This window comes from Pristiophorus japonicus, unplaced genomic scaffold (assembly GCF_044704955.1).
Source record: "Pristiophorus japonicus isolate sPriJap1 unplaced genomic scaffold, sPriJap1.hap1 HAP1_SCAFFOLD_70, whole genome shotgun sequence".
In the NCBI taxonomy this organism is placed as follows: Eukaryota; Metazoa; Chordata; class Chondrichthyes; family Pristiophoridae; genus Pristiophorus; species Pristiophorus japonicus.
Genome location: NW_027254613.1, coordinates 1,439,140 through 1,583,318, shown reverse-complemented (window position 1 = coordinate 1,583,318; position 144,179 = coordinate 1,439,140). Strand labels below are relative to the sequence as shown.

The window sequence follows — 144,179 nt, the reverse complement described above, 5'->3', positions numbered from 1 at the left end:
AGTGAAAGAATTTTGCACTGAAAAGATTTGCAAGTGTTGCTTGTATTTGTGTCTTTAATCAAATTTTGTGGCGTCTGACTCCCATTCATGCCACTGCTGAATAAGAAAGGAGGGTTTGACATTGACCAGTCTGCACTGCCCCTGATATTTGTGAGTTCATCCTTTGCATTCAGTGGTTTCTCGCCCTTTGATGGGCTGCAGTGTAGCGGATATCACGTTGGCCTCACATTGAGTGCTGTTGAGGGGGATGACTCATCAGGGGAGTGCAGCGGCAGCCAAGTTCATGGCACCGTGGCTGGCTCTGCTGCACAGAAGGGCAGGAAAAAGAGTGGGACAGCGATAGTGATAGGGGATTCGATTTAAAGGGGAATAGATAGGCGTTTCTTCGGCCGCAACCGAGACTCCAGTTTGGTATGTTGCCTCCCTGGTGCAAGGGTCAAGGATGTCTCGGAGCGGGTGCAGGACATTCTGAAAAGGGAGGGAGAACAGCCAGTTGTCGTGATGCACATTGGTACCAAAGATTTCGGTAAAAAAATGGATGACGTCCTTCGAGATGAATTTAAGGAGCTAGAAGCTGAATTAAAAAGTAGGACCTCAAAAGCAGCAATCTCGGGATTGCTACGAATGCCACGTGCTAGTCAGAGTCGGAATCGCAGGATAGCTCAGATGAATCCGTGGCTTGAGCAGTGGTGCAGCAGGGAGGGATTCAAATTCCTGGGGCATTGGAACCGGTTCTGTGGGAGGTCGGACCAGTACAAACCAGACGGTCTGTACCGAGACAGGTCCTGAACCAAAGTCCTCAGTGGGGAGTGTTTGCTAGTGCTGTTGGGGAGGAGTTAAACTAATATGGCAGTGGGATGGGAACCAATGCAGGGAGACAGAGGGAAACAAAATGGAGACAGATACAAAAGACAGAAAGGAGATGAGTATAAATGGAGGGCAGAGAAACTCAAGGCAAAAACCAAAAATGGCCACTGTACAGCAATATTCTAAAGGGTCAAAGTGGAATAAAAAGGCAAGCCTGAAAGCTCGGTGCCTCAATGCGAGGAGTATTCAGAACGCCGGAGAGTGCTCTGAGCTAGTTAGAGTGGGTGAGAGCGCAGATAAAAAGGAGCCCAAGAAAGAATGCAAAAGGCAGGAGGCAACAGAGCAGAGTAGTACTGGGGTAAGTGTAAACCACAAGGTAATAGGAAGGGACAATATGTATGAATATAAAGGGGCTGCAGGAGGGGTCAAAACTAATAATCATAGATTAAAAACTAGTATTAAATACTTTACCTAAACGCACGCAGCATTCAAAATAAAGTAAATGAGTTGACGGCACAAATAATGACAAATGAGTATGATTTGGTGGCCATTACAGAAACGTGGTTGCAGGGTGGCGAAGATTGGGAATTAAACAAACAGGGGTAGCTGACAATTTGGAAAGATAGACAAGAAGGGAAAGGAGGTGGCATAGCTCTGTTAATAAAGGATGACATCAGGGCAGTTGTGAGAGATGATATTCGCTCTAATGAACAAAATGTTGAATCATTGTGGGTGGAGATTAGAGAATGTAAGGGGAAAAAGTCACTGGTGGGCGTAGTTTATAGGCGCCCAAATAACAACTTGACGGTGGGGTGGGCAATAATCAAGGGAATAATGGAGGCATTTGAAAAGGGAATGGCAGTAATCATGGTGGATTTTAACCTACATATTGATTGGTCAATTCAAATCGCACGGGGTAGCCTGGAGGAGGAATTCATCGAATGCATACAGGATTGTTTCTGAGAACAATATGTTACAGAACCTACAAGGGAGCAAGCTATCTTAGATCTGGTCCTGTGCAATGAGACAGGAATAATGAACGATCTCCTAGTAAAAGATCCTCTCAGAAGGAGTGATCACAGTATGGTTGAATTTGTAATATAGATTGAGGGTGAGGAAGTAGTGTCTCAAACGAGCATACAATGCTTAAACAAAGGGGACTACAGTGGGATGAGGGTAGAGTTGGTTAAAGTAGACTGGGAACACAGAATAAACGGTGGCACAATTGAGGTACAGCAGAGGACTTTTAAGGAGCTCTTTCATAGTGCAAAACAAAAATATATTCCAGTGAAAAAGAAGGGCAGTAAGAGAAGGGATAACTTGCTGTGGATAACCAAGGAAATAAAGGAGAGTATCAAATTAAAAACCAATGCGTATAAGGTGGCCAAGGTTAGTGGGAAACAATAAGATTGGGAAAATTTTAAACGACAGCAAACAATGACTAAGAAAGCAAGAAGGAAAGGAAAGATAGATTACGAAATTAAAATTGCGCAAAACATAAAAATAGATAGTAAAAGCTTTTACCGATATAGAAAACGGCAAAGAGTGACTAAAGTAAATGTTGGTCCCTCAGAAGATGAGAAGGGGGATTTAATAATGGGAAATGTGGAAATGGCTGAGAACTTAAACAATTATTTTGCTTCGGTCTTCACAGTGGAAGACACAAAAACTATGCCAGAAATTGCTGGTCACAGGAATGTGGGAAGGGAGGAACTTGAGACAATCACTATCACTAGGCGGGTAGTGCTGGACAGGCTAATGCGACTCAAGGTAGACAAGTTCCCTGGTCCTGAGGAAATGCATCCCAGGGTATTAAAAGAGGTGGCGGAAGTTATAGCAGATTCATTCTTTATAATCTTCCAAAATTCTCTGGACTCTAGGGAGGTACCAGCGGATTGGAAAGCAGCTAATGTAACGCCTCTGTTTACAAAAGCGGGCAGACAAAATGCAGGTAACAATAGGCCGGTTAGTTTAACATCTGTAGGTGGGAAAATGTTTGAAACTATCATTAAGGAAGAAATAGCGGGACATCTAGATAGGCTTAGTGCAATCAAGCAGACACAGCATGGATTCATGAAGGGGAAATCATGTTTAACTAATATACTGGAATTCTTTGAGGATATAACGAGCATGGTGGATAGAGGTGTACCGATGGATGTGGTGTATTTAGATTTCCAAAAGGCATTCGATAAGGTACCACACAAAAGGTTACTTCCGAAGATAGAGCTACGCGGAGTCAGAGGATATGTATTAGCATGGATCGAGATTTGGCTGGCGACCAGAAAGCAGAGAGTCGGGATAAATGGGTGCTTTTCAGTTTGGAAATCCGTGGTTAGTGGTGTGCCACAGGGATCGGTGCTGGGACCAAAACTGTTTGCAATATACATAGATGACCTGGAAGAGGGGACAGAGTGTAGTGTAAAATAATTTGCAGATGACACAAAGATTAGTGGGAAAGCGGGTTGTGTAGAGGACACAGAGAGGCTGCAAAGAGATTTGTATAGGTTAAGCGAATGGGCTAAGGTTTGGCAGATGAAATACAATGTCGGAAAGTGTGAGGTCATCCACCTTGGGAAAAAAAACAGTAAAAGGGAATATTATTTGAATAGAGAGAAATTACAACATGCTGCGGTGCAGAGGGACCTGGGGATCCTTGTGCATGAATCCCCAAAAGTTAGTTTGCAGGTGCAGCAGGTAATCAGGAAGGTGAATGGAATGTTCGCCTTCATTGCGAGAGGGATGGAGTACAAAAGCAGGGAGGTCCTGCTTCAACTGTATAGGGTACTGGTGAGGTCGCACCTGGAGTACTGCGTGCAGTTTTTGTCACCTTACTTAAGGAAGGATATACTGGCTTTGGAGGGGATACAGAGACGATTCACTCGGCTGATTCCGCAGAGGAGGGGGTTACCTTATGATGATATATTGAGGAGACTGTGTCTTTACTCGGTGGAGTTCAGAAGGATGAGGGGTGATCTCATAGAAACATTTAAAATAATGAAAGGGATAGACAAGATAGAGGCAGGGATGTTGTTTCCACTGGTAGGGGAGACTAGAACTAGGGGGGCACAGCCTCAAAATACGGGGGAGCCAATTTAAAACCGAGTTGAGAAGCAATTTCTTCTCCCAGAGGTTTGTGAATCTGTGGGACTATCTGCCCAAGGAAGAAGTTGAGGCGGGATCATTGAATGTATTCAAGTCACAGATAGATAGATGCTAAACCACTAAGCGAAATAAGGGTTACGGGGTGCGGGTGGGTAAGTGGAGCTGAGTCCACGGCCAGATCAGCCATGATCTTGTTGAATGGCGGAGCAGGCTCGAGGGGGTAGATGGTCTACTCCGGTTCCTAATTCTTATGTTTCTTATGTTTCTTATGTAGCAGGCGTCTACTACAACCAAAAAAACATTTTTTAAAGGACCTGCGTTGTCCTCATGGATGCGTGCCCAAGGCTTGGTGGGCCAGGACCATGGGCTAGTGGGGGCTTCCCTGGGCGCATTACCCAGCTGGGCAAAGGTGTTGCACCTGCGAACGCAAAGTTCCAGATCTGCGTCTTTCCCTGTACACCAAATGTGTGACTTGGCAATTGCCTTCCACATGACAATGCCCGTGTGCTCATTGTGGAGTTCTCTGATGAACACCTCTCTGCCCATCTGGTTTCTACGCGGTTTCCCCACAGTAGGCAATCGGCCTGAATCGAGAGTTCATCCCTGCGCCAGTGAAATAGTTTAACTTCCTCACGACATGCCCTGTACGTGGCTGCCCAGTCCCCATTCAGGACACATTTCTTGACTGGAGACAATTGCGGGTCTCTATTTGTCCAGACTTTAATCTGACGGGCTGTCACGGGTGAGCCTTCACTTCCGAAAGCTTCAACAGCCATGACCATCTCAGCACCATGCTCGGTAGCCCCCTCAGTGATGGCGAGTGGGAGCCTGCTGAATGCATCGCCGCAGTTTTCGGTGCCCGGTCTGTGCCGAATTGTGTAGTCATAGGCGGCTAAAGTGAGTCCCCACCTCTGTATGCGGGCCGATGCATTTGCATTTATGGCCTTGTTGTCTGCCAAAAGGGACGTTAGGGGTTTGTGATCTGTCTCCAGCTCAAATTTCCTTTCAAACAGGTATTGGTGCATTTTCTTTACTGCATATACACATGCGAACGTCTCCTTTTCTACCATCCCGTAGCCCCTTTCTGCCTGGGACAGACTTCAAAGGCCTAAGCTACCGGCTGTAACTGACACTTGGCATTGACATACTGCAACACACACCCGACACAATCGGACGACGCATCGCACGTTAACACAAGTTTCTTACATGGGTCATATAGCGTTAACAGAGTGTTGGAACATAACAAATTGCGAGCTCTATTAAAAGTCCTTTTCTGTCTGTCCCCCCAGACACATTCGTGACCTTTGCGTAGGAGCACGTGTAGCGGCTCTAGCAGCTTGCTCAATTTGGGAAGAAAGATACCAAAATAGTTCAGGAGCCCCAGGAACGAATGCAGCTCCGTCGTGTTACGTGGTCTGGGTGCTCTCTGGATCTCTTCCGTTTTGGACGCAGCAGAGCTGATCCCGTCTGCTGCTACCCTTCTCCCCAGGAATTCTATCTCTGGAGCTATGAAGACGCACTTCGCCTTTTTCAGTCGCAGCCCTATCCGGTCCAGTCTGCGTGGCACCTCCTCCAGGTTGTGGAGGTGTTCTTCAGTATCGTAACCCGTGATGAGGATGTCGTCTTGAAATACCACCGTCCCTCGAATCGACTTGAGGAGGCTTTCCATATTTCATTGTAAGATCGCGGCAACCGACGAATCCCGAACGGACATCTGTTGTACTAAAACAACCCCTTGTGTGTCGTGATGGTGGTCAGCTTTTTCGACTCACTCGCCAGCTCCTGGGTCATGTAAGCTGAGTTCAGGTCTAATTTTGAAAAAAGCTTGCCACCGGATAGCATCGCAAAGAGGTCCTCCGCTCTCAGTAGCGGGTACTGGTCTTGGAATGACACCCGATTGATGGTGGCCTTGTAATCACCACATATCCTGACCGACCTATCCGCCTTGAGCACCGGCACAATCGGGCTCGCCCAGTCACTGAATTCGTCTGGCGAAATGATGCCTTCCCTTAGCAGGCGGTCCAATTCGCCTTCTATCGTTTCCCGCATCACGCACGGCTCTGCCCTGACCTTGTGGTGTACTGGCCTGGCGTACGGGTTCATGTGAATCACTACCTTGGCCCCCATGAAAGTGCCAATGCCGGGTTGAAATAATGAGTCAAATTTGTTCAGGATCTGTGAGCATGATACTCGCTCCACAGAGGAAATTGCATTGACATCGCCCCATTTCCAGTTCATGACAGCAAGCGAACTTGTGGGTCACGACTACTGTGGCGCTGCCTAGCACCAGAATGATCTCCTTTGTGTACGTTCGTAGCTGTGCGTCAATCGGCAATAATTTTGGCCTCCTGGCCTTGGACGCCCACAACTTTTCGAACTATTTGATACCCATCAGGGACTGGCTGGCCCACGTGTCTAGCTCCACTGATACTGGGATGCCATTGAGGAGCACTTTCATCATTATCGGTGGCGTCCTGGTGTATGAACTTTATACGTGCACCACATGAACTCGCTGAACTTCAGCTTCCAGCGATTTCCCCCAGTGTTCATTTCTGCAATTTCTGCATGTATTTTGCTCATCTCTGCAAACTCTGGCTGAGTGTGTGCCTCCATGCCTCCAACATGAGCTGCTGTGGGAAACAAAAGGTCTCTTGCCAGTCGATCGTCATTGACTGCCCCGTGATTGTCCTTGAGTGCACCATTAACAGGTGTTGATGGCCCCATTACTGGCCGCATTGTCCCTTGCAATGACGTGAATCGCTATTCAGCTTGCCATTGTCTCTGTAGAACTCCCCCTCTGGGTTTGGCTACATATTGGGGCATGCCTGACTGCCCTTGGCTGCCTGGAGAACTGTGTGATGCTTTAACAATGTTGAATCTCTGTCCCAACCATTGCTTAACACAGAACCTCTTGTCGGTTCTGCTCGTGGCCATGCTCGTGTGGTTTAAATCCCAGTTTCTCGTCGCCATTGATACGTCCTTACTATACAGTGTAAAGGCACACGAGGCCCATGCTTCAGGGAAGGTCAGTCTGTGACCTGTCTTTTATTTCTTAGCACTCAAGTGATGGAAGTGGGTGGAGCTTCCCCTTTTATACCTGAAGGTCCAGGTTAGGAGTGTCTCGAACAAGTTCACCACCAAGTGGTCATTGTTCTCACAGTGTACAACTTAGGTCAGATTTTACATGGGTTACAATGCTGGTTGCATACATGACAGTCCTGGCCTCACTCACTGTGGAGCTGTGGACGAGCGATTAGTCGAGGGGTTGTTTGCGGCTTCGATCTGCTGTTGTGAAGCGCGGCGGAGATGCAGGATCCTTTAATAATCTCTCACAGCTCAACTGAAAGCAGCCGGAACGTGCAGCTTTGAGAGGGTCTTTCTGCACCGTCAGGGCTGGAAACGGGACGGAGTGAGAGACGCTGTGCAGAGTTTGAGTGTGTACAGAACTGTACAGATAAACCAGCCAATGTAACAGGGCTGTGAGACACTGCATTTTGTTAATAGTATAGTATTAAGCAGTCCCTCGGATCGAGGATGATTTGTTTCCACACTAAAAAGGGATGAGTTCACAGGTGTTTCGATGAGGGACCTGACAATCTAGGTCCCGAACTACATCATGAAAGGTGGAATATGCCTGTGGGTGGATGGTTTTAACGTGGGGTGACCGTTGCACACCTGCCACCACACGGGCTTGACAGAGCTAGGTCTTGGTCCAGAGGCAAGGATTACCCAAGGCGACCACAGACCAAGCTCTGCTGCATGGACCTAGTGTGTACACATTTGCCGACTATCCATAGATCGCAGTGTGCGCTGGCCCGTACTGTCCCTGGGCCTTCGCCTCTCCTGAGCCCCGATCTCACACCGCCCCTCCGCCCCGATCAAATATGGAGCAGTCAGAAACAGGACATCAATTAGTCCCTCTAATCTTGGAGACATCAAATATTAACACTGTTATTTGAAATATCAAAATATTAAACTCCAGCCTAGTTGAAGGGTTATTAACATCAGCAGAAACAAACACCAACTTTGTTAATATTGAACATTTAATGTCAATTATTCCATTTTTTCTAATATTTAATTGAACAATGTCGAAAATGTTTCCACCCGGTTTCGAACCGGGGACCTTTCGCGTGTTAGGCGAACTTGATAACCACTACACTACAGAAACACTGCAATTGATATGTTGCTAGGAATCTAACCTAGCCTTAACCTACACAGCTGGCCGATACTTCAGGAGCTGGTTTTTCGAGAATAGAATGAATGTGCGATCTTTAGGAAGGCTGTGTGTGTGGCAGGAATTGATCTCGTGTTTCCCAGACTTTACACATAGGAACAGGAGCGAGTGGTTAGGATCTGGGATGCACGGCTTGAAAGGGCGGTGGAGAGAGACTCAATATTATCTTTCAGATGGGAGTTGGAAAAGTGTCTGATGGAAAAACAATTGCAGTACGATGGGGGAAGGGCGCGGGAGTGGGACTCGCTGAGAGTCGGCACGGGCTCGAAGGGCCGAATGGCCTTCCGTGCTGTAACCATTCCATGATTCGATAAGTTAGTGGCACATTTCAAAGTGTGGGTGGAAGCAGAACATTGCAAAGGTACATGGATTGAGTCGGCAAAACTAGAGGCATCTGATTCAGGAGATTCGCGGGGCACGGAAATTCGGGAGTTTAATGACTTTGAAAGGAACATTTTTGCTTTGTGCCGTTTCGGTCAGAGAAATGTTTGTGAAAGGAATTTTTTGCAGAAAGGGATGCAACATTTAGCCTTCTACCTGAACACTTGTTTCTGGGTGTCAGGTCACATTTCGTTTCAATGTTATTCTTCCAGAATTGCTGTAAGAACATAAGAACATAAGAATTAGGAACAGTAGTGGGCCATCTAGAACCTCGAGCCTGCTCCAACTTCCCCAACATCGGGAACAATCTCCCCGCATCTAACCTGACCAGTCTCATCAGAATATTGTATGTTTCGATGAGATCCCCTCTCATCCTTCTAAACTCCAATGTATAAAGGACCAGTTGATCCAGTCTCTCCTCATATGTTAGTCCAGCCATCCCGGGAATCAGTCTGGTGAACCTTTGCTGCACTCCATCAATAGCAAGAACGTCCTTCCTCAGATTAGGAGACCAAAATAGAAAACAATGTTCCAGTTGAGGCCTCACCAAGGCCCTGTACAACTGCAATAAGAACTCCCTGCTCCTATACTCAAATCACCAAGCTATGAAGGCCAACATACGATTTACCTTTTTCCTGCCTACTGTAACTGTATGCCAACTTTCAGTGACTGATGAACCATGACACCCAGGTCTCATTGCACCTCCCCTTTTCCTAATCTGCCACCATTCAGATAATATTCTGTCTTCACGTTTTTGCCCTCAAAGTGGATAACCTCACATTTATCCACATTTTACTGCATCTGCCATGAATTTGTCCACTCACCTAACCTGTCTAAGTCACCCTGCAGTCCCTTAGCGTCCCCCTCACAGCTCACACCGCCACCCAGTTTGGTGTCATCTGCAAACATAGAGATATTGCACTCAATTCCTTCATCCAAATCATTGATGTATATTGAAAAGAGCTGGGGTCCCAGCACTGAGCCCTGAGGCACTCCACTAGTCACTGCCTGCCATTCTGAAAAGGACCCTTTTATCCCAACTCTCTGCTTCCTGTCTGCCAACCAGTTCTCGATCCAGGTCAGTATATTACCCCCAATACCATGTGCTTTGATTTTGCACAGCAACTCTTGTGTGGACCCTTGTCAACAACCTTTTAAAAGTCCAAATATACCACATCCACTGGTTCTCCCTTGTCCACTCTACTAGTTACATCCTCAAAATTTCCAGAAGAATTGTCAAGCATGAATTACCTTTCATAAATCCATGCTGACTTGGACCGATCCTGTCACTGCTTTCCAAATGCGCTGCTATTTCATCCTTAATAATTGATTCCAACATTTTCCCCACTACTGATTCAGGCTAACCAGTGTATAATTACCCGCTTTCTCTCTCCCTCCCTTCTTAAAAAGTGGTTTTACATTAACTACCCTCTAGACCATAGGAACTGATCCCGAGTCAATAGCCTGTTGGAAAATGATCACCAATGCATCCACTATTTCTAGGGCTACTTCCTTAAGTACTCTTAGATGCAGACTATCAATCCCCGGGGATTTATCATCATTCAATCCCATCAATTTCCCACCTCATAAGGATATCCTTCAGTTCCTCCTTCTCACTCGACCCTCGGTCCCCTAGTACTTTTGGAAGGTTATTCGTGCCTTCCTTCGTGAAGACGGAACTGAAGTATTTGTTCAATTGGTCTGCCATTACTTTGTTCCCCATTATAAATTCACCTCAATCCGACTGCAAGGGACCGAAAGTTGTCTTCACTAATCTTTTTCTCTTCACATATTTAAAGAAGCTTTTGCAGTCAGTTTTTATGTTCCAAGCAAGCTTCCTCTCATAATCCATTTTCCCCCTCCTAATGAAACCCTTCGTCCTCCTCTGTTGAATTCTAAATTTCTCCCAGTCCTCAGGTTTGTACCTTTTTCAGGCCAATTTATCTGCCTCTTCCTTGGTTTTAGCACTATCTTTAATTTCCCTTGTTAGCCACGATTGAGCAACGTTCTCCGTTCTATTTTTATCCAGACAGGGATGTGCAATTGCTGAAGTCACCCATGTGATCTTTAAATGTTTGCCATTGTCGATCCACCGTCAACCCTTTAAGTATCCTTGGCCAGTCTATTCTAGCCAATTCACACCTCATACCGTCAAAGTTACCTTTCCTTAATTTCAGGACCCAAGTTTCTGAATTAACTGTGACACTCTCCATCTTAATGAAAAATTCTACCATATTATGTTACTCGTCCCCAAGGGGCCTCGCACAACAAGATTGCTAATTTGTCCCTTCTCATTACACATCACCCAGTCAAGGATGGCCAGCGCTCTTCTGGGTTGAGAAAACCATCCAAAATTCACTCCATTAAATCCTCCTCCACCACATTACTACCATGTGGTTAGCCCAATCACGATGTCGATTAAACTCACCCATGATGACTGCTGTCCCACCACTGCACACATCGCTTCTTTCTTGTTTGATGCTGTCCCCAACCTTACCACGACGAACCAGTCAGACAGACATTGCAGCAAGGGTCTGTTTTTGTGAAACAGCAATTGCTAAAAGAACAGTGAGCCTGACATGATTTGAATACGCAACCCTTTGGTCTAGAGTCAGACGCACTACCGTTGCACCACAAGCTCTACACAGTAGTTAAGCAATGTTCGTCTATATGAAGGTTCTGCAATACAAGGCGCTTTAAAATCCCCGCTCATTCCCACCAGTTTTCAAAAGCAGCGCTCACCTGACAGTCACCGGATGGTTTGCTCGAAAACTTTTCTCTAGCTTTCACAGGAAAGCATCATTAATTAACCCCTCACCTTCTTTTGCACAATCAAACAAATGCTAACTCAGGGACACTCTATACTTCAATCACTTGGCCTGTGCTTTGGGGAGCGGGCAGGGAAGTGGACCTGAGTCCATGATCAGATCAGCAATGATCGTATTAAATGGAGGAGCAGGATCGAGAGGCCGTATGGCCCATTCCTGCTCCTATTTCTTATGTTCTTATGTTCGTATGCATGTTAACCCATTTTACTCACTGTATTTTAGCTTTCTGATTCAAAGTGTTCATTGCCGATGACACCAGGTATCTGGGGCAACTTTTATCAAATTTATCAGCACCGATTATTCCTACCGTGCACACAAAATACAATCAGTAGTGAGGATAAAATCCCACAGTATGTATTTTCAGATTCAACGCAGTAGCATTTCAAATAAAGTGAAATAATTTTACACTGAAATGATTTGCAAGTGTTACTTGTATTTGGGTCTTTAATTAAAACTTGTGGCGTCTGACTCCCGTTCATGCCACTGCTGAATAAGAAAGGATGGTTTGACATTGACCAGACTGCACTGCACGTGATATTTGTGAGCTCATCCTTTATATTCAGTGGTTTCTCGCCCTTTGATGGGCTGCAGTGTAGCGGATATCACGTTGACCTCACACGTTTAAGGTCCCCGGTGGATCCGTTTTCTCTCACTCAAAGTTATCTATTTATTGATAAAATAAAGATCAATTAATGAATAAGGGAGCCCTTTTGCCAGGAAAATAAATAGCAAATAAAAACAGCAAATGCTGGAAATCTCAGCAGGTCAGGCAGCATTTGCAGGAAGACTGATCTCACCTCCGATTGTTCATTCACAGCAACTTTAAACATAATGTTTCTGCCTGCGATTGAATCAGGGATTTTACACGTGTAAAGCAAACGTGATAACCACTACACGACAGAAACCTCTTGGACAACAGCCCCCACAGCGAGGAGCTGAGCAGTGAGCTTGCTCTGTGCTGATCGGGAATGTGTTGGCTCACCTCAAACAACTTCTGTCCCACACTGAAAGTTCTCAATCCTTCTCCTCCGCTGCCCTTTACAGAAATGTCACGGATCACCCAGCCACCGTGTTCACTTCCACATCCTCACAGTGGGGCCACAGAGGCTCCTACCGTCTCCCCGCGATCAGCGAACTCACCCAGTTTACAAAGTTAAACCCCAAACACGTGCCCGGCAAAGTGCAGGAGAAGCCAGATATTCTGTAAGCTCGGTCTATCACAGAAAGTATTGGCATTCATGGTGATTACAGCAATTATTAATCGTCTCACAGACCTCAATTATTTTTATGCGATGAATTGATCGAGGATTGAAAGCAGGTTAGTGCGCCGGGTCTTAACCCCTCGACCACCAGGGAACAGTTACGATGCATGTCGAACCAGGTTAGTGCACCGGGTCTTAACCCCTCGACCACCAGGGAACAGTCACGATACATGTCGATATATTTATATATATATTTATATATGAACCTGAATGTCAATGGCTACCTACCTAGACCTCGTGGCGCCCACGGTAGTGCGTCTAACTTTCAGTGAGAGAAACGGTTCCACAGTGACACCTGTCATGTGTTCTGCATGGTGACTGCTTGCACTATTACAAGGTGTGCCACCAGAGGGCACTGCGGGGGGTTGAGACTTGTAGCTTACCTGCACAGGTGTGCCTGGCCTAGTATAAAAGTCAGGCCACCAATAAAGGTTATCAATAAAGGACTCAGGTCACGACAGTTAAAGAACGACACATTGTCTCGTGGAGTCATTATCAGAGCATTTGAAGGTCTAATAAGGGAGCCCAAAGCCTCAGAAACTGGAAATTCTACAAGAGCGTCGAAGTCATGCTGTCGGTGCCTGGGACAACACATTGCTCAAAGTTGTCCACATGTGAAGGCAGAGTGTTTCTTCGACAGAAAGACTGGGCATCTTGCGAAGGCATGCCGACTGAAGGGAAAAACCTGTTGTTAAAGCTATGAGTCCAGCGTTCAAAGCTATGAGTAGAAATCCCAAGAGACTACATAGTATGGAAGACAAATAACAGGACGATGAGATGTTAGAGTTACACATCATCAGGAGCACGATTTTAACGGACAGTGATTCGGAAAAAATCAAAATCCACATCGATGTTGCTGGATTCAAGATACCAATGGAAATTGACACGGGTGCATCCGTGAGTGTAATACCGGAGTCAATGTACCGCGACAAATTGCGTGATTTCTAACTGGAGAAACCCAAGATAGAGCTGCGAGGCTCTTCGGGAGAGTAAATTCCTGTCGTTGGTCATATCACTGTACCGATCGGTGAAATATAAAGATCAATTTCAGAACTTGCCTCTAATAGTAGTGAAAAGAGACAAGTCTGCCTTACAAGGATGAAATTCAATAAGCTCACTGAAGCTGGATTGTACTCAGATTTTCTGTGTGGAAGCGAGATTTTCATCAACGGATGAGGTTATCAAGAAGTATCCAAAGTTGTTCTGCGAAACGGACAGTCCGATCCAAGGCTTCAAGGCGAGTGTCAGGGTACAGAAGGACGCTAGATTGGTTTACTACAAGCACCGTTCCGTACCATATGCACTGAAGGAGAAAGTTCAGCATGAACTCAAAAAACTAGAAGGTGTGAACCGTTACACTGCGGAAACATCTCCACTTTCAGCACCAGATTAACAAAATTCAACCCAATGAGATCGGGAGAAAAGTTCCTCACATGCTCAGGGCAAAATAAATAATTGTCGTTCTACAAAAGAATGAACAAATTTCAGCACCAGGTCAGACGGAAATGTTAAGCGAGCAGGTAGACTGCTGAATCGCACTTTTAAGGTGTTGGTGGTGACAAAGCAAATGGGTTCTGCCTCATGATTCAATCTAAAACATGTCTGAAATAGGATTCGAACACTATCTATAGTGACCAGCGCACCTCATCTTAGACCACGTGGCCATCATTACTATTCAGTGCTGTGTGTGGCCACCTGCAGGTTGATTTTGAACTTTTGTGTCCTGTCACATGAAATAAATCAGGGCAGCAGGCAGATCTCTGCCTGACACCGGGGAAAGAGTGAGACAGACCTTGGAGCAAGGGGCTGGTTATTGTCAAACAGCAAATGAAATATTAATTCTGGAAGAATAACATTGAAACGAAATGTAATCCTGACACCCAGAAACAAGTGTTAAGGCAGAAGGTTAAATGCTGCATCCCTTTCTGCAAAAAATTCCTTTCACAAACATTTCTTTGAACAAAAAGTCACAAAACAAAAATGTTCCTTTCAAAGTCATTAAACTCCCGAATTTCCACGCCCCGCAACTCTCCTGAATCAGATGCCTCAAGTTTTGCCGACTCCATCCATATCCCTTTGCTCCAAGGTCTGTATCCCTGTTTCCCCGGTGTCAGGCAGAGATCTGCCTGCTCCCCTCATTTATTTCACTCTCTGTGAATCTCTCTAATATTCCAACAGCAGCCATGGTTGTGTGAAGGTTTGTATTCGGTTAATCGTCGCCAATTGCTATGAAAAGTAGAACACCAGGAAGCTGAGTCCTGTGAGCTAAACTTAGTGTGATCTTAGTCTTCTTTATTCCAACTCCAGAGTGCCTGAACAACATGGCAGCCAACCTTTTATACTGGCCCTGCACGTGTGGGCAGGTGACCATTAGGACTCCAACAGTCACGCCCTCTGGTGGCAAGTTTGACATAGTTACATACTTCACATAATTGTTATCGTTAAGAAGTTATAATTCCAATGAATGCCTGAATCATCCGAAAGGAGCCTGGTTTGTAGGACAAGGCTACATATCAGGAAGGAGCGTAGTTAGATGACAAGTGAAGTGATACTCTGATTATAAGTTTGGAGAATAAAAAGAGTAAATGCTGGAAATACTGAGCAGGCCAGGCAGTATCTGTGGAGAGAGAAACAGAGTTAACGTTTCAGGTTAATGACCTTCCATCAGAAGTTGGGCAGTTGTGTTAGGTAATAGTATTAAAAGTTTCAATTGTCACGAAGCAGTTGTGAGGAAAAAATATAAAATGTGGCATTCAGCACTGATAGTTTTGAATCCAATTAATATTTGAAAATTTGTACACCGATCTGGGAACTGTAACGTGTTTGAGTTCTTCAGCTAACATTCGCAAGGTTTGGGTGTAAGTACTGTTAAGTGTATGTTTAATTATTGTCTGCTTAATAACTCTGACATTTAATGTTGCGGACCCTATTCCTGCACTACGTGTGTTCCAGCTCTGTTTGGAGCACCGATCCCTTCAATCCTTCGCTTAAAGGGACAGTTGGATTCACCGGATCTTTGTTTGGTGAAATTTCAAAGATTGAAAGCGGCGCACATCAACCTGGTCACCGACTCACTAACCGCTACACGCTGCTCCCGTGAGATGGAAGCCCAGTTACTGTTACAAGCTTGAACGCAGGTACAAGGATAACTCATTCATAGAAAGTCCAAGTCCCTGAGGCACCTGATTTTTTGCACCAAACTCCTTCGCAAAGAGTTGCGTATCGTGTGGGGTGATTTGGGCACATCTTTCCCCACACTACAACTCTTCAAACATAACTCAACGGCTGTAAAGCGCTTTAGGGCGTCATGAGTTCTTGAAAGGTGTTGTCGAAATGCAAGTCATTCTTTGCAAAAGCATGATGCAATTTCAAAATTCTTGAGTAAACTCAGGGCTCGTCCAGAATTTGAACCCGGGACCTCTCGCAAATTTCAAGCAACAACCCCCCAGCAAGAATCATACCCCTAGACCAACAAGCCAACTGCTTGATAAATGTGGAGATAAGGTGTAACCATTATTGAAACATTTTTAGTGTGTTGCTATTCTTGATCAGAGGAGCACATGAGATGGAATCAGTGACTTTGCTTTTTCGACCTGTCTTCTGAAGCACCGCACGGTCCCATTCCGACAGTCAATGAGCTTTTGGGACGTTAGTGTATGCAGGCTGTGGGTGGTCACCCCGAGCACAGCAGAGGTGTTTCTCCATTATTTCAGGGAGGGGACAGTATCTTTCCCCTTCTCTCTTCCTCTTGTCGATAACCTTGTGCTATGGTTTCTCTATTTATTCCCCTGAATCAGTTTCCAGTGTTTAAAAGGTAACTAAAGATGAAATGGGTGTCACTGTGGAACAATTTCTCTCACTCAAAGTTAAACGCACTACCGTGGGCAGCACGAGGTCTAGGTTGGTAGCTTTTGATATTCAGGTTCATATATAAATATATATAAATATATCGACATGTATCGTAACTGTTCCCTGGTGGTCGAGGGGTTAAGATCTGGCGCAATAACCTGGTTTCAATCCTCGATCAATTCATCGCATAAAAATAATTGAGGTCTGTGAGACGACTAATAATTGCTGTAATCACCATGAATACCAATACTGTCATGTATCTCACACTACAATACATGACTATAACCAGAGAAGACTTGTAACCACAAACTTACCTTACCACCAGGGGTGCATTTGCAGGAGACACTGGATACCTTTCCCAGACAGGTATATAATGACAGATCTCAGGCAGGTGTGGCATTCGAGAGCTGTGTAATAAAGGTGCAGCTCCAGAGTGACCTTGACTTCAGTATGTGCCTCGTGTGAGTCTGTACTACAGGGTCAGGACTTTACAGTGGCGACGAGTTGCGGGATTACAGAATCCAAAGAATGGTGACCAACGGCTCAGACGAAAAATACAATGCTGGAGATAAATGGGAGGAATTTATAGAAAGGCTCCAGCAAAGCTTTGTAACCAAATACTGGTTAGGCGACAATAATGCAGACAAGAGAAAAGCCCATCTCTTGACCAGCTGTGGCTCGAAAACATACGCTTTAATGAAGGAGCTGCTGGCACACGAGAAACCAGCAAGCAAGTCGTTTGAAGAATTGATCACACTGGTAAGAGACCACCTGAAGCCAGCAAGTAGCCTACACATGTAAGCTACTTTGGACCCGTGTCAAACTCGCCGTACACCGTGCACAGGCTCAGGAAAACCCCGGGGGAGAGGATATCCCGGTCACTGGGCCTTCCAGCAACACTGAACAAGTGCCTGTTCTGAAAATTTCCAGTGTAATAACTTGCAACTGGAATATCCAACAGTCAGAATGGACGAGTGGTCGAAGGCGCTGCGTTCAGGTCACTGTCATTTCTGGAGGCGTGTGTTCAAATCTCAATCCTGACATTCAGTGTTTTTAATTACAAACTCATTTGTTTGGACACCACTCTGAAGTGCTTTGGGACATCCATCGAACTGAATAAAATGACCCCAATTCAATTGCAAACAATGACATAAAAGTTACTTCTCAAACCGGGAATCGATCCTGGGTGGCTGTCGCGAATGGAATGGTTTTGTGAAGCATTGAAATGTGCCCTCTAAATATCTTGCACTGCTCATTTAAAAACACGGTTATAATTTGTTTCAGTGCAAAAGAAGGCAGGCTCGAAGGGCCAAATGGCCGACTCCTGCTCCTGGTTCTTGTGTTCTTATACAGAGCACAGAATAAATGATTAAATTATCAACTCTCCCTCAGTTTGCATTTCTTTCATTGTGCAAAAGAAGATTATGGGTTCATTAATGATGTTTTCCTTTGAAAGCACCACAAAAGTTTCAGGAAAATAATTCACTAACATGGGTGTCGAACCCACGACCCGGAGATTAAAAGTCTTATACTCTACCGACTGAGCTAGCCAGGCATTCTGGAGTTGTAATAAAAACGACTAAGGTCACACTAAGTTTAGCTCACAGTACTCAGCCTCAGGGAGTTCTTCCTTGCAGAACAATTGGCGACGAGTAACAGAATACGAACCTTCACACAAGCATGGCTGCTGTTCGAATATTAGAGAGATCCGTAGAGGGTAATGATTGGGAAGCCTGAGTGCAGCAGCTCGATCAGTACTTTCTGGCAAAGAGCTGGAAGGAGACACGAACGTGGCCAAGCACAGGGCGGTTCTCATCACCATCTGTGGGCCTAAAATATACAGCCTCATCAAGTATGTGCTCACACCGACAAAACCAACGGAGAGGGAATATTTTGAGTTGTGCACACTGGTTTGGGACTACCTCAAGCCGAAGGAGAGTATCCTCATGGCCAGATATCGTTTTTACACGCACCATCGCTCCGGGGACCAGGACCTGGCGGATTAGGTTACCGACCTGAGACACCTCGCGGGACCTTGCGATTTTGGAGCTGCGTTGGGGCAAATACTGTGGGACTTTTACGTGCTGGGCATCAGCCACGAGGTCATTCTTCGAAAGCTGCTGGCTGCTGAAACGCTAGACCTGAGCAGAGCCATCGCGATCGCCCAGGCATGCATGGCCACGGACGAGAACACCAAACAGATACCTTCTCAACATCGAAGCTCACCGGCAAGTACTGTGCATAAAATGATGTCGCTAGCAGGCCGAACTGCTTATGGCAGGGCCTATACGTCTGTGGCTGAAATACCTGTGATGACTCAGAGTGCGCCATCGGGGATGAATGTGAATCTATCAGCACCGTGTTAGTGCTGCGGGGGTGATCATCGGGCCCATCAATGTCGTTTCAAGCACGACGTGTGCAAAGGCTGCACAACGATGAGGTACCTCCAGTGAATGTGCAAACGTGCTGTGACATACCAAGTGGCAGAGGATGATCGATCCGGCATGGATCATGCAGTACATGCAACTCAACCCGAGGAACAAGGACTCCCAGGTGCCGGTGGGGATGTTGCATTTTATCAGGGAGGCTTTGAGGGTGTGCCCGAAACGTTTCCTCTGCCTGTAAAATCCTGACCCTTGCAGTACAGACTTACACGAGTCACATGCTGAAGTCAAGGTCACTCTGGACCTGCACCTTTATTTCACAGCTCTCAAGTGCCACACTTGCCTGAGACCTGCCTTTATATACCTGTGTGGAACAGATATGCAGTGTCTCCTGCAAGTGCACCCCTGGTGGTAAAGTACGCTGTGGTTACAGGTCATATCTAGTTACAGTCATGTATAGCATGGTAATGTACAGTTATATACAGTAGTGTGAGATACATGACATAGCCCTCCCCCAAGGTCTTATTTTCTTTATAGGTTCAGTCTCTCAGGTGGTCTATGCTGTCGCGTGGAGCGTCTTAGTTGTGGTTCAGTTGTTTGCCTTGGTGCCTGTTTTTCTTTCGGTGTGATTGCTGGTATCTCGCCTGGGCTGTCTGTTGAGACTGCCCTTTTCTCAGGTTGTTCCCTCTGTCTGTCCACCAGGTGTGGTGTGAGTTCCACATTGTAGTCTGCCTCTGGTTCTGCAGTGCCATCAGTGAATCTACATTTTACTTGGTCTACATGCTTCCGGCACGCTTGGCCATTGTCCATTTGTACCACAGTGGCCTGTTCCTTCCTTATCTATTACTGTCCCTGCAAACCATTTGGGAACCCGGCCATTGTTTAGCACAAACACTTTGTCCCCTATCTCATTCCACCTCCCCCTCGAATTTCGATCATGGTACTCAGTTAGCTTCCGGCGCTTTGCCTCAATAATTTCATGCATGTCTGGGAGGATTAAAGGGAGTCTCGTCTTTAAGGTTCGTTTCATCAATAGTTGCGCGGGGGAACCGCAGTCAACGAATGCGGACGAGGTCTGTATGTCTCAGAAGTCGCGACAGGCGGCTCTGCAGCATGGGAATTTGGATTTTTAGCATCCTTTGTTTCACGATTTGCACTGCTCGCTCCGCCTGTCTATTGGAGGCCGGCTTGAACGGTGCCGGACAAACGCCTCTCTACCTCGCAAGGGCATAACTACTCGGCTGCCCCACATCAGGCAGTCTGCCTGTAGTGATAGTTCATGCATGCGCCTATGGAAAGGTTTGATCTCCTCGGAGCAGGCATCACGAGCCTCTGCCCAGTCACCAGTTAAAACACATCTTTGGACTAAGGATTACGTGGGGTCGCTGCTCGTCCAAGCTCTGATTTGGTGAGCCGTCATCGGTGAACCTGTGGATTCAAAGGCATTGATTGCCATGACCATCTCACAGTCTTGTTCGTCGGACCCTTCCGTGGTCGCCAGGGCTAGCCTGCTAAGCGTGTTGGCACAGTTGTCTGTGCCTGGCCTTTGACTTATTGTATAGTCGTAAGACGCTAACATGAGTGCCCACCGCTGAATGCGTGCCGAGGCATTGGCGTTTATTGCCTTGCACTCGGATAGCAGGGATGCGAGGGGTTTGTGGTCAGTTTCTCACGCGAAACTGGCCCCGAAAAGGTCTTGGTGCATCTTTTTGACACCGTACACGCACACGAGCGCCTCCTTCTCAACCATACAGTACCCGCGCTCCGCCCGCGAAAGTGAACTGGAGGCATAAGCTATGGGTTGTAATTTACGCGCATCATTGACATGTTATAAAACGCACCCGACCCCATACACTGACGCATCACATGTGAGAACTAGCTGTTTCCCTGGATCAAAGAAAACCAAAACACTGTTGGAACATAGAAGGTTGCATGCCTTATTGAAGGCGCGTTCCTGGGTGTCCCCCCAAAACCAATCGCACCCCTTCCTGAGTATCACATGGTGAGGCGTGGTTAAGTTCTGCATATAGTTCCCAAAGTAATTGAGTAGCCCGAGAAAGGCGCACAGTTCTGAGAATTCCGGGGCCTGGGTGCCAGGCGAATTGCTTTTGTTTTGGATTCTGTTGGGCGGATTCCATCAGCGGCAATCCTTCTGCCCAAAATTTCAACCTCGGGCGCGAGAAACAGACACTTGGATTTCTTAACTCTTAGGCCTATCCGTACCAATCGACTTAGTACTTCCTCCAAATTGCAGAGATGGGAGTCGGTGTCCCTGCCCGTGATAAGTATGTCGTCTTGAAATAGAACCGTCCCCGGGATGGACTTGAGCAGACTCTCCATGTTGCGCTGGAATATAGCAGCTGCCGACCTGATGCCGAATGGGCATCGATTGTACGTGAAAAGGCTTCGATGTATGTTGATGGTGGTGAGCAGCTTAGTCTCTTTGGTCAGTTCTTGCGTCATATATGCAGATGTGAGATCTAGTTTCAAGAAAAGTTTTCCTCCAGCCAATGTGGCAAATAGATCCTCCGCTCTGGGCAGCGGGTACTGGTCCTGTCGGGAGACTCTGTTTATGGTAGATTTATAATCCCCACAGATTCGTACGGATCCATCAGGCTTCATGACGGGGACGATGGGACTTGCCCAGTCGCTAAATTCCACGGGTGAGATAATGCCTTCCCGAAAAAGCCGGTCCAGTTCGTGTTCAATCTTTTCCCTTATCACATTAGGCACAGCTCTAGCCTTGTGATGGACAGGTTTGGCATCCTGTGTGACGCAGATTTTAACTTTCGCCCCTCTGAAGGCTGAAGGAGATGTTCAAAACGATTTGGAACTGTTGAGCAGGAGGTCCGTTCCTCTGACGGCATGCTGTGCACATCATCCCATTTCCATTTTAGTTTTGCCAGACAGCTTCTTCCCAACAATGCTGGGAGATCTCCGGGGACATTCCACACGGAAATCGGTTCACTGTATCTTTGTGTGTCGTAGAGAGCATGGCGCTGCCAAGGACTGGGACGATTTCTTTGGTGCAGGTCCTTGTCTGGTGTCGACCCTTGTGAGTTTTGGTCTGTCGCTTTTGTGCGGCCACAGCTGTTCAAATTGTTGGATGCTCATGAGGGATTGACTTGCTCCCGTGTCCAGTTCCATGTTGACGGGTATCCCGTTGACTAGGACCCTCATCATTATTGGAGGCGTCTTGTTGTAAGAACAGTGGACATTGATCGTGTTGACCGCTGTACCTCGGTGTCCCGGGCACTGTCCCCACCTTCTTCTGGTCCGCTTTCCGACCCTTCTGATTCGTATACCAGCCGAGCTGCTGTTTTTTTGCACGTGAGCCAGATGTCCTGTATCGTTGCAGTTTCTGCAAACAGCATGCTGAAATCGACACCCCCTTGTTGAGTGCCTTCCCCCACATTTCTAACACAGACCGCTTCCATTGTTTACGAATGATGAGCTGCGTCTGGCTGATCTCTGTTGAGCTTCTCACAGTCTGTAGTTGATTGCTCGCATTGTGGGTTGATGAGGTGTGAAAGGACGTCCATGTGGCCCTTGATGGCTTCTGGCGCCACTGCCTGCTTTTGAAGGCCTGCTCTACTGCCTTTGTCTGTGTGTGGGGGTAGCGGCTTGTTTCACGCTGTGAACCCCTTGTTCCGATGTTTCGTTAGTTGTCGTATCCGCAGTGTAGATCAACCTTATTTCTTCTTCTCCTTCCAAGAATGTCTGTGCGATCAGTGCTGCTGCCTTTAGGTTCAAGTTCTTGGTCTCTATAAGCTTTCGGAATATGCCTGCGTGGCCTAATCCTTCAATAAAAAAGTCTCGCAGTACTTCTCTCCTTAGTTCATTGGAGAACTCACGTAAACTCGCCAACGTCCGAAGTTCCGCCACGAAGTCGGGTATGCTCTGGCCCATACAGCGTCTGTAGTTGTAGAACCTGTGTCTGGCCATGTGTCGGCTGCTCGCTGGCTTCAGGTGGTCTCTCACCAGTGTGCTCAACTCCTCAAACGACTTGCTTGTTGGTTTCTCGGGTGCCAGCAGGTCATTCGTAAGGCGTATGTTTTCGAGACACAGCTGGTCAAGAGATTGGCTCTTCTCTTGTCTGCCTTATTGTCGCCCAACCAGTCTTTGGTTACAAAGCTTTGCTGGAGCCTTTCTATAAAGTCCTCCCAATTGTCTCCGGCATTATATTTCTCATCTGAGCCGTTGGTAGCTATTCTATGGATTCCGTGATCCCGTAACTCGTCGCCACTGTAAAGTCCTCACCCTGCAGTACAGACTTACACGAGGCACATGCTGAAGTCAAGGTCACTCTGGACCTGCACCTTTATTTCATAGCTCTTGAGTGCCACACTTGCCTGAGACATGCCTTTATATACCTGTGTGGAACAGGTATGCAGTGTCTCCTGGTGGTAAATTATGCTTGTGGTTACAGGTCATATCTATTTACAGTCATGTATCGAATGGTAAGGTACAGTTATATAGAGTAGTGTGAAATAAATGACACTGCTCACCTGGGGCTCGCTTACCGTGTCGGAGTTCTGTGTAGAGCGCTTGCTTAGTGAGTCTCGTGTCGGGCATGTGGACAATGTGGCCCGCCCAGCGGAGCTGGTCGAGTGTGGTCAGTGCTTCAATGCTGGGGATGTTGGCCTGAGCGAGAACACTGATGTTGGCGCGTCTGTCCACCCAGGGGATTTGCAGGATCTTGCGGAGACAGCCCTGGTGGTATTTCTCCAGTGATTTGAGATGTCTGCTGTATATAGTCCAGGTCTCGGAGCCATACTGCGGAGCAGGTATCACCACCGCCCTGCAGAACATAAGCCTGGTGCCAGATTTGAGGTCCTGGTCTTCAAACACTCTCCTCCTCAGGTGATCGAATGATGTGCTGGCACACTGGAGGCGGTGTTAGACCTCGTCATCGATGTCTGCCCTTGTTGATAGTATGTTCCCGAGCCGTGGAAAATGATCCACGCTGTCGAAGGCCACACTTACAGCCTTCATAAATGTAGCAACCTCATTCTATTCTCTGAAAACAAGTTCCTGAATTCTCGGCTATCTGTGTAGGTTTAGAGCTGTTGTTTTATCCTAAGATAGATTCTAAACAGTGTTTCCGTAGTGTAGTCGTTATCACATTCCCCTCACACACGAAAGTCCCCGATCTGAAACCGGGCGGAAAGATCTTGAAAACTTGAAAATGGGACGAATGGCTGACTCCTGTTCCTAACTCTTACGTTCTTCTGATCTCTTGACCTTTCACAGGAGAACAATCTCTCCTCTGAACATGCATGAGAAAGCTCCAGAAAATATTTCCCCCCGAGGTGCTTTCGCGTGTGAGGCGAACGTGTTAACCGTTACACTGCGGAAACATCTCCACTTTCAGCACCAGATTACCAAAATTAAACCCAATGAGATCGGGATAAAAGTTCCTCACATGCTCAGGGCAAAATATCTGATTGCCGGTCTACAAAAGAATGAACAAACTTCATCACCATGTCAGACGGAAATGTTAAGCGAGCAGGTGGACTGCTGAATCGTACTTTTAAGGAGTTGGTGGTGACAAAACAAATGGGTTCCGCTTAATGATTAAACATAAGAAATGTCAGAAGCGTGACCTAAACCGACATTTCCAGAGGAGATAGTGACCTGAACACAGCAGCTGAGACCGCACGGCCATCCTGACTATTCAGTGCTGCATGTGACCATTTGCAGGTTGATTTTGAACTTTTGTGTCCTGTCACATGAAATAAACGAGGGGTGCATGCGGATGTCTGCCTGACACCGGGGAAACAGTGAGACAGAGCTTGGAGCAAGAGTCTGGTTATTGCCAAACAGCAAAGGAAATATTAATTTTGGAATAAAAATACCCAAGCGAACAGTGACCCCGAAGTGATTTGAACACACAACCCTTTAAACTGGAGTCAGACACGCTACCGTTGCACCATGAGACATACACAGTGACTTGGAGATGTTCGTCTATATGAAGATTCTGCAGTACAAGGGTCTTTAAAATCCCCGCCCATTCCCACCAGGTGTCACAAGCAGCGCTCACCTGACAGGCACCGTATGATTTCATCTTAAACTTTTCTCTTGCTTTCACGGGAAACCATCATTAATTAACCCCTCACCTTCTGTTGCACAATCAAACAAATGCTAACTCAGGAACAGTCCATACTTCAATCATTTTTCCTGTGCTTTGCTTCTTACCTCGAAAACCATATCCCATTTTACACACTGTATTTTAGCTTTCTGGTTCAAAGTCTTCAGGGATCTGGGGCAACATTTATCAAATTTAACAGCACCGGTTCTTCCTATCGTGCACACAAAATGTAATCATTTGTGAAGATACAATCCCACTGTGCATATTTGCAGATTCAACCCAATAGGATTTCAAATAAAGTGAAAGAATTTTACACTGAAAAGATTTGCAAGTGTTACTTGTATTTGTGTCTTCAATTAAAATTTGTGGCGTCTGACCACCGTTCATGCCACTGCTGAATAAGAAAGGAGGGTTTGACGTTGACCAGACTACACTGCCCCTGATATCTGTCAAGTCATCCTTTGTTTTCAGTGGTTTCTCGTCCTTTGATGAGCTGCAGTATAACGGATATTACGTTGGCCTCACACGCAAAAGGTCCCCGTTGGATCCGTTTTCTCTCAGTCAAAGTTATCCATTTATTGAAGTGAAATAAGGAGCAATTAATAAATAAGGGAGCCCTTTTGCCAGGAGAATAAATAGCAAATAAAAACAGCAAATGCTGGAAATCTCAGCAGGTCAGGCAGCATTTGCCGGGAGACGAAAGTCGCCTCCGATTGTTCATCCACAGAAAGGTTAAGCATAATGTTTCTGCCTGGGATTGAAACAGGCACATTTTGCGTGCAAAGCAAACGTGATAAACACAGCACAAGTTTCAACAGCAAGTTTCAACATCTGGGGCGGAGCCAACAGGCGCCTGGCTGCAATGAGCGATAAAAATCTGTGTTGGGCAGAATCCCGTCGATCTCAGTCGGTAGAATTTGAGACTTTTAATCTCAGGTTCGTGGGTCCGAGCCCCACTTTGGGTGATTACATTTCTTTTAATTTAATGCAGCTTTCATGGAAACACATCATTAATTAACCCACAATCTTCTCTTGCACAATTAAATAAATGCTAACTGAAGGAACTACAAAATTCAAGTCTGTGAGATACTCAATCATGATTTCAATCATCACTAATCCACCCACAACATTTGACATACGTCAAGGATTCCACATTTGCCAAACCCGGCTTGCTCAGTCGATAGAGCATGACACTCTTAATCTCAGAGTCGTGGGTTCCATCCCCACGTTGCGCGAATAAGTTTTGTTAAATTAAATTTTTATGTTGCTTTCACGGGAAAGCATCATTAATTAACTGATGAATTGGAGAGGTTGGGTCCGTTTCCTTTGGAACAGAGTATTTGTCCTCCAGGATCGATAGTTTCCTTGCTGAATCACAATAACCAGACCCAATATCTCCCTCTGGATGTTCGGGGGTCTCTCGTACACTCCCAGTCGTGTGATCGCCCCTTTTCTGTTCTCCAATTGAATCCATATGGCCTCGTTCAAAAATCTGTCTATCTCCACCTTAAATATATTCAATGACCCAGCCTCCACAGCTCTCTAGGGCAGAGAGCTCCAAAGAATCACCACCCTCTGAGAGAAGAAATTCCACCTCATCTCCGTTTTAAATGGGCGACCCTTAAACGGTCAGGGAATAATGGGTTATGGGGATCAGCCATGATCGTATTGAATGGTAGAGCATCTCGAGGGACCATGTGGCCTACTCCTACTCCGACTTCTTATGTTCTTATGACCGCTTATTCGGAAACTGTGCCCCCAAGTTCTAGATTCCCCCACAAGGGGAAACATAGAAACATAGAAAATAGGTGCAGTAGTAGGCCCTTCGGCCCTTCGAGCCTGCACTGCCATTCACTATGATCAGAGCTGATCATTCCCTCAGTACCCCTTTCCTGCTTTCTCTCCATACCCCTTGATCCTTTTTGCCACAAGGGACATATCTAACTCCTTTTTGAATGTGCGGGTTAATTCCCGTGAAAGTAACATAAAAGTTTAAGGAAAATAATTCATGCAAGGTGGGGCTCGAACGCATGACCTTAAAATTAAAAATCTCATGCTCCATAGACTGAACTAGCCAGACTTGCCCACTTCTACTTCGTCAATGATAACCTCCAGGATGTTGATGTGTATTAGTCAAAGGAACATAAGAAATAGGAGCAGGAGTCGGCCATGCAGCCCCTCGAGCCTGCTCCACAATTTAATAAGATCATGGCTGATCCGATCATGGACTCAGCTCCACTTCCCCGCCCGCTGCCCATAACCCCTTAACCCCTTATTGTTTAAGAAACTGTCTATTTCTGTCCTAAATATATTCAATTTCCCAGCTTCCACAGCTCTCTGGGACAGTGAATTCCACAGATTTCCAACCCTCTGAGAGAAGAAATTCTTCCTCATCTCAGTTTTAAATGGGCGGCCCCTTATTCTAAGATCATGCCACAATTCTAGTCTCCCCCATCGGTGGAAACATCCTCTCTGCATCCACTGTTAGTGAAAATAAATTCACATAGACTCTGGTAAGGTAACAGAGACAACTTTATTGCTAACAGAGCTCTGGGAGAAGAGTTGAGATCCAGCGATCTCCCCGAGTGCCTTGTGCCGCGGGGTTATAAGCAGTTTAGAAGGGGGCAGAATACAATCATTTAAATTCATTTACATACAACCAATCGATCCATATGGCAACGCAATTCATTTACATTCAACTTTTTAGTGTTAGTGAAACCTGATAGCATGGTGCGAGTTTGGAACTCTTCCTCTTTATCTTATTTTGTGTTTCGTTATTCTGTTGCAAAGCTTTCGATGAAACAGTGGCCTGCACCTGGCCAGGAGTCACTTGTTGCTGCAGAGTTCATATCAGGGACAGCAGATAGGCTTCTTGGTACAAAGTTCATTTCGTGGTGGCTTACCCCATCATGCTTTGCTATGTCTGAAAATCCACTCCAACACCTTCGTTCTATTCTCGTAAAACCAGCTCCTTCTGTATCGACCAGCTGTGTAGGTTAAATCTCTAGATATATTACGAAGATTACTTTAACGACAACGTTTCTGTAGTGTAGCGGTTATCACATTCACCTCACATGCGAAAAGTTCCTGGTTCAAGCCCAGGAGGAAACATTATTTTGGAGGCTATTTTTGCTGCAAATATATTGAACAAAAGTCGCCCAAGGTTTCTTGTCGCATGAGCAGTGAATATTTTAAACCCGTCTCCTAAACACAGAGTGTATAAAGTCAGATCGGGAAGAAAACTTCATCAATGATTCAAGCTCCTTAAATGATTAACATAAGAACACACGAAATAGGGACAGTAGTCGGCCATTCGGCCTCTCGCTCTTGCTCTTCCATTCAATAAGATCATGGCTGATCTGACCATGGACTCTGAGTTAAGGGACTCGGGGGCCTGTTCTCTCTCCCCTGAGATGGTTCACGTTCTACAGTCCAGCCTCTAAAAGGCACCACTCTGTGCACAGTACTTGCCGGGTTTGAGTCCTGAGGATGAGTCATCCGCCGAGAGCCACAGGTCGAGGTCATGAATGTTTGGCTCACGGAGATGGCCTTCTGCATTGTGTCTGTGGTATCCGCTGACAGTAGCTTAAGAAGGAGGCCCTCGTGCCGATTCCGATGACAAATATATCCCGCAGTGATTCGGTGAGGTGTTCACCAAAATCCCACGGTGCATCCAGCCTCCTGAGGTCTGCAGCATATTTCGTGATCTTCTGGCCTTCGTGCATTCGGTGTGTATAAAACCGGTGTCTGACTGTGAGGATGCTCTCTTTGGGCTTGAGTTGCTCTTGGATCAGTGTTACAAGCTCCTCGTACGTTTTGGTCATTATCATCGCTGGTGCCAGCAAGTCCCTGACGAGGCCATAGACGGTGGGCCCACAACTGGTTATCTGGATAGCTCTGCAATTATCAGCCAGTGTGGCCGGGTTGTCACCTGCCAGATCGTTTGCTGTGAATTAATGGTCGAGCCTCTCCACAAAGGCTTCCCAATCATCAGCATCGGCGAACTGCTGCAACGTACCAAGGTTAGCCATTTTCGTGTGAAGGTCCGTAGTCTCATCGCCAATTGTTATACCTTCAGATGCTCTGATGATGACTCCACGAGACAATGTGTCATGCTTCAACTGTAGTGACCTCAGTCCTTTATTGATAACCATAGAGTGAGGGTCACACCTGGTGGTGTGCCTTTTGTACTAGGCCAGGCATACCTGGACAGGTAAGCTACAAGTCTCCCACTGAAGTGCCCTCTGGTGCACAATTTCTAATAGTACAAGCAATAACCATGTAGGACACATGACAGGTGTCACTGTGGAACCGTTTCTCTCACTCAAATTTAGACACACGACCGTGGGCACCACGAGGTCTAGGTAGGTAGCCATTGACATTCAGGTTCATATATAAATATATATAAATATATCGACATGTATCGTAACTGTTCCCTGGTGGTCAAGGAGTTAAGATCCAGCGCACTAAACTGGTTTCAATCCTCGATTAGTTCATCGCATAAAAATAATTGAGGTCTGTGAGACGATTAATAATTGCTGTAATCACCATGATTACCAATACTTTCTATGATAGACCGAGCTTACAGACTATCTTGCTTTTCCTACCCTTTGCCAGGCACGTGTTCGGGGTTTAATTTTGTAAACTGAGTGAGTTCGCTGATCGCAGGGAGATGGTCGGAGCCTCTGTGGCCCCACTGTGAGGAATTGAACACGGTGGCTGGGTTATTGGTGACATTTCTGTAAAGGGGAGCGGAGGAGAAGGATTGAGAACTTTCAGTGTGGGACAGAAGTTGTTTAAGTTGAGCCAACACATTCCCGATCAGCACAGAGGGAGCTCACTGGTCATTGTTCTTTTGGATATTGTTCTTCCAGAATTAATATTTCCTTTCCTGTGTCGAAATAACCAAACCCTTGCTCCAAGGCCGGTCTCACTGTTTTCCAGTGTCAGGCAGAGATAAGCCTGCTGCCCTCATTTATTTCATGTGACAGGACACAAAAGTTCAAAATCAACCTGCAGGTGGCCACACATAGCACTGAATAGTCAGGATGGCCGAGCGGTCTAAAGTGCTGTGTTCAAGTCACTGTCTTCTCTGGAGATGTGGGTTTATGACCCATTTCTAACATTTAATCATGAAGCGAAACCCATTTGTTTTGTCACCACCAACTCCTTAAAAGTGCCATTCAGCAGTCCACCTGCTCGCTGAACATTTCCGTCTGACCTGGTGCTGAAGTTTGTTCATTCTTTTGTAGACCATCAATCATATATTTTGCTCTGAGCATGTGAGGAACTTTTATCCCGATCTCATTGGTTTTAATTTTGGTAATCTGCTGCTGAAAGTGAAGATGTTTCCGCAGTGTAACGGTTAACACGTTCGCCTCACACGCGAATGCACCTCGGGGGAAAATATTTTCTGGAGCTTTCTTATGCATGTTCAGAGGAGAGTTTGTTCTTCTGTGAAAGGACAAGAGATCATAAGAATGTAATAATTCGGAACAGGAGTCAGGTATTCGGACCATTTTCAAGTTTTCAAGATCTTTCCGCCAGGTTTCGGACCGGGGACCTTTCGTGTGTGAAGCGAATGTGATAACTACTACACTACGGAAACACTGTGTTCGAATCTATCTGAGGATAAAACCACAGTTCGAAAGTACACAGCTAGCCGAGAATTCAGAAACTTGTTTTAAGAGAATGGAATAAGGGTGCTATATTTAGGAAGGTTGTAAGTGCCTTTTCCACGCCTCGGGAACCTTTTCCACGCCTCGCGAACCTACTATCAGCAAGGGCAGACATCGATGACGAGGTCCAACACCGCCTCCAGTGTGCCAGCACAGCCATCGATCCCGTGAGGAGGAGAGTGTTTGAAGCCCAGGACCTCAAATCTGGCACCATGCTTATGGTCTGCAGGGCGGTGGTGATACCTGCCCCGCGGTATGGCTCCGAGACATGGGCTACATGCAGCAGACATCTCAAATCACTGGAGAAATACCACCAGGGCTGTCACCGCAAGATCATGCAAATCCCCTGGGAGGACAGACGCACCAACATCAGTGTTCTCGCTCAGGCCAACATCCCCAGCATTGAAGCACTGATCAAACTTGTCAAGCTCCGCTGGGCGGGCCACATTGTCCACATGCCCAACATGAGACTCCCTAAGCAAGCGCTCTACTCAGAACTACGACAGGTAAGCGAGCCACAGGTGGGCAGAGGAAACGTTTCGGGCACACCCTCAAAGCCTCCCTGATAAAATGCAACAGCCCCACCTGCACCTGGGAGTCCTTGTTCCCTGGGTTGAGCTGCCTGTGCTGCATGATCCGTGCCGAATCGATCATCCTCAGCCACGGGGTATGTCACAGCACGTTTGCACATTCACTGGAGGTACCCAATCGTTGTGCAGCCTTTGCACACGTAGTGCTTGAAACGACATTGATGGGCCCGAGGATTACCCCCGCAGCACCAACACGTTGCTTCTACATTCACAATCACCCCCGATGGCGCACTCTGAGTCATCACAGGTCTTGCAGCTACAGACGTATAGACCCTGCCATGTGAAGTTCGGCCTGCTAGCGACATCATTTTATGCACAGTACTTGCCGGTGAGCTTTGATGTTGAGAAGATATCTGTTTGGTGTTATCGTCCGTGACCATGCATGCCTGGGCGATCGCGATGGCCCTGCTCAGGTCTAGGTTTTCAGCAGCCAGCAGCTTTCGAAGAATGATCTCGTGGCTGATGCCCAGCACGTAAAAGTCTCACAGCATTTGCCCCAACGCAGCTCCAAAATAGCAAGGTCCCGCGAGGTGTCTCAGGTCGGTGACATAATCCGCCAGGTCCTGTTCCCGGAGCGATGGTGCATGTAAAAACGATATCTGGCCATGAGGATACTCTCTTTCGGCTTGAGGTTGTCCCAAACCAGTGTGCACAACTCTGAATATTCCTTCTCCGTTGGTTTTGTCGGTGTGAGCAGATTCTTGATGAGGCTGTATATTTTCGGCCCACAGACAGTGAGGAGAACCGCCCTGTGCTTGGCCACCTTAGTGTCTCCTTCCAGATCGTTGGCCACAAAGTACTGGTCGAGCTGCTCTACAAAGACTTCCCAATCATCACCCTCTATGGATCTCTCTAATATTCCAACAGCAGCCATGGTTGTGTGAAGGTTCGTATTCTGTTACTCGTCGCCAATTGTTGTGTATCGAATAACTCCCCGAGGCTGAGTACTGTGAGCTAAACTTAGTGTGACCTTAGTCTTCTTTATTACAACTCCAGAGTGCATCAACAACATGGTAGCCAACCTTTCATACTGGCCCTGCACGTGTGGGCAGGTGACCATTCGGACTCCAAAAGTCGCGCCCTCTACTGGCAAGTATTACAGAGTTACAAACTTCACATAATTGTTATCGTTAAGAAGTTATAATTCCAATGAATGCCTGAATTATCCGGAAGGAGCCTGGTTTGTAGGACAAGGCTACATATCAGGAAGGAGTGCAGTTAGATGACAAGGTAAGTCGTTTTCTGATTATAAGTTTGGAGAATAAAAAGATTAAAGTTGGAAACACTGAGCAGGTCAGGCAGCATCTGTGGAGATAGAAACAGAGTTAACATTTCAGGTTAATGACCTTCCATCAGAAGTTGGGCACTTGTGTTAGGTCATACTATTAAAAGTTTCAATTCTCACGTAGCAGGGATAAGGAAAATATATAAAATGTGGCATTTGGAACAGATATTTTAGAATCCGATTAATGTTTGATCAATTTGTGCACTGAGCTGGGAACTGGAACGTGTTTGAGTTCTTCGGCGAACATTCGCAAGGTTTGGGTGTAAGTACTGTTGTTAAGTGTATGTTTAATTGTTGTCTGCTTAATAACTCTGACATTTAATGTTGCGGACCCTATTATTGTACTGCGCGTTTTCCTGCTCTGTTTGGAGCACCGATCCCTTCAATGTGTCGCTTACAGGGACAGTTGGATTCACCGTTTCTTTGTTTGGTGAAATTTCAAAGATTGAAAGCGGCGCACATCAACCTGGTCACCTACTCACTAACTGCTAGACGCTGCTCCCGTGAGATGGAAGCCCAGTTGCTGTTTCAAGTTTGATTTCAGGTACAAGCAGAACTCATTCATAGAAAGTCCAAGTCCCTGAGATATCTGATTCTTTGCACCAAACTCCTTCGCAAAGTGTTGCGGTTCGTGTGGGGTGATTTGTGCACATATTTCACCACACGACAACACTTCAAACATAACTCAACGGCTGGAAAGCGCTTTGGGGCGTCATGAGTTCCTGAAAGATGATGAAGAAATGCAAGTCCTTGTTTGCAAAAGTTCGATGCAATTTCAAAATTCGTGGGTAAACTGAGGGCTTGTCCGGGATTTGAACACGGGACCTCTCGCAAATTTCAAGTAACAACCCAAAAGCGAAAATCATACCCCTAGACCAACGAGCCAGCTACTTGACAAATGTAGAGCTCAGGTGTAAATATTATTGAAGCATTTTCCGTGTGTTGCTATTCTTGATCGGAGGAGCACATGGGACGGAATCAGTGACTTTGCTTTTTCGACCTGTCTTCTGAAGCACCGCACGGTCCCACACCGACAGTCAATGAGCTGTTGGGACGTTAGTGTATCCAGGCTGCGGGTGGCCAACAGGCGCCTGGCTGCAATGAACGATAAAATCCAGCATTATCCAGAAGCCTGGCGTGCTCAGTCGGTAGAACATGAGACTATTAATTACAGGTTCGTGGGATTAAGCCCCATGTTGGGCGATTGCATTTCTTTTAATTTAATGTTGCTTTCATGGAAAATCATTATTAATTAACCCGCAATCTTCTTTTCCACAATTAAAGAAATGCTAACTGAAGGAACTCCATAATTGAATCATTTCTTCTGTGCTCTGCAATTGAACTCTGAAACCATAAACCATTTTACACACTGTGCTTTCGGGGTCTGGGTCAAAATGATCATTGCTGGTAACAAAAATCGGAGACTGTGGAAACATTCAGACTGACTTTAGAGAAAGGGTCTGGTTATTGTGAAACACCAAAGAAAATAGCAATTCTGGAAGAATAACATCGAAACGAAATGTGAGCTGACACCCAGAAAGAAGTGTTAAGGCAGAAGGTTAAATGCTGCATCCCTTTCTGCAAAACATTCCTTTCAGAAACATTTCAATGACCGAAACGGCACAAAACAAAAATGTTCCTTTCAAAATCATTAAACTCCCGAATTTCCATGCCCCGCGAATCTCCTGAATCATATGCCTCTAGTTTTGCCGACTCAATCCATGTCCCTTTGCAATGTTGTGCTCCCACCCACACTATGAAATGTGCCACTAACTTATCGAATCATGGAATGGTTACTGCACGGAAGGCCATTCGGCCCATCGAGCCCGTGCCGACTCTCAGCGAGTCCCACAACCTCCGCCCTTCCCCCATTGCCCTGCAATTGTTTTTCCTTCAGACACTTATCCAACTGCCGTCTGAAACAGAAGATTGAGTCTTCCTCTACCGCCCTTTCAAGCCGTGCATTCCAGATCCTAACCACTCGCTGCTAAATGGCCAGCTCCTGTTACTATGTGTAAAGTCTGGGAAACACTAGATCAATTCCTGCCACACTCACAGCCTTCCTAAATATAGCACCGTCATTCTATTCTCGTAAAACCAGCTCCTGAAGTATCGGCCAGCTGTGTAGGTTAAAGCTCTGGTTATATACCTAAGATTACTTTAACCACACCGTTTGTGTAGTGTAGCGGTTATTCGGTTTGCCTCACACGCAAAAGGTCCCCGGTTCGAGCCCGTGCAGAAACATTATTTTGAAGACTATTTTTGCTGTGAAATAAATTGAACAAAAGTCGCCCCAGGTTCCTTGTCGCATGAGAACTGAACATTTTAAACCAGTCTCCTAAATGCAGAGTGTGTAAAGTCAGATAGGGGAGAAAACTTCATCAATGATTCAAAATCCATGAATGATTATATTTCAGTTATTGAAGTTTCCACTGACCCTCAGTAACAATTCTACAAAACAACGCTGGCGAGTAATGAATGGGGAATAAAACAAATAATCTTCACCCATCCATGTCCCACAGCCCCTGCCTCGGTTAATACCAGCAGATCTAAGCCGCATTTCAAACCCACAAACAACTCATTAGTTATTCGCTCTTCCCAGTTCCAGAGCTCAGAGGGTTGTTGTCCATCCCTAGGATGCAAGCTACCTCGGACCCGGGCCAAAGCTCCCCGTACACCGAGCACAAGCAGAGGAAAACCACGGGGGAGAGTATATCCTGGTGTGTGGGGCTACAGGACACTCGGACCCTTTAATAATCTCTCACAGCTCATCTGAAAGCATCCGGAATGTGCCTGCCTCAACCGGGTGGCTGCACTTGTTTATTTATAAAAAGAGAAGCAACTATCCTCATTCAGCAGATATAAGGCAAGATATCATCAAAAGAGGTTTTTGGACATTTTAAGTGATGTGTTTAATGCTTCAGTCCTTTTTGTGTTTAATTCCCACCTCCTCTCTGGCTGTGCCTGCACTGAGCTTACCTCTAGGTAAGGTTGTTCTGAACTTACAAAAGAGGGCACTTACTCCAGCCTAAGTTAGATTGTAGTAAGTTTTCACTGCCGAAACTTGCAAAACAGGCCTGAGTGGCTGGACACACCCTCTTTTGAAAGTAAATACCTTACCTGAAGCCAACCTCAACTAACTCAGTTGAACTGAAGCAAACTAATATCCGAGAATTGCAATTTCTAACATTCTCCAAACTAAACTAGTTGCTTCAAAATACTAGGAGCAACTCCACCCGAAACGTTGGCCCTCAGTGTGGGACAGAAGTTGTTTAAGGTGAGCCAACACATTCCCGATCAGCACAGAGGGAGCTCAGTGGTCAGCTCCCCTCTGTTGGTGCTGTTGTACCAGATGTTTCTGTATGGCAATAAACGGCAACGCCTCAGCGCGAATTCAACGGTGGGCACTCATGCTGGCATCCTACGACTATTCCATAAGGCACAGACCAGGCACAGACAATTTGCCGACGCGATCAGCAGGCTACCCCTGGCGACCACGGAAGGCTCTGACGAACAGGACTGTGAGATAGTCATGGCAATCAAAGCCTTTGAGTCCACAGGTTCGCCCATAACAGCTCACCAAATCAGAGCCTGGACGGCCAGCGACCCCACGTTATCCTTAGTAAAAAGATGTGTCCTAACCGGTGACTGGGCAGAGGCTCATGATGCCTACCCCGAGGAATTAAAACCCTTTCACAGGAGCATGCTTGAACTATCACTACAAGCAGACTGCCTGATGTGGCGCAGCCGAGTAGTCAAGCCTCTGCAAGGCAGAGAGGCATTTGTCCGGGAGCTGCACCGCGAGCACTCGGGGATTGTTCTCATGAAGGCCACAGCCAGATCTCACGTCTGGTGGCCTGGTATCGACGCGGACTTGGAGCTCTGCGTCCGAAGGTGCACTATTTGTGCCCAACTCAGCAATGCCCCCAGGGAGGCTCCACTGAGCACCTGGCCCTGGCCTAACAAACCGTGGCCGCGGGTACACGTAGATTATGCGGGCCCATTCATGGGCAAAATGTTCCTTGTAGTTGTAGATGCATTTTCAAATTGGAAACAATGCACCATTTTAAACTCGAGCACAACATCCACCACTGTGGAGAACCACAGGTGAAAGGTCCCCGGTTTGTACGTGTAGAAACATTATTTTGGAGACTACTTTTGCTGTGAAATAAATTGAACAAAATTCTCCCCAGGTTCCTTGTCGCATGAGCAGTGAACATTTTAAACCAGTCTCCGAAATACAGACTGTGCAAAGTCAGATAGGGGAGAAAACTTCATCAATGATTCAAGCTCCTTAAATGATTAACATAAGAATATAAGAAATAGGAACAGGAGTCGGCCATTCGGCCCCTCGATCCTGCTCTGCCATTCAATAAGATCATGGCTGATCTGACCATGGACTTTGAGTTAAGGGACTCGGGGGCCTGTTCTCTCTCCCCTGAGAAGGTTCACGTTCTACAGCCCAGCCTCTAAAAGGCGCCACTCTGTGCATATTACTTGCCGCGTTTGAGTCCTGAGGATGTGTCATCTGCCTGGAGCCACAGGTCGAGGTCATGAATGCTTGGCTCACGGAGATGGCCGTCTGCAGTATGACTGTAGTATCCGCTGACAGTAGCTTATGAAGAAGGCCCTCTTGGCCGATTCCGATGACAAAGATATCCCGCAGTGCTTCGGTGAGGTGGTCACCAAAATCCCACGGTGCCGCCAGCCTCCTGAGGTCTGCAGCATATTTCGTGAAATCCTGGCCTTCGGGCCGTCGGTGTGTATAAAACCGCTGTCTGGCTGTGAGGATGCTCTCTTTGGGATTGAATTGTTCTTGGATCAGTGTTACAAGCTCCTCGTATGTCTTGGTCGTTGTCTTCGCTGGTGCCAGCAAGTCCCTGACGAGTCCATAGACGGTGGGCCCACAACTGGTTAGCAAGATAGCTCTGCACTTATCAGCCAGTGTGGCCGGGTTGTCACCTGCCAGGTCGTTTGCTGTGAAGAAATGGTCGAGCCTCTCCACAAAGGCTTCACAATCATCACCATCAGCGAACTGCTGCAACGTACCAAGGTCAGCCATTTTCGTGTTAAGGTCCGTAATCTCGTCGCCAATTGTTATACCTTCAGATGCTCTGATGATGACTCCACGAGACAATGTGTCATGCTTGAACTGTAGTGACCTAAGTCCTTTATTGATAACCACAGAGTGAGGATCACACCTGGTGGCCTGCCTTTTACACTCGGCCAGGCACACCTGTACAGGTAAGCTGCAAGTCTCCCACTGCAGTGCCCTCTGGTGCACACCTTGAAACCATGTAGAACACATGAAAGGTGTCATTGTGGAACAATTTCTCTCACTCAATGTTAGACACACGACCGTGGGCACCACGAGCTTTAGTTAGCTAGCCATTGACATTCATATATAAATATATATAAATATATCGACATGTATCGTAACTGTTCCCTGCTGGTCAAGGGGTTAAGATCTGGCGCACTAACCTGGTTTCAATCCTCGATCAATGCATCGCATAAAAATAATTGAGGTCTGTGAGACGATTAATAATTGCTGTAATCACCATGAATACCAATACTTTCTGTGATAGACCGAGCTTACAGACTATCTGGCTTCTCCTGCCCTTTGCCAGGCACGTGTTCGGGGTTTAATTTTGTAAAGTGGGTGAGTTCGCTGATCGCGGGGAGACGGTAGGAGCCTCTGTGGCCCCACTGTGAGGATGTGGAAATGAACACGGTGGCTGGGTGATTGGTGACATTTCTGTAAAGGGCAGCGGAGGAGAAGGATTGAGAACTTTCAGTGTGGGACAGAAGTTGTTTGAGGTGAGACAACACATTCCCGATCAGCACAGAGGGAGCTCACTGGTCAGCTCCCCTCTGTTGGAGGCGTTGTACCAGAGGTTTATGTAGTGTAGTGGTTATCACGTTTGCTTTATATGTAAAAGGGCCATGGTTCGATCCTGGGTAGAAACATTATGTTTGAACTTTCTGTGGATGAACAATCGGATGCGAGTTTCGTCTCGCTGCAAATGCTGCCTGACCTGCTGAGATTTCCAGCGTTTGCTGTTTTTATTTGTTATTTATTCTTCTGGCACAAGGGCTCCCTTATTCCTTAATTGCTTTTTATTTCACTTCAATACATAGAAAACTTTGAGTGAGAGAAAACGGATCCACCGAAGACCTTTCGCGTGTGAGACCAACGTGATATCCGCTACACTGCAGCCAATCAAAGGGCGAGAATCCACTGAATATAAAGGATGAGCTGACAAATATCAGGGGCAGTGCAGTCTGGTCAATGTCAAAACCTCCTTTCTTATTCAGCAGTGGCATGAATGGGAGTCAGACGTCACAAAGTTTAATTAAAGACACAAATACAAGTAACACTTGCAAATCTTTTCAGTGTAAAATTATTTCACTTTATTTGAAATCCTACTGCGTTGAATCTGAAAATACGCACAGTTGGATTTTATCTTCACTACTGATTGTATTTTGTGTGCACAGTAGGAATAACCGGTGCTGTTAAATTTGATAAAAGTTGCCCCAGATTCGTGGTGTCATCGGCAATGAAGACTTTGAACCAGAAAGCTAAAATACAGTTAGTAAAATGGGGTATGGTTTAACAGTTAACATGCAAAGCACAGGACAAATGATTGAAGTATGGAGTGTCCCTGAGTTAGCATTTGTTTGATTGTGCAAAAGAAGGTGACGGGTTAATTAATGATGCTTTCCTGTGAAAGCAAGAGAAAAGTTTTCGAACAAACCATCCGGTGACTGTCAGGTGACCGCTGCTTGTGATACCTGGTGGGAATGGGCGGGATTTTAAAGCCCCTTGTATTGCAGAACCTTCATATAGCCGAACATCTGTTAACTATTGTGGTGCAATGGCAGTGCGTCTGACTCTAGATCAAAGGGTTGCTTGTTCAAATCATGTGGGGATCACTGTTCTTTTAGCAATTGCTGTTTCACAATAACCAGACCCTTGCTGCAATGTCTGTTTCACTGGTTGGCAGTGGTCGGGTTGGGGACAGCATCAAACAAGAAAGAAGCGATGTGTGCAGTGGTGGGACAGCAGTTATCATGGGTGACTTTAATCGACATCGTGATTGGGCTAACCACATGGTAGTAATTTGGTCGAGGAGGATTTCATGGAGTGTATTATGGATGGTTTTCTCAACCAAGAAGTGAGCTGGCCATCCTTGACTGGGTGATGTGTAATGAGAAGGGACTAATTAGCAATCGATTTGTGCGAGGCCCCTTGGGGAAGAGTAACATAATATGGTAGAATTCTTCATTAAGATGGAGAGTGTCACAGTTAATTAAGAAACTTGGGTCCTGAACTTCAGGAAAGGTAACTTTGACGGTATGAGGTGTGAATTGGCTAGAATAGACTGGCCAAGGATACTTAAAGGGTTGACGGTGGATAGGAAATTGCAAACATTTAAAGATCACACGGGTGACTTCAGCAATTGCACATCCCTGTCTGGAGTAAAAATAGAACGGAGAACGTTGCTCAACCGTGGCTAACAAGGGGAATTAAGGATAGTGTTAAAACCAAGGAAGAGGCAGATAAATTGCCCAGAAAAAGGAATAAACCTGAGGACTGGAAGAAATTTAGAATTCAACAGAGGAGGACTAAGGGTTTCATTAGGAGGGTGAAAATGGATTGTGAGAGGAAGCTTGCTTGGAACATAAAAACTGACTGCAAAAGCTTCTGTAGATATGTGAAGAGAAAAAGATTAGTGAAGACAACTGTAGGTCCCTTGCAGTCGGATTCAGGTGAATTTATAATGGGTAACAAAGAGATGGCAGACCAATTGAACAAACACTTCAGTTTTGTCTTCACGAAGGAAGACGCGAATAGCCTTCCAAAAGTTCTGGGGGACCGAGGGTCTAGTGAGAATGAGAAACTGAAGGATATCCTTATGAGGTGGGAAATTGATGGGATTGAAGGATGATAAATCCCTGGGGCCTGATAGTCTACATCCAAGAGTACTTAAGGAAGTCGCACTAGAAATGGTGGATGCATTGGTGCTCATTTTCCAACAGTCTATTGACTCGAGATCAGTTCCTATGGACTGGAGGTTAGCTAATGTAAAACCACTTTTTAAGAAGGGAGGAGAGAGAAAGCGAGTAATTATAGACCGGTTAGCCTGACATCAGTCATGGGGAAAAAGTTGGAATCAATTATTAAGGATGAAACAGGAGCGCATTTGGAAAGCAGTGACAGGATCGGTCCAAGTCAGCATGGATTTGTGAAAGGGATGGATTTATGCTTGACAAATCTTCTGGAATTTTTGAGGATGTAACTAGGAGAGTGGACAAGGGAGAACCAGTGGATGTGGTGTATTTGGATTTTCAAAAGGCTTTTGACAAGGGTCCACACAAGAGATTGGTGTGCAAAATCAAAGCACATGGTATTGGGGGTAATATACTGACGTGGTTAGAGAACTGGTTGGCAGACAGGAAGCAGAGAGTCGGGATAAAAGGGTCCTTTTCAAAATGGCAGGCAGTGACTAGTGGAGTGCCGCAGGGATCAGTGCTGGGAACCCAGCTCTTTACAATGTACATCAATGATTTGGATGAACGAATTGAGTGTAATATCTCCATGTTTGCAGATGAAACTAAACTGGGTGGCGGTGTGAGCTGTGAGGGGGACGCTAAGAGACTGCAGGGTGACTTGAACAGGTTAGCTGAGTGGGCAAATTCATGGCAGATGCAGTATAATGTGGAAAAATGTGAGGTTATCCACTTTGGGGGCAAAAACGTGAAGACAGAATATTATCTGAATGGTGGCAGATTAGGAAAAGGGGAGGTGCAATGAGACCTGGGTGCCATGGTTCATCAGTCAATGAAAGTTGGCATACAGGTACAGCAGGCAGGAAAAAGGTAAATGGTGTGGTGGCCTTCATAGCTAGGTGATTTGAGTATAGGAGCAGGGAAGTCTTACTGCAGTTGTACAGGGCCTTGGTGATGCCTCACCTGGAATATTGTTTTAAATTTTGGTCTCCTAATCTGAGGAAGGACGTTCTTGCTATTGAGGGAGTTCAGCGAAGGTTCAGCAGACTGATTCCCGGGATGGCTGGACTGACATCTGAGGAGAGATTGGATCAACTGGGCCTTTATACATTGGAGTTTAGAAGGATGAGAGGGGATCTCATCGAAACATACAAGATTCTGATGGGACAGGACTGGGTAGATGTGGGTAGATTGTACCCGATCTTGGAGAAGTTGGAGCAGGCTCGAGGTAAAGATGACCCACTCCTGTTCCTAATTCTTATATTCTGATGTTCTTATAGCAATTCTGGAAGAATAACATTGAATCCAAATGTAACCTGACACCCAGAAAGAAGTGTTAAGGCAGAAGGTTAAATGCTGGATCCCTTTCTGGAAAAAAATCCTTTCACAAACATTTCTCTGACCGAAAAGGCACAAAACAAAAATTTCCTTTCAAAGTCATTAAACTCCCGAATTTCCGTGCCCTGCGAATCTCCTGAATCAGATGCCTCCAGTTTTGCCGACTCAATCCATGTCCATTTGCAATGTTCTGCTTCCACCCACACGAGGAAATATGCCACTAACTTATCGAATCATGGAATTATTACAGCACGGAAGGCCATTCGGCCCGTCGAGACCGTACCGACTCTCAGCGAGTCCCACTCCCCCGCCCTTTCCCCATAGCCCTGCAATTGTTTTTCCTTCAGACACTTATCCAACTCCCATCTGAAAGATAAGATTGAGTCTGTCTCCACCGCCCTTTCAAGCCGTGCAATCCAGATCCTAACCACACGCTGCTAAATGGCCAGCTCCTGTTCCTATGCGCAAAACCTTGGGAAAAACGAGATCAATTCCTGCCACACTCACAGCCTTCCGAAATGTAGCACCTTAATTCTATTCTCTTAAAACCAGCTCCTGAAGTATCGGCCAGCTGTGTAGGATAAAGCTCTGGTTATGTTCCTAGCATTGCGTCAATTGCAGTGTTTTTGTAGTGTAGTGGTTATCACGTTCGCCTAACACGCGAAAAGTCACCCGTTCGAAACCGCGTGGGAACATTTTGAACATTGTTCAATTAAATATTAGAAAAAATGGAATATTTGACATTAATGGTTCAATATTAACAAAGTTGGTGTTTGTTTCTGCTGATGTTAATAACCCTTCAACTAGGCTGGAGTTTAAAATGTTGATATTTCAAATAACAGTGTTGATATTTAATGTCACCATGATTAGAAAGACTGTTTGATTTTCTGTTTCTGACTGCTCCATTTTTGATCGGGGCGGAGGAGCGGTGAGAGATCGGGGCCCAGGAGCGTCGTGATCGGGGCTCAGGAGAGGCGAGGGCCCAGGAACAGCACGGGCCAGCCCACACTGCGATCTATGGATAGTCGGCGCATGTGTACACACTACGTCCATGCAGCAGAGCTTGGTCTATGGTCGTCTTGTGTAATCCTTGCCACTGGACCAAGACCTAGCTCTGTCAAGCTCGTGTGGTGGTTGGTGTGCAACGGTCACCCCACGTTAAAACAATCCACCCACAGGCATCTTCCACCCTGCAGCATGTAGTTCTCGACCTAGTTTGTCAGGTCTCTCATCGAAACACCTGTAAACTTATCCCTTTTTAGTCTGGAAACAAGTCATCCTCGATACGAGGGACTGCCTAATCCTATACTATTAACAAAATGCAGTGTCTCACAGCCCTGTTAAATTGGCTGGTTTCTCTGTACAGTTCTGTACAGACTCAAACTCTACACAGTGTCTCTCACTCCCTCCCGTTTACAGCCCTGACGGTGTCGAAAGGCCCTCTCAAAGCTGCACGTTCCGGCTGCATTCAGTTGAGTTGGGAGAGATTATTAAAGAATCCTGCATCTCCGCCTCGCTTCACAACAGCAGATCGAAGCCGCAAACAACCCATCGACTAATCGCTCGTCCCCAGCTCCAGAGTGAGTGAGGCCGGGACTGTCATGTATTCAACCAGCATTGTAACCCATGTATAATCTGACCGATGTTGGACACTGTGAGAACAATGACCACTAGGTGGTGAACTTGTGGAAGACACTCCTAACCTGGAACTTCAGGTATAAAAGGGGAAGCTCCACCCACTTCCATCACTTGAGTGCTAAGGAATAAAGGACAGGTCATAGACTGACCTTCTCTGAAGCATGGGCCTCGTGTGCATTTACACTGTATAGTAAGGACGTATTAATGGCGACGTGAAACTGGCATTTAAACCACGCGAGCATGGCCACGAGCAGAACAGACGAGAGGTACTGCGTTAAGCAATGGTTGGGACAGAGATTTAACATTGTTAAAGCATCACACAGTTCTCCAGGCAGCCAAGGGCAGTCAGGCATGCCCCAATATGTAGCCGAACCCAGAGGGGGAGTTCGACAATGACAATGGCAAACTGAACGGCAATTCACGTCATTGCAAGGGACAATGCGGCCACTAATGGGGCCATCAACACCTGTTAATGGTGCACCGAAGGACAATCACGGGGCAGTCAGTGACGATCGACTGGCAAGAGACCTTTTGTTTCCAACAGCAGCTCATGTTGGAGGCGTGGAGGCACACACTCAGCCGGAGTTTGCAGAGATGAGCAAAGTACCTACAGAAATTGCAGAAATGGACACTGGGGGAAATCGCTGGAAGGTGAAGTTCAGTTAGTTCATGTGGAGCACGTATACAGTTCATGCACCAGAACGCCACCGATAATGATAAAATGCTCCTCAATGGCATCCCAGTATCAGTGGAGCTAGACACGTGGGCCAGCCAGTCCCTGATGGTTATCAAATAGTTCGAAAAGTTGTGGGCGTCGAAGGCCAGGAGGCCAAAATTATTGCCGATTGACGCACAGCTACGAACGTACACAAAGGAGATCATTCAGGTGCTAGGCAGCGCCACGGTAGTCGTGACCCACAAAGTTGGCTTGCTGTCATGAACTGGAAATGGGGCGATCTCAATGCAATTTCCTCTGTGGAGCAAGTATAATGCTCACAGATCCTCGACAAATTTGACTCATTATTTCAACCCGGCATTGGCACTTTCATGGGGGCCAAGGTAGTGATTCACATAAATCCGGACGCCAGGCCAGTACACCACAAGGCCAGGGCGGAGCCGTATGTGATGCGGGAAAAGATAGAAGGTGAATTGGACCGCCTGCTAAGGGAAGGCATCACCTTGCCAGTTGAATTCAGTGACTGAGCGAGCCCGATTGTGCCGCTGATCAAGGCGGATGGGTCGGTCAGGATATGTGGTGATTACAAGGCAACCATCAATCGGGTGTCACTCCAAGACCAGTACCCGCTACTGAGAGCGGAGGATCTCTTTGCGACGCTATCCGGTGGCAAACTTTTTTCAAAATTAGACCTGACCTCAGCTTACATGAACCAGGAGCTGGCGAGTGAGTCGAAGAAGCTGACCACCATCACGACACACAAGGGGTTGTTTGAGTACAACAGATGTCCGTTCGGGATTCGCTCGGTTGCCGCGATCTTCCAATGAAATATGAAAAGCCTCCTCAAGTCGATTCCAGGGACGGTGGTTTTTCAGGACGACATCCTCATTACGGTTTACGATACTGAAGAACACCTCCACAACCTGGAGGAGGTGCTACGCAGACTGGACCGGATCGGGCTGCGACTGAAAAAAGCAAAGTGAGTCTTAATAGCTCCAGAGGTAGAATTCCTGGGAAGGAGGGTAGCAGCAGACGGGATCAGCCCTACTGCCTCCAAAACGGATGCGATCCGGAGAGCACCCAGACCCCGTAACACGACGGAGCTGCATTCGTTCCTGTGGCTCCTGAACTATTTTGGTAACTTTCTTCCCAAATTGAGCAAGCTGCTAGAGCCGTTACACGTGCTCCTACGCAAAGGTCGCGAAAGTGTCTGGGGGGACAGCCAGGAAAGGACTTTTAATAGAGCTCGCAATTTGTTATGTTCCAACACTCTGTTAACGCTATATGACCCATGTAAGAAACTTGTATAACGATGTGTCGTCCTATGGAGTCGGGTGTGTGTTGCAGCATGTCAATGCCAAATGTCATTTACAGCCGCTAGCTTAGGCCTCCAGATGTCTGTCCCAGGCAGAAAGGGGTTACGGGATGGTAGAACAGGAGGCGCTCGCATGTGTACATGCAGTAAAGGAAATGCACCAATACCTGTTTGGCAGGAAATTTGAGCTGGAGCCAGATCACAAACCCCTAACGTCCCTTTTGGCCGACAACAAGGCCATAAATGCAAATGCATCGGCCCGCATACAGAGGTGGGCACTCACGTTTGCCGCCTATGACTACACAATTCGGCACAGACCGGGCACCGAAAACTGCGCCGATGCACTCAGCAGGCTCCCACTAGCCACCACTGAGGGGGCTACCGAGCATGGTGCTGAGATGGTCATGGCTGTTGAAGCTTTCGGAAGTGAAGGCTCACCCTTGACAGCCCGTCAGATTAATGTCTGGAGAAATAGAGACCCGCTATTGTCTCCAGTCAAGAAATGCGTCCTGAATGGGGACTGGGCAGCCACGTACAGGGCATGTCGTGAGGAAGTTAAACTATTTCACAGGCGCAGGGATGAACTCTCGATTCAGGCCGATTGCCTACTGTGGGGAAACCGCGCAGAAACCAGATGGCCAGAGAGGTGTTCATCAGAGAACTCCACAATGAGCGCCCGGGCATTGTCATGAGGAAGGCAATTGTCAAGTCACACATTTGGTGTCCAGGGAAAGACGCAGATCTGGAACTTTGTGTTCGCAGGTGCAACACGTTTGCCCAGCTGGGTAATGCGCCCAGGGTAGCCCCCCTTAGCCCCTAGTCCTGGCCCACCAAGCATTGGGCACGCATCCATGAGGACTACGCAGGTCCTTTCAAAAATGTTTTTGGTTGTAGTAGACGCCTACTCCATAAGAAACATAAGAAACTTAAGAATTAGGAACAGTAGTCGACCATCTACCCCCTCGAGCCTGCTCCGCCATTCAACAAGATCATGGCTGATCTGGCCGTGGACTCAGCTCCACTTACCCACCCGCTCCCCGTAACCCTTAATTCCCTTAGTTGTTTAACATCTATCTATCTGTGACTTGAATACATTCAATGATCTCGCCTCAACTGCTTCCTTGGGCAGATAATTCCACAGATTCACAAATCTCTGGGAGAAGCAATTGCTTCTCAACTCGGTTCTAAATTGGCTCCCCCGTATTTTGAGGCTGTGCCCCCTAGTTCAAGTCTCCCCTACCAGTGGAAACAACATCTCTGTCTCTATCTTGTCTATCCCTTTCATTATTTTAAATGTTTCTATGAGATCACCCCTCATCCTTCTGAACTCCACCGAGTAAAGACCCAGTCTCCTCAATCTATCATCGTAAGATAACCCCCTCATCTGCGGAATCATCCAAGTGAATCGTCTCTGTATCCCCCTCCAAAGCCAGTATATCCTTCCTTAAGTAGGGTGACCAAAACTGCACGCAGTACTCCAGGTGCGGCCTCACCAATACCCTATACAGTTGCAGCAGGACATCCCTGCTTTTGTACTCCATCCCTCTCGCAATGAAGGCGAAAATTCCATTCACATTCCTGATTACCTGCTGCACCTGCAAACTAACTTTTGGGGATTCATGCACAAGGACCCCCAGGTCCCTCTGCACTGCAGCATGTTGTAATTTCTCCCTATTCAAATAATATTCTCTTTTAAAGTTTTTTTTTCCCAAGGTGGATGACCTCACACTTTCCGGCATTGTATTTCATCTGCCAAACCTTAGCCCATTCGCTTAACCTATCCAAATCTCTTTGCAGCCTCTCTGTGTCCTCTACACAACCCGCTTTCCCACTAATCTTTGTGTCATCTGCAAATTATTTTACACTACACTCTATGTATATTGCAAACAGTTGTGGTCCCAGCACCAATCCCTGTGGCACACCATTAACCACCGATTTCTAACCTGAAAAGCACCCATTTATCCCGACTCTCTGCTTTCTGTTCGCCAGCCAAATCTCGATTCATGCTAATACATATCCTCTGATTCCGCGTACCTGTATCTTCGGAAGTAACCTTTTGTGTGGTACCTTATCGAATGCCTTTTGGAAATCTAAATACACCACATCCATCGGTACACCTCTATCCACCATGCTCGTTATATCCTCAAAGAATTCCAGTAAATTAGTTAAACATGATTTCCCCATCATGAATCCATGCTGTGTCTGCTTGATTGCACTAAGCCTATCTAGATGTCCCGCTATTTCTTCCTCAATGATAGTTTCAAACATTTTCCCCACTACAGATGTTAAACTAACCGGCCTATTGTTACCTGCCTTTTGTCTGCCCCCTTTTTTAAACAGAGGCGTTACATTAGCTGCTTTCCAAGCCGCTGGTACCTCCCCAGAATCCAGAGAAGTTTGGAAGTTTATAACGAATGCATCTGCTAAAACTTCCGCCATCTCTTTTAATACACTGGGATGCATTTCATCAGGACCAGGGAAATTGTCTACCTTGAGTCCCATTAGCCTGTCCAGCACGACCCACCTAGTGATAGTGATTGTCTCAAGGTCCTCCCTTCCCACATTCCTGTGACCAGCAATTTCTGGCATGGTTTTTGTGTCTCCCACTGTGAAGACCGAAGCAAAATAATTGTTTAAGATCTCAGCCATTTCCACATTTCCCATTATTAAATCCCCCTTCTCATCTTCTGAGGGACCAACATTTACTTTAGTCACTCTTTGCCGTTTTATATATCGGTAAAAGCTTTTACTATCTGTTTTTATGTTTTGCACAATTTTAATTTCGTAATCTATCTTTCCTTTCTTTATTGCTTTCAAGCCATTGTTTGCTGTCGTTTATAATTTTCCCAATCTTCTAGTTTCCCACTAACCTTGGCCACTTTATACACATTGGTTTTTAATTTGATACTCTCCTTTATTTCCTTCGTTATCCACGGCAAGTTATCCCTTCTCTTACTGCCCTTCTTTTTCACTGGAATATATTTTTGTTGTGCACTATGAAAGAGCTCATTAAAAGTCCTCTGCTGTACCTCAATTGTGCCACCGTTTAGTCTGTGTTCCCAGTCTACTTTAGCCAACTCTGCCCTCATCCCACTATAGTCCCCTTTGTTTAAGCATTGTATGCTCGTTTGCGACACTACTTCCTCACTCTCAATCTATATTACAAATTCAACCATACTGTGATCACTCATTCCGAGAGATATTTTACGAGGAGATCGTTTATTATTGCTGTCTCATTGCACAGGACCAGATCTAAGATAGCTTGCTCCCTTGTAGGTTCTGTAACATATTGTTCTCAGAAACAATCCTGTATGCATTCTATGAATTCCTCCTCCAGGCTACCCCGTGCGATTTGATTTGACCAATGTAGGTTAAAATCCCCCATGATTACTGCCGTTCCTTTTTCACTTGACTCCATTATTCCCTTGATTATTGCCCACCCCACCGTCAAGTTATTATTTGGGCGCCTATAAACTACACGCACCAGTGACTTTTTCCCCTTACTATCTCTCATCTCCACCCACAATGATTCAACATTTTGTTCATTAGAGCCAATATCATTTCTCACAACTGCCCTGATATCATCCTTTATTAACAGAGCTACGCCACCTCCTTTCCCTTCTTGTCTATCTTTCCGAATTGTCAGCTACCCCTGTATGTTTAATTCCCAGTCTTCGCCACCCTGCAACCACGTTTCTGTAATGGCCACCAAATCATACCCATTTGTCATGATTTGTGCCGTCAACTCATGTACTTTATTTTGAATGCTGCGTGCGTTTAGGTAAAGTATTTAATACTAGTTTTAATCCATGATTTTTAGTTTTGACCCCTCCTGCAGCCGCTTTATATTCAGACATATTGTCCCTTCCAATTACCTTGTGGTTTACACTTACCCCAGTGCTACTCTGCTCTGTTGCCTCCTGCCTTTTGCATTCTTTCTTGGGATTTTGTTTATCTGCGCTCTCACCCACTCTAACTAGCTCAGAGCCCTCTCCTGCGTTCTGAGTACTCCTCGCATTGAGGCACCGAGCTTTCAGTCTTGCCTTTTTATTACACTTTGATCCTTTAGAATTTTGATGTACAGTGGCTATTTTTGGTTTTTGCCTTGGGTTTCTCTGCCCTCCACATTTACTCATCTCCTTTCTGTCTTTTGTATCTGTCTCCATTTTGTTTCCCTCTTTCTCCCTGCATTGGTTCCCATCCCCCTGCCATATTAGTTTAACTCCTCCCCAACAGCACTAGCAAACACTCCCCCCGAAGGACTTTGGTTCCGGACCTGCACAGGTACAGACCGTCTGGTTTGTACTGGTCCCACCTCGCTCAGAACCGGTTCCAATGCCCCAGGAATTTGAATCCCTCCCTGCTGCACCACTGCTCCAGCGACGTATTCATCTGAGCTATCCTGCGATTCCGACTCTGACTAGCACGTGGCATTGGTAGCAATCCCGATATTACTATTTTTGTGGTCCTACTTTTTAATTCAGCATCGAGCTCCTTAAATTCATCTCGTAGGACCTCATCCCTTTTTTTACCTAAATCTTTGGTAACAATGTGCACCACGACAACTGGCTGTTCTCCCTCCCTTTTCAGAATGTCCTGCTCCCGCTCCGAGACATCCTTGACCCTTGCACCAGGGAGGCAACATACCAACCTGGAGTCTCGCTTGCGGCCGCAGAAACGCCTATCTATTCCCCTTACAATCGAATTCCCTCTCACTATCGCTGTCCCATTCGTTTTCCTGCCCTTCTGTGCAGCAGAGCCAGCCACGGTGCCATGAACTTTGCTGCTGCTTACACTCACCTGATGAGTCATCCCCCTCAAGAGTGCTCAATATGAGGACAACGTGATATCCGCTACACTGCAGCCCATCAAAGGGCGAGAAACCACTGAATATAAAGGATGAGCTCACAAATATCAGGGGCAGTGCAGTCTGGTCAATGTCAAACCCTCCTTTCTTATTCAGCAGTGGCATGAATTGGAGTCAAACGCCACAAAGATTAATTAAAGACACAAATACAAGCAACACTTGCAATACATTTCAGTGTAAAATTCTTTGACTTTATTTGAAATGCTACTGCGTTGAATCTGAAAATACGCACGGTGGGATTTTATCTTCACGACTGATTGTATTTTGTGTGCACGGTACGAATAACCGGTGCTGTTAAATTTGATAAAAGTTGCCCCAGATTCGTGGTGTCATCGGCAATGCAGATTTTGAACCAGAAAGCTATAACACAGTGAGTAAAATGGGATGTGGTTTTCGAGTTATGATGCAAAGCACAGGACAAATGATTGAAGTATGAACTGTTCCTGAGTTAGCATTTGTTTGATTGTGCAAAAGAAGGTGAGCGGTTAATTAATGATGGTTTCCCGTGAAAGCAAAAGAAAAGTTTAAGAAGAAACCATACGGTGCCTGTCAGGTGAGCGCTGCTTGTGATAACTGGTGGGAATGGGCGGAGGTTTTAAAGCCCATTGTATTACAGAACCTTCATATAGACGAACATCTCCTGTTCACTGTGTAGGTCTCATGGTGCAACGGTAGTGTGTCTGACTGCAGCTGCGAAATTGCGTGTTCAAATCACGTCGTGGTCACTGTTCTTTTGGATATTGTTCTTCCAGAATTAATACTTCCTTTGACGTTTGGCAACAACCAGACCCTTGCTCCAAGGTCTGACTCACTGTTTCCAAGGTGTCAGGCAGAGATTTTTTTTTTATTTAAAAAAATACTTTATTCTGATAAAAATTTGTACAGTACATTCAAAAGCAGTTCAGTACATTTAGCTGCGGTCAGTGATCCCATGCACTACATTTGGGTGCTGACGGCAGTTCTGGTCGATGTATTCCCTTGCTTTTCAGTTCCAGTACAATTCGGTACAATACGGGATACCTTGTAGTACATTCAACAAATTACATCACTCGTGTCACTATACAGTACATGGAATGGGTGACGGAACATTAAACATTTTTTCAACGTGCATCACGAAACAGACCTCACATTGTACATGGCACTACATAGGTGTTTACAGATCATGGTGCTCCATGTACACAATAGAGAAGATACAAGTACGGCCCGAGAGGAGTTTTATTCTGATTCCTGCCCCGGGGTTTACCGTGTCAGAAGGGCTTTAAACTGTGGCCCTTCCCCACCCTGCCTTTGCGGCAACTACACCAATTTTAAGTGTGTCCCTCAGCACGTAATCCTGGATCTTGGATTGCGCCAGCCTGCAACACGCAGACGTGGACATCTCCTTGCTCTGGAAGACCAGCAAGTTTCGGCAAGACCAAAGAGCATCTTTGACTGAGTTGATGGCACTCCAGCAGCAGGTGATGTCTGTCTCGGTGTGTGTCGCTGGGAACAGCCCGGAGAGCACAGAGTCCTGTGTTACGGATCTGCTCGATGTGAACCTCGACACAACCACTGCATGTCTATCCAAACCAGGTTCCCTGATGGTCTAGTGGTTAGGATTTAGTGCTTTCAACGCCACGGCACGGGTTCGATTCCCGGTCAGGAAAATTGTACTTTTAATTCAAAACCGAATAAAAAAATAGTTCATCTATTTTACACATCTTTATGCATCTCCTGTGTAAAAACAAAAGAAGCATTGATTTAAACATCATTAATTAATACATAAAATTCTATTGTCATATGATATATTTTGCTCTGAGCATATGAGGTACTTTTCTCTCGATCCCATTGGGTTTAATTCTGGTAATCTGGTGCTGAAAGTGGAGATGTTTCCGCAGTGTACCGCAAATCACAGACACCATCAGAGGCAGTCTCTCGGGATCGAGGAGGACTTGCTTCCATCCCAAAGTGAGTCCTTTGATGGCTGAACATTCCGATACGAGAGCCACAGACCCTGTTACAGGTGGGACAGACATACGTCGAGGGAAGGGGTCGGTGGAACTGGTTTGCCGCGTTCTCCTTCCGCTGCCTGTGCTTGGTCTCTTCATGCTCCTTGCGTCTAGAGTCAAGAGCTCAACGCTCTCTCAGAAGATCTTTCTCCACATCGGGCGGTCTGCGGTCAGGGTCTCCCAGGTGTCAGTGGTGATGTCGCACTTTACCAGGGAGGCTTTGATGCTATCCTTATAACGTTTCCGCTGTCCTCCTTTGGCTCGTTTACCCTAAAGGAGCTCCGCATAAAGACGTAAACATAAACACGTGAGGATTAGGGGCCGGAGTAGGCCATTCGGCCCCTCGAGCCTGGTCCACCATTCAAGAAGATCCTGGCAGTTCTTCAACAGCAAGTTTAAACATCTGGGACGGAGCCAACAGGCACCTGGCTGCAATGAGTGATAAAAACCTGCTTTGAATGAAAGCCTGGCTAGCTCAGTCGGTAGAGCATGAGACTCTTAATCTCAAGGTTGCTGGTTCGAGACCCACGTTGGGCGATTTCTTTTCATTTAATGTTGCTTTAATGGAAAACCTCTGACCGAAACGGCACAAAACAAAAATGTTGCTTTCAAAGTCATTAAACTCCGAAATTTTCATGCCCCGCGAATCTCCTGAATCAGATGCCTCTAGTTTTGGCGACTCAATCCATGTCCCTTTGCAATGTTGTGCTCCCAGCCACACTATGAAATGTGCGACTAACTTATCGAATCATGGAATGGTTACAGCACGGAAAACCATTCGGCCCATCGAGCCCGTGCCGACCCTCAGCGAGTCCCACTCCCCGCCCTTTCGCCGTAGCCCTGCAATTGTTTTTCCTTCAGACACTTATCCAACTCCCGTCTGAAAGATAAGATTGAGTCTGCCTCCACCGCACTTTCAAGCCGTGCATTCCAGATCCTAACCACTCGCTGCTAAATGGCCATCTCCTGTTCCTATGTATGAAGTCTGGGAAACACGAGATCAATTCCTGGCACACTCACAGCCTTCCGAAATATAGCACCGTCATTCTCTTCTCGTAAAACCAGCTCCTGAAGTATCGGCCAGCTGTGTAGGTTAAAGCTCTGATTTTTTTCCTTAGATTGCTTTCGACACAGTGTTTCTGTCGTGTACTTTTTATCATATTCACCTCACACGTGAAAAGTCCCCGGTTCGAGCCCGGGTGGAAATTGTATTTTGGAGAATACTTTTGCTGTGTAATAAATTGAACAAAAGTCGCCCCAGGTTCCTTGTCGCATGAGCACTGAACATTTTAAACCAGTCTCCAACATACAGAGTGAGTAAAGTCAGATAGGGGAGAAAACTTCATCAATGATTCAAAATCCTGAAATAATTAAAGTTCAGTTATTGAAGTTTCCACTGTCCCTCAGTAACAATTCTACATAACAACGCTGTCGGTTAATGAATGGGGAATAAAACAAATAATCTTCACCCATCCCCATCCCCCGGCACACAGTTTAATTAGTTGCATGTCATTATTTTAAAGATTTTGAATGGAAGAATTATTTTCTGAATCCGTGCTCCCTCTGTGAGCGCCGCATCACGAAACGAGCAGGAAACACATTAAAGAGTTTACCACAATTGCTGACATTTCTTTGTTTTTTTCTTGTGTTTTTTCAGCTCTTCGTCCTTTTCAGCTCCTGACTGCGGATATTGCTGTGATTAAACCTGAACACAATGCAATGTCTGTCTCACTGTTTCCCCGGTGTCAGGCAGAGATACGCCTGCTGCCGTCATTTATTGCATGTGACAGGACACAAAAGTTCAAAATCAACCTGCAGGTGGCCACACACAGCAATGAACAGTCAGGATGGCCGAGCGGTATGCGGTGCTGTGTTTAGATCACTGTCTCCTCTGGAGATATTATTTTTGCACCAAAAACTAACGTGCGATAAAATGGAAAAAGAGCAGTCCGGGGTGCATTGTCACATGATGCAAGCTACCTCGGATCCGGACCAAAGTTCCCCGGACACCGTGCACAGGCTCAGGAAAACAAAGGGGGAGAGGATATCCCGGCCACTGATCCTTCCAGAAACACTGAACAAGTGCCCAGTCTGAAACTTTCCAGAGTAATAACTTGTAACGGGAGCTTCTGACAGTCCGGATGGCCAAGCGGTCTAAGGTGCTGTGTTCAGGTCACAGTCTCTTCTGGAGGTATGGGTTCAAATCGCACTCCTGACGTTCAGTGTTTTTAATTACAAACTCATTTGTTTGGACACCACACTCAAGTGCTTTGGGACATCCATCGAACTTCATAAAATGACCCCACTTCAATTGCAAACAATGATATCAAAGTTACTTCTCAAACCGGGAATCGATTGTGGGTGGCTGTAACGAAAGGAATGGTTTTGTGAAACATTGAAATGTGGCCTTTAAATATCTCGCACTGCTCATTTAAAAACATGGTTATAATTTGTTTCAGTGCAAAAGAAGGCAGGCACGAAGGGCCAAATGGCCGACTCCTGCTCCTGGTACTTGTGTTCTTACACAGAGCAGAGAACATATGATCAAATGATCAACTCTCCCTCAGTTCGCATTTCGTTCATTGTGCAAAAGAAGATTATGGGTTCATTAATGATGTTTTCCTGTGAAAGCACCATAAAAGTTTAAGGACAATAATTCACCCAACATGATGTTCAAACCCACGACCCGGAGATTAAAAGTCTAATACTCTACCGACTGAACTAGCCGGGCCTGCTTAAGGTGCATCGTCCTGTCGCTGATTGCTGCCAGGCGCCTGTTGGTATCGCCCCGTGGCTTTATATCGAGCTTTATCTCGAGCTTCAAACCACGAAACCGGTTCTCCTGAATTTCAAGGCTTGTACGGAGATCAATCATCAAAAGCCGTGTCATTAACCACAGCTGGGCCGTCAATTTTCTGAACGCAAAGTGCTTTCAGTCCTTGTCAATATCTCTTGTCTATGTGCCTGTGTTTCCCGATTCTGTCGGTCTCTCTGGCTCTTTAATCTGTGTGTGGTCACCTGCAGGTTGATTCTCGATGAATGCCTGTGTTTGTGTCTTCTACAACAATAGAAAATGTTTCTTATATATTTCTTACGTTCTATCCAATGCCTTGATATCCTTCCTAAATTGTGGTGCTCAGAACTGTAAACAGTTCTCCAACTGACGCCTAAACCGGGTTTGAAAAGGTATGGTACAACTTCCTCGTTGGTGTCCTCTATTTCACTTCATATAAAGCCAAGGGCCCTGTATTCATTTTAAACAACTGAGTAAGTTATCTACCCAGCTTCAAAGATTTCTGTGTGTAAATCACTCAATCCTTCTGCGTCTCTTTTAACACAATACCATTTAGTTTATGTTTTCTCATATCACCTCCCTTTGTTTCCCAGACCTTACACACAGGTACAGGAGGAGGCCCATTCAGCCCCTCGAGCCTGTTGCACAGGAACAGGAGGATGCCCATTCAGCCCCTCGAGCCTGATACACAGGAACAGGAGGAGACCCATTTAGCCCCTCGAGCCTGTTACACAGGAACAGGAGGAGGCTATTCAGCCGCTCGTGCCTGTTACACAGGAACAGGTGGAGGCCCATACAGCCTCTCGAGCCTGTTACACAGGAACAGGAGGAGGTCCATTCAGGTCCTCGAGCCTGTTACACAGGAACAGGAGGACGCCATTCAGCCGCTCAAGCCTGTTACACAGGAACAGGAGGAGGCCATTCAGCCCCTCGAGCCGGTTCCGCCATTCAATGAGATCATGGCTGATCTGTGAGCAAACTCCATATACCCGCCTTTGACAATCTTCATTAATACCTTTGATCAAAATGCGATGTAAAATGAACAACTGACCCAGCACGAACTGCCCTTTGCAGAAGGGAGTTCCAAACCTCTCCCACCATGTGTGTGTTGGAATGTTTCCGAATTTCACTCCTGAAACGTCTGTCTCTAATGTTTACACTATGGCCCCTAGCCTGGGACTCCCCAACCAGCGGGAATCATTTCTCTCTATCTACTCTATCTCTTCCCTTATTATCTTTGAAAATTTTGATCAAATCAATGCTCGACCCTCTAATTTCCAGTGGGTGTAATCTCATATCTTAATTTAAATCTTGCAATCCAGGTATCATTCTGGGAAACCGACACAGTGCTCCCTCCAACGCCAATATAGCCTTCCTAAGGCAAGGTCAGTGAAAACTGAATAAAGGGACGGGTCTTACTAGATTTAATCTGATGGTTTCCAGCAGGCATTTGGTAAGGTCCCACACATCATCATCATCATCATCATTGGCGGGTCCTCGAACGAGGAAGGCTTACTTCCACATGTGTTCACAGGTGTTTCAATGAAGGACCCGATGTTCCAGTTCTGAACTCCAATCAAAGGGTGGAAGATGCCTGTGGGTGGATTCCGTTAACGTGGTGTGACCGTTGAACACCAGCCACCGCACGGACTTGACAGAGCGAGGTCTTGGTCCAGTGGCAAGGGTTAACCAGGACAGCTGGAGTCCTGCTGTGCTGCACGTCATCAAAACACAGGTCGCTGTTTTGTGCTTGGGAAGGCAGGAACATCGGCGGGACCCAGGTGCAGCGGAGGAGCGGGAAGATCAGTGTGGAGGAAAGGTGAGAGGTCGTGGTGGAGGAGCGGTGAGAGATCGTGGTGGAGGAACGGTGAGAGGTCGTGGTGGAGGAACGGCGAGAGATCGTGGTGGTGGAACGGTGAGAGATCGTGGCGGAGGAGTGACGAGAGATCGTGGTGGACGAACTGTGAGAGATCGTGGTGGAGGAGCGGTGAGAGATTGTGGCGGAGTTGCGGCGAAGGTTAAACACAAGCGATGTTGGCAGAAATCAAAGTTGAGGCAACGAATGTGTTGTGTATCTGCAAAGCATGCACTCCCATGTTCCACCATCAGGGAGCTCATCCCCTGAAGTCCCAAGGGATCCCAACACCCCTTGGGAGCACTGCATTTAAGCCGGCCCCTAAGGCCAGTTTCTCACTCTGGAGTGTCTTATTAAAGACTGAGGTCACTGTTACTTTAACGTCCCTGTGTGCAGCCTCATCTGTGTTAGGAATAAATAACTGGCGTCGAGGATACGAATCCAACAAAAAGATGCAGCAAACTGTGGGCAACCTGGAGAAGTTCTCGGACGGTGAGGACTGGGAATTCTATGTCGAACGGCTAGACCAGTACTTTGTAGCCAACGAGCTGGACGGAGAAGGAAGTGCTGCAAAAAGGAGAGTGGTCCTCCTCACAGTCTGTAGGGCTCAGACCTACAGCCTCATGAAGAACCTTCTGGCTCTGGTGAAACCCACAGATAAGTCGTATGAGGAGCTGTGTACACTGGTTCGGGACCATCTTAACCCGAGGGAGAGCGTGCTATGGCGTGGTATCGGTTTTATACGTGCCAGCGAACTGAAGATCAGGAAGTGGCGAGCTACATCGCCGAGCTAAGGCGACTTGCAGGATAATGTGAGTTTGATGGCTACCTGGAGCAAATGCTCAGAGAGTTATTTGCACTGGGCATTGGCCACGAGACCATCCTACGAAAACTTTTGGCTGTAGATACACCGACCGTCAGTAAGGCCATTGCGATAACAGAGGTATTTATGTCCACTAGTGATAACACCACACAAATCTCTCAGCACACAAGTGCTGGCAATGTTCATAAATTAACTGGAACTGTGTTTGTGAGCAGAAATGTACAGGGCAGAACCCACGAATCTGCAACTGCGAGCAGGCCTCAGGTGACCCAGATGACTCAGAGTCTCCAACAAAGGATGAGTGCAAGGCAATTCACACCTTGTTGGTGATGTGCATGCTTCCATTCAGCCTATTCATGCCGCTTCAAACGGTATGTTTGCAAGAGCTGTGGAACAATGGGGCATCTCCAACGAGCTTGCGAATGAGCTAAAAGCTCTGCAAAACCTGCTAACCACCATGTGGCAGAGGAAGATCGGTCCATGATGGATCAAAGCAATTTCGAGCCTTAGAGAGCGGAGGCAGATGCTTAAGTACACGGGGTGCACACATTTTCGAAGAAATGTCCACCTTAAATGCTAAATGTAAAATTGAATGGCTTACCCGTAACCATGGAACTGGACACGGGCGCTAGCCAGTCCATCGTGAGTAAAAAGATGTTTGAGAGACTGTGGTGCAACAACGCATTCAGACCAGCCCGAAGCCCCATCCACACAAAACTGAGAGTGTACACCAAAGAGCTTATCACTGACCTGGGCAGCGCCATGGTCAAGGTCACCTACGAGGGCACGGTGCACGAACTGCCACTCTGGATTGTCCCGGGCGATGGCCCCACACTGCTTGGAAGGAGCTGGCTGGGCAAAATCCGCTGGAACTGGGATACCATCCGAACGCTATCACATGTCGATGAGGCATTATGTACCCAGGTTCTGAACAAATTTCCTTCCCTTTCTGAGCCAGGCATTGGAGACTTTTCCGGTGCGAATGTGCGGATCCACTTGGTCCCAGAGGCACGACCCATTCACCACAAGGCGCGAGCGGTACCTCATATGATGAGGAGAGAGTGGAAATCGAGCTGGACAGGCGGAAACGCGAGGACATCATCTCCCCAGTGGAATTCAGTGAATGAGCCAGCCCGATTGTTCCAGTACTCAAAAGTGAAGGCACGGTCAGGGTTTGCGGCGATTATAAAGTAACTATTAATCGTTTCTCGCTACAGGACCAATACCCGCTACCTAAGACAGACGACCAATTTGGCGCGCTGGCAGGAGGCAAGGCGTTCATCAAGCTTGAGCTGACTTCGGCCTACATGATGCAGGAGCTGGAGGAGTCTTTGAAGGGCCTCACCTGCATCAACATGGAAAAGGGACTGTTCAGCGACAACAGATGCCCGTTTGGAATTCGGTCGTCTGCAGCGATCTTCCAGAGAAACATGGAGAACCTACTCAAATCGGTACCACACACGGTGGTCTTTCAGCAGGACATATTGGTTATGGGTCTGGACACCGTCGATCACATACAAAACCTGGAGGAGATCCTCCAGCGACTAGATCGCGTAGGCCTGCGGCTGAAGAGGTCGAAATGCGTCTTCATGGCAACAGAAGTGGAGATTTCCGGGAGAAAGATCACGGCGGTGGCATTCGGCCCACAGACGCCAAGACAGAGGCTGTCATGAACGCGCCCAGGCCACAGAACGTCACGGAGCTGCGGTCATTCCTGGGACTCCCCAACTATTTTGGTAACTTCCTACAGGAGTTAAGCACCTTTTAGAGCCCCTGCATGTGTTATTGCACAAAGGTGAGAACTGGGTATGGGGAAAAAAAAACAAGTAATTGCTTTTGACAAAGCCAGCAACCTTTTATGCTCCAACAAGCTGCTTGTCTTGTATAACCCGTGTAAAAGACTTGTGCTAGCATGTGACTCGTCGTCGTACGGAGTCGGGTGTGTATTACAACAAGCTAACATTGTAGGGAAGTTGCAACCTGTAGCCTATGCTTCCAGCAGCTTGTCTAAGGCCGAGAGGGCCTAGAGCATGATTGAGAAAGAGGCATTACCGTGTGTGTTCGGGGTAAAGAAACTGCATCAGTTCCTGTTTGGCCTCAAATTTGAGCTGGAAACCGATCACATGCCCCTCACATGCCTGTTCACTGAAAACAAGGGAATAAATACGAATGCCTCAGCCCGCATACAAAGGTGGGCACTCACGTTCTCAGCGTATAACTAGACCATCCTCCACTGGACAAGCACTGAGAACTGTGCGGATGCTCTGTCGGCTACCATTGCCCACAACGGGGGTGGAAATGGCGCAACCTGCAAACTTGTTGATGGTGGCGCAGCCCGCTGACTTGTTGATGTTCATGGAAGCATTTGAAAATGATAAATCACCTGTCACGGCCCGCCAGATTAGGACTTGGACCAGCCAAGTTCCTCTGCTGTCCCTAATAACAAACTGTGTATTGCATGGGAGCTGGGCCAGCATTCCCGTTGAAATACAAGAGCCAATCAAGCCGTTCCAGCGGCGAAAGGACGAGCTGTCCAGTCAGGCAGACTGCCTGTTGTGGGGTAACCGCGTCGTGCTACGAAAAAAGGGCAGGGAGACGTTCATCTCGGATCTCCACAGCACACACCCGGGTATAGTAATGATGAAAGCGATAGCGAGATACCACATGTGCTAGCCCAGTATCGACTCTGACTTAGAGTCCTGTGTAAGGCAATGCAGTGTATGTGCTCAGTTGAGCAACGCGTCCAGAGAGGCACCACTAAGTTTGTGGTCCTGGCCCTCCAGACCAGGGTCGAGGATCCATATCAACTATGCAGGCCCATTTCTTGGTAAAATGTTCCTGGTGGTGGCGGATGCTTTTTCAAAATTGATTGAATGAGAAATAATGTCGGGAAGCACCGCCACCGCCACCATTGAAAGCCTGAGGGCCATGTTTGCCACCCACGGCCTGCCTGAAATACTGGTCAGTGACAACGGGCCTTGTTTCACCAGTGCCAAATTTAAAGAATTCATGACCCGCAATGGGATCAAACATCTCACCTCGACCCCGTTTAAACCAGCCTCCAATGGGCAGGCAGAGCGGGCAGTACAAACAATCAAACAGAGCCTCAAACGAGTCACAGAAGGCTCACTCCTAACCCGCCTGTCCCGAGTACTGCTCAGCTATAGCACGATACCCCACTCGTTCACAGGGGTGCCCCCGGCTGAGCTACTCATGAAAAGGACACTTAAAAGTAGACTCTCGCTGGTCCACCACAAGCTGCATGATCAAGTAGAGAGCAGGCGCCAGCAACAAAATGTAAATGATGGTCGCGCCACTGTGTCACGGGAAATTGATCTGAATAACCCTGTGTATGTGCTAAACTATGTACATGGTCCCAAGTGGATCGCGGGCACGGTGATCGCGAAAGAAGGGAGTCGGGTGTTTGTCTTCAAACTAGACAATGGACAAATTTGCAGAAAGCACCAGGACCAAACGAGGCTGCGGTTCACAGACTGCCCTGAACAACCCACAGCAGACACCACCTTTTTCGAATCCGCAACACACACCCAAAGGATCAACGACACCACCACGGATCGGAAATCGAACCCATCACACCCAACAGCCCAGCAAGGCCAGACTCACCCAGCAGCCCTGCAGGGCCAACAACACGCCTGCTCAGCGAGGGCACAGCCAAAACCTCAGAACATACATTTGTACCGAGGCGGTCCACCAGGGAAAGAAATGCTCCCGTCCGCCTCACCTTGTAAATAGTTTTCACTTTGACTTTAGCGGGGGAGTGATGTTGTGTCTCTGTAAAGCATGCACTCCCATGTTCCACCACCAGGGAGCGCATCCCCTGAAGTTCCAAGGGATCCCAAGAGACTGTTGGATCCTTTCGTTCCAAGTTATTACTCTGGAAAGTTTCAGACCGGGCACTTGTTCAGTGTTGCTGGAAGGCCCAGTGACCGGGATATCCTCTACCCGGGTTTTTCCTGAGCCTCTGCTCGGTGTACGGGTAGCTTTGGTCCGGGTAAGAGATAGCTTGCATCATGTGACAATGTACCCCGGACTGCTCTTGTTCCATTTTATCGTCCACAAGATTTCATTTCAAAAATGTTTCCGCCAACAGGCGCTCAATCCCTCTCTCTGCAAAACGTTCCTTTCACAAACATTTCTCTGATTGGAACTGCACCAAACAACAATGTTCCTTTCAGTCATTAAACTCCCCAATTTACACATCCACAATTTTAAGGACAAGGACTGAAAGCGCATTGCGATCAGAAAATGCCGGACCCCCTGTGGTTAATGACAGAGCTTTTGATGGTTGATCTCCGTACACACCTTGGAATTCAGGAGAAACTGTTTCGTGGTTTGAAGTTCGAGATTAACCCACGGGGCGGAGCCAACAGGCGCCTGGCAGCAATCAGCGACAGGAAGATGCAACTGAAGCAGGCCCGGCTATCACCGGCATTACCATCGCCGAATCCCCCGCCATCAACAGCCTGGGATCACCATTGACCAGTAACTGAAGGGGATTGACAGGAGCGATGTTGAGAAGCCCGGCTAGCTCAGTCGGTAGGACAGGAGGCTCTTAATCTCAGGATCCTGGGTTCGAGCCTCACGTCGGGTGAATTTCACGGGATTTAATCTTCTTTTGCACAATGAAAGTAATGCTAACTGTTTTGGTCTCCTTATTTAAGGAGCGATATACTAACATTGCAGGCAGTTCAGACAAGGTTCACGAGGATGCATGAAGAATGTTCCCGATGACAAGTTGGCAAAAATAATTAAAGTCTGTGAGATACTCAACCATTATTTCAATAATTAATCCACCCACAAGGATCCATAGCTTTGCCAAGACCAGCCAGCTCACTTGGTCAAATATAAAACTCTTAATCTCAGGGTTGGGGGTTTGAGCCCCACGTTGGGTAAATAGCTTCTGTTGCAAGCCAGTAATGACATGGACTCTCTTACTAATCCACCCCAACTTACAGTAACACAGTTCCGCCTAAAGAATGAGGAATTGTGGGTGACTGCATGTTGATCAGCAGAAAACTTCCTCCTCTCCGATTCCACTAAGGCTCAGCCTCCCACGATCACCTCTCGACAGGACAGGCTGCTGTCCAGATCGATTATACAGAGGCTTGGAATACAAGAGCAGGGAGGTTATTCTTGAACTGTTAGGCCACAGCTAGAGTACTGCATGCAGTTCTGGTCACCACATTACAGCAAGGACGTGATTGCACTGGAGAGTGTACAGAGTAGGTTTATGAGGATGTTGCCGGGACTGGAGAATTTTAGCTCTGAGCAGAGATTGGATAGGCTGCGTTTGTTTTCCTTGGAACAGAAGATGCTGAGGGGAGAGGATAGAGGTGTATAAAATTATGAAGGGCCTGGATAGAGTGTACAGGAAGGATCTGTTTCCCTTAGAAGAGGGGTCAACAACCAGGGGGCACAGATTTAAAGTAATTGGTCGAAGGTTTAGAGGGGATTTGAGGGGAAATCACTGGAACTCACTGCCTGAAAGGGTGATCGATTCAGAAACACTCTGCACATTTAAAAAAGTACTTGGATGTGCACCTGAAGTGCCGTAACCTACAAGGCTACGGACCAAGAGCTGGAAAGTGGGACTGCGCTGGGGAGCTGTTTGTCGGCTGGCACGGACACGATGGGCCGAATGGTCTCCTTCCGTGCTGTAAATTTCTCTGATTCCATGACGAGCAATTAACATTTTAAACCAGTCTCCTAAAACACAGAGTGAGTAAAGTCAGATCGGGGATAAAAATCCCTCAAGGGACACACAGGGTAAGATAAAGGAAAAAGGGAAGCTTAGGACAGATAGCGAGAAATCGACACTGCAGAAACTCGAGAGGAGTATGAAAAGAGCATGGGTGCAGGATCAGAACAGCCACGATATTATCGGATGGTGGAGCAGGCTCGTGGGGCCGAATAGCCGACTCCTGCTCCTTACGTACTTATGTTAATTGTTGAATCATTGCCCATTGCACGCACTTTACTTGAGGTGTCTGATTCAGAATGTTCATTGTAACATGTAATGAACATGTAACAGTGTAATATCTCCAAGTTGGCAGATGACACTAAACTGGGTGGCGGTGTGAGCTGTGAGGGGGACGCTAAGAGGCTGCAGGGTGACTTGGACAGGTTAGGCGAGTGGGCAAATGAATGGCAGATGCAGTATAATGTAGATAAATGTGAGGTTATCCACTTTGGGGTCAAAAACACTACGGCAGAATATTATCTGAAAGGCGGCAGATTAGGAAAAGGGGCGGTGCACCGAGACCTGGTTGTCATGGTTCATCAGTCATTGAAAGTTGGCATGCAGGTACAGCAGGCGATGAAGAAGGCAAATGGTAAGTTGGCATTCATCGCGAGCGGATTTGAGTATAGGAGCAGGGAGGTCTGACTGCAGTTGTGCAGGGCCTTGGTGAGGCACCACCTGGAATATTGTGTTCAGTTTTGGTCTCCTAATCTGAGAAAGGACGTTCTTGCTATTGAGGGAGTGCAACGAAGGTTAACCAGACTGATTCCCGGGATGGCAGGACTGACATGTGAGGAGAGACTGGATCAACTAGGCCTGTATTCACTGGAGTTTAGAAGGATGAAAGGGGATCTCATAGACACATTTAAAATTTGGATGGGACGGGACAGGTTCGATGCAGGAAGAATGTTCCCGAAGTTGTGGAAGTCCAGAACCAGGGAACACAGTCTAAGGATAAGGGGCAAGCCGGACTGACATATGAGTAGAGACTGGATCAACTGCGTGTTTATACATTGAAATTTAGAAGGATGAGCGGCGATCTCATAAAACATTTAAAATTCGGATGGGACTGGTGAGTGCCAACTTTAGCTCAGCCTTTACTTCGTAAACCAACTTTGTGAAAAGTTTGAATTTGTCTTAATGTAGTCGCTGCCTGGTGTTTTTGTTGTCATTTTCAATCTCCTTCTTTCAAACTGAAACAAATGGTAACCCTATTTGTAAATTAGGAATGCGAGATTTTTAGAGAGCATATTTAAATGCTTCACAAAAACATTCTGATCACGACAGCTACAGGGGTTCGATTCCCAGTTAGAGAAGTAACTTTGCGACCACCGTTTTTAATTAAAGTGAAGTAATTTAATTAAATTACACAGATGACCCAAAGCACTTCAGACTGGTGTCAAAACAAATGAGTTGGTAATTAGAAAAATAGGAATGTCAGAAGTTGGATTTGAGTTTCTGGGATTGAGGATGAATAACCCTCTGTTAACTGGAACTGGGAAGGGTGAATAATGAATGAGTTGTTTCCGGGTTTGAAATGCGGCTTGTATTTGCTGGTATTAACCGATAGCATTATTTAGCAGAATGAAATAAATTCTAACATGATCACTGAGTGACAGTCGAAACTTAAACAACTTAATTTTAATAATTTGTGAAACTTGAATCATTGAGGAAGTTTTATTCCTTTTCTGATTTTACACACTCTGTATTTTAGGAGACTGGTTTTAAATGTTCATTGCTCACCATGGAATCAGAGAAGTTAGCAGCACGGAAGGAGGCCATTGTCACATGAACAATGAACATTTAAAACCAATTTTTGTTTCAGAAATAATGTTTCCACCCGGGCTTGAACCGGCAACCTTTCGTGTGTGAGGCGAATGTGATGACCGCTACACTACAGAAACCAGCAGCTAATGCCAAGCCCAGAGAGAAATGTACAGCAGCAATCTGCAATACTCAATCCCTCTCTCTGCAAAAAGTTCCTTTCACAACATCTCTCTGACCGGAACTGCACCAAAATAAAATATTCCTTTCAAGTGTGCAAATTATTTTCGTTTAACTTTTATTTTGCTTTCATGGTATAACATCGTTAAGGAATCGATAATCTGCTTTTGCACAATGAAAGAAATGCTAACTGAGGGAAAGTCAGTCGGTCAATAATTGGTTCTGTGCTCTGCATGTTGGTAATGTAGCCATGGTGATCCAAAGATCGGTGGGAAAGCAAGTTGTGAGGAGGACACAAACAATCTGCAAAGCGATATCGATAGGCTCAGTGGCTGGGCAGTAATTTGTCAGGTGGAGTATAATGTGGGAAATATGAGGTTATCCACTGTGGTAGGGATAATAGTCAGGCCATTCTGACTATTCAGTGCTGTGTGTGGCCACCTGCAGGTTGATGTTGAACTTTTGTGTCCTTTTATGTGAAATAAATGAGGGCAGCAGGCGTATCTCTGCCTGACACCGGGAAAATAGTGAGAGAGACCTTGGAGCAAGGGTCTGGTTATTGCCAAACAGCAAAGGAACTATTAATTCTGGAAAACAAATGTCTGAAAGAACAGTGACCCCGACCTGATTGGAACACAAAATTTTCGGATTTACCGTCAGACACACTACCGTTGCGCCACGAGGCCGACACAGTGCGGTGGAGATGTTCGTCGAAATGAAGGTTCTACAATACAAGGGGCTTGGAAATCAGGAGAACCAGTTTCGAGGTTTGAATTTCGAGATACATCCATGGTGCGGAGCCAACAGATCCCTGGCAGCGATCAGTGACAGGGAGATACAACTTGTGCAGTCCTGACTAGCTCAGTCGGTAGAGTATGAGACTGTTAATCTCAGGGTTGTGAGTTCAAACCCCACGTTGGATGAATTATTTTCCTTAAACTTTTTTGGTGCTTTCACAGGAAAACATCATTAATAAACCCATAATCTTCTTTTGCACAATGAAAGAAATGCGAACTGAGGGAGAGTTGATCATTTAATCATTTATTCTGTGCTCTGTACAAGAACACAAAAACCAGGAGCAGGAGTCGGCCATTTGGCCCTTCGAGCCTGCCTTCTTATGCACTGAAACAAACTTTAACCGTGTTTTTAAATGAGCAGTGCGAGATATTTAGAGAGCACATTGCAATGCTTCGCAAAACCATTCCATTCGCTACAGCCACCCAGGATCGATTCCCGGTGTGAGAAGTAACTTTGATATCACTATTTGCAATTGAAATGCGTCATTTTATTCAGTTCGATGGATGTCCCAAAGCACTTCAGAGTGGTGCACAAACAAATGAGTTTGTCATTAAAAACACTGAATGTCAGGATTGGGATTTGAACCCACGCCTCCGGAGGAGACAGTAACCTGAACCAACGCCTTAGACCGCTCGGCCATCCTGACTGTTGGATGTTCAAGTTGCAAGTTATTACACTGGAAAGTTTCAAAACGGGCACTTGTTCAGTGTCGCTGGAACGCCCAGTTACCGGGATATCCTCTCCCCCGGGGTTTTCCTGAGCCTGTGCTCGATGTACGGGGAGCTTTGGCACGGGTCCGAGGTAGCTTGCATGTGTAGGCTGCTTGCTGGAACAGGTGGTCTCTTACCAGTGTGATCAATTCTTCAAACGGCTTGCTTGCTGGTTTCTCGTGTGCCAGCAGGTCCTTCATTAAAGCGTATGTTTTCGAGCCGCAGCTGATCAAGAGATGGGCTCTTCTCTTGTCTGCCTTATTGTCGCCGAACCAGTCTTTGGTTACAAAGCTTTGCTGGAGCCTTTCTATAAAGTCCTCCCAATTATCTCCAGCATTGTATTTTTCATCTGAGCCGTTGGTCGCCATTCTGTGGATTCTGTAATCCCGCAGCTCGTCGCCACTGAAAAGTCCTGACCCTGTAATACAGACTCACACGAGGCACATACTGAAGTCAAGTTCACTCTGGAGCTGCACCTTTATTACACAGCTCTCGAATGCCACACTTGCCTGAGACCTATCCTTATATACCTGTCTGGGAAAGGTATCCAGTGTCTCTGCAAATGCACCCCTGGTGGTAAGGTAGGTTTGTGGTTACAGGTCATCTCTAGTTACAGTCATGTATGGCATGGTAAGGTACAGTTATGTACAGTAGTGTGAGATACATGACAGTATTGGTATTTATGGTGATTACAGGAATTATTAATCGTCTCACAGACCTCAATTATTTTTATGCGATGAATTGATCGAGGATTGAAAGCAGGTTAGTCCGGCGGGTCTTAACCGCTCGACCACCAGGGAACAGTTCCGATACATGTCGATATACATATATATATTTATATATGACCCTGAATATCAACGGCTACCTACCTAGACCTCGTGGTGCAACGGTAGTGTGTCTAATTTTGTGAGAGAAATTGTTCCACAGTGACACCCATCTCATCTTTTGTTCACTTTTAAACACTAGAAACTGAGACAGGGGAATAAATAGAGAAACCAAAACACAGGGTTATAGACAAGAGGAAGAGAGAAGGGGAAAAATACTGTCCCCACCCAGAACAAATGCAGAAACCCCTCTGCTGCGATCGGGGGGACCACCCACAGCCTGGATACTCTAACGTCCCAACAGCTCATTGACTGTCGGAGTGGGACTGTGCGGTGCTTCAGAGGACAGCTCGAAAAAGCAAAGTCACTGATTCCGTCTCATGTGCTCCTCCAATCAAGAAGAGCAACACACTAAAAATGCTCCAATAATGGTTACACCTTATCTTCACATTTGCTGCACAGTTGGCTCGTTGGTCTAGGGTTATGATAATTTTTTCGGGGTTGATACTTGAAATTTGCGAGAGGTCCCGGATTCAAATCCTGGACGAGCCCTCAATTTACCCAAGAATTTTGAAATTGCATCGAACTTTTGCAAAGAAGGTCTTGCATTTCTTCAACACTTTTCAGGAACTCATGACGCCCCAAAGCGCTTTATAGCCGTTGAGTTATGTTTGAAGTGTTGAAGTGTTGTATTGTGGGGAAAGATGTGCCAAAATCACCCCACACGAACTGCAACTCTTTGCGAAGGAGTTCGGTGCAAATAATCAGGTGCCTCAGGGATTGGACTTTCTGTGAATGAATTTTGCTTGTACCTGCGTTCAAGATTGAAACAGTAACTGGGCTTCCATCTCACGGGATCAGTGTGTAGCGGTTAGTGAGTAGGTGACCAGGTTGATGTGCGCCGCTTTCAATCTTTGAAATTTCACCAAACAAAGAAACGGTGAATCCAACTGTCCCTGTAAGCGACGGATTGAAGGGATCGCTGCTCCAAACAGAGCTGGAACACGCACAGTGCAGGAATAGGGTCCGCAACATCAAATGTCAAAGTTATTAAGCAGACAATATTTAAACATACACTTAACAGTACTTACAGACAAACCAAGCGAATGTTAGCCGAAGAACTCAAACACGTTGCAGTTTCCAGCTCGGTGTACAAATTGATCAAACATTAATCGGATTCTAAACTATCTGTTCCAAATGGCACATTTTATATCTTTTCCTTACCCCTGCTACGTGACAATTTAAACTTTTAATAGTATTACCTAACACAAGTGCCCAACTTCTGATGGAATGTCATTAACCTGAAACGTTAACTCTGTTTCTCTCTCCACAGATGCTGCCTGACCTGCTCAGTGTTTCCAGCATTTACTCTTTTTATTCTCCAAACTTATAATCAGAATATCACTTCCCTTGTCATCTAACTACACTCCTTCCTGATATGTAGCCTTGTCCTACAAACCAGGCTCCTTTCGGATGATTCAGGCATTCATTGGAATTCTAACTTCTTAATGATAACAATTATGTGAAGTATGTAACGATGTAATACTTGCCACCAGAGCGCGCGACTGTTGGAGTCCTAATGGTCACCTGCCCACACGAACAGGGCCAGTATAAAAGGTTGGCTGCCATGTAGTTCAGGCACACTGCAGTTGTAATAAAGAAGACTAAGATCACACGAAATTTAGCTCACAGCACTCAGCCTCGGTGAGTTTTTCTCTGCACAACAATTGGCGACGAGTAACAGAATTCGAATTTTCACGCAACCATGGCTGCTGTTGGAATATCAGAGAGATCCAAAGAGGATGATGATTGGGAAGCCTTCGTCGAGCAGCTCGACCTGTACTTTATGGCCAACGAGCTGGAAGAGACACTAACGTGGCGGAGCACAGGGCGGTTCTCCTCACCATCTGTGGGACGAAAATATACAGCCTCATCAAGAATCTGCTCACACCGACAAAACCAAAGGAGAAGGAATATTCAGCGTTGTGCACACTGGTTTGGGACTACCTAAAGCCGAAGGAGAGTATCCTCATGGCCAGATATCGTTTTTACACGCACCATCGCTCCGGGGACCAGGACCTGGCGGATTTTTTCACCGACCTGAGACAGCTCGCGGGACTTTGCTATTTTGGAGCTGCGTTGGGGCAAATGCTGTCGGACTTTTACGTGCTGGGCATCAGCCACGAGGTCATTCTTCGAAAGCTGCTGGCTGCTGAAACCCGAGACCTGAGCAGGGCCCTCGCGATCGCCCAGGCATGCATGGCCACGGACGATAACACCAAACAGATATCTTCTCAACATCGAAGCTCATCGGCAAGTACTGTGCATAAAATGATGTCGCTAGCAGGCCGAAATGCATATGGCAGGGTCGAAACGTCTGTGGCTGCAAGACCTGTGATGACTCAGAGTCCGCCATCGGGGATCGATGTGAATCTATTAGCACCGTGTTGGTGCTGCGGGGATAATCCTCGGGCCCATCAATATCGATTCAAGCACTACGTGTGCAAAGGCTGCACCACGATGGGGTACCTCCAGTGAATGTGCAAACGTGCTGTGACATACCACGTGGCAGAGGATGATCGATCCGGCACGGATCATGCAGCACAGGCAACTCAACCCGAGGAACAAGGACTCCCAGGTGCCGGTGGGGATGTTGCATTTTATCAGGGAGGCTTTGAGGGTGTGCCCGAAACGTTTCTTCTGCCCACCTGGGGCTCGCTTACCGTATCGGAGTTCTGATTGGAGCGTTTGCTTAGCGAGTCTCGTGTTGGGCATGTGGACAATGTGGCAAGCCCAACGGAGCTGGTCGAGTGTGGTCAGTGCTTCAATGCTGGGGATGTTGTCTGATCGAGAACACTGATGGTGGTGCGTCTGTCCTCCCAGGGGATTTGCAGGATCTTGCGGAGACAGCCCTGGTGGTATTTCTCCAGTGATTTGAGATGTCTGCTGTATATAGTCCATGTCTCGGTTCCATACCGCGGGGCAGTTATCACCACCGCCATGCACACCATAAGCTTGGTGCCAGATTTGAGGTCCTGGTCTTCAAACACTCTCCTCCTCAGGTGATCGAAGGCTGTGCTGGCACACTGGAGGCGGTGTTGAACCTCGTCTTCGATGTCTGCCCTTGTTGATAGTAGGTTCCCGAGGCGTGGAAAATGGTCCACGCTTTCGAAGGCCACACTTACAGCCTTCTTAAATATAGCACCCTCATTCTATTCTCTTGAAACAAGTTCCTGAATTCTCGGCTAGCTGTGTAGGTTAGAGCTGTGGTTTTATCCTGTGATAGATTCTATCATTGTGTTTCCGAAGTGTAGTAGTTATCACATTCGCCTCACACACGAAAGGTCCCCGGTCCGAAACCGGGCGGAAAGATCTTGAAAACTTGAAAATGGGCCGAATAGCTGACTCCTGTTCCTAACTCTTACGTTCTTTTGATCTCTTGACCTTTCACAGGAGAACAAACTCTTCTCTGAACATGCATGATAAAGCTCCAGAAAATATTTCCGTCCGAGGTGCTTTCGCGTGTGAGGCGAACGTGTTAACCGTTACACTTCGGAAACATCTCCCCTTTCAGCACCAGATTACCAAAATTAAACCCAATGAGATCGGGATAAAAGTTCCTCACATGCTCAGGGCAAAATATCTGATTGATGGTCCACAAAAGAATGAACAAACTTCAGCACGAGGTCAGAGGGAAATGTTAAGCGAGCACGTGGACTGCTGAATTGCACTTTTAAGGAGTTGGTGATGACAAAACAAATGGGTTCCGCTCAAAGATCAGAAAAGTCACAAGTGGGATTCGAACCCTCACCTCAGAGAAAACTGCAATTTGAACACAGCAGCTTAGACCGCTCGGCCATCCAGACTATGCAGTGCTTTGTGTGGCCACCTGCAGGTTGATTTTGAACTTTTGTGTCATGTCACATGAAATAAATAAGGGCAGCAGGCGTATCTCTGACTGATACCGGGGAAACAGTGAGACAGACATTACAGCAAGGTTCTGGTTATTGTCAAACAGCAACTGAAATATTAATTCTGGAAGAAAAATATCCAAAAAAAACACTGACCTAACGTGATTTGAAAACGCAACCTTCTAATTTGGAATCAGACACACTACCGTTGCACCATGACACCTACACAGTGAGCTGGAGATGTTCGTCTGTATGAAGGTTCTGCAATACAAGGGGCTTTAACATCCCCGCCCATTCCCACCAGGTATCACAAAGAGCGCTCACCGGACAGTGACCGAATGGTTTGCTCGAAAACCTTTCTCTTGCTTTCACGGGAAACCATCATTAATTAACCCCTCACCTTCTTTTGCACAATGAAACAAATGCTAACTCAGGGACATTCCATACTTCAATCATTTGGCCTGTGCTTTACATCTTAACTCGAAAGCCATATCCCATTTTACTCACTATATTTTAGCTTTCTGGTTCAAAGTCTTCAGGGATCTGGGGCAACTTTTATCAAATTTAGCAGCACCGGTTTTTCCTATCATGCACACAAAATAAAATCAGTCGTGAAGATAAAATCCCACCGTGCGTATTTTCAGATTCAATGCTGTCGGATTTCAAATAAAGTGAAAGAATTCTACAGTGAAAAGATTTGCAAGTGTTACTTGTATTTGTGTCTTTAATTAAACTTTGTGGCGTCTGACTCCCGTTCATGCCACTGTTGAATAAGAAAGGAGGGTTTGACGATGACCAGCTCATTCTTTTTGTTCAATGGTTTCTCACCCTTTGATGGGCTGCAGTACAGCGGATATCACGTTGGCCTCACACGCAAAAGGTCCCCGGTGGATTCGTTTTCTCTCAGTCAAAGTTATCTATTTTTTGAAGTGAAATAAAGTGCAATTAAGGAATAAGGGAGCCCTTTTACCAGGAGAATAAATAGCAAATGCTGGAAATCTCAGCAGGTCAGGCAGCATTTGCCAGGAGACGAAACACGTGATTAAACCAGGGACTTTTCCCGTGTAAAGCAAACGTGATAACCACTACACTACAGAAACCTCTGGTACAATAACCCCAACAGAGGGGAGGTGACCAGTGAGCTTCCTCTGTGCTGATCGGCATTGTGTGTCGGCTCACCTGAAACAACTTCTGTCCCACACTGAAAGTTCTCAATCCTTCTCCTCCGCTGCCCTTTACAGAAATGTCAGGGATCACCCAGCCACCGTGTTCACTTCCACATCCTCACAATGGGGCCACAGAGGCTCCTACCTTTCTATCCGCGATCAGCGAACTCACCCAGTTTACAAAATTAAACCCGAATACGTGCCCGGCAAAGGGCAGGAGAAGCCAAATAGTCTGTAAACTCGGTCTATCACAGAAAGCATTTGTATTCATGGTGGTTACAGCAATTATTAATCGTCTCAAAGAACTCAATTATTTTTATGCGATGAATTGATTGAGGATTGAAAGCAGGTTGGTCCGCCGAGTCTTAACCGCTCAACCACCAGTGAACAGTTACGATACATGTCGATATATTTATATATATTTATATGTGAACCTGAATTTCAACGGCTACCTACTTAGACCTCGTGCTGCCCACGGTAGTGTGTCTAACTTTGAGTGAGATAACTTGTTCTACAGTGACACACATTTCATCTTTTGCTCCCTTTTAAACACTAGAAACTGTGACACGGGAATAAATAGAGAAACCAAAGCACAGGGTTATAGACAACAGGAAGAGAGAACGGGAAAGATATTGTCCCCACCCAGAAGTAATGCAGAAACGCCTTTTCTGTGCTCGGGGTGACCGCCCACAGCCTGGATACACTAACGTCCCAACAGCTCATTGACTGTCGGTGTTGGACAGTGCGGTGCTTCAGAAGACAGGTCGTAAAAGCAAAGTCACTGATTCCATCTCATGTGCTCCTCCGATCAAGAATAGCAACACACTAAAAATGTTTCAATAATGGTTACACCTTATCTCCACATTTATCGAACAGTTGGCTCGTTGGTCTAGGGGTATGATTCTCGCTTCGGGGTTATTGCTTGAAATTTGCGAGAGGTCCCGGGTTCACATACCAGACAAGCCCTCGGTTTAGCCAAGCATTTTGAAATTGCATCAAACTTTTGCAAAGAAGGACTTGCATTTCTGCAACAGCTTTCAGGAACTCATGACGCCCCAAAGCGCTTTGCATCCGTTGAGTTATGTTTGAAGTGTTGTCGTGTGGGGAAAGATGTGCCCATATCACCCCACACGAACCGCAACTCTTTGCGAAGGAGTTTGGTGCAAAAAATCAGGTGCCTCAGGGACTTGTACTTTCTATGAATGAGTTCTGCTTGTACCTGCGTTCAAGCTTGTAACAGTAACTGTGCTTCCATCTCACGGGAGCAGCGTGTAGCGGTTAGTGAGAAGGTGACCAGGTTGATGTGCGCCGCTTTCAATCTTTTAAATTTCACCAAACAAAGAAACGGTGAATCCAACTGTCCCTGTAAGCGACGGATAGAAGGGATCGGTGCTCCAAACAGAGCTGGAACACACGCAGTGCAGGAATAGGGTCCGCAACATTAAATGTCAGAGTTATTAAGCAGACAATAATTAAACATACACTTAATAGTACTTACACCCAAACTTTGCGAATGTTAGCCGAATAACTCAAACACGTTACAGTTCCAAGCTCGGTGTACACATTGATCAAACATTAATCGGATTCTAAACTATCTGTTCCAAATGCCACATTTTATATATTTTCCTTACCCCTGCTTCGTGAAATTGAAACTTTTAATAGCATTACCTAACACAACTGCCCAACTTCTGATGGAAGGTCATTAACCTGAAACGTTAACACTGTTTCTCTCTCCACAGATGCTGCTTGGCCTGCTCAGTGTTTCCAGTAATTACTCTTTTTAGTCTCCAAACTTATCATCAGAGTATCACTTCCCTTGTCATCTAACTACACTCCTTCCTGATATGTAGCCTTGTCCTACAAACCAGGCTCCTTTCTGATGATTCAGGCATTCATTGGAATTATAACTTCTTAACGATAACAATTATGTGAAGTATGTAACTATGTCATACTTGCCAACAGAGGGCGTGACTGTTGGAGTCCGAATGGACACCTGCCCACACCTGCAGGGCCAGTATAAAAGGTTGGCTGCCATGTTGTTCAGGCACTCTGGAGTTGTAATAAAGAAGACTAAGATCACACTAAGTTTAGCTCACAGTACTCAGCCTCCTGGTGTTCTACTTTTCACAACAATTGGCGACGATTAACAGAATACAAACCTTCACACAACCATGGCTGCTGTTGGAATATTAGAGAGATTCATAGAGAGTGAAATAAATGAGGGCAGCAGGCGGATCTCTGCCTGACACCGGGCAAACAGGGAGACAGACCTTGGAGCAAAGGGATATGGATGGAGTCGGCAAAACTTGAGGCATTAGATTCAGGAGAGTTGCGGGGCGTGGAAATTCGGGAGTTTAATGACTTTGAAAGGAACATTTTTTTTTGTGCCGTTTTGTTCAGAGAAATGGTTGTGAAAGGAATTTTTTGCAGGAAGGGATGCAGCATTTCACCTTTTGCCTTAGCACTTGTTTCTGGGTGTCAGGATCACATTTCGTTTCAATGTTATTCTTCCAGAATTAATATTTCATTTGCTGTTTGACAATAACCAGACCCTTGCTCCAAGGTCTGTCTCACTCTTTCCCCGATGTCAGGCAGAGAACCGCCTGTTGCCCTGATTTATTTCATGTGACAGGACACAAAAGTTCAAAATCAACCTGCAGGTGGCGACACAGCACTGAATAGTAATGATGGCCGAGTGGTCCAAGGTGATGTGTTCAGGTCACTATAGATAGTGTTCGAATCCTATTGCAGACATTTCTTATATTGAATCATGAGGCAGAACCCATTTGCTTTGTCAACAACAACTGCTTAAAAGTGCGATTCAGCAGTCCACCTGCTCGTTGAACATTTCATTCTGACCTGGTGCTGAAATTTGTTCATTCTTTTGTAGAACGACAATTATTTATTTTGCCCTGAGCATGTGAGGAACTTTTCTCCCGATCTCATTGGGTTTAATTTTGTTAATCTGGTGCTGAAAGCGGAGATGTTTCCGCAGTGTAATGGTTAACACCTTCTAGTTTTTTGAGTTCATGCTCAACTTTCTCCTTGAGTGCATATGGTACGGAACGGGGCTTGTCATAAAGCAATCTAGCGTCCTTCTGTACCCTGACACTCGCCATGAAGCCTTGGATCGGACTGTCCGTTTCGCAGAACACCTTTGGATACTTCTTGACAACCTCATCCGTTGATGAAAATCTCGCTTCCACACAGAAAATCTGACTACAATCCAGCTTCATTGAGCTTAATCAATTTCTTCCTTGTAAGGCAGACTTGTCTGTTTTCACTACTATTCGAGGCAAGTTCTGAAATTAATCTTTATATTTCACCGATTGGTACAGTGATATGACCAACCACAGGAATTTACTCTCCCGAGTAGCCTGGCAGCTCTATCTTGGGTTTCTCCAGTTGGAAATCACGAAATTTGTCGCGGTACAGTGACTCCGGTATTACACTCACGGATGCACCCGTGTCAATTTCCATTGGTATCTTGAAACCAGCAACATCTATGTGGATTTAAATGCTTTACGAATCACTGTCCGTTAAACTCGTGCTCCTGATGATGTGTAACTCTAACATCTCCTCGTCCTGATGTTGGTCTTCCATACTATGAAGTCTCTTGGGATTTCGACTCAGAGCTTTGAACGCTGGACTCATCGCTTTAACAACAGGTTTACCCTTCGGGCGGCATGCCTTCGTAAGATGCCCAGTCTTTCTGTCGAAGAAACACTCTGTCTTCACGTGTGGACAACTTTGAGCAATGTGTTGTCCCAGGCACCTACAGCATGACTTCGACGCTCTTGTAGAATTTTCAGTTTCTGAGGCTTTGGACTCCCTTGTAATACCTTCAAATGCTATGATAATGACTCCACGAGACAATGTGTCGTTCTTTAACTGCAGTGACCTGAGTCCTTTATTGATAACCTTTATTGGTGGCCTGCCTTTTATACTAGGCCAGGCACACCTGTGCAGGTAAGCTACAAGTCTCCCACTGCAGTGCCCTCTGGTGGCACACCTTGTAATAGTACAAGCTGTAACCATGCAGAACACATGACAGGTGTCACTGTGGAACCGTTTCTCTCACTCAAAGTTAGACGCACTAGCGTGGGCGCCACGAGGTCTAGGTAGGTAGCCATTGACCTTCAGGTTCATATATAAATATATATAAATATATCGACATGCATCGTAACTATTCCCTGGTGGTCGAGGGGTTAAGACCCGGGTCACTAACCTGGTTTGACATGTATCGTAGCTGTTCCCTGGTGGTCGAGGGGTTAAGACCCGGCGCACGAACCTGGTTTAAATCCTCGATCAATTCATCGCATACAAATAATTGAGGTCTGTGAGACGATTAATAATTGCTGTAATCACCATGAATACCAATACATTCTGTGATAGACCGAGCTTGCAGACTATCTGGCTTCTCCTGCACTTGGCCGGTCACGTGTTTGGGGTTTAATTTTTTAAACTGGGTGAGTTCGCTGATCGCGGGGAGATGGTAGGAGCTTCTGTGGCCCCACTGTGAGGATGTGGAAGTGAACACGGTGGCTGGGTGATCCGTGACATTTCTGTGAAGGGCAGCGGAGGAGAAGGATTGAGAACATTCAGTATGGGACAGAAGTTGTTTCAGGTGAGCCAACACATTCCCGATCAGCACAGAGGGAGCTCACTGGTCAGCTCCTCGCTGTGGGGGCTGTTGTACAAGAGGTTTCTGTAGTGTAGTGGTTATCACGTTTGCTTTACAGGTGCAAAGTCCCTGGTTCAATCCCAGGCAGAAACATTGTATTTAAACTTGCTGTGGATGAACAATCGGAGGCGAGTTTAGTCTCTCTGCAAATGTTGCCTGGCCTGCAGAGATTTCCAGCATTTGCTATTTTTATTTGCTATTAATTCTCCTGGCAAAAGGGCTCCCTTATTCATTATTTGCTCTTTATTTCACCAATAAATCGATAACTTTGAGTGAGAGAAAATGGATCCACCGGAGACCTTTTGCGTGTGAGGACAACGTGATATCCGCTACACTGCAGCCCATCAAAAGGCGAGAAACCACTGAATATAAAGGATGAGCTGACAAATATCAGGGGCAGTGCAGTCTGGTCAATGTCAAACCCTCCTTTCTTATTCAGCAGTGGCATGAACGGGAGTCAGACGCCACAAAGTTTAATTAAAGACACAAATACAAGTAACACTTGCAAATCTTTTCAGTGTAAAATTCTTTCACTTTATTTGAAATGCTGCTGCGTTGAATCTGAAAATACACACGGTGGGATTTTATCTTCACTACTGATTGTATTTTGTGTGCACGGTAGGAATAATCGGTGCTGATAAATTTGATAAAAGTTGCCCCAGATTCGTGGTGTCATCGGCAATGAACACTTTCAACCAGAAAGCTAAAATACATTGAGTAAAATGGGTTAACATGCAAAAGAACATAAGATCATGAGAAATAGGAGCAGGAGTGGGCCTTACGGCCCCTCGAGCCTGCTCCACCATTTAACACAATCATGCCTGATTTGATAATGGACTCAGGTCCATTTCCCTGCCCGCTCCCCAAAGCACAGGCCAAATGATTGAAGTATGGAGTGTCCCTGGTTAGCATTTGTTTGATTGTGTAAAGAAGGTGAGAGGTTAATTAATGATGGTTTCCCGTGAAAGCAAGAGAAAAGTTTTCGAACAAACCATCCGGTGACTGTCAGCTGAGCGCTGCTTTTGATACCTGGTGGGAATGGTCAGGGATTTTAAAGTCCCTTGTATTGCAGAACCTTCATATAGATGAACATCTCCAGCTCACTGTGTAGGCCTCGTGGTGCAACGGTAGTGTGTCTGACTCCAGATCAACAGGTTGTGTGTTGAAATCATGTTGGGGTATTGCTCTTTTGGATATTGTTCTTCCAGAATTAATATTTCCTTTGCTGTTTGGCAATAACCAGACCTTTGCTCCAAGGTCTGTCTCACTGTTTCCCCGGTGTCAGGCAGAGATACGCCTGCAGCCCTCATTTATTTCATGTGACAGGACACAAAAGTTCAAAATCAACCTGCAGGTGGCCACACACAGCGCTGAATAGTCAGGATGGCCGGGCGGTCGAAGGTGCTGTGTTCAGGTCACTGTCTCCTCAACACGTGTGTTCAGCTTGAATTCCAATTCTAACAATAATTATCATCAAACGGAACACATTTGTTTGTCACCATAGCCAACTCCTTCAAAGTGGGATTCAGCTGTTCAGCTGCTCGCTTCACATTTCCGTCTGACCTGGTGCTGGAGTTTGTTAAAGAGAGTCAGTGGAGAAGATTCAACCTTTCACCTTATTCCTGAGCACCACCTTCATACCTCAGGCCAGAAAGTCTCAAGCTGTACATTCCTGATCCTAACCACTCGCTGCTAAATGGCCAGCTCCTGTTCCGATGTGTAAAGTCTGGGAAACACGAGATCAATTCCTAACACACTCACAGCCTTCCAAAATATAGCACCCTCATTCCATTCTCGTAAAACCAGCTCCTGAAGTATCGGCCAGCTGTGTAGGTTAAAGCGCTGATTATGTTCCTCGCATTGTGTCAATTGCAGTGTTTACGTAGTGTAGTGGTTATCACATTCGCTTAACACGTGAAAAGTCCCCGTATCGCAACCGGCCGTGATCATTGATCAATTCAAGATTAGAAAAAATGAAATAATTGACATTAATGGTTCAATATTGACAAAGTTGTTTTTTGTTTCTGCTTAATGATTAAAAATAATAAACACCAGAAGTGGCATTTGGATCCTTGTCTTCAAGATAGATTTTGAACTGAACATAGCACCTTCGACCGCTCGGCCATCCTGGCGACTCACTGCTGTGTGTGGCCACCTGCAGATTGATTTGAAATGTTGTGTCCTGTGGCATGAAATAATTGAGGGCAGCAGTTGTATCTCTGCCTGACACCGGGGAAACAGTGAGACAGACCTTGGAGCAAGGGTCTGGTTATTGTCAAACAGCAAATGAAATGTTAATTCTGGTAGAAAAATATCCAAAAAAACACTGCCCCTAACGTGATTTGAATACGCAACCTTCTGATCAAGAGTCAGACACACTACCGCTGCACCATGAGACCTACACAGTGAGCTGGAGATTTTTGTCTATATGAAGGTTCTGCAATACAAGGGGCTTGAAAATCCCCGTTCATTCCCACCAGGTATCACAAACAGCGCTCACCGGACAGTCACCGTATGGTTTATTCGAAAACTTTTCTCTTGCTTTCACTGTAAACCATCATTAATTAACCTCTCACCTACTTTTGCACAATCAAACAAATGCTAACTCAGGTACATTCCATGCTTCAATCATTTGGCCTGTGCTTTGCATCTCAACTCGAAAACCATATCCCATTTTACTCACTGTATTTTAGCTTTCTGGTTCAAAGTCTTCAGGGATCTGGGGAAACCTTTATCAAATTTAGCTGCACCGGTTTTTCTTATCGTGCACACAAAATAAAATCAGTAGTGAAGATAAAATCCCACCGTGCGTATTTTCAGATTCAATGCTGTCGGATTTCAAATAAAGTGAAAGAATTTTACACTGAAAAGATTTGCAAGTGTTACTTGTATTTTTGTCTTTAATTAAACTTTGTGGCGTCTGACTCCCGTTCATGCCACTGCTGAATAAGAAAGGAGGGTTTCACGTTGACCAGCTCATCCTTTATATTCAGTGGTTTCTCACTTTTTGATGGGCTGCAGTGCAGCGGATATCACGTTGGCCTCACACGCAAAAGGTCCCCGGTTGGTCCGTTTTCTCTCAGTCAAAGTTATCTATTTATTGAAGTGAAATGAAGTGCAATTAAGGAATAATGGTGCCCAGGAGAAAAATAGCAAATGCTGGAAATCTCAGCAGGTCAGGCAGCATTTGCCAGGAGACTAAACTCGGGATTGAATCAGGGACCTTCCCAGTGTAAAGCAAACGTGATAACGACTACACTACAGAAACCTCAGGTACAATAACCCCAACAGAGGGGAGGTGACCAGTGAGCTCCGTCTGTGCTGATCGGCATTGTGTGTTGGCTCACCTAAAACAACTTCTGTCCTGCATTGAATGTTCTCAATCCTTCTCCTCCTCTGCCCTTTACAGAAATGTCAGGGATCACCCAGCCACAGTGTTCACTTCCACATCCTCACAGTGGGGCCACAGAGGCTCCGACCTTTCTATCCGCGATCAGCGAACTCACCCAGTTTACAAAATTAAACCCGGAATACATGCCCGGAAATGGACAGGAGAAGTCAGATAGTCTGTAAGCTCGGTCTATCACAGAAATATTGGTATTCATGGTGGTTACAGCAATTATTAATCGTCTCACAGACCTCAATTATTTTTATGCGATGAATTGATCGAGGATTGAAAGCAGGTTAGTCCGCCGGGTCTTAACCGCTCGACCAACAGGGAACTGTTACGATACATGTCGATATATTTATATATATTTATATGTGACCCTGAATATCAACGGCTACCTACCTAGACCTCGTGCTGCCCACGGTAGTGTGTCTAACTTTGAGAGGGAGAAATTGTTCCACAGTGTGACCCATTTCATCTTTTGTGCCCTTTTAATCACTAGAAACCGAGACAGGGGAATAAATAGAGAAACCAAAGCACAGGGTTATAGACAAGAGGAAGAGAGAAGGGGAAAGATACTGTCCCCATCCAGAACTAATGCAGAAACCCCTCTGCTGTGCTCGTGGTGACCACCCACAGCCTGGATACACTAACGTCCCAACAGCTCATTGACTTTCGGAGTTGGATCGTGCGGTGCTTCAGAAGACAGGTCGAAAAAGCAAAGTCACTGATTCCATCTCATGTGCTCCTCCGATCAAGAATAGCAACACACTAAAAATGTTTCAATAATGGTTGCACCTCATCGCCAGGTTCACTAAGCAGTTGGCTCGTTGGTCTAGGGGTATGATTCTCGCTTCGGGGTTATTGCTTGAAATTTGCGAGAGGTCCCGCGTTCAAATCCCGGACGAGCCCTCAGTTTACCCAAGAATTTTGAAATTGCATCAAACTTTTGCAAAGAAGGACTTGCATTTCTGCAACACCTTTCAGGAACTCATGACGCCCCAAAGCGCTTTGCATCCGTTGAGTTATGTTTGAAGTGTTGTCGTGTGGGGAAAGATATGCCCATATCACCCCACACGAACCGCAACTCTTTGCGAAGGAGTTTGGTGCAAAAAATCAGGTGCCTCAGGGACTTGGACTTTCTATGAATGAGTTCTGCTTGCACCTGCGTTCAAGCTTGTAACAGTAACTGTGCTTCCATCTCACGGGAGCAGCGTGTAGCGGTTAGTGAGAAGGTGACCAGGTTGATGTACGCTGCTTTCAATCTTTTAAATTTCACCAAACAAAGAAACGGTGAATCCAACTGTCCCTGTAAGCGACGGATAGAAGGGATCGGTGCTCCAAACAGAGCTGGAACACACGCAGTGCAGGAATAGGGTCCGCAACATTAAATGTCAGAGTTATTAAGCAGACAATAATTAAACATACACTTAATAGTACTAACACCCAAACTTTGCGAATGTTAGCCGAATAAATCAAACACGTTACAGTTCCAAGCTCGGTGTACACATTGATCAAACATTAATCGGATTCTAAACTATCTGTTCCAAATGCCACATTTTATATATTTTCCTTACCCCTGCTTCGTGAAATTGAAACTTTTAATAGTATTACCTAACACAACTGCCCAACTTCTGATGGAAGGTCATTAACCTGAAACGTTAACACTGTTTCTCTCTCCACAGATGCTGCTTGGCCTGCTCAGTGTTTCCAGTATTTACTCTTTTTAGTCTCCAAACTTATCATCAGAGTATCACTTCCCTCGTCATCTAAATACGCTCCTTCCTGATATGTAGCCTTGTCCTACAAACCAGGCTCCTATCTGATGATTCAGGCATTCATTGGGATTATAACGTCGAAACGATTACAATTATGTGAAGTATGGAACGATGTCAGACTTGCCAACAGAGGGCGTGACTGTTGGAGTCCGAATGGTCACCTGCCCACACCTGCAGGGCCAGTATAAAAGGTTGGCTGCCATGTTGTTCAGGCACTCTGGAGTTGTAATAAAGAAGACTAAGATCACACTAAGTTTAGCTCACAGTACTCAGCCTCCTGGTGTTCTACTTTTCACAACAATTGGCGACGATTAACAGAATACAAACCTTCACACAACCATGGCTGCTGTTGGAATATTAGAGAGATTCATAGAGAGTGAAATAAATGAGGGCAGCAGGCGGATCTCTGCCTGACACCGGGGAAACAGGGAGACAGACCTTGGAGCAAAGGGATATGGATGGAGTCGGCAAAACTTGAGGCATCTGATTCAGGAGAGTTGCGGGGCGTGGAAATTCGGGAGTTTAATGACTTTGAAAGGAACATTTTTTTTTGTGCCGTTTTGTTCAGAGAAATGTTTGTGAAAGGAACTTTTTGCAGGAAGGGATGCAGCATTTCACCTTTTGCCTTAGCACTTGTTTCTGGGTGTCAGGATCACATTTCGTTTCAATGTTATTCTTCCAGAATTAATATTTCATTTGCTGTTTGACAATAACCAGACCCTTGCTCCAAGGTCTGTCTCACTCTTTCCCCGATGTCAGGCAGAGAACCTCCTGTTGCCCTGATTGATTTCATGTGACAGGACACAAAAGTTCAAAATCAACCTGCAGGTGGCGACACAGCACTGAATAGTAATGATGGCCGAGTGGTCCAAGGTGATGTGTTCAGGTCACTATAGATGGTGTTCGAATCGTATTGCAGACATTTCTTATATTGAATCATGAGGCAGAAACCATTTGCTTTGTCACCACCAACTCCTTAAAAGTGCGATTCAGCAGTCCACCTGCTCGTTGAACATTTCATTCTGACCTGGTGCTGAAATTTGTTCATTCTTTTGTAGAACGACAATTAATTATTTTGCCCTGAGCATGTGAGGAACTTTTCTCCCGATCTCATTGGGTTTAATTTTGTTAATCTGGTGCTGAAAGTGGAGATGTTTCCGCAGTGTAATGGTTAACACCTTCTAGTTTTTTGAGTTCATGCTCAACTTTCTCCTTGAGTGCATATGTTACGGAACGGGGCTTGTCGTAAACCAATCTAGCGTCCTTCTGTACCCTGACACTCGCCATGAAGCCTTGGATCGGACTGTCCGTTTCGCAGAACACCTTTGGATACTTCTTGACAACCTCATCCGTTGATGAAAATCTCGCTTCCACACAGAAAATCTGACTACAATCCAGCTTCATTAAGCTTAATCAATTTCTTCCTTGTAAGGCAGACTTGTCTGTTTTCATTACTATTCGAGGCAAGTTCTGAAATTAATCTTTATATTTCACCGATTGGTACAGTGATATGACCAACCACAGTAATTTACTCTCCCGAGTAGCCTGGCAGCTCTATCTTGGGTTTCTCCAGTTGGAAATCACGCAATTTGTCGCGGTACAGTGACTCCGGTATTACACTCACGGATGCACCCGTGTCAATTTCCATTGGTATCTTGAATCCAGCAACATCTATGTGGATTTAAATGTTTTACGAATCACTGTCCGTTAAACTCGTGCTCCTGATGATGTGTAACTTAACATCTCCTCGTCCTGATGTTGGTCTTCCATACTATGAAGTCTCTTGGGATTTCGATTCAGAGCTTTGAAGCTGGACTCATAGCTTTAACAACAGGTTTACCCTTCAGGCGGCATGCCTTCGTAAGATGCCCAGTCTTTCTGTCGAAGAAAGACTCTGTCTTCACGTGTGGACAACTTTGAGCAATGTGTTGTCCGTGGCACCCACAGCATGACTTCGACGCTCTGGTAGAATTTCCAGTTTCTGAGGCTTTGGGCTCCCTGGTAATACCTTCAAATGCTCTGATAATGACTCCACGAGACAATGTGTCGTTCTTTAACTGCAGTGACCTGAGTCCTTTATTGATAACCTTTATTGGTGGCCTGCCTTTTATACTAGGCCAGGCACACCTGTGCAGGTAAGCTACAAGTCTCCCACTGCAGTGCCCTCTGGTGGCACACCTTGTAATAGTACAAGCTGTAACCATGTAGAACACATGACAGGTGTCACTGCGGAACCGTTTCTCTCACTCAAAGTTAGACGCACTACCGTGGGCGCCACGAGGTCTAGGTAGGTAGCCATTGATCTTCAGGTTCATATATAAATATATATAAATATATCGACATGCATCGTAACTATTCCCTGGTGGTCGAGGGGTTAAGACCCGGTGCACTAACCTGGTTTGACATGTATCGTAGCTGTTCCCTGGTGGTCGAGGGGTTAAGACCCGGCGCACGAACCTGGTTTAAATCCTCGATCAATTCATCGCATAAAAATAATTGAGGTCTGTGAGACGATTAATAATTGCTGTAATCACCCTGAATACCAATACTTTCTGTGATAGACCGAGCTTGCAGACTATCTGGCTTCTCCTGCACTTGGCCGGGCACGTGTTTGGGGATTAATTTTGTAAACTGGGTGAGTTCGCTGATCGCGGGGAGATGGTAGGAGCTTCTGTGGCCCCACTGTGAGGATGTGGAAGTGAACACGGTGGCTGGGTGATCCGTGACATTTCTGTAAAGGGCAGCGGAGGAGAAGGATTGAGAACATTCAGTGTGGGACAGAAGTTGTTTCAGGTGAGCCAACACATTCCCGATCAGCACAGAGGGAGCTCACTGGTCAGCTCCTCGCTGTGGGGGCTGTTGTACAAGAGGTTTCTGTAGTGTAGTGGTTATCACGTTTGCTTTACACGTGCAAAGTCCCGAGTTCAATCCCCGGCAGAAACATTATATTTAAACTTGCTGTGGATGAACAATCGGAGGCGAGTTTAGTCTCTCTGCAAATGCTGCCTGGCCTGCAGAGATTTCCAGCATTTGCTGTTTTTATTTGCTATTAATTCTCCTGGCAAAAGGGCTCCCTTATTCATTATTTGCTCTTTATTTCACCAATAAATCGATAACTTTGAGTGAGAGAAAATGGATCCACCGGGGACCTTTTGCGTGTGAGGCCAACGTGATATCCGCTACACTGCAGCCCATCAAAGGGCGAGAAACCACTGAATATAAAGGATGAGCTGACAAATATCAGGGGCAGTGCAGTCTGGTCAATGTCAAACCCTCCTTTTTTATTCAGCAGTGGCATGAACGGGAGTCAGACGTCACAAAGTTTAATTAAAGACACAAATACAAGTAACACTTGCAAATCTTTTCAGTGTAAAATTCTTTCACTTTATTTGAAATGCTGCTGCGTTGAATCTGAAAATACACACGGTGGGATTTTATCTTGACTGCTGATTGTATTTTGTGTGCACGGTAGGAATAATCGGTGCTGATAAATTTGATAAAAGTTGCCCCAGATTCGTGGTGTCATCGGCAATGAACACTTTCAACCAGAAAGCTAAAATACATTGAGTAAAATGGGTTAACATGCAAAAGAACATAAGATCATGAGAAATAGGAGCAGGAGTGGGCCATACGGCCCCTCGAGCCTGCTCCACCATTTAATACAATCATGGCTGATTTGATAATGGAATCAGGTCCATTTCCCTGCCCGCTCCCCAAAGCACAGGCCAAATGATTGAAGTATGGAGTGTCCCTGAGTTAGCATTTGTTTGATTGTGTAAAGAAGGTGAGGGGTTAATTAATGATGGTTTCCCGTGAAAGCAAGAGAAATGTTTTCGAACAAACCATCCGGTGACTGTCAGCTGAGCGCTGCTTTTGATACCTGGTGGGAATGGGCAGGGATTTTAAAGTCCCTTGTATTGCAGAACCTTCATATAGATGAACATCTCCAGCTCACTGTGTAGGCCTCGTGGTGCAACGGTAGTGTGTCTGACTCCAGATCAACAGGTTGTGTGTTGAAATCATGTTGGGGTATTGCTCTTTTGGATATTGTTCTTCCAGAATTAATATTTCCTTTGCTGTTTGGCAATAACCAGACCCTTGCTCCAAGGTCTGTCTGACTGTTTCCCCGGTGTCAGGCAGAGATACGCCTGCAGCCCTCATTTATTTCATGTGACAGGACACAAAAGTTCAAAATCAACCTGCAGGTGGCCACACACAGCGCTGAATAGTCAGGATGGCCGGGCGGTCGAAGGTGCTGTGTTCAGGTCACTGTCTCCTCAACACATGTGTTCAGCTTGAATTCCAATTCTAACAATAATTATCATTAAACGGAAAACATTTGTTTGTCACCACGGCCAACTCCTTCAAAGTGGGATTCAGCTGTTCAGCTGCTCGCTTCACATTTCCGTCTGACCTGGTGCTGGAGTTTGTTAAAGAGAGTCAGTGCAGAAGATTCAACCTTTCACCTTATTCCTGAGCACCACCTTCATACCTCAGGCCAGAAAGTCTCAAGCCGTACATTCCTGATCCTAACCACTCGCTGCTAAATGGCCAGCTCCTGTTCCGATGTGTAAAGTCTGGGAAACACGAGATCAATTCCTACCACACTCACAGCCTTACAAAATATAGCACCGTCATTCCATTCTCGTAAAACCAGCTCCTGAAGTATCGGCCAGCTGTGTAGGTTAAAGCGCTGATTATGTTCCTCGCATTGTGTCAATTGCAGTTTTTACGTATTGTAGTGGTTATCACATTCGCTTAACACGTGAAAAGTCCCCGTATCGCAACCGGCCGTGATCATTGATCAATTAAAGATTAGAATAAATGAAATAATTGACATTAATGGTTCAATATTAACAAAGGTGTTTTTTGTTTCTGCTGAATGATTAAAAATAATAAACACCAGAAGTGGCATTTGGACCCTTGTCTTCAAGATAGATTTTGAACTGAACATAGCACCTTCGACCGCTCGGCCATCCTGGCGACTCACTGCTGTGTGTGGCCACCTGCAGATTGATTTGAAATTTTGTGTCCTTTGGCATGAAATAATTGAGGGCAGCAGATGTATCTCTGCCTGACACCGGGGAAACAGTGAGACAGACCTTGGAGCAAGGGTCTGGTTATTGTCAAACAGCAAATGAAATGTTTATTCTGGAAGAAAAATATCCAAAAAATCACTGACCCTAACGTGATTTGAATACGCAACCTTCTGATCAAGAGTCAGACACACTACCGTTGCACCATGAGACCTACACAGTGAAGTGGAGATTTTTGAAGGTTCTGCAATACAAGGGGCTTGAAAATCCCCGTCCATTCCCACCAGGTATCACAAGCAGCGCTCACCGGACAGTCACCGTATGGTTTATTCGAAAACTTTTCTCTTGCTTTCACTGGAAACCATCATTAATTAACCTCTCACCTACTTTTGCACAATCAAACAAATGCTAACTCAGGTACATTCCATACTTCAATCATTTGGCCTGTGCTTTGCATCTCAACTCGAAAACCATATCCCATTTTACTCACTGTATTTTAGCTTTCTGGTTCAAAGTCTTCAGGGATCTGGGGAAACTTTTATCAAATTTAGCAGCACCGGTTTTTCCTATCGTGCACACAAAATAAAATCAGTAGTGAAGATAAAATCCCACCGTGCGTATTTTCAGATTCAATGCTGTCGGATTACAAATAAAGTGAAAGAATTTTACACTGAAAAGATTTGCAAGTGTTACTTGTATTTTTGTCTTTAATTAAACTTTGTGGCGTCTGACTCCCGTTCATGCCACTGCTGAATAAGAAAGGAGGGTTTCACGTTGACCAGCTCATCCTTTATATTCAGTGGTTTCTCACTTTTTGATGGGCTGCAGTGCAGCGGATATCACGTTGGCCTCACACGCAAAAGGGCCCCGGTGGATCCGTTTTCTCTCAGTCAAAGTTATCTATTTATTGAAGTGAAATGAAGAGCAATTCAGGAATAAGGGAGCCCAGGAGAAAAATAGCAAATGCTGGAAATCTCAGCAGGTCAGGCAGCATTTGCCAGGAGACTAAACTCGGGATTGAATCAGGGACCTTCCCAGTGTAAAGCAAACGTGATAACCACTACACTACAGAAACCTCAGGTACAATAACCCCAACAGAGGGGAGTTGACCAGTGAGCTCCGTCTGTGCTGATCGGCATTGTGTGTTGGCTCACCTAAAACAACTTCTGTCCTGCATTGAATGTTCTCAATCCTTCTCCTCCGCTGCCCTTTACAGAAATGTCAGGGATCACCCAGCCACAGTGTTCACTTCCACATCCTCACAGTTGGGCCACAGAGGCTCCGACCTTTCTATCCGCGATCAGCGAACTCACCCAGTTTACAAAATTAAACCCAGAAAACATGCCCGGAAATGGACAGGAGAAGTCAGATAGTCTGTCAGCTCGGTCTGTCACAGAAATATTGGTATTCATGGTGATTACAGCAATTATTAATCGTCTCACAGACCTCAATTATTTTTATGCGATGAATTGATCGAGGATTGAAACCAGGTTAGTCCGCCGGGTCTTAACCGCTCGACCAACAGGGAACTGTTACGATACATGTCGATATATTTAAATATATTTATATGTGACGCTGAATATCAACGGCTACCTACCTGGACCTCGTGCTGCCCACGGTAGTGTGTCTAACTTTGAGTGAGAGAAATTGTTCCACAGTGTGACCCATTTCATCTTTTGTTCCCTTTTAATCACTAGAAACCGAGACAGGGGAATAAATAGAGAAACCAAAGCACAGGGTTATAGACAAGAGGAAGAGAGAAGGGGAAATATACTGTCCGCACCCAGAACTAATGCAGAAACCCCTCTGCTGCGCTCGGGGTGACCGCCCACAGCCTGGATACACTAACGTCCCAACAGCTCATTGACTTTCGGAGTTGGACCGTGCGGTGCTTCAGAAGACAGGTCGAAAAAGCAAAGTCACTGATTCCATCTCATGTGCTCCTCCGATCAAGAATAGCAACACACTAAAAATGTTTCAATAATGGTTGCACCTCATCGCCACGTTCATTAAGCAGTTGGCTCGTTGGTCTAGGGGTATGATTCTCGCTTCGGGGTTATTGCTTGAAATTTGCGAGAGGTCCCGGGTTCAAATCCTGGACGAGCCCTCAGTTTACCCAAGAATTTTGAAATTGCATCAAACTTTTGCAAAGAAGGACTTGCATTTCTACAACACTTTTCAGGAACTCATGACGCCCCAAAGCGCTTTGCATCCGTTGAGTTGTGTTGAAGTGTTGTCGTGTGGGGAAAGATGTGCCCAAATCACCCCACACGAACCGCAACTCGTTGCGAAGGAGTTTGGTGCTAAAAATCAGGTGCCTCAGGGACTTGGACTTTCTATGAATGAGTTCTGCTTGTACCTGCGTTCAAGCTTGTAACAGTAACTGTGCATCCACCTCACGGGACCAGCGTGTAGCGGTTCGTGAGTAGGTGACCAGGTTGATGTGCGCCGCTTTCAATCTTTTAAATTTCACCAAACAAAGAAACGGTGAATCCAACTGTCCCTGTAAGCGACGGATTGAAGGGATCGGTGCTCCAAACAGAGCTGGAACACACGCAGTGCAGGAATAGGGTCCACAACATTAAATGTCAGAGTTATTAAGCAGACAATAATGAAACATACATTTAATAGTATTTACACCCAAACCTTGCGAATGTTAGCTGAATAACTCAAACACGTTGCAGTTTTCAGCTCGGTGTGCAAATTGATGAAATATTAATCGGATTCTAAACTATCTGTTCCAAATGCCACATTTTATATATTTTCCTTACCCCTGCTTCGTGACAATTGAAACTTTTAATAGTATTACCTAACACAACTGCCCAACCTCTGATGGAAGGTCATTAACCTGAAACGTTAACTCTGTTTCTGTCTCCACAGATGCTGCCTGGCCTGCTCAGTGTTTCCAGTATTTACTCTTTTTATTCTCCAAACATTTCATCAGAGTATCACTTCCCTTGTCATCTAACTACGCTCCTTCCTGATATGTAGCCTTGTCCTACAAACCAGGCTCCTTTCTGATTATTGAGGCATTCATTGGAATTATAACTTCTTAATGATAACAATTATGTGAAGTATGTAACTATGTCAATCTTGCCACCAGAGGGCGTGACTGTTGGAGTCCTAATGGTCACCTGCCCACACCTGCAGTGCCAGTTTAAAAGGTTGGCAGCCATGTTGTTCAGGCACTCTGGAGTTGTAATAAAGAAGACTAAGATCACACTAAGTTTAGCTCACAGTACTCAGCCTCTTGGTGTTCTACTTTTCACAACAATTGGCGACGATTAACAGAATACAAACCTTCACACAACCATGGCTGCTGTTGGAATATTAGAGAGATTCATAGAGAGTGAAATAAATGAGGGCAGCAGGCGGATCTCTGGCTGACACATGGGAAACAGGGAGACAGACCTTGGAGCAAAGGGATATGGATGGAGTCGGCAAAACTAGAGGCATCTGATTCAGGAGAGTCGCGGGGCGTGGAAATTCGGGAGTTTAATGACTTTGAAAGGAACATTTTTGTTTTGTGACGTTTTGTTCAGAAAAATGGTTGTGAAAGGAATTTTTTGCAGGAAGGGATGCAGCATTTAACCTTTTGCCTTAGCACTTGTTTCTGGGTGTCAGGATCACATTTCGTTTCAATGTTATTCTTCCAGAAATAATATTTCATTTGCTGTTTGACAATAACCAGACCCTTGCTCCAAGGTCTGTCTCACTCTTTCCCCGGTGTCAGGCAGAGATCTGCCTGCTGCCCTGATTTATTTCATGTGACAGGACACAAAAGTTCAAAATCAACCTGCAGGTGGCGACACACGGCAGTGAATAGTAATGATGGCCGAGTGGTCATGGTGATGTGTTCAGGTCACTATAGATAGTGTTCGAATCCTATTGCAGACATTTCTGATATTGAATCATTCGGCAGAACCCATTTGCTTTGTCACCACCAACTCCTTAAAAGTGCGATTCAGCAGTCCACCTGCTCGTTGAACATTTCATTCTGACCTGGTGCTGAAATTTGTTCATTCTTTTGTAGAACGACAATTATTTATTTTGCCCTGAGCATGTGAGGAACTTTTCTCCCGATCTCATTGGGTTTAATTTTGTTAATCTTGTGCTGAAAGTGGAGATGTTTCCGCAGTGTAACGTTTAACACCTTCTAGTTTTTTGAGTTCATGCTCAACTTTCTCCTTGAGTGCATATGGTACGGAACGAGGCTTGTAGTAAACCAATCTAGCGTCCTTCTGTACCCTGACACTCGCCTTGAAGCCTTGCATCGGACTGTCCGTTTCGCAGAACACCTTTGGATACTTCTTGATAACCTCATCCGTTGATGAAAATCTCGCTTCCACACAGAAAATCTGACTACAATCCAGCTTCAGTGAGCTTAATCAATTTCTTCCTTCTAAGGCAGACTTGTCTCTTTTCACTACTATTCCAGGCAAGTTCTGAAATTAATCTTGATATTTCACCGATCGGTACAGTGATATGACCAACCACAGGAATTTACTCTCCCGAGTAGCCTCGCTGCTCTATCTTGGGTTTCTCCAGTTGGAAATCACGTAATTTGTCGCGGTACAGTGACGCCGGTATGACACTCACGGATGCACCCGTGTCAATTTCCATTGGTATCTTGAATCCAGCAACATCTATGTGGATTTTGATGCTTTCCGAATCACTGTCCGTTAAACTAGTGCTCCTGATGATGTGTAACTCTAACATCTCCTCATCCTGTTGTTGGTCTTCCATACTATGTCGTCTCTTGAGATTTCTACTCATAGCTTTGAACGCTGGACTCATAGCTTTAAGAATAGGTTTACCCTTCAGTCGGCATGCCTTCGCAAGATGCCCAGTCTTTCTGTCGAAGAAACACTCTGCCTTCACGTGTGGAGAACTTTGAGCAATGTGTTGTCCCAGGCACGTACAGCATGACTTCGACGCTTTGGTAGAATTTCCAGTTTCTGAGGCTTTTGTCTCTCTTGTTATACCTTCAAATGCTCTGATAATGACTTACGAGACAATGAGTCATTCTTTAACTGTAGTGACCTGAGTCCTTTATTGATAACCACAGAGTGAGGATCACACCTGGTGGCCTCCCTTTTATACTAGGCCAGGCACACCTGTGCAGGTAAGCTACAAGTCTCCCACTGCAGTGCCCTCTGGTGGCACACCTTGTAATAGTACAAGCAGTAACCATGTCGAACACATGACAGGTGTCACTGTGGAACCGTTTCTCTCACTCAAAGTTAGACGCACTACCGTGGGCGCCACGAGGTCTAGGTTGGTAGCCATTGACATTCAGGTTCATACATAAATATATATAAATGTATCGACATGCATCGTAACTGTTCCCTGGTGGTCGAGGGGTTAAGATCCGGTGCACGAACCTGGTTCGACATGTATCGTAACTGTTCCCTGGTGGTCGAGGGGTTAAGACCCGGCGCACTAACTTGGTTTCAATCCTCGATCAATTCATCGCAGAAAATTAATTGACGTCTGTGAAACGCTTAATAATTGCTGTAATCACCAGGAATACCAATACTCTCTGTGATAGACCGAGATTACAGACTATCTGGCTTCTCCTGCACTTTGCCGGGCACGTGTTTGGGGTTTAATTTTGTAAACTGGGTGAGTTCGCTGATCGCGGGGAGACGGGAGGAGCCTCTGTGGCCCCACTGTGAGGATGTGGAAATGAACACGGTGGCTGGGTGATCCGTGACATTTCTGTAAAGGGCAGCAGAGGAGAAGGATTGAAAACTTTCAGTGTGGGGCAGAATTTGTTTCAGGAGAGCCAACACATTCCCGATCTGCACAGAGGGAGCTCACTGGTCAGCTCCACGCTGTCGGGGACGTTGTACAAGGGGTTTCTGTAGTGTCGTGGTTATCACGTTTGCTTTACACGCAAAAGGTCCCTGGTTCAATCCCAGGCAGAAACATTATGTTTAAACTTGCTGTGGATGAACAATCAGAGGCGAGTTTCGTCTCCCTGCAAATGCTGCCTGACCTGCTGAGATTTCCAGTGTTTGCTATTTATTCTCCTGGCAAAAGGGCTCCCTTATTCATTAATTGCTCTTTATTTCACCAATAAATAGCTAACTTTGAGTGAGAGAAAACGGTTCCACAGGGGACCTTTTGCGTGTCAGGCCAACGTGATATCCGCTACACTGCAGCCCATCAAAGGGGGAGAAACCACTGAATATAAAGGATGAGCTGACAAATATCAGGGGCAGTGCAGTCTGGTCAATGTCGAATCCTCCTTTCTTGTTCAGCAGTGGCATGAACGGGAGTCAGGCGCCACAAAGTTTAATTAAAGACACAAATACAAGTAACACTTGCAAATCTTTTCAGTGTAAAATTCTTTCACTTTATTTGAAATGCTACTGCGTTGAATCTGAAAATACACTCGGTGGGATTTTATCTTCACTACTGATTGTATTTTGTGTGCACGGTAGGAATAATCGGTGCTGATAAATTTGATAAAAGTTGCCCCAGATTCGTGGTGTCATCGGCAATGAACACTTTCAACCAGAAAGCTAAAATACAGTGCGTAAAATGGGTTAACATGCATAAGAACATAAGATCATGAGAAATAGGAGCAGGAGTGGGCCATACGGCCCCTCGAGCCTGCTCCACCATTTAATACAATCATGGCTGATCTGATAATGGACTCAGGTCCACTTCCCTGCCCGCTCCCCAAAGCAGAGGTCAAATGATTGAAGTATGGAGTGTCCCTGAGTTAGCATTTGTTTGATTGTGTAAAGAAGGTGAGGGGTTAATTAATGATGGTTTCCCGTGAAAGCAAGAGAAAAGTTTTCGAACAAACCATCCGGTGACTGTCAGCTGAGCGCTGCTTTTGATACGTGTTGGGAATGGGCGGGGATTTTAAAGCCTCTTGTATTGCAGAACCTTAATATAGACGAACATCTCCAGCTCACAGCGTAGGCCTCGTGGTGCAACGGTAGTGTGTCTGACTCCAGATCCAAAGGCTGTGTGTTCAAATCACGTTAGGATATTGCTCTTTTGGATATTGTTCTTCCAGAATTAATATTTCCTTTGCTGTTTGGCAATAACCAGACCCTTGCTCCAAGGTCTGCCTCACTGTTTCCCCGGTGTCAGGCAGAGATACGCCTGCTGCCCTCATTTATTTCATGTGACAGGACACAAAAGTTCAAAATCAACCTGCAGGTGGCCACACACAGCGCTGAGTCGTCAGGATGGCCGGGCGGTCGAAGGTGCTGTGTTCAGGACACTGTCTCCTCTTCACGTGTGTTCAGCTTGAATTCCATTTCTAACAATTATTATCTTTAAACGGAACACATTTGTTTGACACCACGGCCAACTCCTTCAAAGTGGGATTCAGCAGTTCAGCTGCTCGCTTAACATTTCCGTCTGACCTGGTGCTGGAGTTTGTTAAAGAGAGTCAGTGCAGAAGATTCAACCTTTCACCTTATTCCTGAGCACCACCTTCTTACCTGAGGCCAGAAAGTCTCAAGCCGTGCATTCCTGATCCTAACCACTCGCTGCTAAATGCCCAGCTCCTGTTCCAATGTGCAAAGTCTGGGAAACACGAGATCAATTCCTACCACACTCACTGCCTTCCTAAATACAGCACCGTCATTCTATTCTCGTAAAACCAGCTCCTGAAGTATCGGCCAGCTGTGTAGGTTAAAGCTCTGGTTATGTTCCTCGCATTGTGTCAATTGCAGTGTTTCAGTAGTGTAGTGGTTATCACATTCGTTTAACACGTGAAAACTCCCCGCATCGCAACCCCGCGTAAACATTTTGAACATTGATCAATTAAAGATTAGAGAAAATGAAATAATTAACATGAATGGTTCAATATTTACAAAGTTGGTGTTTGTTTCTGCTTCATGATTAAAAATAATAAACACCAGAAGTGGGATTTGGAACCTTGTCTTCAAGATAGATTTTGAACTGAACACAGCACCTTCGACCACTTGGCCATCCTGACTACTCACTGCTGTGTGTGGCCACCTGCAGATTGATTTTGAAATTTTGTGTCCTGTCACATGAAATAATTGAGGGCAGTAGGCGTATCTCTGCCTGACACATGGGGAAACAGTGAGACAGACCTTGGAGCAAGGGTCTCTTTATTTTCAAACAGCAAATGAAATATTAATTCTGGAAGAACAATATCCAAAAGAACAGTGACCACGACGTGATTTGAACACGTAACCTTCTGATCTGGAGTCAGACGCGCTACCGTTGCGCCACGAGGCCTACACAGTAAGCTGGAGATGTTCGGCTATATGAAGGTTCTGCAATACAAGGGGCTTTAAAATTACTGCCCATTCCCACCAGGTAGCGCAAGCAGCGCTCACCGGACAGTCACCGTATGGTTTTTTTCTTAACCTTTTGTCTTGCTTTCATGGGAAAGCATCATGAATTAACCCCTCACCTTCTTTTGCTCAATCAAACAAATGCTAACTCAGGGACACTCCATACTTCAATCATTTGTCCTTTGTTTTGTGCAATGTATAGAATGACTCGACAGACTTGTTACTGTAAACTCAGTCTACTGTAAATCTGGTTCAACTTTACTTATTCCCAAAGTGCCCACGTGACATAGTACTCGCTCTTAAATACCAGGGCCCGCGCACACGCGCGTACAGCCCGATGACCTCCGACAGTGGCGCCCCCTGGCGTCTAGTGACCCCAAGCATCAATACATGACACTTTGAATCTGACTGCTAAACCATATCCCATTTTACTCACTGTATTTTAATAGGCGGGGAATGTAAAGTCCCTTGTATTGCAGAACCTTCATATAGACGAACATCCCTTATCTACTGTGTACACCTCGTGGTTTAACGGTAGTGCGTCTGATTCTAGATCAAAGGGCTGCTTGTTCAAATCATGTCGGGGTCACTGTTCTTCTAGAATTGTTGTTTCACAATAACCAGACCCTTGCTGCAATGTCTATCTCACTGTTAAGTAGTGGTAAGGTTGGGGACAGCATCAAACAAGAAATAAGGGATGTATGCAGTGGTGGTACAGCAGTTATCATGGGTGACTTTAATCTACTTATAGTTTGGGTTAACCACATGGTCGTAATGTGGTGGAGGAGGATTTCCTGGAGCGTGTTTGGGATGGGTTTCTCGACCAATATGTTGAGGAACCAATAAGAGAGCTGGCCATCCTATACTGGGTGATGTGTAATGAGAAGCGTCTAATTAGCAATCTTGTTGTGCGGGGCCACTTAGGGAAATGTAACATAATATGGTAGAATTCTTCATTAAGGTGGAGAGTGTCACAGTTAATTCAGAAACTAGGGTCCTGAAATTAAGGAAAAGGAACTTTGACGGTCTGAGGTGTGAATTTGGCAATTCTAGAATAGACTGGCCAAGGATACTAAAAGAGTTGACAGTGGATAGGCAATGGTAAACATTTAAAGATCACACGGGTGAACTTCAGCAATTGTACATCCCTGTCTGGAGTAAAAATAGAACGGAGAACGTTGCTCAACCGTGATTAACAAGGGAAATTAAGGATAGTTTTAAAACCAAGGAAGAGCCACAAAAATTGGCCAGAAAAAGCAGCAAACCTGAGGACTGGGAGTAATTTAGAATTCAACAGGGGAGGACTAAGGATTTCATTAGGAGGGGAAGCTTGCTTGGAACATAAAAGCTTCTGTAAATATGTGAAGAGAAAAAGATTAGTGAAGACAAACGTAGGTCCCTTGCAGTCGGATTCAGGTGAATTTACAATGGGTAACAAAGAAATGGCAGACCAAAAGAACAAATAATTCGGTTCTGTCTTCACGAAGGAAGACACGAATAATGTTCCGAATGTACTTGGGGACCGAGGGTCGAGTGAGAAGGAGGATCTGAAGGATATCCTTATTAGGCGGGAGATTGTGTTAGGCAAATTGATGGGATTGAAGGCTGATAAATCACCAGGGCCTGATAGTCTGCGTCCCAGAGTATTAAGGAAGTGGCCCGAGAAATAGTGGATGCATTGGTGGTCATTTTCCAATATTCTATTGACTCGGTATCAGTTCCTATGGACTGGAGGGTAGCTAATGTAACACCACTTTTTAAAAAAGGAGGGAGAGAGAAAACGGGTAATTATAGATCAGTTAGCCTGACATCAGCAGTGGGGAAAATGTTGGAATCAATTATTAAAGATGAAACAGCAGGGCATTTGGAAAGCAGTGACAGGATCAGTCCAAGTCAGCATGGATTTATGAAAGGGAAATCATGCTTGACAAATCTTCTGGAATTTTTGACGATGTAACTTGCAGAGTGGACTAGGGAGAACCAGTGGATGTGGTGTATTTGGACTTTCAGAAGGCTTTTGACAAGGTCCCACACAAGAGATTGGTGTGCAAAGTCAAAGCACATGGTATTGGGGGTAATGTACTGACGTGAATAGAGAACTGGTTGGCAGACAGGAAGCAGAGAGTCGGGATAAACGGGTCCTTTTCAGAATGGCAGGCAGTGACTTGTGGAGTGCCGCAGCGCTCAGTGCTGGGACCCCAGCTCATTACAATACAAATCAATGATTTGGATGAAGGACTTGTGTGTAATATCTCCAAGTTTGCAGATGACACTAAACTGGGTGGCGGTGTGAGCTGTGAGGTGGACGCTAACAGGCTGTAGGGTGACTTGGACAGGTTAGGTGAGTCGGCAAATGCATGGCAGATGCAGAATAATGTGGATAAATGTGAGGTTATCCATTTTGGGGGCAAAAACACTGGGGCAGAATATTATCTGAATGGCGGCAGATTAGGAAAAGGGGAGGTGCAACGAGACCTGCGTGTCATGGGTCATCAGTCATTGAAGGTTGGCATACAGGTGCAACAGGCAGTGAAGAAGGCAAATGGTATGTTGGCCTTCATAGCTCGGGTCTTTGAGTATAGGAGCAGGGAGTTCTTACTGCAGCTGTACAGGGTCTTAGTGAGGCCTCACCTGGAATATTGTGTTCCGTTTTGGTCTTCTAATCTGAGGAAGGACGTTATTGCTGTTGAGGGAGTGCAGGGAAGGTTCACCAGACTGATTCCCGGGATGGCTGGACTGTCATATGAGGAGAAACTGGATCAACTGGGCCTTTATTCACTGGAGTTTAGAACGATGAGAGGGTATCTCATGGAAATGTATAAGATTCTGACGGGACTGGACAGGGTAGATGCGGGTAGATTGTTCCCGATGTTGGGGAAGTCCAGAACCAGGGGACATAGTCTTAGGATAAGCGGTAGGCCAATTAAGAAGGAGATGAGGAGAAACCTCTTCACTCAGAGAGTTGTTAACCTGTGGAATTCCCTGCAGAGGTATATGGGGAACTGTGGCTGATATTTGGCCGGACCCCAGCACACAAATATCAGCATTTGATGTTTTGCTAAATGTCTTGGTTCCTGCAACAAGGTGGCCGCACATGCGCCATGAACCGTCCAAGATGGCGGCCAGTGACCCCGCTGACCCGGCCCTGTCACCACGGGGCCATCCCAGGGCCTGTGGCCTGTGATTGGGGCCTGCGACCTAAAGCACGTGTTTATGAGGCTCACCAGCCCACTTACGGCTCCCATTCCTGCCCCGCACCGACAACCGACCGTCTCCTGTCCAATATCATCTGGGCTCCACCAATGTAACAAACAGGGTGGATAAAGGGCAACCAGTGGATGTGGTGTATTTGGACTTCCAGAAGGCATCGACAAGGTGCCACATAAAAGGTTACCACACAAGATAAAAAAAGCATTGGTTTGGGGGTAATATATTAGCATGGATAGAGGATTGGCTAACTAACAGAAAACATAGAGTCGGGATAAATGGTTCATTCTCGGGTTGGTAATCAGTAACTAGTCGGGTGCCACAGGGATCAGTGCTGGGACCCCAACTATTAACAATCTACATTAACGACTTGGAAGAAAGGACCGAGTGTAATGTAGCCAAATTGTTGGGGTGGAAACTATGTTAAAAAATATGACTCAGACACCCATCTGCTCAAGTGGAAAACACCCAAGTTTATATTTTGTATACAGAGACTCGGCCGAGTTGGAGATCAGTCTAAAAGCTCCGCAGCCTCTCGCCTCTGAACTCGCCCGGCTGTTCCATATTAATCTCACAACCCACAAGCACGTGCGTCATTGTGGTTACAATGGATGAAGAAAAACCTTTCACAATAAAGTACATGGGACCCTGAGTTCAGCGTTTAGGGCATTCGTTCCTCCTTATCAGAGAAAAAACATGCATACATCTGTTTGCACTACAACCATACTTTGTCCAACTTCTTCTTTCCACATGACTCAGAATCAGCAGACTTTATTTGACCATTTTAACATCGCCAGAATGCATAAAGCGGAGTTTCTAAAAATTCCCACTACACTGATGATACAAAGATGGGAGGAAAAGCAATGTGTGAAGAGGTCACAAAAAATCTGCAAAAAGGACATAGGAAGGCTAAGTGAGTGGGCATAAATTTGGCAGATCGAGTAAAATGTGGGAAAGTGTTAGGTCATGTACTTTGGCAGAACAAGAAATCAAAGAGAAAATTATTATTTAAATGGAGAAAAATTGCAAATTGCTACAGTACAGTGGGACCTGGGGGTACTTGTGCACGAAACAAAAGTTTAGTATTTAGGTACAGCAATTGAACAGAAAATCCAATGGAATCTTGGTCTCTATAGCAAAGGGGATGGAGTAGAAAAGCAGGGAAGTCTTGCCACAGTCATACAGGGTATTAGTGTGGCCACACTTAGACTACTGCGTGCAGTTTTGGTTTCCACATTTATGAAAGGATATACTGGCTTTGGAGGCAGTTCAGAGAAGGTTCCTAAGTTGATTCCGGAGATGAGGTGTTGAATTATGAGGAACGTTTGAGGAGCTTGGGCCTCCACTCATTGGAATTCAGAAGAATGAGAGGTGATCTTATCGAAACGTATAAGGTTTTGAAGCAGCTTGACAAGTTCGATGCAGAGAGGATGTTTCCACTGATAGGGGAGACTAGAATACGGAGCATAATCTCAGAATAAGGGACCTCCCATTTAAAACTGAGATGAGGAAAAATTTCTTCTCCCAGAGCATTGTAAATCTGTGGAATTCACTGCCTCAGAGAGCTGTGGAAGCTGGGTCATTGAATAACTTTAAGAGATTGACAGTTTCTTAACCGATAATGGATTAAATGTTTATGGGGAGTGGGCAGGCAGATGGACCCAAGTCCTATTAAGCCATGATCCTATTAAATGGCGGAGCAGGCTCGATGTGCCGTGTGGCCTCCTCGAGCTCCTATTTATTATCTTCTTATGTTACCCTCCCCTTCAGTGCTGACTCTGGCTGGATTCAGTTCCGCTCACTGGTTCCCCTCTCCTCCCCTGAAGGTGCTGACTCTGTCTGGGTTCAGTTCTACACTCACTGGTTCCCTTCCCCTGAAGGTGCTGACTCTGTCTGGGTTCAGTTCTACACTCACTGGTTCCTCTCCCTTGAAGGAGGGAGATATACACCGTATCTAACCAGTGTTGTACCTGCCCTTGGAATGTCTGGTGGAGAGTGTTGAGGAAGCTTTACTCGGTATCTAAGCAAGGCAAGAAAACCCTTCCTTAGATAAGGAGACCAAAACTGTGCACACTACTCCAAGTGTGGTCTCACCAAGGCCCTGTACAATTGTAGAGTGAGATTTGAGAGGATTACCCTTTATCTAAATTAAGCTGTACGCGGCCCGAGGAGTGTTTATTTGGAAAGTGTAGAAGGAGCTTTACTTCGTATCTCACCAATGCACTACGTACCCTGGGAGTGTTTGATGCGACTGGGTAGAGGGAGCTTTACTCTATTTAACGCGTGCTGTACCGGCCCTGGCTGTGTTTGATGGTACAATGCAGTTGGAGCTTTACTTTGTATCTGAGTCAAGATAAATGGGGTGATTTTTCCATTGGCAAACTAGCTCCAGCATTGTCATAGGCGTCGGTGCTCAGTCCTCAATCTATATTAATGACTTGGATGAAGGGACCGAGTGCAATCTCGAAAAGTTTGCTGATGATACAAAGATGGGTGGGAAAGAAACTTGTGAAGAGGACACAAAAATCTATAAAGGGATACAGACATGCTAAGTGAGTGGGCAAAAAAATTCGGCAGATGGAGTATAATGTGGGAAAATGTGAGGTTATCCACTGGGGCAGAAAAAATAAAAAACAAATTATAATTTAAATGGATAAAAATTGCAAAGTACTGCAATACAGTCGCAACTTGGGGTCCTTGTGCATGAAACACAAAAAGTTAGTATGCAGGTACAGCAAGTAATCAGGAAAGCAAATGGAATCTTGGCCTTTATTGCAAGGTGGATAAAGTATAAAAGCAGTTAAGTCCTGCTACAACTGTACAGAATATTGGTGAGGACACGCCTAGAGTACTGCATACAGTTTTGGTCTCTGTATTTAAGGAAGAATGTATTGGTTTGGAGGCTGTTCAGAGAAGGTTCACTAGGTTGATTCAAGAGATGAGGGGGTTGACTTATGAAGATAGGTTGAGTAGGTTGGGTCTATACCCATTGGAGCTCAGAACAATGAAAGGTGATCTTATCAAAACATATAAGATAATGAAGGGGCTCGACAAGGTGAATGCAGAGAGGATATTTGCAACCATAGGGAAAACTAAAACTAGGGATCATAGTCTCAGAATAAGAGGCAGCCCATTTAAAACTGAGATTAGATGGAATTTCTTCTTTGAGGGTTGTAAATCTATGGAATGTCTGCCCCAGAGAGCTGTGGAGGCTGGGCCATTGAATATATTAAAGGAGGAGATCGACAGATTTTTGAGCAATAAGGGAATAAAGTGTCATGGGGAGCGGGCAGGGAAGTGGAGCTGAGCCCAAGATCAGATCAGCCATGATCTTATTAAATGGTGGAACAGGCTCGAGGGGCCAAGTGCCTACTCCTGCTCCTATATCTTATATTATGATCTACCCTGTGCTGTACCTGCCCTGGGATTATTTGTAGGGATAGTGTAGAAAGAGCTTTACTCTGTATCTAACACGTGCTACCTGCCCTAGGATTATTTGTTGGGACAATGCAGAGGGAGAGATTACTCTATATTTATCCCGTGCTGTACTTGCCCTGGGAGTGTTTGATGGTACTGTGTAGATGGAGCATTATTCTGTATCTAACCAATGCTGTATCTACCCTGCAATGCTTTGCATAGTGTCGAGGGAGAAATACTCCATACCTAACCAGTGTTGTACATGCTCTTGGAATGCCTGGTGGGACAGTGTTGAGGGAGTTTTATGCTGTATCTAATGCATGCGGTACCTGCCCTGGCAATGTCCGATGGAACAGTATATAGGGAGATTTACTCAATATTTAAACCATGTTGTACCTGTTCTGGGAGTGTTTGATGCGGCAGAGTAGAGGGAGCTTTACTCTGTATCTATCCCGTGCTGCAGTTGCATTGGGAGTGTTTGATGCGACAATGTAGAGGGAACTTTATTCTGTATCTAACCAATGAAGTATCTACTCTAGAATGCTTGAGACAGTGTAGAGGGAGATATACTCCATATCTAGCCTGTGTTGTACCTGCCCATGGAATGTCTGGTGGGACAATGTTGAGGGAGCTTTGCTCTATATCTAAGCAAGGCAAGTATCCTTCCTTAGATAAGGCGACCAAAGATGTGCACAGTACTCCAGGTGTGGTCTGACCAAGGCCCTGTACAATTATTTAGTGAGGTTTGAGAGGGTAGCCCTTTCACTAAATTATGCTGTACTTGCCCTTGGAGTGTTTATTTGGAAAGTGTGGAGGAAGCTTTACTCTGCATCTAACCACAGCAGTACCTGCTCTGGGAGTGCTTGATGGGACAGTGTAGAGGGAGCTTTACTGTGTATCTAACGCATGCTGTTCCTGCCCTGGGAGAGTTTTATGGGACAATGTAGAGGAACTTTACTCTGTATCTAACCTGTGCAGTTCCTGCCATGGGAATGTCCAGTGGGAAAATGTGTATCTAATCTGTGCTGTAACTGCCCTTTGAGTGCTTTATGGGACAGTGTTGTGGGAGAAATTACTCTGTATTTAACCTGTGCTGGAGCTGCCCTGTGAATGTTGTTGGGGACTGTGCAGAGGGAGATTTATGCTGGACCAAACCTGTTCCGTACCTGCCCTGGGAGAGTTTGACGGGACAGTCTCGAGGGAGCTTTACTCTGTATCTGACCCGTGCTTTACCTACCCTGGGACTATTTGATGGGACGGTGTAGAGGGAGCTTTACTCTGTATCTAACCTGTGTTGTAACTGGCCTGGGAGTGTTCGATGCGACAGTGAAGAGGGAGCTTTACTCTGTAACTAACCCATGTGCAATTGCCCCGGGAGTGTTTGGGATATTGTAGACTGAGATTTACTCTGTATCAACCATGGTAGTGTTTGGGACAGGATGGAGTGAGATTTACTCTGTCTCTAACCCGTGCAGTACCGGTAGTCTGGACAGCAATAGTAGGGAAAATGCTAAAATCTATTATTAAGCACGTAGTAACAGGGCACTTCGGAACGAATAACAGGATTGGGCAGAATTAACACGGATTTATGAAAGGTAAATTGTTCTTGACAAATCTGTCAGTGTTTTTTCAGGTAACTAGCAGGATAGATAAGGGGGAACCACTGGATGTGGTGTATTTATATATACAGAAGGAATTCGATGAGGTGCCACTCAAGAGATTATTGAATAAATTTAGTGCTCATGGGATTGGGCGTTATATTCTAGCAAGGATTAAGGATTGCTTAACGGACATAAAACAGAGAGTAGGAATAAACAGGCCATTTTCGGGTTGGCAGGCACTTACTGGTGGGGTCGTACGTCCCTTGGGAGCACAATATATAAGCAAGCCTCCCATGCTGTACCATCACTCTGGAGTTTCAATAAAGGAGCTAAGGTCAAAATTACTCATAAGGGTGTTAAAAAAACAAGCCTGAAGGCTTTGTGTCTTAATGCAAGGAGTATCCGCAATAACGTGGATGAATTAACTGTGCAAATAGATGTTAACAAATATGATGTGATTGGGATTACGGAGACATGGCTCCAGGATGATCAGGGCTGGGAACTCAACATCCAGGGGTATTCAACATTCAGGAAAGATAGAATAAAAGTAAAAGGAGGTGGGGTAGCATTGCTGGTTAAGGAGGAAATTAAGGTAATAGTTCGGAAGGACATTAGCTTGGATGATGTGGAATCTATATGGGTAGAGCTGCAGAATACCAAAGGGCAAAAAATCTTAGTGGGAGTTGTGTACAGACCTCCATACAGTAGAACTGATGTTGGGGAGGGCAACAAACATGAAATTAGGGGTGCATGCATGAAAGGTGCAGCAGTTATAATGGGTGACTTTAATATGCACATAGATTGAGTTAACCAAACTGGAAGCAATACGGTGGAGGAGGATTTCCTGGAGGGCATAAGGGATGGGTTTTTAGACCAATATGTCGAGGAACAAACCAGGGGGGAGGCCATCTTAGACTGGGTGTTGTGCAATGAGAGAGGTTTAATTAGCAATCTCGTTGTGCGAGGCCCCTTGGGGATGAGTGAGCATAATATGGTGGAATTCTGCATTAGGATGGTGAATGAAACAGTTAATTCAGCGACCATGGTCCAGAACTGAAAGAAGGGTAACTTTGAAGGTATGAGGTGTGAATTGGCTAGGATTGATTGGCGAATGATACTGAAGGGGTTGACTGTGGATGGGCAATAGCAGACATTTAGAGACCGCATGGATGAACTACAACAATTGTACATTCCTGTTTGGCGTAAAAATAAAAAAGGGAAGGTGGCTCAACCGTGGCTATCAAGGGAAATCAGGGATAGTATTAAAGCCAAGGAAGTTGCATACAAATTGGCCAGAAATAGCAGAGAACCCGGGGACTGGGAGAAATGTAGAACTCAGCAGAGAGGACAAAGGGTTTGATTAGGGCAGGGAAAATGGAGTATGAGAAGAAGCTTGCAGGGAACATTAAGACGGATTGCAAAAGTTTCTATAGATATGTAAAGAGAAAAAAGTCAGTAAAGACAAACGTAGGTCCCCTGCAGTCAGAATAAGGGGAAGTCATAACGGGGAACAAAGAAATGGCGGACCATTTGAACAAGTACTTTGGTTCGGTATTCACTGAGGAGGACACAAACAACCTTCCGGATATAAAAAGGGTCGGAGGGTCTAGTAAGGAGGAGGAACTGAGGGAAATCCTTATTAGTCGGGATATTGTGTTGGGGAAATTGATGGGATTGAAGGCCGATAAATCCCCAGGGCCTGATGCGACTGCATCCCAGAGTACTTAAGGAGGTGGCCTCGGAAATAGTGGATGCAGTGACAGTCATTTTCCAACATTCCATTGACTCTGGATCAGTTCCTATGGAGTGGAGGGTAGCCAATGTAACCCCACTTTTTAAAAAAGGAGGGAGAGAGAAAACAGGGATTTATAGACCGGTCAGCCTGACATCGGTAGTGGGTAAAATGATGGAATCAATTATTAAGGATGTCATAGCAGTGCATTTGGAAAGAGTTGATATGATAGGTCCAAGTCAGCATGGATTTGTGAAAGGGAAATCATGCTTGACAAATCTTCTGGAATTGTTTTAGGGTGTTTCCAGTAAAGTCTACAAGGGAGAACCAGTTGATGAATATTTGGACTTTCAGAAGGCTTTCGACAAGGTCCCACACAAGAGATTAATGTGCAAAGTTAAAGCTCATGGGATTGGTGGTAGTGTGCTGACATGGATTGAGAACTGGTTGTCAGACAGGAAGCAAAGAGTAGGAGTAAATGGGGACTTTTCAGAATGGCAGGCAGTGACATCCGGGGTGCCGCAAGGTTCTATGCTGGGGCCCCAGCTGTTTACTCTGTACATTAATGATTTAGACGAGGGGATTAAATGTAGTATCTCCAAATTTGCGGATGACACTAAGTTGGGAGGCAGTGTGCGCTGCGAGGAGGATGCTACGAGGCTGCAGAGCGACTTGGATAGGTTCGGTGAGTGGGGAAATGCATGGCAGATGAAGTATAATGTGGATAAATGTGAGTTTATCCACTTTGGTGGTAAAAACAGAGAGACAGACTATTATCTGAATGGTGACAGATTAGGAAAAGGGGAGGTGCAAAGAGACCTGGGTGTCATGGTACATCAGTCATTGAAGGTTGGCATGCAGGTACAGCAGGCGGGTAAGAAACCAAATGGCATGTTGGCCTTCATAGCGAGGGGATTTGAGTACAGGGGCAGGGAGGTGTTGCTATAGTTGTACAGGGCCTTGGTGAGGCCACACCTGGAGTATTGTGTACAGTTTTGGTCTCCTAACCTAAGGAAGGACATTCTTGCTATTGAGGGAGTGCAGCGAAGGTTCACCAGACTGATTCCCGGGATGGCGGGACTGACCTATGAAGAAAGATTGGATCAACTGGGCTTGTATTCACTGGAGTTCAGAAGAATGAGAGGGGACCTCATAGAAACGTTTAAAATTCTGACGGGGTTAGACAGGTTAGATGCAGGAAGAATGTTCCCAATGTTGGTGAACTCCAGGACCAGGGGACACAGTCTAAGGATAAGAGGTAAGCCATTTAGGACCGAGATGAGGAGGAATTTCTTCACCCAGTGAGTGGTGAACCTGTGGAATTCTCTACCACAGAAAGTTGTTGAGGCCAATTCACTAAATATATTCAAAAAGGAGTTAGATGAAGTCCTTACTACTAGGGGAATCAAGGGGTATGGTGAGAAAGCAGGAATGGAGTACTGAAGTTACATGTTCAGCCATGAACTCATTGAATGGCGGTGCAGGCTAGAAGGGCCGAATGGCCTACTCCTGCACCTATTTTCTATGTTTCTATGTTTCTATGTTTCTAAAATGGTGGAACTACGGGGGAAGTGTTCCATTGGTTAATACAGGTTACAGCAATTTCATTGGCTGGTACAGTGCAATTAATTTTATTGGATAGAGTAAATTCTACTGATACCATTGGTACATTCAGTTCTGGCGACTGTTGCAGAGGAAAAGCCTTTGCATGTTATGTGTTAATTTTCTGCGAAAGTCTTCCCAGGCTTATTCTCAGGCTAATGTTCTTGGCAGACATATGGCTACCATCTACTTAATAGAGGCATTGTCCCTGATATCTTCTGTGGCTGGAACATCGTGGCCTCCTCACATTATATCTGAGAGTTGTCTACATAAATCTTGTGCGTGTTCTTATCTCCTAAGCGAATTTCTCTGACCTCAGTGTTTCTGCCGAACACAGCTATGTTTCCATGAACGCAATTTAAATATTACTCTCAGTCTTCCTTACTTTATTTTAATTACACCGAATTACTTTACCTCTAATTAAAGTTTTTCGCTCTAACACTCATATACATCCACATCTAGCCAGTCTTGAGCCTGGGAGCCTCTGTCTCCAAGCACTGGTTTTGGCAGAGCTCATCTTCAACCTCAATGCAAGCTTTTTTTGTTATGTTTTAAAGTTTCCATGCTGACGACGCAATACAGGATTTTGATAGTAATGAGTCCTAACTAAGTGCATTACAATTTGAAAAAACTATTTATAATTTATTATTTTCAACAGTTTGCAAGTGCTCTGTGTGATTCTACCTTCAGAGAAGCGACATGAGCGATAAACTAAGACAGATCTGAGCTCCTCGGTATTATTTCCCAGTGCGTTTGTTTCGCAGTGAAATGTGTGACGTAACACCATAATGACTGCTGGCAGAGCCAGAGCCTTGCGTCAGCAGAAAATCCAAACCATTGTCTTTGTCTTTGCAGAAGCAAGCTTTTCAATGAATGTCCTTAGTTCATTTTATACTTGCAATGCCTAATCCCTCAAAATACTCACCAAACCCTGTATTCTTACAGCTGGATGAAAGTTGTAATCTCCTTGTGAGGTGCAGTTTGTTCAGGTCATGTTCCCGAGCTGCCCCAGGGAGGGGGGAGTGTGAGATGTCCCTTTGCGGTGCAGCATCTGAATCTGAGATGCCCCACGGAGGGGAAAGTGTGTGATGTCACTGTGGGATGCAGTGTGTTCATTGTCTGGCCTTGAGCTGCCCCAGAGAGCGCGCCGTGTGTGATGTCCCTGTGAGGTGCAGTAAGCCATGAGTCTGACACTGGGCTGTCCCAGGGAGGGGGCAGTGTGTGATATCACTGTGGTGTGCAGTGTCTGACCGTGAGCTGGCCGGGAAGCGGGCGGTGTATGATGTACCTCTGTGGTGCAGTCTTTTCAGTGTCTGACCATGAGCTGCCCCAGTAGTGGGCAGTGCGTGATGTCCCTGTGGGGTGAGATAAAGCGAGAGTCTGACCCTGAACTGCACCAGGGAGGGGTTAATGTGTGATGACACTCTGGGATGCAGTGTCTACCCCTCAGCTGCCGCAGGGAGAGGCAGCGTGTGATGTACTTGTGGGGTGCAGTGCCTGAACCTGAACTGCCCCAAGGAGCGGGCAATGTGTGCTGACGCTGTGGGTTGCATATCCTCAGTGTCAGACCCTGGGCTGCCCTAGGGAGGAGGCAGTGTGAAATGTCCCTCAGGGATGCAGTAAGTGGTGAGTCTGACCCAGAGCTGCCCCACGGAGAGGCAGTGTGTGATGTCCCTGTGGGTGCAGTATGTTCAGTGTCTGATCCAGAGCTGCCCCAGGGAGGGGGCAGTGTGAAATGTCCCTGTGGGATGCAGTAAGTGGTGAGTCTGACCCAGAGCTGCCCCAGGGAAGGTGCTGTGTGTGATGTCCCTGTACGGTGCAGTATGTTCAGTTCCTGACCCAGAGCTGACCCAGGGATGGTGCAGTATGTGATGTCCCTGTGGGGAGCTGTATGCTCAGAATCTGACCCTGAGTTCTCCTCACACATACTTTTCTCGGGGACAGTTACACGCTTCTCAGTTGGAATTAAATTGTCGGACATCCCCATCTGCTGGACGCAGGTGGCACTACTGAACAGATCGTGATGGCTCAGCCGTTTCACAGAGTAATCTAATTGCAACGACCGGCAAGAAGAATTAATCTTATTTCGGTTGTATTGACGTCATACTTGGAAGTTTACAGTAATGGAAGTAAGCACTTTAAAAAGCCCATCACTCTTTACGTTATTTGAAAAATATACAGAATAGTATCCACAGCTCAGGTACAGTTCAGACCTGGATGTGATTAAAACTTGCACGAACAGCAGAAGTGATCAGGTCGACTCTCTTATGAACTGCTCGGTGTGTGTTTCAGCAGAAAGCTCCAGTAAGTACCTCCCTTTCCACACTGGGGGCTGGTGAACATAGAAATATAGAAACAGAGAAAATAGGTGCAGGAGTAGGCCAATCTGCACTTCGGGAGTGCACCGTCATTCAATAAGATCATGGCTGAACATTCCCTCAGTACACCTTTCCTGCTTTCTCTCCATACCCCTTGAAAACCTTAGCTGTAAGCGCCATATCTAACTACCTCTTGAATATATCCAATGAAGTGGCATCAACAACTCTCTGCGGCAGGGAATTCCACAGGTTAAGAACTCTCTGAGTGAAGAAGTTTCTCCTCTTCTCAGTGCTGAATGGCAAACCTCATGCCCTAAGACACAGTCCCCTGGTTCTGGACTTCCCTAACATCGGGGACATTCTTCCCACATCTAACATTTCCAGTTCCCTCAGAATCCTATCGGTTTCTATGAGATCCGCTCTCATCCTTCTAAACTCCAGTGAATGAAGGCGCAGTTGATCCAGTCTCTCCTCACATGACAGTCCAGCCATCCCTGGAATCAGTCTGCAGAACCTTCGTTGCACTCACTCAATAGCAAGAACGTCCTTCCTCAGATTAGGAGACCAAACTAAACACAATACTCCAGGTGAGGCATCATCAAGGCCCTGTGCAACTGTAAAAGACCTCACTGTTCCTATCGACAAATCCCTGTGCTTTCAAGGCCAACATGCAATTTTCCTTCTTCACTGCCTGCTGTACCTGCATGTCAACTTTCAATGACTGATGAAACATGATACCAAGGTCTCGTTGCATCTCTCCTTTTCTTAATCTGCCGAAATTCAGATAATATTCTGCCTTTCGTGTTTTTCCACCAATTGCACATTATACTGCATCTGCCATTCATTTGTCCACTCATCTTACCTGTCCATGTCACCCTGCAGCCCTTTAACGTCCTCCTCATAGCTCACACCGCCACCCAGTCTAGTGCCATCAGCAAACTTGGAGATAATACACTCAATTCCTTCATCTAAACCGTTAATGTATATTATAAAGAGCTGGGGTCACAGCACTGAGCCCTGTGGCACTCCACCAGTCACTGCCTGCCATTCTGAAAAGGACCCGTTTATCCCGACTCTCTGCTTCCTGTCTGCCAACCAGTTCTCTATCCACATCAGTACACTACCCCCAATACCATGCGCTTTGATTTTGCACACCAATCTCTCGTGCGGGACCTTGTTAAAAGCCTTTTGAAAGTCAAAAACAACACATCCACTGGTTCTCGCTTGTCCACTCTGCTAGTTGCATCCCCCAAAAATGCCTGAAGATTCGTCAAGCATGATATCCCTTCATAAATCCCATGGTGACTTGGTCCGATCATGGTCACTGCTTTCCAAATGCGCTGCTATTTCATCCGTAACGATTGATTCCAACATTTTCCCCACTACTGATGTCAGTCTAACTTCTCTATAATTGCCAGTTTTCTGTTTCCCTTCTTTTTTTAAAAAGTGGTGTTACGTTAGCTACCCTCCAGTCCATAGGAACTGATCCAGAATCGACAGACTGTTGGAAAATGATCACCAATGCATCCACTATTTCTAGGGCCACTTCCTTATGTACTCTGTATGCAGACTATCAGGCTCCCGGTATTTATCGGCCTTCAAACCCATCAATTTCCCTAAAACAATGTCCTGCCGAATAAGGATATCCTTCAGTTCCCCCTCACCAGACCCATTGTCCCTGAGTACATTCGGACGTTATTTCTGCATTCCTTCGTGAAGACAGAACCGAAGTATTTGTTCAATAGGTCTGCCATTTCTTTGTTCCCCATTATAAATTCAACGAATCCGATTGCAAGCGACATACATTTGCCTTTACTAATCTTTTTCTCTTCACATTTCTTTAGATGCTTTTGCAATCAGTTTTTATGTCCCTGCAAGCTTCCTCTCGTAATCTATGTTACTCCCCTCAATTAAATCAGTAGTCCTCCTCTGTTGAATACTAAATTTCTCCCAGTCCTCAGGTTTGTAACTTTTTCAAGCCAATTTATATTCCTCTTCCTTGGCTTTAACACTATCCTTAATTTTCCTTGTTAGCCATGGTTGAGCCACCTTCCCCGTTTCCTTTTTACCCTAGACAGAGATTATAATTGCTGAAGTTCATCCATGTGATCTTTAAATGTTTGACATTGCTTATCCACCATCAACACTTTAAGTATCCTTAGGAAGTCTTTTCTAGCCAATTCACGCCTCATACCGTCGAAGTTACCTTTCCTTAAGTTCTGCACCCTAGTTTCCGAATTAATTGTGTCACTCTCCATCTTAATAATGAAATCTACCATATTATGGTCACTCTTCCCCAAGGGGCCTCGCACAAAAAAATTGCGAAATAATCCCTTCTCATTACACATCACATTATGATGGTCAGATCTCCAGTTGGTTCCGAGACATATTGGTCTAGAAACAATCCCTAATACACTCTCGGATATTCTCCCCCACTGCATTGCTACCAGTGTGGTAAGCACAATCAATATGTAGATTAAAGTCGCCCATGATAACTGATGTAACTTTATTACACACACCGCTTATTTCTTGTTTGATGCTGTCCCCAACATCACTACTACTGTCTCGTGGTCCCACTAACGTTTTCTGCACTTAGGAATTACGCAGCTCCACCCATAACTATTCCACATCATCCAGACTAATGTCCCTACTTACTAAAGCATTAATTTCCTCTTTAATCAGCAACGCCACCCCGCCTCCTTTTCCTCCCTCCTGTCCTTCAAAATGTTGAAAACCCCTGGCTGTTGCGTTCCCAACCTTAGTCAACCTGGAGCCATGTCTTTGTGATGCAAAATACATCATATCCATTCTCACAGAGCTTTCAGGCTTGTATTTTCAACACACTTTGCCTCTTCAGAATGTTTCTGTTATGCGGCCCTTTTTGTTGTTTGCCTTGGGTTTATCTGCCCTCCACCTTTACTATTCCCCTTTCTATCTTTTGATTCTGCCTCCATTTTACTTCCCTCTGTCTCCCTGCATAGGTTCCCATCCCCCATGATGGTAGCTTAAATCCTCCCCAATATCACTAACAAACCCTCTCCCGAGGACATTGATTCCGGTCCTGCCCAGGTGCAGACCATCCGGTTTGTACTGGTCCCACCTCCCCCAGAACCGGTTCCCATGTCCTCGGAATTTGAATCCCTCCCTCTTGCACCACTTCTCAAGCCACCAATTCATCTGAGCTATCTTGCAATTCCTCCTCTGACTAGCACGTGGCACTGCTACCATTCTTGAGATTACTCCCTTTGAGATCCTAGCTTTTAATTTAGCTCCTAGCTCCCGAAATTCGTCTCGTAGGACCTCATCCGTTTTTTACCTACATCGTTGGTACCTACAGCACCACGACAATTGACTGTGAACCCTCCATTTTCAGAATTTCCTGCACCCATTCCGAGACATTCTTCACTGCTGCACTCGGGTGGCAACATACCATCCTGGCGTCTCGGTTGCGGCTGCAGAAACGCCTAGCTATTCCCCTTACAATCGAATCCCCTCTCACTATAACTTTCCCTCTGATTTTCCTGTGCAGCAGAGGCTCCCACGGTGCCTTGACCTTGGCTGCTGCTGCTCCCACCTGATGAGTCATCCCCCTCAAAAGTACCAAAAACGGTGTATCTGTTTTGCAGGTGGCAGGACGCATGTGACCCCTAGACGTCCTTCCTTGCACTGCTCTCCCCAGTGTGAACTCGCTGATGCACCATCAAGCGGGAGGGATGGGTGGATCCATTGCCATACTCGGTACATTTAACAGCATATGGACATAAGAAGATAATAAATAGGAGCAGGAGCAGGCCACGTTGCCCTTCGAGCCTGCTCCACCATTTAATACGACCAAGCCTGATCTGATCACGGATTCATGTCAACTTCCCTGCCTCTTCCCCATAACCAGTTATCCCCACATCTGTTAATAAACTGTCTATTTCTGTCTTAATTTTATTCAATGACCCACCTTCCGCAGCGCTCTGAGGCAGCGAATTTAACACCTCTACTAAGCTTTGAAAGAAGAAATTCCTCCTCATATCACGATTAAATGAGCGTTGCACCTCCCCTTTTCCTAATCTGCCGCCATTCAGAATATTATCTGAATGATAGCAGATTAGGAAAAGGGGAGGAGCAACAAGACTTGGGTGTCATGGTGCATCAATCATTGAAAGGTGGCATGCAGGTACAGCAGGCGGTGAATAAGTCAAATTGGTTGTTGACCTTCATAGCGAGGGGATATGAATATAGTAGCAGGGAGGTCTTACTGCAGTTGTACAGGGCCTCAGTGAGGCCTCACCTGGAATATTGTGTTCAATATTTGTCTCCTAATCTGAGCAAGGACGTTCTTGCTATTGACAGAGTGCAGCGAAGGTTTACCAGACTGATTCCCGGGATGGCACGACAGACATATGAGGAGAGACTGGAGCGACTGGGATTGTATTCACTGGAGTTCAGAAGGATGCGAAGGGATCTCATAGAAACAACTAAAATTCTGTCCGAACTCGACAGGTTAGATGCAGGAAAAATATTCCCGATGTTGTAGAAGTCCAGAACCAGCGGATAGTCTTAGGATAAGGGGTAGGCCATTTAGGACTGAGATGAGGAGAAACGTCTTCACTCAGGGAGTTGTGAACCTGTGGAATTCCCTACTGCAGATATTTGTGAATGCCAGTTAATTGGATATAGTCAAGAGGAAGTTAGATATGGCCCTTACAGCTAAATAGATGAAGGGTTATGGAGAGAAAGTTGCAAATGGGTACTGAGGTGAATGATCAGCCATGAACTTATTGAATGGTTGTGCAGGTTCGAAGGGCCGAATGGCTTACTCCTGCAACTATTTTACATGATTCTTTGTTTTTAATGTCCCCTTATTCTAAGATTTACCTTGTTTCTCTCCGCTGTGAATCCATTGCAGTTGCACGGGGTTCGGGGACTGAGTGAATCCCTTCGCACGCCCGTGGCAGGAAAACAATCTCTCTCCAGTGTGAACTCTTTGGTGTGTCAGCAGGTGGAACGAGTGCGTAAATGACTTTCCACAGTAAGAGCCTCTGAGTGGTAGCTCTCGTCAGTGTGAACTATCGCGTGCTTCTGCACGCCGGATGATTTATTGATTTGCTTCCCACACAAGGCACAGAACTACCTCCCTTTGATGTGAACACGCTGATTATTTTCCAAATATCACTATTACCAACCTAACGTTTTTGGACTTCACAATAACTTGCCTAAATTATTGCTCCTCGATTTTGCTCCCAACGCATCATTTGTCGGCGTGGAAGTAAGTCCTCTTCATGCTTGACCAATCTTCAAGAATCTTTTGAGGATTTAACGAGTAGAGTGGACCATGCGGAACCAGTGGTTGTGGTGTCTTTCAAAAAGCGTTGGACAAGGGCCCACACAAGAGATGGTTGTGCAACATTAATGCACATGGTATTGGTGGTAATATTTTGACGTGGATAGAGATATGTTTGGCAGACAGGAAGCAGAGATTCGGGATGAACGGGTCCTTTTCAGAATGGCAGGCATGACTAGTTGGGTGCAGATGGGCTCAGTGCTGGGACCCCAGCAATTTACAATTTACATCGATGATTTAGGTGAAGGAATTGTGTGTAATATCTCCCAGTTTGAAGATGATACTAAGCTGGGTGGCGGTATGAGCTGTGAGGAATATGCTAAGAGGCTGCAGGGTGAGTTGGACAGGTTCAGTGTTTGGGCAAATGCATGACAGATGAGGTATAATGTGGATAATTGTGAATTTATCAATTTTGATGGCGAAAACGTGAAGGCAGAATATTATCTGAATGGTGGCTGATTCGGAAAAGGGGAGGTGCAACGAGACCTGGGAGTCATGGTGCATGTGTTATTGAAAGTTGACAAGTGGTGAACAAGACAAATTGCATGTTCGCGTTCATAGCTAGGGGATTTGAGTATTGGAGCAGGGAGGTTTACTGCAGTTGTACAGGGCCTTGGTGAGGCATCACCTGGATTATCATGATCAGTTTTGGTGTCCTAAACAGAGGAAGGACCGTCTTGCTATTGAGAGAGTGCAGCGAAGTTTCACCAGACTGATTCCCGGGATGCATGGCTGGCATCTGAGAAGAGATTGGATCCACTGGGCCTGTATTCACTGGAGTTTAAATGAATGAGAGTGGACCTCTTCGAAACATATTAAATTCTGACGGGACTCGACAGTTTAGATGCAGAAAGAATGTTCCCAATGTTGGGGAAGTCCAAAGCTACTGGTCACAGTATAAGGATAATGCGTAAGAAATTTAGGACCGAGATAAGGAGAAACCTTTTCACTCAGAGAGTTGTGAACCTGTGGAATTCACTACCACAGAGAGTTGTTGATGCCAATTCGTCAAATATATTCAAAATATGGCCCTCACGGATGGATCAATGGGTATGGAGAGAAATCAGGAAAGGGCTACTGATGTGAATGATCAGTCATGTTCTTATTGAATGGTGGTGCAGTCTGGAAAGGCCGAATGGCCTATTCCTGCAACTATTTTCTATATTTATATGTTTCTATATTTCGTGGGACTGCCGATGATGCTGATGGTGATTCACCCGGACTGTAGGCCACTCATAGGGAGACCGTTGCAGACAGTGCGTGAGTGAGAGTATTATTATTCACGCGAATCACTGGCCACGCCGGGGAGAGCAGCTCGCTCACAATTTCAGGACACAGGGAGTCTGATGCAGGAACATTTCTGCGTCTTCTCATTGCTTAATTAATTACAGAATCAGTGTTAAGGGATATTTCCCTACATTATTCAACTGCTGTCTGAACTGAGTCTGGGTCACGGCATAAATTGCCGTGTTTGTGCAGCAACTCAGCAGCTGCAGCATTATTCCAACGTCCATTACATAAATAGGTATATATACAGAATCATAACCCAAAAAGTACATCTGGTTCCATATAGAATTCACCATAAACACCACCCACAACAGGATGAAATTGCCGGAGATAGCAAACAATAAATTGATGTAATTCCTGCGGCTCGCCATCTCTGAGTCACTGGGACACTCCCCACTGCTGGCACCCGGAAGTTGCCTGCGGGCTCTGCTGGCTAATATAATATGCCTGGCGGTGACAGTATTGAGCAGCAGAATCAGAGCAAATTGGATACATGGGATGAGAATAGAATAAAGGAATATGATTGCTGCCCAGACCAGTGAATTCAGGACATCATCTGTTATAAAGAAAAACCAGGGCATGTTTTCAAGTATATAGAAATGTGTCAACCTAAAATACCAGAACATGTTCTTGAACCCGCTCAGCAAAGTCACGGTTCCCACAAACACAGCCGCCGTTCTCTCGGTGCAATATGTAGTTTTCAGCTTCTGGCAACAAATGGCCACAAAGCGATCAAAGGTGAAACTGACGGTGAACCAGACAGAACAGTCTGTGGCTGCGTGAAGTAAGACGGCGTGAATATTACACAAGTGGAAGAACCGCACGAAATGGAACTCTTTCTGGTAAAGAATCGGAATGTGCCTCAGTATCAGGTCGAGGATAATGACGAGGAGATCCGTCGCTGCCATGGCCATCAGATAGCGAGTGACACATCTGGAGAGCCCGCACTTTCCACGAGGCAGGATCACAATCGTCAGGATGTTAACTGTCAGGCAGGGAAATAAACAGGTAAATTAAACATTAATTTTGGAGCAAGGAATAGACTCCAAACTAAAATAATTAACAATCATTGACAAGGTAATCACCAAATAAATTAATTTATCAGCATTAAATCAGACGACCCATCCCTCAGTCAATGAGCCGCCAAATGCTTATGTAACATCATCATCATAGGCAGCCCCTCGAAATCGAGAAAGACTTGCTTCCACCCTAAAAGTGAGTTATCAGGTGACTGAACAGTCCAACATGGTAATTACAGTCTCTGTCATAGGCGGGAAAGAGAGTGGTTGAAGAAAAGGGTGGGTGGGGAGTCTGGTTTGCCACACGCTCATTCCGCAGCCCTCGCTTGGTTTCTACATTTTCTTGGCGACGACTCGAGGTGATCAGCGCCCTTCTGGATGCACTTTCTCCACTTAGGGTGGTCTTTTGCTCGGAGCTACCATGTGTCGGTGGGGATGTTGCATTTTAATATGGAAGCTTTGAGGGTGTCCTTGAAACGAGTATTTAAAGTATTTGAATACAAATGGAAGAGATTAATTGCTGCAGCTTTTCACCTGTTGGTTTCCACTTGTGCAGAGAATATCAGACGAGAAAATATGAAAGTTTGTTCATATTCTAAGTTCCTAAGTTGAAATCAGCTGAGGTTGTTTAATGCTCCCTCATTATAGAAACACAGAAAATATAGAAAATAGTTGCAGGAGTAGGCCATTCGGCCCTTCGAGCCTGCACCGCCATTCAATGAATTCATGGTTGAACATGCGACTTCAGTACCACTTTCCTGCTTTCTCGCCATACCCCTTGATCTCCCTGGTAGAAAGGACTATATTTAACTCCTTTTTGGATATATTTAGTGAATTAGCCTCAACAACTTTCTGTGGTAGAGAATTCCACAGGTTCACCACTCTCTGGATGAAGAAGTTTCTCCTCATCTCAGTCCTAAATGGCTTACCCCTTATCCTCAGACTGTGACCCCTGGTTCTGGACTTCCCCAACATTGGGAACATTCTTTCTGCATCTAACCTGTCTAAACCCGTCAGAATTTTAAACGTTTCTATGAGGTCCCCTCTCATTCTTCTGAACTCCAGTGAATACAAGCCCAGTTGATCCAATCTTTCTTGATAGGTCAGTCCCGCCATCCCGGGAATCAGTCTGGTGAACCTTCGCTGCACTCCCTCAATAGCAAGAATGTCCTTCCTCAAGTTAGGAGACCAAAACTGTACACAATACTCCAGGTGTGGCCTCACCAAGGCCCTGTACAACTGCAGCAACACCTCCCTGCCCCTGTATTCAAATCCCTTCGCTATGATGGCCAACATGCCATTTGCTTTCTTAACCGCCTGCTGTACCTGCATGCTAACCTTCAATGACTGATGTACCATGACACCCAGGTCTCGTTGCACCTTCCCTTTTCCTAATCTGTCACCATTCAGATAATAGTCTGTCTCTCTGTTTTTAACACCAAAGTGGATAACCTCACATTTATCCGCATTATACTTCATCTGCCATGCATTTGCCCACTCACCTAACCTATCCAAGTCACTCTGCAGCCTAATAGCATCCTCCTCGCAGCTCACACTGCCACCCAACTTAGTATCATCCGCAAATTTGGAGATACTGCATTTAATCCCCTCGTCTAAATAATTAATGTACAATGTAAACAGCTGGGGCCCCAGCACAGAACCTTGCGGCACTCCACTAGTCACTGCCTGCCATTCTGAAAAGTACCCGTTTACTCCTACTCTTTGCTTCCTGTCTGACAACCAGTTCTCAATCCACGTCAGCACACTACCCCCAATCCCATGTGCTTTAACTTTGCACGTTAATCTCTTGTGTGGGACCTTGTCGAAAGCCTTCTGAAAGTCCATATATACCACATCAACTGGTTCTGCTTTGTCCACTTTACTGGAAACATCCTCAAAAAATTCTAGAAGATTTGTCAAGCATGATTTCCCTTTCACAAATCCATGCTGACTTGGACCTATCATGTCACTATTTTCCAGATGCACTGCTATGACATCCTTAATAATTGATTCCATCATTTTACCCACTACTGAGGTCAGGCTGACCGGTCTATAATTCCCTGTTTTCTCTCTCCCATTTTTATAAAAAGTGGGGTTACATTGGCTACCCTCCACTCCATAGAAACTGATCCAGATTCAATGGAATGTTGGAAAATGACTGTCAATGCATCCGATATTTCCAAGGCCACCTCCTTAAGTACTCTAGGATGCAGTCCATCAGGCCCTGGGGATTTATCGGCCTTCAATCCCATCAATTTCCCCAACACAATTTCCCGACTAATAAAGATTTCCCTCAGTTCCCCTCCTTACTAGACCCTCTGACCCCTTTTATATCCGGAAGGTTGTTTGTATCCTCCTTAGTGAATGGATGAACTACAACAATTGTACATTCCTGTCTGCCGGAAAAATAAAAAAGAGAAGAGGGCTCAACCGTGGCTACCAAGGGAAATCAGGGATAGAATTAAAGCCAAGGAAGTGGCATAAAAATTGGCCAGAAATAGCAGCGATCCCCGGGACTGGGATAAATTTAGAACTCAGCAGAGGAGGACAAAGTGTTTGATTAGGGCCGGAAAAATGGAGTACGAGAAGAAGCTTGCAGGGAACATTAAGACGGATTGCAAAAGTTTCTATGCGTATGTAAAGGGAAAAAGGTTAGTAAAGACAAACGTAGGTCCCCTGCAGTCAGAATCAGGGGAAGTCATAACGGAGAACAAAGAAATGGCGGACCAATTGAATAAGTACTTTCGTTCGGTATTCACTAAGGAGGACACAAACAACCTTCCGGATATAAAAGGAGTCAGAGGGACTAGTAAGGAGGAGGAACTGAGGGAAATCCTTATTAGTCGGGAAATTGTGTTGGGGAAATTGATGGGATTGAAGGCCGATAAGTCCCCAGGGCCTGATGGACTGCATCCCAGAGTACTTAAGGAGGTGGCCTTGGAAATAGTGGATGCATTGACAGTCATTTTCCAACATTCCATTGACTCTGGATCAGTTGCTATGGAGTGCAGGGTAGCCAATGTAACCCCACTTTTTAAAAAAGGAGGGAGAGAGAAAAAAGGGAATTATAGACCGGTCAGCCTGACATCGGTCGTGGGTAAAATGATGGAATCAATTATTAAGGATGTCATAGCAGTGCATCTGGAAAATAGTGACATGATAGGTCCAAGTCAGCATGGATTTGTGAAAGGGAAATCATCTTTGACAAATCTTTTGGAATTTTGTGAGGATGTTTCCAGTAGAGTGGACAAGGGAGAACCAGTTGATGTGGTATATTTGGACTTTCAGAAGGCTTTCGACAATGTCCCACACAAGTGATTGATGTGCAAAGTTAAAGCACATGGGATTGGGGGTAGTGTGCTGACATGGATTGAGAACTGGTTGTCAGACAGGAAACAAAGTGTAGGAGTAAATGGGTACTTTTCAGAATGGCAGGCAGTGACTAGTGGGGTACCCCAAGGTTCTGTGCTGGGGCCCCAGCTGTTTACACTGTACATTAATGATTTAGACGAGGGGATTAAATTTAGTATCTCCAAATTTGCGGATGACACTAAGTTGGGTGGCAGTGTGAGCTGCGAGTAGGATGCTATGAGGCTGCAGAACGACTTGGATAGGTTAGGTGAGTGGGCAAAGGCATGGCAGATGAAGTATAATGTGGATAAATGTGAGGTTATCCACTTTGGTGGTAAATACAGAGAGACAGACTATTATCTGAATGGTGACAGATTAGGAAAAGGGGAGGTGCAAAGAGACCTGGCTGTCATGGTACATCAGTCATTGAAGGTTGGAATGCAGGTACAGCAGGCGGTTAAGAAAGCAAATGGCATGTTGGCCTTCATAGCGAGGTGATTTAAGTACAGGGGCAGGGACGTGTTGCTACAGTTGTACAGGGCCTTGGTGAGGCCACACCTGGAGTATTGTGTACAGTTTTGGTCTCCTAACCAGAGGAAAGACATTCTTGCTATTGAGGGAGTGCAGCGTAGGTTCACCAGACTGATTCCCGGGATGGCGGGATTGACCTATCAAGAAAGACTGGATCAGCTGGGCTTGTATTCTTTGGAGTTCTGAAGAATGAGTGGGGACCTCATAGAAACGTTTAAGATTCTGACGGGGTTAGACAGGTTGGATGCAGGAAGAATGTTCCCAATGTTGCGGAAGTCCAGAACCAGGGGACACAGTCTAAGGATAAGGGGTAAACCATTTAGGACCGAGATGAGGAGGAACTTCTTCACCCAGAGAGTGGTGAACCTGTGGAATTTTCTGCCACAGAAAGTTGTTGAGGCCAATTCACTAAATATATTCAAAAAGGAGTTAGATGTAGTCCTTACTAGTCGGGGGATCAAGGGGTATGGCGAGAAAGCAGGAATGGGGTACTGAAGTTGCATGTTCAGCCATAAACTCATTGAATGGCGGTGCAGGCTAGAAGGGCCGAATGGCCTATTCCTGCACCTATTTTCTATGTTTCTATGTTTCTAGAGACTTATATTAATTACAGTCACTGCACAAATAGTTTCTGTAAACCCGTGGAGACTGATATTAATTACAGTCCCTGAACAAACATTTTCAATTAACCCCTTTCAATCCAACACTTTTCCCGAAATTGACCTGGATTTTAAACTGGTTTTTGCCTCTCCCGGGAGATCACATTGCTCCGGTTGGGTTGGAGTGTATACTGTTTCAGTTTATGGTGTGTCACAGTTATGTAGGGCAGTCTGCTTGTGCTTGCTGCTCGATACTTTTCCCCATTGTTAATGGTTCAAAGGATTACATGTAAGCTTCAGGGCTGCTGACCGATGGCCTGAGTCTTTGTCGGCCGGCGTGGATATGATGGGCCGTAAATGGCCTCCTGTGTTGTAAATTTCTATGTTTCTATATAACTTGTCGGAATGGGATTTATGAGTGTTGCTAAGTGAAGGAATGATGGAAATCGCTCAGGCCAGAATCTTTAATCCTCCCTGGATATGTCAGTGGTGCCAGAGGACTGGAGGTTCGCAAATGGTACACGCTGGTCAAAAAAGGAGAGAGGGAAAAAACCTGTAGCTACAGGCCAGTCAGACGAACGTCGGTGGTGGGGAAACTTCTAAAGGCCATAATCTGGTATGAAATTATCTGTCACTTGGAAAAACATGGATTAATAAATGACAACCAGCGCAAATTGTGTTAATGTCGTAATGTGTCTGAAAAACCTGATTGAGTTCTTTGATGTAATAACCTAAAGGTTTGAGGAGCGTAGTGCAGCTGATGTTGTATATATCGACTTTCAAAAGGCGTTTGATAAAATGTCACTTCATCGACTTGATAGGGAAACTGTACCTCATGGAATTAAAGGGACAGTGGCTGTGTGGAGACAACATTGGCACCGGAACAAATAACTGAGAGTGGCAGTGAAAATTTGGCGTTCAGACAGAAGAGAATTTAGAGTGGTGAAACCCAGGGTTCTATATTAGTGCCAGTGCTCTTTCTGATAGAGATTAATAGCCAGGACCTAAGACTAAAGACATAATTTCGAATTTGCAGATGTCACGAAACTCAGAAATGTAGTTAGCAGTAGGGAGCATAGCAGATATCAGGAGCACAGCGATAGTCTGCTTAAATGGGAAAACACATGACAGGCAAAATTAAACATGTGTGAAGTGATACATTTTTGTGAAGGAACATGACAAGAGTCAATATAAGTTAAACAATACATTTTTTAAATGGCGTGCGGGTGCAGAGACACCTGGGAGTCGATGTGCACAAATCTTTGAAGGTGGCAGGGCAAGTTAATAAAACTGTTAAAAACGGAGGAAGAATCTTTGACTTTATGAATCATCGGGTATGGCAGCAAAGTGATTGTGCTACTATACTAATGATCCAGAGACCTGAAGTAAAGATCCAAGGGCATGAGTTCAGATCCCACCACGGCAGCTGTGCAATTTAAGGTGAATTAAATAAATCTAGAATTAAAAGATTGTGTCAGCAATGGTGACCGTGTGGATCTCGGATTGTCATTACCCATCGAGTTCAATAACCTCTTTTCGGGATGGAAATCCCCCGTCCTTACCGAGTCTGGCAGGTATATGACCCCAGTGCCACAGCAATATGGTCAACTCTAAATAGCCCTCTAGATGTATCGATGAATTCAACAGCAGCTTCTCGGTGGAATTTGGGATGGACAATAAATGCTGCCAACACCACCGATTCACACATCATGAAGGTACAATAAAAATCTGTTCAACATCGGTTAATCTCTGCATGACGATTCAGCAGCACACATTAGGAAAGCCTTGGAGAAGGTGTGGATTGAGACTTAATCATCATCATAGGCAGTAGTTCGAAATCGGGGATTACTTGCTTCCACTCGAAAAGTGAGTTCTCAGGTGATTGAACAGTCTAATGTGGGAAAACCGGTCTCTGTACCAGGTGGGGTAGATAATGGTTGAGGGAAAGGGTGGGTGGGACTGGTTTGCCGCACACTCATTCCGCTCTCTGCGCTTGTTTGCTGCATGCTCTTGGCGACGAGACTTGAGGTGCTCAGCGACCTCCCGGATGCTGTTCCTCCATTAGTGCAGTCTTTGGCCAAGGACTCCCAGCTGTGAGTGGGAATGTTGCACTTTTTCAAGGAGACGTTGAGGGTGTGCTTGTAACGTTTCATATGCCCACGCGGGGCTCGTTTGCCGTGCAGGAGTTCCAAGTGGAGCGCTTGCTTTGCGAGTCTCGTTTCAGGCATGTGGACAATGTGGCCCACCCAGCGGATCTGATCATGTGTGCTCAGTGCTTCGATGTGGGGTTGTTGGCCTGATCGAGGGCGCTTACGTCTGACATCCCAAGGGATCTGCAGGATATTGAGGAGACATAGGTATTTATCCAGTAATTTGTGGTACCTATTTTATACGGTCCACGTTTGTGATCCGTACAGTAGGCTGGCTATGTCTAAATTCTCGTAGACCATGAGCTTGGTGCCAGATTTTATGGCGTGATCTTCCAACACTCTCTTCCTCATGCGACCGAAGGCTACGCTGGTGCACTGGTACCCCCAGAGAGAGTTATAAGTAGATATAAGCAACTGTGATTTTTCCCGTTCAATCAGAGAATATTAACGAGAGATTTAATAGAGCTGTTCAAGAATATGAGGGCTTTGGATAAAGTAACTGAAGAGAAACTCTGCCAGTGGTAGAAGAGTTGTTAACCAGAGGGAAGAGCTTTACGAAAATTAACAGAGGGAAGATGAGGAGAATTTGTCTTACACTGCGAGTTTGCATCATGTGGATTGTTCTCACTGAAAATGGGATGGAAGCAGATTTAACAATAACTATTAAAATTTGCAGATGACACAAAGATTAGTGGGAAAGCGGGTTGTGTGGAGGACACATAGAGGCTGCAAAGAGATTTAGATCGATTAAGCGAATGGGCTAAATTTTGGCAGATGGAATACAATGTCGGAAAATGTGAGATCACCCACTTTGGAAAGAAAAACAGTAAAAGAGAATATTATTTGAATGGGGAGAAATTACAACATGCTGCGGTGCAGAGGGACCTGGGGGTCCTTGTGCATGAATCTCAAAAAGTTAGTTTGCAGGTGCAGCATGTCATCAGGAAGGCGAATGGAATGTTGGCCTTCATTACGAGAGGGATGGAATACAAAAGCAGGGAGGTCATGGTGCAACTGTATAGGGTATTGGCGAGGCCGCACCAGGAGTACTGCGTGCAGTTCTGCTTACCTTACTTAAGGTAGGATATACTAGCTTTGGAAGGGGTAAACAGAGACGATTCACTAGGCTGATCCAGGAGATGAGGGGGTTACCTTATGATGATAGATTGAGTAGACGATGTTTTTACTCGTTGACGTTCAGAAGGATGAGGGGTGATCTTATAGAAAAATTGAAAATAATGAAAGGGATAGACAAGATAGAGGCAGAGATGTTGTTTCCACAGGTCGGGGAGGCTAGAACTAGGGGGCACAGCCTCAAAATACCGCGGGGGGCAATTTAAACGGAGTTGAGAAGGAATTTCTTCTCCCAGAGAATTGTGAATCTATGGAATGCTCTGACCAAGGAAGCAGTTGAGGCTAGCTCATTGAATGTATTCAAATCACAGATAGATAGATTTTTAAACATTCAGGGAATTAATGGTTATGGGGAGCGGACGGGAAAGTGATGCTCAGTCCACGGTCAGATCAGCCATGATCTTGTTGATTGGTGGAGCAGACTCGAGGGGCTAGATGGCTGACACCTGTTCCTAATTCTTATGTTCTTATGTTTATGTGTAATTGGAATCAATACTGGAATTCCGGTATTTGAAGGGATCTGGGAACAGAACAGGAGTGTATTGCTGATTGAATAGCTCGATCACAGAGCCTGGAGCAGCATGATGAATCGAATGGGCTCTTCTGTGCTGTGTGATTCTGTGGTCCTTTGATAACAGAAGCCATTGAGTCCTATTCTCGTGTGCAGAATCGATGCTGTGCTCTTTTTGAGCCTGTTTCGAATCGTTACTTGTGATTTGATAAATGCAATAGCGGAAAAGCAAGCACAGTTTAAAATAGAGTTTAAAATAGAGTTTAAAAAAATCGAAATCATGAAATAATAATGATACCAAAAATAGTGCCATGATGATGAAATCGTCAGCAATAAATCCAATAATAATTTCAGGAGAAGCCTCTGTAACCAGAGAAGTGAAAATTGGGAACCAACCTCCAGAGTCAGTGGTTGAGGCGAATAGTACAGAACCATTTAATGGGAAGCAAGATCAACAAATCAGGCAGAAAACATTAGTAGATTCTGCTAATAGGGTAAGCATGGAGCAGTCGGTCCGAATGGCTGCTTTGTGTGCTGTACGTGATATATTATTAGCGTAGCGAAGCATAAGCCCCGCTCTGATCACATCCCGCGCCGGGATTCAATCCGCGCATTATGAAGCATTGCTCTGATACCTATTACATTAATTGTATCTATTTCCTCTCCGTATATCATGGCTAGATGTAACCAAATCACAGATGAAGGTTGCAGCAGAAGAGATGCTCGGGCAGACAGTCAAAGTTATGAAGGTGAAAATCACGATGGAGACAGAACATGATGCCACCGATGCTTCAATCGCAACACTTAGCGCTGACGAGTGAAGGAAGTGCCTGAGGAACCCGAAACCCAGCCAGGGACAGCAACTACCAGGGTGAACAGAATGAGTTTAATAATAATACGACTGACCATGAAAAATGGTGCAGCTGCGTTAAATGCTGAGCAATTGGAGGCGTGGAGAATGACAACCAGTTCAGGTTAAATTGTTCCACCGGCAGGTACAGCACGGGGTTAGATACACAGTAAATTTATCTCTACTCCGTCCCATCAAACACTCCCAGGGCAGGTACAGCACGGGTTAGACACGCAATAAATTTCTCTCTACACTGGCCCATCAAACACGCCCAGGGCAGGTAAAGCACGGGGTTAGATACAGATAAATCCCTCTCTACATTGACCCATTCGGTGTGTGTTGGGCTCAGAGCCTCACTGGGTGTGAGATCAGCCGAACTCAGAACCAGCCTGGATTAAGTAAAAGACTTTCGCAATGATTATTGCCTCCCCTCCCTCAGTGATACCCCTCGCTGGGCTGCTTTGCTCCAGTCTCCCCATGCGATCCATGACGAGATTTCAATTCCTCCTTCTGTTGCCTACTCTATATAAATTAATCTACTTTCATCATTGAACGACTCTATTGATCATCTGCAAGGGCAAGGTTGATTAGCAAATATGTTTTAGGCTATTATGAAGGCCCTGAGCTATCTCAACAAGAGCTGTGCTTAAAACCAAACCTTCGCATAGAACACAACAGATGACCACGCGTTGACCTCGGACTCAAGTGGGAAATAAAGAAAATTCAAAGATAAACTTGTACAACAATATAACAATATAAGGCAAGTGACACCTGGAAAAAGTGAACAATTGTGTTTTCGATCATGCATTGGTAAAACCAATCACGTCACTGTTAAGGTCTGTCCACGAGTACACACATGTGCCAAATCCTGGATAATTAACGTGTAATTTGAACAGTTCGGTTGAGATCCTCTCAGGCGGATGGGAAGTGAAATGCTCCACATGTACGTGCTGAAATAAAAAATCGTTGAACATTATTGAAGGTATCAGTCTGTTGATTCCGAGTTTGTTAATTGAGTAGAATGGCGATCCTCCCCATCAATTGGCGTAGTTTGCAGGATTTTTATACGCAAACCCGAAACGATGTGGCAGTTGTTGGGGTGAATTCCTTTTATTAAATACCAGCTACAAGTTGGAGCTGTTAAACTGTTTACGGGAAAGCAGGAGATCTACAGAGAGAACAAATAAACGCGACAAGGAGAGGATGGAGACCATGTAAAAATTTGGGGTGTGAGTCGGCTGAAATGAGTTTAACCGGCGTGCGGTACTAACGACCAAGAATCGGGCAAAGACACGATGGAGGTTCAAGAGGAGCCCACTAAGGGAATGGTAGTCTCTTATCACTATTAGAAATGGCGGGGAATACGACTGGTGACTCTCAGGATATATACGGAAAATGCTAGCAGGTAAAAACATAACACGAAATGAGGGAATGAAGAAATAGGAATCGCAACCAGACGATACAGTGGAGAGGCATGCAAGGTGATTGAGGTGCAAGCCAAGGAATAAAGGAGACCGGGCTCACACGGTAGTATTAGCCTGCTATCGAGTACAAAATAAAGTGATGGAAAGAAAGGATCAGATAATACAGGAGCTAAAAGCTAAAATAAAATAGATGGAAGAGGCAGAAGTAAGCAGTAGGAATGTTACAATATATGCAGCAGTAACTGGGCGACCGACAGCGCACACTGCACTGCCTGCACCGATACCAATATAACCCCCACTGGAACATTTGAGTGAAGAAATAGAGAATAGTTGGGGACCACAGATGGTGAAGGGCAAACACGGGGAGTAGCTTAATCGTAATCGAGCCTCTCAGCCCAAGTGGCTGAATTAGTCTCCCTAACGGAAGCCCTCAAAGGGGCAAAAGGTAAAAGGATAAATATATGTAAAGACAACCGATACGCATTTGGGATGGTCCACAATTACATGATAGCCTGGAGTCCGCGAGGTGACATGACATCGGGGCGAGGAACAATTCGACACGAGAACATATTTACCGAACAGGTAGAGACTTGCATCCAGCCCCAGGAATATGCAATAATAAAAATCAAAGCCCATCAGAAAATAACTGACCGGCATCAGCAAGGCAATGCATCGGCAGATGAGGCAGGTTGGAAATTGCCAGAAGCATCGGCCTATTGACTAAAATAAGCACCTGTGCGCTTGGGCCGGAAGCAATAAATATGTTTAATGTACAGGAGGCTAACCTACAGCAGGGAAATGGTGATTGGAAAAGGCAGGAAGCTAAACAAGGAATGGATGGAATCTGGAGAAAAGATTGTAATGTGATAGCCCAGGGTATATCCGACAACACCTACTGAGTATATAGCACGGGTATGCATATACAGGTAAGATATGCATGACGAGTTCAATGGCCCGATGTTGGTGGTGGAAGGGAATGGGAAGCGATATAGAAAAGTAGTGTAGGAAGTGCTTAACATGCGCAAAGCATTACCTTGGTGGAAAAACAAAGTTGAGAATGAGAGAGCAACCCCGACAAAAGGGAGCATGATAAAACATGCTGACACGATTCAACGGCCCACTGCCAAATCACCAGGGGAACATGTAGTGCTTGGTTATAATAGATCAATTCAGAAAATGGGGAAAACCAATCACAACAAAAATTGCTCAATGAGACGGTGGCTGGAATATTAGCAGAAGAAATTATACCGAGTTGAGGATTGCCTATACAGATAGACTCAGATCAGGTTACAAACCTCACTGGTCAAGTAATGAAACAAATATGCTGCCTAATGGGAACCGGGCAGAAATTCCATATCCCCTATCATCCGGAATCATCCGGATTAGTAGAACGAGTGAATAGGACCCTGAAGAAGTCACTGGCCAAAGTGATCAACGAAAGAGGAAAAGGATGGGTAGATATACTGACCCTCATTTGAACGAAGTTCAGGGCGAGCCGAAACCGGACCACTCGCTTCACGCCTTTCGAACTAATGACAGGAAGAGCAATGAGATCACCTGCGTTTCTTGTGATGGGGAGTGATGATATCGGACCTTAGTCAGATCCTACCGGGACCAAGTAAGGAGATTAGTGACGCAATTATGTTAACAATTACAAGATCTTAGGCATACACCAGGGATCAGCAAGTGATCAAGGACTGGGAAGCTGGCACCAAGGAACAAAACGCTCAGAAACCACAGATTGGGAGCAAGGTAACGGTAGAAATATACGCAGAAAAGCCAGGATTCTCAACAAAATGGACAGGCACTCACCAGGTAATAATGGTAAGCGACAGCTGCATGTTTGTGGCGATAAGGGGAGCCGCACGGTGGACACATTGGATACAGTTAAAAAATTATGCATAACATGAAACCCTAACCGACTGGTGATGCGCGGAAAACATGTTCTGTTTTACAGGACCTTCGTCTGAGTAGGAGGAATACTGGCTAAATCCATCTTATACCACGACCCAGCGATAAGTTGTCCAGAGGGCTATCAATAAAATATTTCCAATACAAACTCAATCTTTCACGGAAAATGCAAAAGGGGGCGAATTGAAGTGGAATGGACAAGCCTGGAACAGGGTCCGTCATGGCTGAACCAATCATGCACATGCACGAATAGCTCGAACCAAGGAAATCCACACAAGTGTGTGTGGTTAAGATAAAACATCACCAGGGAACTGGGGGGGACTAAACCCAAGCCCATTAGTGAATCACAATGCGGTAATGGTTGCTTTTTGGGAATGTTCTTGTGTAAAATAGAGATCCCAAACATCACTAGAGCCCAAAGCAAAACGACCCAGAAGCACAAGGATGCCCAGTCATTGACCTCGGAGTTCAAGCAGAGGATTAGAAAGGAAAATAACGAAAGAAAAAATCCACATCATTGTATGCCAAAGGATAATTACAAGATGGAGGCAGAGCGGATGTTCCACTGGTCGGGGAGACGAGAACTAGGGGGCATAGCCTCAAAATACGGGGGAGCCAATTTAAAACCAAGTATATCTGCCTTGAAGGTATTTCTTCTCCCAGAGGGTTGTGAATCTGTGGAATTCTCTGCCCAAGGAAGTCGTTGAGTCTAGCTCATTGAGTTTATTCAAATCACAGATGGATAGATTTTTAACCAATAAGGGAATTACGGGTTATGGAGAGCGGGCGGGTAAGTGGAGCTGAGTCCACGGCCAGATCAGCCATAATCTAGTTGAAAGGCGGAGCAGGCTCGAGGGGCAAGATGGCTTACTCCTGTTCCTAATTCTTAAATTATATAGAGTATGAACACAAGGAAGTTATTCTAAACCTTTGTAAATTAGAGATTAGGTATAATCTGGAGTAATGTGTCCAATTCCTGGCTCCCTTTATATGAAGTATATCTGCCTTGAAGATGATGCTGAGGGATTCAACACAAAGATCCCAGGGATGAGGGAACCCCGTTACGTGGAGGGAATAGAGAGGCTGCGATTCTTCTTCTTAGAGCAAAGTGGAATACGACGAGATTTAACAGAGGTATTCAACATTATTGGATTTATTTACAGGACAGATAGGGTAGACTGCTTCCACTGGGAAGAGGGGCTGTACCATCGGACACATATTCACATAGGATCATAGGAACATAAGAAGTAGGTGCAGGAGTGGACCATATGGCCCCTCGAGACTGCTCCGCCATTTAATATCATCATGGCTGATCCGATCATGGACTCAGGTCAACATTCGTGTCCGCTCCAAATGTCCCCGTATTCCCTTATCGGTTTAGAAACTGTCTCTATCTATCTTAAAGTTATTCAATGACCCAGCTTCCACAGCTCTCTGAGGCAGCGAATTCTACAGAATTACAACACTCTGAGAGAAGAAATTCCTTCTCATCTCAGTGTTAAATTGTCGGCCCCTTATTCTAAGATTATGCTTCCTAATTCTAGTCTCCCCCTTCAGTGGAAACATCCCATTTGCATCCACGTTCTCGAGCCCCTCGTAATCCTATACGTTTCGATAATAACACCTCTTATTCGTACTTAAGCTATATACCAAATAAATAGCCAGTGGGCTGATGAGGAGAGTTATTTATGCACCACGTTATCATGATCTGGAATGCACTGCTGGAAAATATTTTTTGGCCGCTTCAACGGTAACTTTCAAAATGTAATTGGATATATCGTTTGAAGGGAAACATTCACAGGGCAATGGGGAAAGAGCACTGTAGTGGCACTAATGGGTAGCACTTTCAAAGAGCCTGCACAATCATGATGGTTCGAATGGCCTCATGGTGTGCTATGTAATTGTGTGATTGTTTTTAAATGTAATTAGTTAAGTAATATATGACTTGGTTAATATTAACTGTTATGGGTTACCATTCTTACTTTTACTGACTTGTTATAAGGGATAGATTAATGCATCGGATTTAGGTTTGGGGAATAATTTGAACGCTGTTGGTAATAAAATCATTGATATCAGGCATGTGGCAAAAGCGACTAAAGAAAGGCTTACTGTTTGTGTACATAATGGCATGGAATCTGAGCAAGTAGATGGGGCCTTGGTTTCATATCTCACACAAAAGACAGCACTATGGACGTTGGCCCACTCCCTCAGTACTGCACTGGAGTGCCAGCCTAGAGCATATGCTGAAGTCTGTGGTGTGGGACTGGAACCTCTGACATTCCGCCACAGAAGTGAGTGCACCCATTGAGTCACAGCTGACAATTTGGTGCCAGATTTCGATGTCGAGTGCTTACAGTCGGAATTATCCTCCATGCCCTCCCTGTTTGGAGAAATCGGCCTGCTTTCTTTGGTTAATCTGTGTAGATCTTGCAGAAAAGGTCAATGGTATTGAGGAACTATTGATTTTGAAGGCTGGGAAATATTTTCTTTGTTTACCATACCATTGTTGGTAGCAGCGTATAGTGTTGCTGGAAGAGTTTAAGAAAGTTCCATTGGTACAGGGTTCCTTTTATTTATCCATTTATGGGATGTGGCCGTCGTTGGCAAGGCCGGGATTTATTGCCCATCCCTAACTGTCCTTGAGAAGGTGGTGGTGAACCGCCTTCTGTATCCGTTGTTCTCGGTACAACTGAATGGCTCGGTAGACCGTTTCAGAGATCAGTTAGACCTAAACTAAATCTGTATCTGCGCTCTTGGTCTGGAGTCACAAATATGTGCCAGACTGGGTAAGTACGGTAGATTTCCTGTAATGAAGGAGTTTAACAGATGGGCTTTTAAGACAATCCGGAAATATTGTTTTCACTTGTACGGTAGCTTCCTGGTCACAATTACTGCCAATAGCTTTTTATTGCAGATTTAATTAAGTAACTGTACTGAAATGCCCCGGCAGCCATAGTGGGCTTTTATAGCTCGAGGTCATTACTGGATTACTAGTCCAGTAACATAACCACTATGCGACCGTTCTCGGTTATGTGAATCGAAATGACTAACTGGTAAGTAACAGGTTAAAGATACCTGGGAACAGGAGGAGGTAACTCGTCTGTTTATATTTCACGGGATGCCAGTAGCGTTGGGAATGAAGCAGTGATATCCTTTTCATTCCTCCGCGCCCTGTCGGCTGGTGATCAGGGGTTGATGCTGCTCCTGACGCAATCTGCTACCACCCCTCATTTCCCCTTCCCCAACAAACCTGAACACAACAGTGCACTCCCAGACCATCAACAAGCGCCTCTCACACAAATACTTGGTACTTTATCACTATGTATCCACCTGGTAATATTGTTGTCAAGATAGGATTACTTTTTCTCCGTAGAAAACAATGTCCTTCAAATTAAAACTTCTTAAATTATATAATTTTTTCACAAATATATGTAACTATAATCTCCAGACTCTCGGTCAGCACGATCATAGAATCATAGAAATTCACAGCACGGATGGAGGCCATTTTTGACCTATCCTGTCTCCGCAGGCAAACCAAGAGCTATCCAGTCTAACCCAACCATCCAGCTCTGGGTCCGTATCCCTGTGGGTTACTGCAGTTTCAGTGCACATCCAATGCTCTTTTTAAATGTGGTGAGCATTTCTACCTCTACCTTCCTTTCAGGCAGTGCGTTCCAGACCCCCACCACTCTTGGTATGAATACATTTCCCTTCAAATCCCCTCTAAACCGTCTAGCAATTACTTTAAGTCTGTGACCCTGGTTGTTGACCACTCTGCTAAGGGAAATATCCACTCTATCTCGTCCCTTCATAATTTTATACACGTCAACAATGTATCCCTTCTCTGTTCGAAACTAACCAACCGCAGCCTATCCAATCTTGCATCATAGCCAACATTCTCCAGTCCAGGCAACATCCTCTTCAATATCCTCTGTACCCTCTCTTGTGCAATCACATCTTTCCTGCAGTAGATGTGCAGGAATTGCACTCTAACTGTGGCTGAACCAGTGTTTTATGCAGTTGAAGCATAATCGGTCTGCTTTTATATTCATCGGTGATACACTCAGTGAGACTGAATTAAATGTTCAGTTTGTATATAGTGGTTGAAGAAGAAGTAAACCAAATCATTTTGTTGGTGTATGTTCCGATTGGGGAACTGGTACCCATATCACTGAGTGTGTCACGTGTTCACTACGAGGTGGCCTATTGATACGATTATATATTTATCTATCTCTTCAATGAAGTATATATGAGAAACAACAGGTTATTCTGCATCGGCAGTGGGGAGAAATGTCTAATATTCTCCCATGGGACCCTGTATGTCCATCATTTCCTGGGCCATGATCTGACGTCTTATTCGAAAGCACTGGGCCAATTAGTTCTCTGTCAGTCCTGCGAAAGAATACGATTAAATGTCCAAATTCAGAAAGTGGCGTGAATTATCGAGACATTTGAATAATTACGGACAGGTAAAGACACTCTTTTCCACCGTGCTTGCATAACAAAATTCCGACACCATGTGTACTAGAATATATCCACACCTACCAAACCGAACCAGTGTGATCTCATGGGACAGGCAAACAAGCAGAAACAAACACTCCAATTTGGGGAAAAAATCTATGAAATTCCTCTGGGTACAATCTCGGTTATACAGAAGATCACTCTAACCGTGAATTCCCTGAGATCCAGCTCTCAGTTGAAGGAACTTAGCAAAATTGCATTCACCACATGAAATGACACCTTGTTCCAGATGTCCATTAATTACGCGGTAAATAACCAGCTTCTTACATCTGAGCTAGTGCTAGCCTTATACAAGTTAAATGTGCGACCGCTGGGTCTGGTTCAGACTGGGACAGCGGCTGATTAGGGAGGGTCTGGTTCAGAATGTGCCGGGGGCTGATTAGAGATGTTCTGGTTCAGCTTGGGGAAGGAGAATGATTAGCGAGTTTCTGATTCAGACTGGGACAGGGACTGATTCGGGAGTTTATGGTTCAGACTGGGACAGGAGTGATTTGGGTATTTCTGATTCCGACTTGAACAGAGACAGATTAGCGAGTTTCTGGTTCAGTCTGAGACAAGGACTGATTCGATAAGGGTCTGCTTTAGTCTGTTAAATGGACGAAAAAGGGAGATTCTGTTTCAGACTGGGACAGGCACTGATTAGGAAGTGTAAGGTTCAGTCTGGGAAAGGGAACGATAAGGGAGTTGCGGGTTCAAACTGGGACAGGGCAAAATAGGGAGGCTTTGGTCCAGACAGGGATAGGGACTGATTTGGGAGCTTCTGGTTCAGACTGGGAGCGGGGCTTATTATGGAGTTGATGGTTAAGTCTGGGACAGACTGGGACAGGTATTCTGGTTCAGACTCGGACAGGGACAGATTAGGAAAGGTGTGGTTCAGACTGGGATAGGGCTGATTCGTGAGTTTCTGGTTCAGCTTGGGACAGGGTCTGATTACGGAGTTTCTTGTTCAGTCTGGGATTGGGACTGATCACACAGTTTCTGGTTCAGACTGGGCAGGCAATGATTAGAGAGATTCTGGTTCAGACTGGATAGGTTCTGGCTAAGGACGGACAGGTTCAGCGTACAACAGGGACTGATTATCGAGTTTTTTGTTCAGCATAGGATAGGACTGATTAGGAATCTTTTGCTTCACACTGGGACAGTGACTGATTCGGGAGTTTCCAGTTCAGACTGCGACAGTTGCTGATTAGGGAGTTTCTGTTTCAGTGTGTGAGAGGAACTGATAAAGGAATTTCAGGTTCACTCTGGAACAGGGACTGATTAGTGAGTTTCGGATTCAGTATGTGACAGAAACTAATTAGGGAATTTCTGTTCTGTCTGGGAAATGGACTGAATTGAGAGTTTCTGGTTTAGTCTGTGACAAGAACTGATTCGGGATTTCCTGATTCAGTCTGGGACAGGGACGTATTAGGGTGTTTCTGCTTCAGACAGGGACAGATACGGATTAGGGTGTTTCGGGTTCAGTCTGGGACAGGGACGGATTATGGAGTTTCTGGTTCACACTGGGATAGCGACTGATTCTGGAGTTTCTGTTAAATCTGGGACAGGGACTGATTAGGTAGTTTCTGGTTCAGACTGAGACAGGGTCTGGTTCTAGAGTTTCTGGTTCAGACCGGGAAAGGAACGGATTAGGGAGTTTCTGGATCCGTCTGGGATAGGGACTGATTAGGGAGTTTCTGGATCCGTCTGGCATAGGGACTGATTAGGGAATTTCTGTTTCAGTCTGTGACAGGGACTGATTGAGATCTTTCTGGTTCAGACTGTGACAGGATCTGATTAGCGAGGGTCTGATTCAGTCTGGGATAAATGCTAATTATGGAGTTTTGGTTCAGGCCAGGGGATGTACTGATTAGGGAGTATCTGGTTCAGTCTGGTAAATTGACTGATTAGGGAGTTTCTGGTTCAAATTGGAAGAGGGACTCGTTCGGGAGTTTCTGGTTCAGACTGGGACAGGTACAGATTAGCGCGTTTCTGATTCAGACTGGGAAAGGGACTGATTTGGGAGTTTCTGGTTCAGACTGCGATAGGGACTGATTAGGAACTTTCTGGTTCAGACTTGGACAGGAACTGATTAGGACGTTTCTGGTTGAGACTAGGACAGGGACCGATTAGGGAGTTTCTGGTTCAATTGGGACAGGGAAAGATGAGGGAGTTTCTGGTTCAGTCTGGGACAGGTGCTAATTAGGTGGTTTGCGGTTCAGACTGGGAAAGGGACTGATTAGTGAGGGACTGGTTCAGTTTGGGACATAGAAACATAGCAACATAGAAAATTGTTGCAGGAGTTGGCCATTCGGTCCTTCTAGCCTGCACCACCATTCAATAAGTTCATGGCTGAGCATGCACCTCAGTACCCCTTTCGTGGTTTCTCTCCATATCCCTTTTTCCACTTATCCGTAAGGGTAATATGTAACTCAATCTTGAATATATCCAATGAACTGGCATCAACAACTCTGTGCGGCAGGAAATTCGACCGATTAACAACTCTCTGAGTGAAAAGGTTTCTCCTCATCTCAGTCCTAAATGGCCTACCCATTATCTGAAGACTTTGTCCCCTTGCGATGGGCTTCCCCAACATCGGGAACATTCTACCCGCATGTAACCTATACTGTAACCGTCAGAATCATATATGTTTCTATGAGATTGGGACAGGGACTGATTTGGGAGGGTCTGATTCAGTATGGGACAGGGGCTGATTCGGGAGTTTCATGTTCAGACTGGGAAAGGTACTGATTAGCGAGTATCTGGTTCAATCTGGTTCAGGGGCCGATTACGATGTTTCCGGTTCAGTCTGGGATGGGGAATTGTTTAGGGAGAGTCTGGGTCAGACTGGGAGAGTGAATGATTCTGGACTTTCTGGTTCTGACTTGGACAGGGGCTGATTAGGCAGTGTCTGGTGCACTCTGGGATGGGGACTAATCGTGGAGTTTTTGTTTCAGACTCAAAGAGGTACTGAATCGGGAGTATCTGGTTCAGTCTGGGATAAGAACTGATTAGGGACGTTTTGGTTCTGTCTGGGATAATGACTGATTCGGGAATTTCTGGTTCAGTTTGGGAAAGGGACTGATTATGTAGTTGCGAGTTCAGACTGCGACAGGGTCTTATTAGGGAGGGTTTGGTTCACTCTGGTATCGGGACTGGTTATTGAGTTTCTGGTTAAGACGAGGAGGTGTACTGAACATAGAGTATCTGATTCAGTCTGGGGTAGGGACTGATTAGGGCGTTTCTGGTTCAAACTGGGAAAGGGAATGATTTGGGAGTTTCTGGTTCATATTGGGAAAGGGACGGATTAGGGTGTTTCTGGTTCAGTCTGGGAGAGGGTCTGATTATGGCGTTCCTGGCTTAGACGAGGACAGGGACCGACTAGGGAGTTTCTGGTTCAGACTGGGACAGGGGCTGATTAGGTTGTTTCCGGTTCTGACTGGGACAGGGACTGATTAGAGAGGGTCCGGTTCAGTTTGGGGCTGAGAAACATAGAAACATGGAAAATAGTTGCAGGAGTAACTTAACTATTCGGTCCTCCCAGCCTGCAACACCATTCAATAAGATTATGGCTGATCATTCACCTCAGTACCGCTTTCTTGCTTCCTCTCCATACCCCTTGATCCCCTTAGCCATAAGGGCCATATCTAAATCACTCTTGAATATATCCATTGAACTGACATCAACAGCTCTCTCCGGTAGGTAATTCCACAGGTTAACAACTCTCTGAGTGAAGAAGTTTCACCTCATCTCAGTCCTAAATGGCCTACCCGTTATCCTACGACTGTGTCCCTTGGTTATGGGCTTCACCAAGATCGGGAACACTCTACCCGCATGTAACCTATCGTGAAACCGACAGAATCGTATATGTTTCTATGAGATTGGGGCAGGTACTGGTTATGGAGGGTCTGGTTCATTCTGGGACAGGGGTTGACAAGGGAGTTTCATGTTCAGACTGGGAAAGGGACTGATTAAGAAGTATCTGGTTCAGTCTGGGACAGTGGCCGATTAGGGAGTTTCCGGTTCAGTCTGGGACGGGGAATTGATTAGGGATAGTATGGTTCAGACTGGGAGAATTACTGATTATAGAGTTTCTGATTCTGACTGGGACAGCGGCTGATTCGGTCGTTTGTGGCTCAGTCTGGGACCGGGACAGATTCAGGAGTTTCTGGTTTAGACTGGGACAGGGATTGATTAGGGAGTTTCTGGTTCATTCGCAGACAAGTACAAATCAGGGCGTTTCTGGTTCAGACTGGGAAATGTACAGATTAGGGAGTTTCTGTTTCTGTCTAGGACAGGACTGATTAGGAATGTTGTGGTTCATACTGGGAAATATTCTGAATAGGGAGGGTTTGGTTCATTCTGGGACAGGGACGGATTAATGATTTTCTGGTCAGACTGGGAGGGGGACTGATTATGGAGTTTCTGGTTCAGAGTAGGAGAGGGTCTGATTAGGGAGTTTCTGGTTCAGACTGGGAGTGTGGCTGATTAGGGAGTTTCTTGTACAAACTGGGAGAGGGACTGATTCGGGAGTTTCTGCTTCAGACTGGTTTAGACCTGGTCGGTGGCTGGTGCAGTAGGTTTGGTTCAGTCTATTTCTGTCTGGCACAGGGGCTGGCGGGGACCGGTTTGGGTCAGTCTGGTTCAGACTGGGACAGTGAATTGTGAAGGAGGTCTGGGACTGTCTGGTTCTGACTGGGTCAGTGGATGGTGAGGATGAGTCTGATTCAATCTGGTTCAGAATGGGACAGAGGCTGGTGACAGAGGGTTTGGCTCAGTGTGGTTCACACTGCGACAGGAGATGGTGAGGGATGGTTTGGGTCAGTGTTTTTCATACTGGGACAGAGGATGGTGATGGAGGTCCACTTCCGTCTGGTGCATACTTTGAAAGTGCCTGGTGAAGGGGTCGATTTCACTCCGTTGAAGACTGGAACAATGGATGGTGGGAGCATCTGGTTCAGTCTGATTCAGTCTGGGACAGGCGCTCGTGAGGCAGTGTCTGTTTCAGTCTGCTACGGAATGGGACAGGAGAGAGTGGGGACGATTGTGCTTCAGCATTGCACAGGGATTGGTGGGCGGATCTGGTTCGGTCTTGTTCACCTGAAACAGAGACTGGTGAGAGTATCTGAATCAATCTGCGACAGGACTGGTGAAGGAGAGTCTATGTCAGTCTGGTTCAGACTGGGACAGGGGATGATGTGTGAAGGTGTGGTTTAGTCTGCACAGGGACTGGTGAGGCGGCGGGTGGGCGTCGGACAGGAGACCGTGAGAGAGGTTCTGGTTGTGACTCGGACAGTGGCCGATGAGAGTTTTCAATTGTAAGACTTGTGGTATCAATCGAAGATGATCAGTGATTAATTCTCCCCTGAGCCCGAATCAGCATCTTCAAGGGAGTATAGCTGCTGTGGAGAAATGACAGAGCTGTTCACCTGTGGGGTCTGGAATGGGGGAGATATGTCTTCTTCCGTTTCGTGACCCAATCGCTCAGGTCTGTTAGCCAAAGTTTTGCGTTCTGGGAGAGGATGGAGCAAACAATCCTTTGGAGAGACAATGATCCCTCTGTCGCAGGTCGATTGCCCTAACCTGTGGGGCCTGCGGTGGTAGTGAGTGTGATTTTCTGTAGGGTCCGTGTGATTCCCATCGTGTCCGTGGCTTCACAGAGTGCAGCCGGAAATTGCAGGATTCGGTCCGGATCCGATTCTGGATTCATGGCAAGAAGGTGTGGAGTAGATTCGCTTCTAGCTGCAATTCCTCGAACACTGACTTCCCCAGGGTGGGGGCAGTGTGCGCATCATCGCAAGGGTGCAGCCTTTTCACATTATGACGCCGAGCTACCTTCGGGAGGGGGATGTTTTTATGTCAATGTGGGTTGATGTATGTGCAGTTCATAACAGTGAGCTTCCCCAGGGATTGACATCCTGTGATTTCCCAGTCGGGGCAGTGAGTGACCGTGAGCTGCCCCAGGGAGGGGGCCGTGTGTGATTGTCCTGTGTAAGATTAAATTGGAAGTCTCTTTGGATTGTCTGCTCAATGTACTGAAGGTGAAACTACATTATTTATTATTTTCAACAGTTTGCAAATTTTCTGTGTGAATCTACCTTGAAAAAAGCTAGATGCGCGATAAACTAAGAAAGTTCTGAGCTCCCCGGTGTCATTTCCAAGTGATAATACGTCTGTTTCCCAGTGATAATGTGTGATTCAAACAACAAAGTCACTGGTGACAGAGCCAGATCCTTGCGTCAGCAGAAACTCCAAAGCCATGTGTTAGTCATTGCAGAAGCAAGTTTTTCAAATAAAGTCTTTGGTTCATTTTACACTTGCAATGCCTCATCCTGAAAAATACTCTCCAAAGCCAGTGTTCTTGCAGGTGGATGCAGTTTGTGATCTCCATGTGAGGTACAGATTATTCAGGTGATGTCCCTGAGCAGCCCCATGGATTGGGCAGTGTGTGATGTCCCTGTGGGGTTCAGTATGCTCAGTATCTTAGCTGAACTGCCCCAGGGAGCGGGCAGTATGTGATGCTTCTGTGGTGTGTAGTCTGTTCAGTGTCTGACTCTGAGCTGCCCCAGGGAGGGGGCAGTGTTTGATGTCCCTGTGGGAGCAGTGTCTGACCTTGAGAAGCTCCAGGGAGGGGGCAGTGTGTAATGTCCCTTTGGAGTGCAGTGTCTGACCCTGAGCTGCTCCAGGGAGGCGGCAGTGTGTGATGTCCCTGTGGGGTGCAGTGTCTAAACCTGAGCATCTCCAGGGAAGCGGGAGTGTGTGATGTCCATGTGGGCTGCAGTGATTGACCTGAGCTGCCCCAGGAAGAGGGTAGTATGTGATGTCCCTGCAGGGTGCAGTACGTTCTGAGTCGGATCCTTAGCAGCCACAGGGAGGGGGCGGTGTGCGATGTCCCTGTGGGGTGCAGTGTCTCACCCTGAGCTGCCCCAGGGAGGGAGCAGTATGTGATGTACCTGTAGGGTGTAGTACGTTCTGAGTCTGACCGTTAGCTGCCACAGGGATGGGGCAGTGTGTGATGTCCCTGTGGGGTGCAGTGTCTCACCCTGAGCTGCCCCAGGGAGGGAGCAGTGTTTGATGTCACTGTAGGGTGCAGTACATTATGATTCTGACCCTTAGCTGCCACAGGAATGGGGCAGTGTGTGATGTCCCTGTGGGGTGTAGTACATTCTGAGTCTGACCCTTAGCTGCCACAGGGATGGGGCAGTGTGTGATGTCCCTGTAGGGTATAGTACGTTCTGAGTCTGACCCTTAGCTGCCACAGGGATGGGGCAGTGTGTGATGTCCCTGTGGGGTGCAGTGTCTCACCCTGAGCTACCCCAGGGAGGGAGCAGTGTGTGATGTCCCTGTGGGGTGCAGTACATTCTGAGTCTGACACTTGGCTGCCACAGGGATGGGGCAGTGTGTGATGTCCCTGTGGTGTGCAGTGTCTGACCCTCAGCTGCCCGAGGGAAAGGGCTTTGCGTGATGTTCCTGTGGGGTGCAGTGTCTGATCCTGAGCTGCCCCAGGGAGCGGGCAGTGTGTGACGTCAATATGTGGTCGGGGGCGGGGGGAGCACTTTGAGCAGTAAGTGACTGTGAGCTGCCCCAGGGAGGGGGCAGTGTGTGATGTCCCTGTGGGGGGTTGGCACTTTATGCAGCGAGTGACCCTGAGCCGGCCGTGTCTAATGTCTCTGTGGAGAGCAGTATTTTGCAATGATGACCCTGAACTGCCCCAGGGAGAGGATAATGTGTGATTTCCCTGTGCAGAGCAGTGTGTTGCAATTATGACCCTGAGCTGCCCCAGGGAAGGGGTAATGTGTGACGTCCCTGTGGAGAGCAGTGTGTTCAGTTTCTGAACTTGAGCTGCCCCAGGGAGGGGGTAATGTGTGATGTCCCTGTGGAGAGCAGTATGTTGCAATTATGACCCTGAGCTGCCCCAGGGACGGGGTAATGTGTGATGTCCCTGTGGAGTGCAGTTTGTTCAGTGTCTGACCCTGAGCTTCCCCAGGGAGGGGGTAATGTGTGATGTCCCTGTGAATTGCAGTTTGTTCAGTGCCTGACCCTGAGCTGCCCCAGGGAGGGAGCAGCGTGTGATGTCCCTGTGAGTTGGTGGGGGGGGGGGTGGCACTTTTTTGCAGTGAGTGACTGTGAGCTGCCCCGACGAGAGGGCCGTGTATGATGTGCCTGCGTAAGATTAAATTGGAACTCTCTTTGGACTGTCTGCTCAAAAGACTGAAGCTGACACCACAGTGCGAATAGTTCAGATTTTATTTAAGGATAAGCGAAAATTAATAACGGAGTTTAGCAGAAGTTTTCTAATTAAAAATGAGAATGATATTACTCGTGATGGTGATTTGGGATGGAGGAAGGATTATTCCTCGCTCCTGCTACTGGTATACCGTCTGCCCGTCTCTGGATCGGTGCCTTTCCTGACACGATCACGATGAGAATAATCCAAATTCATGAAGATACACCCCAGGAACGGAGCCACCGAAAAATCTGTCCAACCGTGTATCTCCTGGTGTGGATTATTAAAAATAAAACACTCACAAGAAAGGTCTTTTATAGAGAAAAGTGTTGTTTATTAAAACCAGATCAATCAACGGAGATCCAGCCTCATTAGTACCGTTACTGACTGCTCTCAACGCCGATCTCATGGGACAAGCTCCGCAGTTACATTCTTATACAGTTCAAATACAGTCAAAATGGTGGAACTACGCGGGGAAGTGTTCTATTGCTCAATACAGGTTACAGCAATTTCATTTGGTGGTACAGTTACATTAATTTTATTGGATACAGTAAATTCTAATGTTTCCATTGGTTCATTCAGTTCTAGCGACTGTTGCTGGGGAAAAGCCTCTGCAGGTTTTGTGTAACTTTTCTGCGAAGGTCTTCTCAGGCTAATTCTCAGGCTAATTTCCTTGGCAGACATATGGTTACCCTCTGCTTAAAAGAGGCATTGTTCCTGTTATCTCCTGTGGATGGAACATCGTGGCCTCCTCTCATTATGTTTGTGAAGTGTCTGCATAAATCTTGTGGGTGCACTTATCTCCGAAGAGAATTTCTCTGACTTCAATGTTTCTGCCTAATACAACTATTCGACCATGAACTCACTTTAAATCCTACTCTCAGACTTTCTTACTTTATTTAATCACACCGAATTACTTTACCCTAATTCAGGTATTTCGCTCTTAAACTCCTATAGATCCACATCTTCCCAGTCTGGAGCCTGGGACCCACTGTCTCCAGGCATTGGTTATAGAAGACCTTATCTTCAACCTCAGTGCAAGTTTTTTCTGTTATGCTTTTCAGTTTCCATGCTGACGACGCAACACAGGATTTTGATAGTAACGAGTTATAATTAAGTGCATTACAATTTGAAAAAACGATTTATAATTTATTATTTTCAACAGTTTGCTAGTGCTCTGTGTGATTCTACGTACAGAGAAGTGAGATGAGCGACAAACTAAGACAGATCTGAGCTCCTCCGTATTATTTCCCAGTGATAATACATTTGTTTCGCAGTGATAATGTGTGACGTAATACCATAGTGACTGGTGGCAGAGCCATGACCTTGCGTCAGCATAAAATCCAAAGCAGTGTCTTTGACTTTGCAGAAGCAAGCTTTTCAA

At 45.7% G+C, this 144,179-nt stretch overlaps 9 non-coding genes across 9 annotated transcripts; 7 read left to right on the top strand and 2 right to left on the bottom strand.

The window, feature by feature from the left end:
* Positions 1-8,004: 8,004 nt before the first annotated feature.
* Positions 8,005-8,077, bottom strand: trnav-aac (transfer RNA valine (anticodon AAC)). The gene has a single exon. It is a non-coding gene; the product is annotated as a tRNA-Val (tRNA).
* Positions 8,078-51,909: 43,832 nt separating this feature from the next.
* On the top strand, positions 51,910-51,981 carry trnae-uuc (transfer RNA glutamic acid (anticodon UUC)). The gene has a single exon. It is a non-coding gene; the product is annotated as a tRNA-Glu (tRNA).
* An 806-nt stretch (positions 51,982-52,787) lies between these two features.
* On the top strand, positions 52,788-52,860 carry trnak-cuu (transfer RNA lysine (anticodon CUU)). Its single transcript has one exon. It is a non-coding gene; the product is annotated as a tRNA-Lys (tRNA).
* A 13,490-nt stretch (positions 52,861-66,350) lies between these two features.
* On the top strand, positions 66,351-66,425 carry trnan-guu (transfer RNA asparagine (anticodon GUU)). The gene has a single exon. It is a non-coding gene; the product is annotated as a tRNA-Asn (tRNA).
* An 11,188-nt stretch (positions 66,426-77,613) lies between these two features.
* trnav-uac (transfer RNA valine (anticodon UAC)) lies at positions 77,614-77,686 on the top strand. The gene has a single exon. It is a non-coding gene; the product is annotated as a tRNA-Val (tRNA).
* A 7,943-nt stretch (positions 77,687-85,629) lies between these two features.
* On the top strand, positions 85,630-85,702 carry trnav-uac (transfer RNA valine (anticodon UAC)). The gene has a single exon. It is a non-coding gene; the product is annotated as a tRNA-Val (tRNA).
* Positions 85,703-89,814: 4,112 nt separating this feature from the next.
* trnap-cgg (transfer RNA proline (anticodon CGG)) lies at positions 89,815-89,902 on the top strand. Its single transcript is given in 2 exon segments — positions 89,815-89,850; positions 89,867-89,902. It is a non-coding gene; the product is annotated as a tRNA-Pro (tRNA).
* Positions 89,903-93,655: 3,753 nt separating this feature from the next.
* On the top strand, positions 93,656-93,728 carry trnav-uac (transfer RNA valine (anticodon UAC)). The gene has a single exon. It is a non-coding gene; the product is annotated as a tRNA-Val (tRNA).
* A 2,233-nt stretch (positions 93,729-95,961) lies between these two features.
* trnaw-cca (transfer RNA tryptophan (anticodon CCA)) lies at positions 95,962-96,033 on the bottom strand. The gene has a single exon. It is a non-coding gene; the product is annotated as a tRNA-Trp (tRNA).
* Between the last annotated feature and the right edge of the window lie 48,146 nt (positions 96,034-144,179).